At 34.4% G+C, this 141,378-nt stretch overlaps 14 protein-coding genes, 1 long non-coding RNA gene and 5 pseudogenes across 41 annotated transcripts in view; 10 read left to right on the forward strand and 10 right to left on the reverse strand.

The window, feature by feature from the left end:
- Window positions 1-5,064: 5,064 nt before the first annotated feature.
- LOC129884550 (B3 domain-containing protein At5g60140-like) lies at window positions 5,065-6,920 on the forward strand (annotated as a pseudogene).
- A 202-nt stretch (window positions 6,921-7,122) lies between these two features.
- On the reverse strand, window positions 7,123-17,513 carry LOC129885694 (rDNA transcriptional regulator pol5-like). The gene is made up of 9 exons (XM_055960067.1): window positions 17,334-17,513; window positions 15,648-16,187; window positions 15,017-15,142; window positions 14,725-14,922; window positions 14,082-14,309; window positions 12,879-14,003; window positions 12,223-12,510; window positions 9,709-10,153; window positions 7,123-8,177 (listed from the first exon to the last, which is right to left on the reverse strand). Exons 2-9 carry the CDS (start codon window positions 16,170-16,172, stop codon window positions 7,369-7,371), a joined length of 3,744 nt encoding a protein of 1,247 aa, XP_055816042.1. The 5' UTR covers window positions 16,173-16,187; window positions 17,334-17,513; the 3' UTR covers window positions 7,123-7,368.
- An 865-nt stretch (window positions 17,514-18,378) lies between these two features.
- LOC129885695 (heat shock 70 kDa protein, mitochondrial) lies at window positions 18,379-22,152 on the reverse strand. Its single transcript, XM_055960068.1, has 6 exons — window positions 21,950-22,152; window positions 21,245-21,321; window positions 21,080-21,158; window positions 20,393-20,959; window positions 19,688-20,308; window positions 18,379-19,304 (listed from the first exon to the last, which is right to left on the reverse strand). Exons 1-6 carry the CDS (start codon window positions 22,022-22,024, stop codon window positions 18,678-18,680), a joined length of 2,046 nt encoding a protein of 681 aa, XP_055816043.1. The 5' UTR covers window positions 22,025-22,152; the 3' UTR covers window positions 18,379-18,677.
- A 6,186-nt stretch (window positions 22,153-28,338) lies between these two features.
- On the reverse strand, window positions 28,339-36,433 carry LOC129885696 (uncharacterized). 7 transcript variants are annotated; one of them, XR_008766103.1, is made up of 10 exons: window positions 35,621-36,433; window positions 35,120-35,221; window positions 34,832-34,991; window positions 34,546-34,725; window positions 34,171-34,305; window positions 33,779-33,861; window positions 33,468-33,561; window positions 33,181-33,270; window positions 30,288-30,623; window positions 28,339-30,187 (listed from the first exon to the last, which is right to left on the reverse strand). XR_008766103.1 is itself a non-coding variant. In XM_055960072.1 (9 exons), exons 1-8 carry the CDS (start codon window positions 35,860-35,862, stop codon window positions 33,181-33,183), a joined length of 1,086 nt encoding a protein of 361 aa, XP_055816047.1. In that variant the 5' UTR covers window positions 35,863-36,433; the 3' UTR covers window positions 28,339-30,085. The 7 variants fall into 7 exon arrangements, 4 of the variants coding, with proteins under 4 accessions (XP_055816047.1, XP_055816045.1, XP_055816046.1 ...); XR_008766102.1 differs by having other exon boundaries at window positions 33,176-33,270; XR_008766101.1 differs by having other exon boundaries at window positions 28,339-29,331; window positions 29,930-30,187; window positions 30,288-33,270.
- Window positions 28,919-31,918, forward strand: LOC129887995 (oligopeptide transporter 4-like; annotated as a pseudogene).
- Window positions 36,434-39,708: 3,275 nt separating the features above from the next.
- LOC129885699 (oligopeptide transporter 4) lies at window positions 39,709-46,291 on the forward strand. Its single transcript, XM_055960080.1, has 6 exons — window positions 39,709-40,241; window positions 40,366-40,463; window positions 43,316-43,879; window positions 44,209-44,461; window positions 44,794-44,976; window positions 45,677-46,291. The coding sequence occupies exons 1-6, from the start codon at window positions 39,735-39,737 to the stop codon at window positions 46,289-46,291; spliced, it is 2,220 nt and encodes a 739-aa protein (XP_055816055.1). The 5' UTR covers window positions 39,709-39,734.
- LOC129885697 (uncharacterized) lies at window positions 42,882-50,807 on the reverse strand. Of its 6 annotated transcripts, none has more exons than XM_055960079.1 (9): window positions 49,994-50,807; window positions 49,493-49,594; window positions 49,205-49,364; window positions 48,919-49,098; window positions 48,544-48,678; window positions 48,152-48,234; window positions 47,841-47,934; window positions 47,554-47,643; window positions 42,882-44,447 (listed from the first exon to the last, which is right to left on the reverse strand). In XM_055960079.1, exons 1-8 carry the CDS (start codon window positions 50,233-50,235, stop codon window positions 47,554-47,556), a joined length of 1,086 nt encoding a protein of 361 aa, XP_055816054.1. In that variant the 5' UTR covers window positions 50,236-50,807; the 3' UTR covers window positions 42,882-44,447. The 6 variants fall into 6 exon arrangements, with proteins under 6 accessions (XP_055816054.1, XP_055816051.1, XP_055816049.1 ...); XM_055960076.1 differs by having other exon boundaries at window positions 42,882-44,549; XM_055960074.1 differs by having other exon boundaries at window positions 42,882-44,996.
- A 3,601-nt stretch (window positions 50,808-54,408) lies between these two features.
- On the forward strand, window positions 54,409-55,004 carry LOC129885701 (oligopeptide transporter 4-like). The gene is made up of 2 exons (XM_055960089.1): window positions 54,409-54,582; window positions 54,736-55,004. Exons 1-2 carry the CDS (start codon window positions 54,427-54,429, stop codon window positions 54,835-54,837), a joined length of 258 nt encoding a protein of 85 aa, XP_055816064.1. The 5' UTR covers window positions 54,409-54,426; the 3' UTR covers window positions 54,838-55,004.
- A 2,164-nt stretch (window positions 55,005-57,168) lies between these two features.
- Window positions 57,169-64,998, reverse strand: LOC129885700 (uncharacterized). Of its 10 annotated transcripts, none has more exons than XR_008766106.1 (9): window positions 64,424-64,993; window positions 63,961-64,062; window positions 63,673-63,832; window positions 63,387-63,566; window positions 63,012-63,146; window positions 62,620-62,702; window positions 62,309-62,402; window positions 59,159-62,111; window positions 57,169-59,017 (listed from the first exon to the last, which is right to left on the reverse strand). XR_008766106.1 is itself a non-coding variant. In XM_055960086.1 (9 exons), the coding sequence occupies exons 1-8, from the start codon at window positions 64,702-64,704 to the stop codon at window positions 62,022-62,024; spliced, it is 1,125 nt and encodes a 374-aa protein (XP_055816061.1). In that variant the 5' UTR covers window positions 64,705-64,998; the 3' UTR covers window positions 57,169-58,915. The 10 variants fall into 10 exon arrangements, 7 of the variants coding, with proteins under 7 accessions (XP_055816061.1, XP_055816059.1, XP_055816057.1 ...); XR_008766105.1 differs by having other exon boundaries at window positions 59,129-62,111; XR_008766104.1 differs by having other exon boundaries at window positions 57,169-58,161; window positions 58,760-62,111.
- Window positions 57,745-60,759, forward strand: LOC129885702 (oligopeptide transporter 4-like; annotated as a pseudogene).
- A 1,667-nt stretch (window positions 64,999-66,665) lies between the features above and the next one.
- Window positions 66,666-79,307, forward strand: LOC129885704 (uncharacterized). Of its 3 annotated transcripts, none has more exons than XR_008766108.1 (4): window positions 66,666-66,869; window positions 67,496-67,744; window positions 72,435-72,505; window positions 78,318-79,307. It is a non-coding gene; the product is annotated as an uncharacterized LOC129885704 (long non-coding RNA). The 3 variants fall into 3 exon arrangements; XR_008766109.1 differs by having other exon boundaries at window positions 67,698-67,744; XR_008766107.1 differs by lacking the exon at window positions 66,666-66,869 and having other exon boundaries at window positions 67,063-67,744.
- LOC129885703 (MADS-box transcription factor 23-like) lies at window positions 71,431-83,193 on the reverse strand. Of its 2 annotated transcripts, none has more exons than XM_055960090.1 (9): window positions 83,107-83,193; window positions 82,339-82,539; window positions 80,792-80,867; window positions 74,076-74,137; window positions 72,387-72,486; window positions 72,171-72,212; window positions 72,008-72,088; window positions 71,724-71,878; window positions 71,431-71,592 (listed from the first exon to the last, which is right to left on the reverse strand). In XM_055960090.1, exons 2-9 carry the CDS (start codon window positions 82,518-82,520, stop codon window positions 71,565-71,567), a joined length of 726 nt encoding a protein of 241 aa, XP_055816065.1. In that variant the 5' UTR covers window positions 82,521-82,539; window positions 83,107-83,193; the 3' UTR covers window positions 71,431-71,564. The 2 variants fall into 2 exon arrangements, with proteins under 2 accessions (XP_055816065.1, XP_055816066.1); XM_055960091.1 differs by having other exon boundaries at window positions 82,339-82,542; window positions 83,107-83,191.
- Window positions 83,194-93,305: 10,112 nt separating this feature from the next.
- Window positions 93,306-95,459, forward strand: LOC129884551 (L-type lectin-domain containing receptor kinase IX.1-like). Its single transcript, XM_055958842.1, has one exon. It carries the CDS (start codon window positions 93,306-93,308, stop codon window positions 95,457-95,459), a length of 2,154 nt encoding a protein of 717 aa, XP_055814817.1.
- Window positions 95,460-103,594: 8,135 nt separating this feature from the next.
- On the reverse strand, window positions 103,595-104,538 carry LOC129887996 (uncharacterized mitochondrial protein AtMg00810-like; annotated as a pseudogene).
- Window positions 104,539-106,491: 1,953 nt separating this feature from the next.
- Window positions 106,492-108,527, forward strand: LOC129884552 (uncharacterized). 2 transcript variants are annotated; one of them, XM_055958843.1, is made up of 2 exons: window positions 106,492-107,751; window positions 108,439-108,527. In XM_055958843.1, exon 1 carries the CDS (start codon window positions 106,595-106,597, stop codon window positions 107,735-107,737), a length of 1,143 nt encoding a protein of 380 aa, XP_055814818.1. In that variant the 5' UTR covers window positions 106,492-106,594; the 3' UTR covers window positions 107,738-107,751; window positions 108,439-108,527. The 2 variants fall into 2 exon arrangements, with proteins under 2 accessions (XP_055814818.1, XP_055814819.1); XM_055958844.1 differs by lacking the exon at window positions 108,439-108,527 and adding an exon at window positions 108,252-108,347.
- Window positions 108,021-108,916, reverse strand: LOC129887997 (uncharacterized; annotated as a pseudogene).
- Window positions 108,917-109,392: 476 nt separating this feature from the next.
- LOC129884554 (F-box protein KIB4) lies at window positions 109,393-110,063 on the reverse strand. The gene has a single exon (XM_055958845.1). It carries the CDS (start codon window positions 110,025-110,027, stop codon window positions 109,455-109,457), a length of 573 nt encoding a protein of 190 aa, XP_055814820.1. The 5' UTR covers window positions 110,028-110,063; the 3' UTR covers window positions 109,393-109,454.
- Window positions 110,064-119,742: 9,679 nt separating this feature from the next.
- On the forward strand, window positions 119,743-121,315 carry LOC129885705 (protein FLOURY 1-like). The gene has a single exon (XM_055960092.1). The coding sequence runs from the start codon at window positions 120,034-120,036 to the stop codon at window positions 120,976-120,978; it is 945 nt and encodes a 314-aa protein (XP_055816067.1). The 5' UTR covers window positions 119,743-120,033; the 3' UTR covers window positions 120,979-121,315.
- Window positions 121,316-121,810: 495 nt separating this feature from the next.
- On the reverse strand, window positions 121,811-125,246 carry LOC129885707 (psbP domain-containing protein 1, chloroplastic). Of its 3 annotated transcripts, none has more exons than XM_055960093.1 (4): window positions 125,037-125,246; window positions 123,573-123,676; window positions 122,700-123,131; window positions 121,811-122,208 (listed from the first exon to the last, which is right to left on the reverse strand). In XM_055960093.1, the coding sequence occupies exons 1-4, from the start codon at window positions 125,140-125,142 to the stop codon at window positions 121,987-121,989; spliced, it is 864 nt and encodes a 287-aa protein (XP_055816068.1). In that variant the 5' UTR covers window positions 125,143-125,246; the 3' UTR covers window positions 121,811-121,986. The 3 variants fall into 3 exon arrangements, with proteins under 3 accessions (XP_055816068.1, XP_055816069.1, XP_055816070.1); XM_055960094.1 differs by lacking the exon at window positions 125,037-125,246 and adding an exon at window positions 124,608-124,745; XM_055960095.1 differs by lacking the exon at window positions 125,037-125,246 and adding an exon at window positions 124,608-124,704 and having other exon boundaries at window positions 122,700-123,115.
- Window positions 125,247-127,145: 1,899 nt separating this feature from the next.
- Window positions 127,146-141,378, forward strand: part of LOC129887998 (methylmalonate-semialdehyde dehydrogenase [acylating], mitochondrial-like) — a 16,557-nt gene continuing 2,324 nt past the window's right edge. The window contains exons 1-13 of the mRNA XM_055963256.1: window positions 127,146-127,426; window positions 128,920-129,427; window positions 130,743-130,840; window positions 132,174-132,245; window positions 132,333-132,500; window positions 132,582-132,660; window positions 133,059-133,213; window positions 133,506-133,569; window positions 134,864-135,000; window positions 135,256-135,338; window positions 140,919-141,117; window positions 141,207-141,287; window positions 141,336-141,378. The exon at window positions 141,336-141,378 is cut by the window's right edge and continues 10 nt beyond it. Of these exons, the coding sequence (XP_055819231.1) occupies window positions 127,292-127,426; window positions 128,920-129,427; window positions 130,743-130,840; window positions 132,174-132,245; window positions 132,333-132,500; window positions 132,582-132,660; window positions 133,059-133,213; window positions 133,506-133,569; window positions 134,864-135,000; window positions 135,256-135,338; window positions 140,919-141,117; window positions 141,207-141,287; window positions 141,336-141,378 (1,822 nt within the window). The 5' untranslated portion in view covers window positions 127,146-127,291. The remainder of the gene's footprint in view (window positions 127,427-128,919; window positions 129,428-130,742; window positions 130,841-132,173; window positions 132,246-132,332; window positions 132,501-132,581; window positions 132,661-133,058; window positions 133,214-133,505; window positions 133,570-134,863; window positions 135,001-135,255; window positions 135,339-140,918; window positions 141,118-141,206; window positions 141,288-141,335) is intronic.

Genomic DNA, 141,378 nt, shown 5'->3' on the forward strand with positions numbered 1-141,378 from the left:
GAAGCCATTCAGCTTCTTCACCAGCCTTGTCTAAAGCTATAAATTCAGACTCCATTGTAGAGCGGGCGATGCATGTCTGTTTTGATGATTTCCAAGACACTGCTCCTCCACCAACGGTGAAAACATATCCACTTGTGGATTTAACTTCAGATGATCCGGTGATCCAGTTTGCATCACTATATCCCTCAATTACTGAGGGATATTTATTATAATGCAAAGCATAGTTTTGGGTGTGTTTCAAATACCCCAAGACTCGTTTCATTGCCATCCAATGAGTTTGATTAGGATTATTCGTGAATCGACTCAACTTACTAATAGCACATGCTATATCTGGTCGTGTACAATTCATAATATACATCAAACTTCCCAAAACTCGTGCATAGTCCAATTGTGAGTCACTTTTACCTTCGTTCTTTTGAAGTGCAAAACTTACATCAATTGGAGTTTTTGCAACATTGAAATTTAAATATTTAAACTTATCAAGTATATTTTCAATATAATGTGATTGTGATAATGCTAGACCTTGTGGAGTTTTATGGATCCTAATTCCTAAGATTAAGTCAGCAACCCCTAAGTCTTTCATATCAAATTTGCTAGCAAGCATACGCTTCGTAGCATTTATATTGGCAATGTCTTTACTCATTATCAACATGTCATCAACATATAAACAAACAATGACTTCATGATTTGGAGTATTTTTAATGTAAACACATTTGTCACACTCATTAATCTTAAATCCATTTGCCAACATTGTTTGGTCAAATTTTGCATGCCATTGTTTAGGTGCTTGTTTAAGTCCATAAAGTGACTTAACAAGTTTGCACACTTTCCTTTCTTTACCTGGAACTATGAAACCCTCAGGTTGTTCCATGTAAATTTCTTCCTCCAATTCTCCATTTAAGAAAGCCGTCTTAACATCCATTTGATGAATTTCAAGACCATATACAGCTGCAAGTGCCACTAACACCCGAATAGATGTTATTCTTGTTACCGGCGAGTATGTGTCAAAGTAATCAAGACCTTCTTTTTGTCTATAACCTTTGACCACAAGTCTTGCCTTATATTTATCAATAGTGCCATCAGCTTTCATTTTCCTTTTAAATATCCATTTTGATCCTAAAGGTTTATTTCCAGGAGGAAGATCAACCAATTCCCATGTATGGTTATTCAAAATTGATTGAATCTCACTATTGATTGCCTCTTTCCAAAATGATGAATCAGAAGAAGACATTGCAGCTTTAAATGTTTGAGGCTCATTTTCAAGCAAGAATGTCACAAAATCTGGTCCAAAGGAAGTAGATATCTTTTGACGTTTGCTACGCCTTGGATCCTCTTCGGATGGTTTACTTTCCTTTTGAACTTCTCTTGGTCGTTTAGATCTTTCACTTGAGGATTCACTTTTAGTTTTATACGGATAAATATTTTTAAAAAATTCAGCATTATCTGATTCAATTACCGTATTAACATTAATTTCAGGATTGTCCGATTTGTGAACCAAAAATCGACAAGCTTTGCTGTTTGTAGCATAGCCAATAAAAACACAATTCACGGTCTTTGGTCCGATTTTTACCCTTTTGGGCAAAGGAACTTGGACCTTTGCTAAACACCCCCACACTTTGAAGTATTTCAAGTTGGGTTTTCTTCCTTTCCATAGTTCATATGGAATAGTGTGTTTTGCTGTGGGGTACTCTGTTGAGTATTTGATTAGCTGTAAGGATAGCTTCCCCCCACAAGTTCTGCGATAAACCGGAACTTATTAATAAAGCATTCATCATTTCTTTTAATGTTCGGTTTTTCCTTTCAGCAACTCCATTTGATTGAGGTGTGTAGGGGGCAGTAGTTTGATGAATAATTCCATATTCTAAACATATCTTTTCAAAAGGAGATTCGTATTCTCCACCCCTATCACTTCTAATCATTTTTATCTTTTTATTCAATTGATTTTCTACTTCGTTCTTGTATTGCTTAAATGCATCAATTGCTTCATCCTTACTATTAAGCAAATATACATAACAATATCGAGTGCAATCATCAATAAAAGTTATAAAATACTTCTTTCCACCACGAGTTGGTGTAGACTTCATATCACAAATGTCTGTGTGAATCAATTCTAAGGGACTAGAATTCCGTTCAATAGATTTATAAGGATGCTTAGCATACTTAGATTCAACACATACTTGACATTTTGATTTATTGCAATCAAAGTTATGCAATATATTTAAATTAATCAGTTTTCGCAAGGTTTTATGATTGACATGTCCTAAACGTGAATGCCATAAATTATTTGACTCAAGTAAGTAAGAAGAAGCTTGAACTTTATTATCATCAACAACCATTACATTTAGTTTGAAAAGACCCTCAGTGAGGTAGCCTTTTCCTAGATACATTTCATTCTTACTGACAACTACTTTGTCTGAAACTAGAACACACTTGAATCCATTCTTGATAAGAAGGCCGGCAGACACCAAATTCTTTCGCATTTCTGGAACATGATACACCTTGTTCAGCGTCACCACCTTGCCGGATGTCATTTTCAGAAATACTCTCCCATATCCTTCAATCTTTGCAGTTACAGAATTTCCCATATAGATCGTCGCATCAGGTGCTGCAGGGGAATAAGTAGAGAATGCTTCTCGGACTGCACACACATGCGAAGTAGCTCCTGAATCAAGCCACCATTCTTTGGGATTACCTACTAGGTTGCATTCTGATAGCATTGCACACAGATCATCAATAGCTTCTTTATTTTCCACCATATTGGCTTGTCCCTTTCTCTTGTCCTTTTTCGGAAGACGACAATCTGGAGCTTTGTGTCCAACTTTCCCACAATTATAACAATTGCCCTTGAACTTTTTCTTGTTCTGCTCCTGATTCTTTCCAAAAGGTTGCTTCCTTTTCTTATTCTTTGGAACAGCATCTTCAACGATGTTCGCTCCCATAATTGCTGAATTTCCACGCAACTTCTTTTCTGCTGTTTTGTTATCTTCCTCAATCTTGAGACGAATCACAAGATCTTCCAACTTCATTTCCTTACGCTTGTGCTTTAGATAATTTTTGAAATCTCTCCACGAAGGAGGCAACTTTTCTATCATCGCAGCCACTTGAAACGCTTCATTAACTACCATGCCTTCAACAATAAGGTCATGAAAAATAAGTTGTAGTTCTTGAACCTGGGTTCCAACAGTCGTGCTATCTATCATTTTATAGTCTAGGAACTTAGCAACCACAAACTTTTTCAAGCATGCGTCTTCAGTCTTGTACTTCTTCTCAAGTGCATCCCACAATTCTTTAGAAGTTTTTATAGCACTGTAGACATTATACAAATCATCATCCAAAGCACTTAGGATATAACCCTTGCATAGAAAATCTGCCTGTGTCCATGCCTCAGTAATCATAAACTTTTCATTGGCCGGCATATCAGCAGCGGGCACAGGAGGGTCTTCATTAGTGAACTTCTGCATACCAAGAGTGGTAAGCCAAAAGAACACCTTTTGCTGCCATCCTTTGAAGTTGGCTCCAGAAAATTTTCCTGGTTTTTCTGCCGGTGGCACAGAAGTGCGGTTTGTTGCAGCAACAGTCGCAGAAGTAGTAGCAGTATCACTTGTCATTTCTTTTCACTGTCAAAATAGACAAACTGTCTTAATATTTCAGAATATCAGACCTTTTACAAAAACAACGACGAAGTTTTTATACTCTTCAAATCGTTGTACAAGTATGAACTTTAATATTCCAATGAAGTTTTTATACTCTTCAAATCAGAATATTTATTTCATACGGAGTAGAAAACCACACAGGTTTTAGTCTCCAAAGACAGAATACAGTTTGGTTAGAAAACAATAATAATGTAATTTCCTTAAGATTGTTAATAAACTGTATTGGAAAATATTAAACAGTAACAGAAACTTCTGAAAATAATAAAAACAGAATCTGAAAATATTAATGCAGAAACAGAATCGAGCCCACTGAGTGCACAGTGTGTCCTTAAGGAAATTATTCCCCTCAAAGTACCCGAGGTGTTTGGAATCTTTCCTCCCAGGATAGAACGATTACTCACCAAAGTAGAGGTACTGCAAATCTTTGATGGCAGCGAACCACTTGAAGGATGTATATCACACGATTTTAGGAAGTGCAGAAAGAAAAAGAAGAAGAGGGTATGTTCAGAATTTCGTATGGAACATTCTAAAGATTTTACAGATATATATAGACTGTTGATACCTTTTCAGAAAAGGCACCTGTTGGGAAAAGGTTTGCCTGTTGAGAAGGTTTGCAACTTAATCCCGAATCCCGAAGCCGAGCGAGCGACGACGACGACGGCGCGAGGGGAGACCCGCTTCTTGACCCTTTAGCAACATGAAGGAGTGCTTCTATTTTTAAATAGGAGACTTTTCATTTCCACCACCTATGTGGGACCAAAGCTTATTTAATAAAATAAGAGAGAACATATCATTTGCTCTCCACTTCTTTTTCCCTCAATTTCCCATTCAACCTATCAATTAAACCCAACAAGAGCTTCATGCTTAATGATCACATTTGTTTTGAAATAGATTCAAGCACATGTTACTACTTACGTTGAACATTTGCTGAAGTGTGTTATGCAGCAAAGATTGGACCACTTCATATGGAGTGGTGCTTTCTTTTTCCTCATAGTTTTTATAGACAAGTGCATATTAATGGTGACTAGTCTTTTTTTAGGATAATTGCCAAATTAAAGAATCTTGTCATGAATCATGAATATATTTCAAATTTTAAAACATTGCCTAAAAGTGCTACTTTTCAGTATGACATATGTATATTGACTGAATTATTGAAGTAAACAGAGAAAATTAATAATGTTCCATATTATGCAATGGTGCAGAACAATGCCAACTGAATTGTTCAATTCCAAATGAGGAAAAAGCTTAGCTGCCTCACAATAACTCATCAATATCTGCATTTATTACATGAGAAGAGAAAAAAAGCAAAAAAAAATCAGATTTTTGTAATCTTCTTCTCTTTTATATATATCTTCTCCTTTGCTTATAAGGTTTTCTTCTATTCTCTTAAAGTTTGACAACAAAAGAAAATATGGAAAAGGTCTTCTTCAAGATTTTCTCCTCTGAAAACTGTGCAAAACGGCTGGTAAGTTATTAGCGATCTTGAAATATTTTTCCATTTGATACTAGTTGTTTTTACGATATGGTCAATCTGATTTAAAAAATTGATGTTGTTCAACATTTTTTTTCTTCACAGAAAATTCCCACAAGTTTTACCGATTACAAGAATGGAGAATTACCTAGGAAGGTTTCCCTTAGGGATCGGTTTGGCAATATGTGGCCTCTAGGAGTGACCAAAACAGAAAGACATTTTTATTTTCAATATGGATGGGAAAAATTCATTGAGGACAATGGCGTAGAGTTTGGAGACTTTTTTATTTTTGACTATGATGGAAATAGAATATTTGACTTCAAATTACTTGGAAGAACTAGATGTGAAAAGAAAGGAGCTGGAGGTTTAAAATTGGTTGTGAAGGAGGAGGAAGCAGAAGAAATGAGTGTTGAACATAAAAAGAGTGTAGTGCCAAAAGGTAAGAATTGGGCCAGAGATAGCAACAATAGTTCTTCTGATGATAATGATGAGGAGTACACGGTATAAGAAGAAGATGAGCATGAGGAATATGAAGAGACTAAAAAGGTCCCACGTCACGAGGAAGAGGAAGAGGAAGAGGAGGAAGAAACGGAGGAGGAGGGAGAGAATCAAAGGGCTGACACATTTAAGAGAAAGGCGATGCATTTAAAAGGTAAAAACAAATTAACGATCTTTATATCTACTGTTGTTTTATTTTAACATATAATCTATTCAATGCTTTTCTTGTTAGTATGTTACCGCAAAAAAGACATCTTTGTATATTTGGGGATCATCTTGTAATTATATCAATGCCATGAAATGTTCAAGAGAACAAGTTCTAAAGGATTTTAAAAAGGTTAAGTTGCTTGGTTTGTTGACAAGACGAGCCTAAGGGCACTTTTTGTTAGTTTTTGGAATAGCATTGTCTAAGAATAAAGTTAAAATTCATTTGCTAATACGTTTGATACGTGTTAAAAAGTCTTCTTTCTTAAATTCATGTTCAATAAAATACCATCATGTAAAATGAAACGGATAAAGTATCTCTGGATTTCTATGATATTTTTGTATATGAACCTAACCAGCTAGCTTTCTTGATTCATCTGGATGCAAAACAGCCTTTTCTTGCAAGGTGAGGGAGCGTCATGACCAATTTGGTGCAGAAATATTCAAAAGTGGACGCGCAACTCAGTCAAACAATCCTTACTTCGTAGCGAAAATACGATCAAAGAGGAGAGATCAACTGGTAATTAAAAGCCTATAACTATTTTAGAGAATGATTTTATAGTTCATTCCTTGTGACATTCTTATTTAACAGTCTTTGTACCTAATTCAGTACATTCCGATTGATGTGGTGAGAGACCACAACCTTGAACTCCCTCCAAGCATGACCATTCGCGACTCCGCTGGTAGAGAATTTGACACGAAACTAAAGAATTGGAAGGACGGTAGAATATGGCTAGTTGGTGGATGGCGTAGTCTATGTAGATGGAACCTAGTGGAGAAAAATGACAATTGTATTTGTGAATTTGTGAGAGGCAAGCACAACAAAGGCATTTACTTACAAGTTAAAGTTCTCCATGAAGGAGCAAGTTCAGTTATATGATGACAAGAAAAATAAAGTTGGATTTAATGCTGCAAGGGACATTGTCATGGCTTCTTGGAGGAGTTGTGTAACCCTTTCTTAAGTTACTCTGAATTGTGTACTTCTGCCTTTTTTTAACAAAGCCAAGATTGGAGTTTTCTGTTGCATCTTTCTAATTTAATAATGTAATTGCTATACTGATGATGAACTCCTTGATACTGTCAAGCTTATTGTTCCCGCTGATGATTTCTGGTGTAGGTAAAATCATTTGGCTTCATGATGGTTGTCAAGATTCTTTGGGTGTTATAAGCGATCCTCACATACTGGATAATACTCAATAATCAGATTTAACCAAGTTCCAACTTCCAAAAGGAATCCAAATACAAATAATGTCATGTAATAAAATGTGAAGAATGACAAGAGGAATCAATCACCGGTAAGATGTAAATTCGTGCTCCATATGCCAAAATTTTGGAATTGTACATTTACTATGAAGGATTACATATAACCAAAATGGCTGCTGCTACAAGTTTTTCAGCAACCAAACAAAAATTAGCAAAAAGGGTAAATTGCAATAGTAAACAAACCTACAAATAACTAATGGTAGGAATAAACGCGCCAAGAAACAATGCCGAACTGGTCACTCCACGAATGGATGTAGACATAAACCCTTGCCCTAACATTCACTTTTTCAAAACAGGAAACATGTCACTCAGTTGAGCTTCACAATCAGGTTCCAGAGCCTTGAGAAACAAGGCCCTTAGATTAAGATCTGTTAAGACCTGAATCACTTTGCCACAAAACTTCCGCACATCACCTCGTCTTGATGCCTTATCGGGCATATTTTTCAACAATGCATTAACAAGACAGCCTAACTTGGCAAGATGGCTGCTGTCATCTGGGTTTGAAGAAACAATCGATTTTAAAATCTCGATAACCAATTCAAGAGCTTCAACTTGTCGGAACTGTAGCTTCGCACTAGCACATTTCTCCAAAAAGAACCCAAATAGATGATGTCCAATCCATGGTCGCCTTTTAAAAACTTCTTTTAGAAACTCGCACTTCATTCGAGTACTTTTACTATCTAAGTAGCCCTCCAGCTTTCCTCTGAATATATGAAAAACCTCCTCAAGTTCAGACTCTGGAAGATTTTTCGCATCAATTATCTTCAAAATCCAAAATGTTGAACTCTGGGCAAGTGAATTGATCATTTTGTATCTATTCAAGGCGGCAGACAGCTTTTTCTTTGACAAGCTAGAAGCAGATTTCTTTTTCTTGAAAGGTTTTGCTGCCAGCACCAAGTTCCTTTCCAAGAGTGACTTAAGAACTGGGAATTGGATGGCTTCACCTCTTGGATAGTCCTTTGCCTTGAAGATTTTCTTCTGCAAAATTCCCCAAATTCGCTGGCCAAGTTGTTCATTACCTTCCGTAGTGTGTGGGTTTACAAATGCATGAGCTAGGCTTGAGAATATTTTCAATACTTGTGGCTTCCCTGCAAATTGGAAAATTTAAATAACACCTTAATGAATCAATAAGATCAAACAAACAGTGGTGTTGGGTTCATGATAACATAAACAATTGAAACACGAAAGGTAGTTGCAGCGCTTAATACAAGAGGAACCACAGCCTCAGATCATGATATTCAGCGATAAGATCAAAATGTATGCCAGGTTAATCTTTTATTTCATGGTATTCAGCATAGGTAATATTTTCCACTTCTAGGAGAATGACATAAACAAAGACATACATGTAGAACTACAATAGAATGGCTGAAAAGAAGAGTTTGATAGGAATGTCATGCCATAGATAGGAAGAGTTTGATAGGAAAGTGAATGCTAAATAAGAATTGTGAGTCCAACAACATTTTATGGAGGCAACGTTAGGCATCTAAAGGTCAACATGTATACAAGACAAATACTGTTGAAATGTGAATGCTAAAGTGGAAGTTTGGTGGATAAAATTGAACAAGATGAGAAATGATGCCACACCAGAGGAGCAAGTAGTACATGTAGAATAAAATGAGAAAAGTTTGTCTAAATTGGCTTCGCCTCAAGATGCACCAATATGTAGGTACACAAACTGGGAGTATGAAAAAGATGAAGCTGACATAAATCACAAATTGGGAAGAGTTTCAAAAGACTTAACCAAAGCAAACTTAATAGAACAAAAAACGGAAGGAGCAAAGAATCCACATAGACAATATCAACCAGTTGGAAAGAAGTGTTAGCTGTTTTTGTCGATACATTTACACTGGTCAAAAGTTCTATCAAGAAGCCTTTTATGGATCATGATGATCATGCCACAAAGCTAATCATGGAATTAAGATATGATCTAATATTATATATAATGAGATCATGCTTTGAAATCAAGTTAGAAATCCTTAAGATAAATACACTTGGGGGCTCGTTTGGTTGCTGGTCAGAGTTATCACTTATGCAAGTTGGTATGAGTAATGCAGAGTTTAGTTATGCTGGAATAAGTAATGTAGGGGTCAGTTATGCAGAGCTTGGTTATGTAGGGATCACCAATGCATGAATTATTTCTTTGGATATTTGTTTTTGTTCCCCACTTGTGAGATTACAATGGGTATGTTGTTGTATTAGAAAATAATATACATTATATAATTCTTAAAATAAAATATTTATTTTACAATGCATGATAAACTGTTAGATCTATAAAAATGATGCAAGGTACATAGTTGGGACGTGAAAGCATCGCAAACAAAGCCAAAATTTAACTGTGGAGTGATAGAGGGTAAATTTATCATTTTAGTACTTTTATAGATGTATTACTAATTTTTGTGTTAATTATTCCATCTTCTACTCCACTTAAAAAAGTACATAAATTAACTCACAACTTAAACCTGTAATATATGTGGGATTACAAAATAATAACCAAACATTGTACTTGGTTTGCTGAGTTCTAAATAAAGCAACTAAACAACTACCAAAGATGATATAAGCATGCTACTTTTAATACAGACCAGGAAACAGCGACCCCTTAGTTAATAAAGAAACACTTACCTGGGTTTTCATGCAGGTAAATCTCCAGCAAAGAGAGGACACGAAGTTTGAAGAGGGCAAGCTGTGAATGAGCCGTTTCACTACCAGCCTGGTTCTTCTTATCCTTGAACATTTTAGCTAGATGGGTGTCCATGCGGAACATTGCATCATCATCCAATCCCTCATCAGAATCATCATCAGAAGCTACAGGAAGTTCTGAGATAACACCCTCAACACCAACTACTGTCTCTGAGTCATCCGCATGTTCATCACTCTCCGCAGTTTCACCCATCTCTGCTTCATCAGACTCCTCTGCTTCTTCAATGTCAAGAACGTCGTCATCATCGTCATCTTCATTCTCACTGTCAGTTTCTTGGTGTCTGGCTGGTTTGAGATCTTTCTTAATAACCCGCAACATTCGAAGTAACCCATCATCCGTGACATCATGACAAAAACATTTGAAAACCTATAAAGAAAAGAATGTTTTTAAGTAGGTGAAGAAGAGCCTGAGCAACACCAGCTATTGCGGAGATGAAGATCCACACAAACTCGTCAGGTACTTCAAAAAGAGAAATATAGTTAAAAATAACACAAACAATCAATTTTCATGTATTCATACATGCACCCAAGGAGCTTAGTCAATGAGATGGGTTGAGAATCGCGAGGTCTCAGATTCAACTCCCAGCGGAGTCAACTTGGTGGACGGAGTTACTCGGTACTTGTTATGGTGGGAGGTGCAGGTACCTATGGAATTAGTTGAGGTGGGCGCAAGCTAGCCGACACTCCACAATATCCAAAAAGAATACAAACACGCACATTTTAAAAAAAAAAACACAACAATCAAATTCCATGTACTCATACTATGCATCCACTACATGCTTTGAATGGTGAGTATCAATGGATATGAAAGATAGTTGAGAGCTATAGAGATCTCATCCCCTTACACCTCTAGAAAGATGGACGGGAGGAGCATCGAAAGAACATGAAAAATAAACTTTTTGCATGATAAGCAAACAACTCTATAACGAAGAGATCAGCAAAAGCATGTTCTAATGAGTTCTTATATATGACCATGTCAAGTCAATCTGAAAATATGAGAGTATTATTATAAGGATTTTTTTCCCTAGTGAAAATCATAAATTTCAACAATTTGAGAAAAGACTAAAGAGTTCAATTTATTTGAAAATAACCGAAAAGGGAACTGAGAAAAAACAAGACGGAGTACCATTAATAGAAACCCACTACAACAGGTGTATCCCAACAAAGGAATTTAATGAAGCACTGCCTTCACTAGTTTTCATTCATGTGAAATAATTAAGGGTCAATCCAAGTGCAAAACTACAGAAAAGGATGAATTGAGTCCTGCATTCAGAAAAATCTTCTCTTTAAATTGCAAAGTGCAGCATGTGCGAGTTAGGAGCACATCACAAGTGTGCCTTGCCGTACAAAAAAGCCTAATATTTAAGTGTAAAAGGGCAAGCCAATTATCCACTGAGTTTCAAACTGTGGGGATAAAAACTACATCTTCCCTTTAGGTAAGGCTTGCAGATTTGGTGCTAAAGGTGAATTTTGTGCTTAAAATTTGAATATTACTTGAACTTGAAGCTTCAAATCGCCTTTCAACAATTAGCAAGAAAAAGGGGGAAAAAGATATCTATCTGACAACTAAATAGACCTAAACATCCAGCATGAGCAACTACCTAGCATCATCATGAATTTTGTTTCTTGGGAGGAATATTGCACTACCTAGGGTTGCTCGCAATTTGGTGAAAAAACTATCAAAACTGAAGAGTGAATTAAACAGATTAAGAGCCTGTTTGGATTGGCTTATTTTAGGTGTTTTAAAGCCAAAATAGTTTTAAAGCAATTTTGTAGTGTCCGGATAAAATAAAAGTGTTTATAAGCACTTGTTTTTAAGCCAAAATAACAAAAATAAGCGATAAGCAAGAATTTCTAACTTATGTATTTTGTCTTATAAGTCATAAGTTAAAAGTCAATCTAAACAGGTCTAAATAAACCATGGTCACTAAAGATATTAAAGGGGGGTGAGGTACAATGAGAAAAAAATCCACATTGGTGATACCAATTAGTTGGGATTAAAGTATCATCGTTGGTACACTTACTTTAAGTCCAACGTTCACTAGGAGTCTTCTAGTTTTTGTCAAGACATTAGTTTGCCAGTAAAAAATGTAGAGAACTTCTAGTGCTAAAAAAGATTGAGATGGGTCTAAATGGAGCAACATGAATAGTGAAAATTCATATTGCCTCCTAACAGCTTGAGATTGAGAAGTAGTTATAACTCGGTCTTTTTCCTTGAAACTGGAGTTGCCATATAAGTAAAAGCTTCACCTCCTTTTAAGTTTCTACTCTTATCAATTTGGTCAAAAAGATTCAGAATGGAGTTCACATCAAAATATAGTAGGTGCAATAACGCATTAGAAATAATGATTAGAGTATCAATAGGCCCGGGTTTTGGGGGATATTAAATCACCAAAAGAACTGATGGGATATTATGCTTTTTTTTCTGTCGTTTACCTGCTCAATAGAGGTCCGCATCGGAGCTGAGGACTGTGGCAGCAATGAAAGCATGGTGTCCACTAGAACATCCATGAATTCAGGTGTGTCCTCTCCCTCTACATCATCTTCTCCAGAGGAAGCAAGAAGATCAGAAGAACGAAAAGCTTTTGTACAGCAAATAACCAATTCAGAGGCGGCTTCAGAAAATTCTTGAGGGCGAAGTAGGACTTGAAGCAACAATTGTATCAGAAGGTACCTCATGGAATGAAACTTATTTGTGTCAGTACTTGGACCCAAGTTTCTCTCCTGCCATTGTTTGGAGAAAAGAATAAGAAGAAAAGGATTGACAATCTAACTTCTTCACAGAAGAAATTAATAAGCTTTCACTTTCCTGTACACGGTGAATAGTGGTTAATGTGGCATTAAGAGTATACAAGTTGTTTATGGCAATAACAAATATAAGATGAGTAATAACAGGCTATGGCTGTTTCAGTTAAGAGCTTACTGAGATTCCACACACCAAAGCTGGAGTACGTTCTTATCAAACAATAAAAGAGACAATTAAAAGGACTAAAGCAAGGGACTTTGGTTTCACATAGGCACAAAACTTTGACTAGTATTGAGGTCAGCAACACTACTACGATGCTACAAAATGAAGTAACATAAAATATCACCTGTCTTGAGAGCTGAGACTCCATAGCCTGCAGGCTTTTGATAGCTTCTTCATCATCATCTCCCAAGGACCTAAACAGCGAAACAGAAGGAATATTCCGCAATGTGGTAAGAAATCGCATGAAATAAGCTCCAAGATCATTAGCTTCATGACCACTTGCCACAACTTGAGGACCTTCGCCTTTTTGAGCACTTGATAGCAGTAACTGTAGCTGCTCAATGCACATCCTACAAAGAGCACTTGAAATGGCAGACTTTGGCCACCTAAATTTTTCTTCCAATTCAAAAGATGTCACCTCAGTTCCAAGAGTTGAAGAAAATAGACCCTGAACTGCCAAAAATTTTAGAATTTCTCTTTGGACCCTGAACCTTGCATTTGTATCCAGATTTAAATGCTTCAAGCTATTGGGAAGTGACTCTACAACCCATCCTTTCAAAAAATCCGACGCTCCTACTGCTCCAATAGAATCCTTATCTTCTAAGGAACCAATTTCTGAGTTGTCATCTGTAGTTTGACTCTGATCTGAAGGCTCCTCTGAAGCACGACCTTCATCCAAGAACATGTCAACTAAGTTCTGAATTAGAAGCATGCATCCAGACTCGGTTTTAAACTCAGCCATCAACTCTTTTACTGTTTTTGACCTGGTGAAGCAATCAAACTTCCCATTGCTATGTTTTTGTAAAGCCATGATAACTGCCACTCTTCTAACATCATCATGCTTGACCCACTCGGAAAATTCTCTTAAAAAATATTGACCAGCTTTGAATAGATTAGTGTCTTTCGTGGAAAGAACATCCTTTAAGCACTGTACAATTTTGTACGACAGGACGTTGTAGATGCACGATGCGGGCAGTTTTGGAAGGAGAAGCAGCAAAACATTGAAAGCCAAATTCTTGCAATTATGAGATGATGGAAGAAGTGATCCTTCAATGATAACTTCACAAAAAATTTTAAGATTTTTCTCAATATCTTCTTCTGCTGAGCTACCCTTGCGGCTTTTTTTGTGCTTTTTTATGGAATTTAAAGCTGCTGAGGGATCAAAATCTTGTAAAACATTTTCAGGTAAAAGAATATTTACCAAGGAATACCATACACTATGAGTTCGTGGCTGGCAGAAGTGGGATTCCTGCACATCCATAAAGTCGACAGATCAAAATATGATGTTGTTGTTTCAAGGAAAGAAAATGAAGAAGTTCAGTAGCACCTTCAAGCAATTGGAAAGCACGGACAAATGTTCCACGCTGAAAAGCTGGCCGGGGCCATATGGAAAAGGCAGAAGATTGCCAAAATCTTTATTATCGACACCAGTTTTTTCACGTATAGTAAGGGCAAGAAGCAAAGCATCAGGATTTCCAACTTCTGTTGCACTTTCAAACCACTCTTTAAGTCCAGGAGCTTCAAGTACATGATTCAACGAAACTTCAACAGGTAACTGACATGGCAAAAATATGGATGGTGAGATGGCTAAACAGAATGCAGCCTAAGCAAAGACCTAAAGTAGAGGACAAGGACAATATGGTGAAGCAAAAATACACTATATGCAGAAAGTCAAATCAGCAACTTGACAAACCACATCTTAGAGTAGTAGGAAGAGGTGATATCATTTGGATAAGCGTATAACATTTTCTTGCCCAAAAAGTAGTAAGATGTTGCAGGAAGAGCAGGAAGAGATGATGTTTTATAGGCAAGTGAAAAAGATCCTAAAAGTTTCATAAGGAGACGTATAAGCTCATACAAGTTTGTAATGACGCAAGAAAAGCCAATCAGTGAAGTCATTTTCAATAGATAACTAAAGTGAATGTACTAAGCTTAAATTTGCAATTCATAAGCTTGTAAAAGTTAAAGACCTTGTCAACCAATTCCAAAATAATTGAGACAGCAGGCTCTTGTAAGTAAAGCTTCTTTTTTCCCAGCGAGATAAGAGAACCAACAAATTCTTTAATATAAGGAGTGTTGCTATCAGCAGTCCACTCTAAAGTTAATCTCCCTGATCTTGCAATAGCTCCATAAGCAAATAAGCGTCCCAATAGGCAATCTTTTATGTCCTACAAAACCAAGTTAAATTGTTAAGACAGCCCATAAGAAAACTAGTAGTTCACAAAAGGAAACTAGTAGTTCACAAAAGGCGATCCTTCCCACCTGACCCTTCATGGAAGAAGAGATCTCCAATAATTCAACAATAAGCTTCAACAGCGCATCCACTTTTATGCATGGAACTGCACCAACCAAAACAGTCATGCCTAATGCAAACCCTTGCCTTGCACACTGCACAAACAAGAAAACAGATAAGGCTTTCTATGGGAACGTTCAGTTCATCGAGACAACCATGGCACATGGAACTATAAGCACAAGAGACATCTGTCTCTAAGCCTACATTATTTCATTTAACCTTTAATCCAAACCTGTATAGCATGGGACAACTAAAAAATTTCAATGACACAAGCTGTCAGTGTCTACCTGCCAGAGTGATCATAAGGTAACCTTTTATAATTCTATTATAAAAAAACATTTCAAAGGTAAAGACAGAAGAGAATAGCCTAAGCATCATATTGTACGAAACAACCTTTCCAGCATGACTGTGCTTTCATCAGATGGGTATGTCAACAAGAACCCATAGAGATATTAGTCTCCTTAAAAAAATTCAACTATAAAATGAAGATGGGAAGGCATATAGTCCTTATTAAAGCATTCAAATTAAATCGTCAATATAATAAGGCACTAATTTTCAACAAAATCACAGAACATTGTGTTAAAAGATGACCGGACCCACCTCTCTTGATGAAGAAACACCCCGAATTAGCCTCCGAACTGCATATCTCAATGAAGGGGCACAGTTATTCAACCCATCATCCTTTTCAGCTTCCAATTTGAGCTGTCCCTCAACCACTTCCTTATTCTCTAGAATATCATAAGCCTTCTGCACTTCAAGCAACTCAGCAACTAAAGAATGAGCAGCTGCTTCTCTAATGGAAGCCTCAGCAGCTGCAAGGTCCTTAAATACACCAATGTGGAACTCAGGCAACCCACTAGTAGTAGGAGAAATCACTGTCCTCTGATTACTTCTCGATTCAGAAGACACCGTTAGTTCTTGCTTGGATTCAAACTTTTTCTCAGACTCCACTCTGTGCCTCTCTTTGTCTAGAGCTCTTTTTTGCTTCTTCTTCTCCATAGGATTGCTAGAAATCTTGTGAGAGGTTGAAGGGGTATCAAGTCCATCTGTTTCGGCCTTCCTTTTTTTCTTGTCTTTCTTTATCTTCTCTCTTGACTGCTCAGACCCAACTGTCTCCATGCTCATGATTCCAATGTTTGTCTATCATGTCAAAAGTCCAAGTTGTGAGGTACTAAAAAATAGCATTATATTTTCTAAGATAAAAAAAAAAGTCAAAAATTGCAAAGTTCCTAAGTTCAATTTTAGTAGTTCCTAAAATACAGAAAATTATGAGAACTTATAGAAAATGTTTTCTTGATGAAAATAAAACAACATTAAGCTTGAAATCCTCAATATTAATCTATATTCTGAGAGAAAACAGAAATGAAATTGCAAAGTTTTAGAATTATTCCATTAATTCATACAGACATACGATAAAGTATAAACACTATTATACGCAGCTCATTCGGCATTTAAACTTGTTAAATCCAAAATTTCACTTAACCATGCACTACACAATGTTCAACTTGCATAGCATCCTACATGTGCCCTAACTACATCTTCCAAAGTAAACTATACTTCATTTCTGGTAAGAAAGAACTCTTTATTTTAATGCAAATCTTTCACACTACTCTCTCTGACCCAATTTATGTGGCACCCATTCCTTTTCAGTCTCTCCCAAAAAGAATGTCACTTTTCCTTATTTGGCAGCATCCTCATTTTACCCTTATGGTGTCCCGCTTAACACTTTATTGTGAAGAAAAGTAAAGCATTTAAGTGACTTTGATAAGGGCAATTTGGTAAACATAACAAAGGTTTTGCCTTATTTCTTTAACTCTATGTTCGGTAAAACGATGCCACATCAATTGGAATGAAGTAGTATTTCATAACACAGTCAGGAAAAAAACTGCAGACTTTCTTTGTAGAACTGTGCCATTGATAGTTACATTATTTTTTATTTTGTAAATAAAATAGTAGTAGTAATAAAACCTATCAGTTGTTCACATACTTTCATCTGTTAGCTGTTCAATGTACTCCACCCTACAATCTCTATAACCCGGGGTAAATGTGATGTCGCACAGACAATAGAACACATTCTCTGTTCCACAATCAACCATAAACTCAATTATATAAATCAACTCATTAGAGAACTCGAAAACGGATGTTTAATTTAAACAGAATGTTAAATTTTAAAAAATATTCAGGTGAGGGAAACGATAAGATTAAACCTAAAATCAGCAGCTGGAGATATAAGAAGAGCAAGGATCTAACAGAACACAAACATAACAGGCTGAAAAAAGAACTCACAGTTTTATTAGAGGAGAGAGAAGAGGTAGCAATTTCACGGCGACGGAGAGATGTGTGCAGCCAAGGCTAGTTTGTCACTGTAAAGGGGAAGTTCAGTGTTAGGGTTTAGGGTTTTACAGAGAGGCGGAGGAAAGGGTAAAAATGGATTAGAAATAGCTGCTTGGAGGCGTATGAAGTTGCAAGAGCCTTTGTATGTATGGGCTTATTAGGAATTCTACTTTTTGGTTGTTCCTTTTTAAAAAGAATATTTTTTTGACTTAATATTTATTTTAACCAATTATTAAAAAAAATGTTTAAGATTAATTATTACAAACATGCTCTAAATATTACAAATATTTATTTTTAGTTACTAAGTTGTAAGATTAAGTTTGACTTCGTTACCTCTTGAATCAATTAAAAGATTATATTCCGTATATGAAATTTGGAATCAATCTCTCAATCTAAAATAAATCAATTATTGAAAAAGAGATAACGTTTTTGACCTATTTTTAATAGAGATATATAAAACTTAAATGAAGATAGTAACTTACCAATTAATTCAAATCGACAAGAGTTGAAACCTTCAAATTCTAATTTTCTGCAGAAAATATCCTTTGCAACAGAAAAACATCTCAATTATAAGAAAACTAACATCGTTCTAGTTTTACCCCGTTGATTATTAGATTTATAGACGGTAAATATTGAGAAGGATAATTCATTTTAAATTAATGGGTTCAAAACTTATGTCTATGTTTCTTTATGAATTACATCCAATAACTTTTTGCAAGCTTTGATAATTGAAGATATCAAACAAATTTTTGTGAATTCGCAAGTACAGAAAAAAGAAAAGGTTAATTTTGAAGAAAATGCCACATAGCTTTAGTTATGTTTTGTCTGAATGAGATCGATCTTATCCAAATTGGTACTTGGTAGTATAATTTTAATTATTCTTCTAATTGGAACTGTTTCGGTATGAAAAGCAAATATCAGTGTTCCATTCATAAAGTTGAGGTCGCTCACATCGGAGGCAGCTACATCTGGAAAGCATCAAGCAGACAAAAAGTCGTATTTCCAGAGCACAGTATCATATTATTGTGGAAACAAAACACTGTTTCATCGATTTCAACATTGAAGGATTGTCAAAAATCATACTCACCTGTTCGTCCTACTAAAGATAGTCTAGACACTAATAAATTCACAACTACTCAAGACCCTTAATACAACCAGTTTTGAGCTTGAGGGTAAAATTCTTCCAAGGGAGGGAATGAGATGGGGAAAAAAATAAACTCATTTTCAGAGGGAAAGTAGATCTATAACATTTCTGTCTCTCGCATGCACTAAATCAATTTCGCCTAGAATAATCATCTATTTCTTCACTTCCTCGTATTCAGCCTCTGGGGGTTGATCTCCTCCTTGAGCACCACCACTTCCGGATGCACCACCAGAACTGCCACCAGCCATGTGCTCTCCAATCTTAGAGACAGCTTTGTTTGCTGCATCAAGTTTCGACTTGATATCATCAATGTTCTCGGTCCCCATTGCTGCTCTCAAATCCGAAATAGCTGTCTCGATTTCTGTAACCACTTCCTTGGGGACCTTATCCTTGTATTCATTCAAGCTCTTCTCGATACTATATATGGTGGTGTCTGCACTATTCCTGATATCAATAAGTGCCTTGCGCTCTTGATCCTTCTGGGCATGCAATTCAGCTTCCCTGACCATCTTGTCTATCTCATCTTCCGATAGACCACCAGATGACCGAATGGTGATCTGCTGCTCTTTGCTAGTAGCCTTGTCCTTGGCGGACACGGTGACCATTCCATTTGCATCTATGTCAAACGTGACCTCTATCTGGGGCATACCCCTTGGCGCTGGAGGAATACCTACAAGCTCAAATTCACCCAGAAGCTTGTTATCAGAGGCCATTTCACGTTCACCTTGTAATACCTTGATGCCCACTTGTGTTTGGTTGTCCGCAGCAGTAGAAAACACCTGAAATACAAGAGGCAGCAACACACTGAACACTACAAAATACGAGCATACTTCACATTGGGAAATTAAGACCTCGACAAGCATGTGTCATCCTTCTCCAAATCCATATTTGACAGCAGACAATTTAAGATGCTAATTTGTAAGTCATATCAGCGATGACGGAATAGAAACGAAAAGTTAGTTTGACAAAGAAAATCACATCAAATTTAAAAAATTTTACTTCAGTGAATTTGAATTCTTGAAATTTGTATAAACATGGAATGGTCATACATCTCCCCACATGGAAAAAATTTATATGGATATTGGACGGAAGGAGCCACTTCTGGCAATACTACGCAATAATAAAAATAAACAGGAGAACGCATTAAGATCCAACAACTCACCTGGCTTTTCTTTGTGGGAATGGTAGTATTCCTGTTTATTAACCTAGTGAAGATACCTCCCAATGTCTCAATACCGAGAGATAGAGGAGTTACATCCAAAAGAAGCAACTCTTTAACATCACCACGGAGAATACCACCTTGAAGTGCAGCTCCCATGGCAACTGCCTCATCTGGATTGACACCTTTGCTTGGGCTTTTACCAAATATCTCAGAAACTATTTCCTGCACCTTAGGGACCCGAGTCATACCTCCAACCAGGAGGACCTCATCCACATCTTTTAAAGATACTCCAGCATCCTTCAAACAATTCTTGCAAGGATTCCTTGTCCTCTCAATTAAGTGGTTCACCAATGTCTCAAATTTTGATCTTGTCAGTGTGATATTAAGATGTTTAGCCCCTGATGCATCGGCTGTGATGAACGGCAAGTTAATATCCGTTTGAGATGTTGATGAAAGCTCTATCTTAGCTTTCTCAGCTGCCTCTCGAAGTCTTTGTAGGGCAAGCTTGTCTTTTGATAGGTCAATTCCCTCAGTCCTCCTAAACTCACTCACTAAAAATTCTAACAATGCATTGTCAAAATCCTCTCCTCCTAAAAAGGTGTCACCATTAGTTGCCTTGACCTAGGTGGAGGCAAGTAGAGAGATGAGTTTAGACGGGAAAATCAGAAAGATACATAGCTTTAGAGTACCACAAATTTCACTTACCTCAAAAACACCATTTGATATCTCCAGGATTGAAACATCAAATGTTCCACCGCCAAGATCAAAAACAGCAACAAGGCCCTCTTTGCTGTTCATACCATAAGAGAGCGCAGCTGCAGTAGGTTCATTGATAATCCTTTGCACATCAAGACCTGCAATTCGCCCGGCGTCCTTTGTTGCCTGCCTCTGGGCATCATTGAAATAAGCTGGAACAGTGATCACAGCTTTATTAATAGACTTCCCAAGATAGGCTTCTGCGGTTTCCTTCATCTTTGTTAGAATAAATGCTCCAATCTGGCTTGGAGAATATTGCTGTCCATTTGCTTCAACCCAAGCATCTCCATTTGAGCCTCTCACAATCTTGTAAGGAACCATCTTCATCTCCTTTTGTGTTTGAGGATCATCAAAGCGTCTGCCAATTAGACGCTTGGTCCCAGAAAGAGTGTTTGTAGGATTGGTAACTGCCTGACGTTTGGCTGGAGTACCAACAAGCAGTTCTCCCTTCTGGTTAAAGGCAACCACAGAAGGAGTTGTTCTAGCCCCTTCAGAATTCTCGATGACTTTAGGATTCTGCATTAACAAGAGCAGCATCGAGGAAGGTTAGATAACCCACTGAAGCCATCTAGAGTACAGAGTATCTCAAATATGAACTGAACAGAAGATTAGCATTTCAAAAACTATAATCCTTACCTTCCCCTCCATCACTGCAACACAAGAGTTGGTGGTTCCCAAGTCTATCCCAATAATTTCATTTCCAGCAGGTTTGGAGCTGCAACGGAAGGCAAATAAGATTTTTGAGAAACAAATACACCAATACAAGATACAAAGGGAAAAGCGATTCTACAATCTAGATACCTAAATGGTCTAGCCAGACCAGCCCATTTAGCACCAACAAGTGATGGACACCACGAAGGCTTGGTGTTGGAAGCAAGCTGCACAAGCCAACAAACAGCAAATAATAGAGGAACGTTAGCTAATCAAAATGTAGGAGATGAGAATCTATCAGCTAGATCTTTCAAACCAATCAACTTCACCTCAATTTAGGTCAGTTGCACAGAATCTTATATATCCATTCTACTCTATATTCAAGCCCATTCTATATTGGCAAAATTGTTGAACGACAGCTTTAGTATAATAACAAGGGATAACCCACTATTAGCCAAGTCTATCAGCAACAGTAGTCGATCGATATTCACCCTTCCTTTATTCTTCTCTTAAAATCTCAACTCAAAAGCTCTTCCTAATTTAAGACGAAAATTATGGAAGCTAAGACATATTAAACATCCTATATATTAGATTTTTTAATCCCAATTACAACATATTACGTAACCAGAATATGAACGAATTCTCTGTCCCATAATCACAACTCAGAGAAATCTAGAAGGGGTGCGTCTTATATATAACCAGAATATGAAAGTTTATTTATTTTCATTTCAAGGAAGTGATAAAGCTTAAATCATTCACAGTATGATATGAAATCACCATCTATAGATATTAGAATAGCAAAGATCTAACAGACGAAAAAACATAACAGCCTGGAAATGAAGAAAATGAACTCACAGTTCTATACGCAGAGAGAGAAGAGGTAGCAAAATCACGGCGACGGAGAGATCTGAGCAAGGCGGCGGTCGCCATCGGAGAAACAAAGGAAGAAGACTAATTCGTAATTGTGGATGGAGATGCTGTGTGTTAGGGTTTTGGAAGGTTTTAGAGAGGAGGCGAAGAAATAGGGAAAAACAGATGCTTGTAGAAGGGGATAGAGTAATTATAGGATGCGTTGCGGTGTATGGTATAACTAGGTACACCAGAAAGTTCTAGATGTCTGCTTGAAACGACGTAGTTCGTCCACGACACTCTTGCTGGGTGCACTTCAACCTCTCATTTTTATTTTTATTTTTTTTATTATTGTTTTTTTTAGATAAACTGCATTTGTTTTATAATAATTTTATTTACGAAGTTGCTAAGCGTGGATGAATAATTTTAGTCCCAACACACACGAAAAAAAAAATACTTTTAGATTGTTCTTTTAAATAATCTATATGTTGATTTAACGTGTATGTTTTCCTCTCTTTTCTTTAAAAATCATAGGAATACTACTTAAAAGATCTATGCAGTGATTTAATTTTGTGAAATTAATATACTATTTGGTCTTGTGAAGTTAATACAAATTATAAATGATAACGTTTTTGTTATTGGACGTCTATGCTTCTTTCTAATTAAAAAAATAAACACAAATACTAATAATTCTCGTGTTAAATTAAATTTAAAAAAATTATACTGCAACAAATAAGTTGGTTGATAATTTTTTCATAATTATCTTATTTGTTTCCCATGTCTAACTTTTTTTTTATATTCATCTTATTCATTTTTCATATTTATAATAACTTAAAGATTAACTCTTACTTCAAATTTCATTTCATATTAACATCATTTTGATTGTTTTCGGATGGAATTAGCATAATCTCAGAATTATCATCTCATATTGAATGTGGTGTAAAAATAATATTGAAATTGTGTGAGAAAGAAGTTTAAGATATTTAACTTATGATTAAAACTTGGTTCTTACTTAAGAGAATCAAAATAGACTTGGAGCAACTTTCTTGATAGCAATTTCAATAATTTCATATACACATAATTCATTGTTCTTGCTCCATAATCTAATCTTCCGGCTTGTAAATTAGCATTAACTATCTACTCATAAAAGCTGATAAGTGAAAAAGGAAAAGAAAAAAAATGCTCTACGAACTTTTGGTGTAGTAACTAGCACTGTAAATGGTTAAAATTAAATTACATTCAACAACAAAAACATATTCAATATAGTCTTAAAGTTAAATTGCATCAGAAGTGTAAATATGCAGCTAGGGATAATGAACAGGCTGGCCCAGTTAATTAAGTAGGAATTAATTGTGTGCCAAACAGTTACGTTGACTAATTAATTTGAATTTCCTACATTTTAAATCTTGGAATATCTGTTGTAGAGTAGAAGAAACATGTATAGAAAAATTAGCTCGAGAAGAAAGGGCAGAGAAGGAAATACACAATAAAGACATATTCAATGAAATCGCACAAGTAAAATCTGAATTAGGTGCACTCATGAGTTACGTAGAGGCAAGGGAATATTAAACACAATTCATAAGTACTTATTCAGATCTATAAACAAATATACACAATGGCCTTGATACATGGATTTACCAAGCAGTTGCTAAAAGGAAAATAATAAAATGACCAAGTCAAATGGAACTTGCATGCATCCTTAAGGTTTTACAACTCATTTGGGGAAAACGAGGCTTGAGGTCTCCTCAATTAGCAGATAAACTATACATAAGACAGACAGAAATAACTATGTTAATTAATTATAACAGATCCCCTAAAACATGCATCATTAAGTAAAAATATAGAAACATATCATGCCAATAGTAATATTTTTAGAAAAACTCTCCAACCTGCAGGTTAAGGATGTTTCGTATACAAGTGTTGTGGCCCTTAATTAGCTTAATACAAGAGTGACCGAATTAGTTGGGTAGTTGATCTTCCAAATAAACCGTCTTAAGTTCGAAATCCCCTAAATTCCCTAGTCACTACGAAAAAGTAACTAGTATATATTGTACTTGTGCTGCTACTCTAGCGTTTTTAGATAACAACCATAGTATAGAGGCCATTTACCAAATAATGTCATTGTCTATCTCTTTATCAGCTTATCTAAAGCAATGAAGGTCCACAATGCTCATTCTATAAACAGGAAAAAATTGTCCTGCTTTCTTTTTCTTTCGTTTTGTACGGAACTTTATCATTTCTTTCTATACTTTATCATTTCTTTCTATACTTATTACCTTTGACTAATATTAATATATAGTAATAACACTATCTATTTAAATTCGACCAAACAAAACAATTACCTTAAAATTCAAATCTTTATTTTTGATAATTTTCATCGAGGGAGACAGATTTAGGATTTCAAAATTTCGAGTGTCACATCACCTTGAACAGTAACATGTGCAATATTTTATGTAAGTAGCATCAATATTTACGCAGTGAAGCAACAAATAGGATTTATTATCGATTCAGTATACAAGGCCTCATTGATTTGGTTGACTTAAAGGTTAGGGGAGGGCTAGGTTTTGATTTTATTTAACCACAATTTTGTTGGACATAAATGCCTGCTTAATTTACTTGCTAAAGCAATGTCCAAGTTGTGGTTCCATCGACACAGTGAGTTGATTTGTTACTTGGGTGGCATGTATTTTTTTTTTATATATATATATATATATATATATATATATATACAAAATTTCAATGGAAATGTCTGAATTCCATGATACCATCTTTCTACAGATTATATAGATCCGTCCTTGTTTTTATTTGACTTGATCATCTTCGTCTTATTTAATTTGAAAAAAAGTCTAAAATACTCCTTAACTATGCGAATTGATACAAAAATGCCTTTTGTTTACCTATCGGGTCAAAAATACCCCGACGTCAATCTTTAGGGTCTTTTTTGTCCTTATTTATAAAGGCTGAAATTTTAAACTTAATTAACAATTTCATTAATGACGTATCACCATTCTATTAGCTACCCTAATATTTAATCAAATCAATTAAAAAAAACTCAAATCCACTGCACCAAAATCCCCACCCGTAAGAAAATCCAATTCTGTTAACCCCTAGTTCCCAAGTACCCCATTCATTCCCAAATACCATCCTTCTACATAGATCTATGGCTGTTTTCATCCGACTTAAGCACCTTGTCTTATTTAATTTGGTCAACGACCCAAAGAGGAAAATACATAAAACGAAGATGTTGATAATTATGTCATTGATTCACACTCTACTTGTCTTCACTCCAGCAAGTTGCCCTGAATTTTAGCGTTGAATATGGTAAGTCAAATTGCAGCCCATATTGTTCTAATAAAATAAAAAAATAGAATTTGAACCCCATGCATTAAATAGGACCACGATCCTTGCGTTAGCCTTTGTATTCTAGCTCAACATTTTTTTTCCATAATGGGAACTTACCAGCCAGATTCTCTCGCCGGAGTGACAAACTCCGATAACGAAGATGACGACGTCTCACCGATTGAAGAAGTCCGGTTAACGGTGACCAACACCGATGACCCGACCCTACCCGTATGGACATTTAGAATGTGGTTTTTAGGCCTTTTCTCTTGCTGTTTACTCTCTTTTCTCAACCAATTTTTCTCCTATCGAACGGAACCGTTAGTTATCACACAAATCACAGTCCAAGTTGCTACTCTTCCTATCGGTCATTTCTTAGCTACAATTCTACCGACGACGAAGTTCCGGCTACCTGGATTCGGGTCGAGATTGTTCTCGCTGAATCCGGGTCCGTTCAACATGAAGGAACATGTACTCATTTCTATATTTGCTAATGCTGGAAGTGCTTTTGGGAATGGTTCAGCTTATGCCGTTGGAATTGTGACTATTATCAAAGCTTTTTACCGAAGGAATATTTCATTTTTGGCTGGTTGGCTTCTTATTATTACCACTCAGGTAAAAACAAAGTTTTATCACCATCATTATCTTCCCTAAATTTTGTATGTTTCGACCATACTGATAAATAAATTACATATTGATAAGTTTCCTAAAACTTAAAAAGCTTTTGTTTGTAATGCAGGTTTTGGGATATGGATGGGCTGGGCTTTTAAGGAAGTACGTAGTGGAGCCCGCCCACATGTGGTGGCCTGGAACTTTGGTTCAGGTCTCACTTTTCCGGTAATGTGAAATTTCTTATAATTCATGACTTTCATTTTTATGATTATCCGACACTGACAAGTAGGGTTATACAGGGCAAATCGATAAATCGAATCAAATTGGAAAAAAAAACTCGATTAGTGGTTTGGTTTGACTTGGGTTGGTGTTTGGAAAAAAAAAACCGACCATTATAGGGTTAATTTGGTTTTAACTAAAAAAAGTCAAATCAAACCCAAACCGATCCGATTATAGACATACTACTTTTAAATTATGTTATACATAAAAATATTTATTAAAATGTAATTTATAAATATATTTTTAAAATTTTTCATAATTTTTGTTGTATGTCTTACATTTAGATTTGGACTTGAGAAACCCATCTAAATAATATACAAAAAAAATCCATCTTATAAAGTTAAAACTTCAAACAGTGTTCTGCCTCCATCTTATACGTTGATATTTTGTACTAGAACTCTTTTTAAGAAACACTGCTTTGTGTTTTTTAGTAGATACTATAAAAAACTGAGAAACTCGAAAAAACCAAAAAAATTCGGAAAAACCCGAAAAACCCAAAAAAAATTGATATCGAAAAATCCGACTTACACCCCTACTAACTAGTATTTATTTTCCTTCCCGTCCCAAACTATCTGATCATCTCCTTGACCAAAATATCTCGTGCCCAAATATTTTTTTTCTATAGGAGTAATAAATAATGGATTCTCTATGAACTAATAACTCAACTAAAATTTCTTAGATCTGTCCTAATCTAAATGGTTTATCCAATACTCCTAATGGAAAAAAAAGAATTTGCAATCCTCTGCCTTATTGTTCGGCCATGTAGTTAAAAAACTATAAATAAATAGAAGAAAAGATAAAGAATTTTCCACATTCTAGTTTTGGTATACCATGTGCTTCCTATATTCGACCACGTTCTATCCATATTTGTTGTTAATAAAAATAATGCAACTCTCAAGTCTCAAGGAAAAACAAATTGATCATTGTATATATTTACTTAAGGAGATGAGATGGGTCTGGTCACATGCTAGTTAAAATGTTAAATCGATTCTTTGACAGATGCCAGCCAGCTCTATAGATCGCCGACCCCTCGTGCCATTTATTATCTCAAAATTAACGGCACAAACCAAGGGTGTGTCTAGTATGAAAGGAAAATGTCTTTCGCGAAAAATATTTCTAATGTTTGGTTAATAGCTATAAAATATTGTTTCAAAAATATTTAAATATAATTTAGGAAAATACTATGATACTGAAATCAAAAATACTATAATCTAAAAAAAAAATACTACAATCGAGAGTCAAGATGGAGTCAGGGTCGAGAGTCAAGTTCCAGGTTGGGTTCGAGAGGCTAATTCAAGGATAGAATCTCGGGTCAAGTCGTTAAGGTCGGGAGTCAGGGTTAGATCCGGGGTAGTGGTCGAGTGCCGGGTCAAGAGTTAGGTAATTGGGTGTGGAGTCCTAGGTCAAGTCAGGAGTCAGGTCTCAACCCTGACCCTGACTCAGGAGCCAATCCCGATACTTAAAACCCCAAAAGTTTTGCTTTTTCTGGAAATATTGGATTTTATGTACATCTTCACTAAAGAAAAATTGAATCATGTTCATCTGGATCTGCTACAACTTTAATTCTTTGACACAAGTAGCGTAATGTAAGATATGAGAACTCCCGCTACTCAGTAAAAGGGGTGAGGCACGTCAAAGAGAATTCACATTTGTACATTGATAGCATTTAGCAGTTGATCGTTACTCGTTAGTAGACTAACATCTTTTGCAATGTGTTTGTTTACAAACTACGAATGCATGCATAATGACAATTTGCAATAGTAATTTGAAATCCTCCCTTTAACTTCACCGCTTACGAAGAGGCTGACTGCTGAGCACCAACCAACAATCCAGATATAGAGGCCGTTTGGATTGACTTATAAGCTATTTTCAGTTTTTTTTGAGTGTTTGACTGATCAACTTAAAATCATTTTGTGCTTAAAATAAGCCCCAATAAATAGTTGTGTTTATTTGAATGAACTTATTTTAAGTAATTTATAAGTTGAAAACAGCTTATAAGTAAAAAAAAATAATTTGGCTTGCACCTACTTTTTTTAAAAAACTTATAAGCAGTTTTCAATTTATAAACTGCTTAAAAATAAGTCAATCCAAACAGGCTAATAGCATACATGCTGATTACCACACTCCGGTGTCATCAAAATCCTACCTCAATCACGAAATACCAGTCAATCATCTGCACGATCACAGCTTAATTCATTTTCCAGATATATATCATGCAAAGAAACAAGAATACAGTCTTTGTTCTTGTAAAATGGATTATTTGTAAACTGAGGTCTCATAAACACGTTTATACAGTTAATAGTTCAGGGGTATAAGTGAATGCTGAAGTTTAAAAGTTGCTAAATATAGAAAGGTGACATTCCTTTGAAACATACTAAAAAGGAAAGTAAGACACATAAATTAAAATGAGGGAGTACTATTTATCGTGACATATAGCTGGAAAAAATGTCTTTGTATTCTCTATTCCTTTCATCCTCTTCCTAGGAGGTCCCGGACCACACATTTACATTCTAAAGCGTCACAAATCCAATTTAACCCAAAATAGTGTAAGGTTCTATTCAAGAACGACACCTCAGTCAAAGGAAGTTGCAGTGAACTATATGAATCATCACTGTAAGTTTCTTTGTTTCAAATTTTCTCATTCATTTCAGACTATGCAATGGTTGAAAGGTTTTTACTCCAGCTGCGCTTGTATAGAACAAGTAAATTGTTTCACAGTAATTTTCTTATTCAAACGGGTCAAAGATGCAGCAAATCATAACACACCTCGATATTTGTAGGGCCTTGCATGAGAAAGATGATCAGCGCATGTCAAGAGCAAAATTTTTCCTTATTGCATTGATATGCAGCTTTTGCTGGTATTTGGTACCAGGATATCTATTCTCTACGCTCACGAGCATCTCATGGATCTGCTGAGCATTCTCCAAATCAGTAACAGCTCAGAAAATTGGATCAGGCATGAGGGGTCTTGGACTTGGAGCTATAACCCTAGATTGGTCTGCTGTGGCATCCTTCTTGTTCAGCCCCCTCATCTGCCCTTTCTTTGCCATTGTCAACGTCTTTGCAGGGTACATGTTGATAATATACATGGTGATCCCAACAGCATATTGGGGGTTTGACTTGTATGGTGCTTCCAAATTTCCCATTTTCTCATCGCACTTATTCACATCACAAGGTCAGAAGTACGATATATCAGCCATCGTGAATGACAAGTTTGAGCTAGATATTGGGAAGTACGAGGAGCAAGGGCGGATACATATAAGCATGTTCTTTGCTCTCACTTACGGTTTTGGTTTTGCTACTATAGCATCCACTCTTACACACGTGGCATTGTTCTATGGAAGGTAATACACACTAGCTATCAAGACACAATACTACTATTTCGTCAAATTGCTCCTTGTGTTTTACAATCTAGAGTCGAAGTTGAGGAAAACTATGTTTTAAAAAATAATCTAATGGAACTAAATGTCTTATCATCCCAAAATTGATAATGTGCCAATTTATTTTACACTTCCTCAAATTCTTGACAACTCAATTGCTACATATATAGAGCTGTTTAGCAGCAAAGTTTCTACAATTAAGTAGAACTATGAATAAGGTTAAGAGTTGCTTATTAATAAGCTACAACAATGACGGTTAAGGATTGTATTTATTGTCCACTTGCAATGTGTAGGGAAATATATGAAAGATTCCGAGCTTCATATAAGGGAAAGGAGGATATTCATACAAGACTAATGAGGAAATACAAAGACATACCTTCATGGTGGTTTAATGCATTGCTTCTGGTGACACTAGCAGTCTCCCTAATCCTCTGCATTTTCTTGAATAACCAAGTCCAGATGCCATGGTGGGGGCTTCTATTTGCAAGTGCTATTGCTTTTATCTTCACTCTTCCAATCAGCATCATAACAGCTACAACAAACCAGGTGATAAAGCATACACATTTACACTTACATTTAGCACCACAAGTATGTCTTGCCTATCAGATTATTTAGCATGTTTGAACTGTTTATCCTGCCAAAATATAGGCTATTAGCAAAGAAATCTTAATGTACTATTATTGGAAGCTCTAAGTACTACTAAACGACTGACATTCACTTTTTGTTTAACATACCAATATGCAAGCCCCGATCGATGTCTATACCTTAAACTAGTTGGATTTATTGCAAGAACAGATCCAAGATCATCACCCTTGTTATTTCAATAGAGTTTTTTCCAAGCGTCTTATTTATGATGCTAATTTGCAGACCCCAGGCTTGAACATAATCACTGAATATGTCATGGGAATAATACTACCAGGACGACCAATAGCCAATGTGTGCTTCAAAGTCTATGGGTACATGAGTATGTCACAGGCTGTCTCTTTCCTCAGTGACTTCAAACTGGGCCACTACATGAAGATCCCCCCACGATCAATGTTCTTGGTTCAGGTATATTCACTTTATCATTACTGCCAAAAAGTTGGAAATACAGCAGTGATGAACTTGGAGCTTCTAGTATACAGTAACGATTAGCAGTAACAATTTCCTAGGTAGAGAGACCACAAGTCCACAATGAAGAAGCTTCTCCATATCTTTAAGACATCCAGAATAGTCACCAGTGTCTTAATTCAGAGAGAAAACATGTTTTATGTGCTGAGATATAAATGACACGAAATGCAGACATTAGATCACTGCATAGATGTATAGAATTGAGCATCACTTCAATGAACTGAGTTTGCATTTCCAAACCCATCATTAAAAGCCAAATCTCCTCCCACCCCATTTTGTTTTTTTTTTTAAAAAAAAAAATCACAGAAAGCACCAAAAGGCATTTACCTCAATATGTATGTAGATAGTTGTCTACAGTCAGATGAATCCTAAATTATGAGTGCAATGCTCATTAAAAGCAGCTATAAAGGGTAGAATAAAATTGGACATACTAGAAAAACAAGTAAATATGGAGAGTTAGGATTTCATAATCTATCAACGTACACAAGAATTTTAGCAATTTATCTTTCATCAGGAAGTACTGAGACACGTTATTTAACTTAGTCAATTTTTTCCAACAACCAGAATTTATCAGTATTTCAAACAACGGTAAATTCGAGACTAGAAGAATAATTTCCATTCTTGTTTGGTTAAATTCCAGTTTTTAGGAACAATAATTTCCGGAACTATCAACATATCTGTGGCGTGGTGGCTGCTAAACTCCATCGAGAACATATGTCAAGATGATCTCCTTCCACCAGACAGTCCATGGACATGCCCAGGAGATCGTGTGTTTTTTGATGCATCAGTTATCTGGGGTTTAGTCGGACCAAAAAGGATTTTTGGAACTCTTGGGAACTACAGCTCCATGAACTGGTTCTTCCTTGGAGGTGCAATAGGACCTGTAATAGTGTGGCTCTTGCATAAAGTGTTTCCAACACAATCATGGATTCCCCTGATCAACCTTCCAGTGCTTCTGGGAGCAACAGGTGCCATGCCACCCGCTACACCATTAAACTATAATGCATGGGTCATTGTCGGCACAATTTTCAACTTCTTCATCTTCCGATACCGAAAGCAATGGTGGCAGAGATACAACTACATTCTATCCGCAGCGTTGGATGCAGGAGTAGCTTTCATGGCAGTCCTACTATATTTCTCGTTGGGAATGGAGAATAAAGGGGTGACTTGGTGGGGTACTAACGGGGAACACTGTGAATTGGCAACTTGTCCAACAGCCAAAGGCATAGCTGTTGATGGGTGTCCAGCTAGATAAGTGGATATATTCAGTATAAGTTATATGTATTTAAGGGCCCAGAAGAATCTTTATATTCTCTCAAGTAGTATTCAGAAGTTACACACCTAGATCTGGAAAATCATCACCACTTTATTGCATATTGCTCCTACCTAAATTCTCTCTTGTAAGTAATGACAAACATTCTTGTAAAACAAGACTGTTAACATCTTCTACAACTGCAATCACATTTACCGTGGAAGAATTAAATTGTTCGCACTCTATCTTCCTCAATCTTGGTTATAGTAAAACCCAGAAAGACTTCAACCCACCCCGCACCGTTTTCTATCCCTACAATTGTCTGCCTTACTTTATGTTCAGGCTCTTCCCTTTTCTACTCGTAATAACTATGAAAGATGGATTTTTCACCATTTTAAGGGATAAAGATGTACTCCCGCCGCCCCAATGTATATGGCACAATTGAAATTTCGAGAGTCGATCAAGTTTTTCTTTGACCAAAATTTCATTATATGCCTTCTAAAAATTTAAAGTTGTTAATTTCTATGATTTATAGTATTTTTTACGTAGTTTTAAATATATAAATTTTATTCCTAAATACTAAAAGTTTCTATGCCTGAATTCATGTTCAAAGTTTAAAAGTTTGAAATTCCAATTGTGCCACATAAATTGGCAAATACTCCCTACGTTTCCATTTGTTTGTCCGGTTTTCACTTGGCACAGAGTTTAAGAAAGTAAATAAGACTTTAGAATCTTGTGTCCTAAACTAAAGATATATAGAATATATCAAAATGTCCTTTAATCTTGTGATCTTAAACATGCCGTGTGGAAAGTTAAAATAAAAAGTTGCCAAAAAAGGTAAGAGCCATTCTTTTAGAAACGGACTAAAAAGGAAAACAAGACACACAAATTGAAACGGAGAAAGTACTAACAATTCACTATAGGTCTCTGCATCAAAATTCAATTTCACTAAATTACAGACTATTCAAACTTTCCTAGTCTACTTCCAATTGAAAAAAAAGAAGAAGGAAGATTTCCTTTCAACTAACTGATGGTCCCTCCAGGATCTCATCCCTCTTCTTGCTCCTTTCTTGATGTACATTTTGTCTTTTTGCACATCTGCATCCCCTAATGCCATTTTAAGTATATACTCCCTCTTATTTGCCTAAGCTAAATGATTAGCTCGAGAATGCATCTATCTCACACAAACATTTAAAAGGAATTCAATAATTCATACATGAGTTGGATTAACTATGAAGAGGATGGGAATTCATGTTGTACCCTACTTAGGATGAATGCACTGAGCGCCACTGGTTATACTCATCCATCCGAATTATAAATGAGCTAGAACTAGGAGAACCACCTCCACCATATGCCTGCATGTTTAAAGAAGCAAATTATTTGTTTGTACGAAAAATAAAGAACATGAGTCCGTGTTTGTTTGTGGGAGGGTGAACGGGACGAGCATAGCTGGCAGCATAATTTCAAAGAGCTTAGTGGTGAGGAATATCTTCAAGATGAAGAGAAATAAATAAGTAAATAACCACCAAGACAAGTGAATCGTGATGCAGACCTTGGCAACTTCTGAAGTATCAGTAGCAGCATCTACAGTCCTCAGACACATCTTGAGATTCTTCCGCTGAAGGTATACGACTGCTCCTATAGGCCTGGGGTATAATAGATTCAAAGTAAATGCAGCAGTTACATGTACTAAATTGTGGTAAAAGCAACAAATACCTTAAGATATGATCTTTTAGCATAAAACTAGTCATGGATGTGGATCATGAAGCTTATGATCTTTCTGGTTCGAAAGCGAACTAATAAAAATGGTCTCAATGCCCATGCAACACGTTAAGAAAAAAAGAAGATAATAAACATAAAAACCTGAGTCCAACTGAAGCACTTTTCTTGCTTAGTTCCTTGCCAATTTCATCACTTAAGTCTGGTTCGCCATCAGCTCTAACCCCCTAAAAGATAAAACAGAATTTAAATACTTCATTTATTATCTTGAGAAAGGGAATTTTTTTTGTACAATTATAACTGAAATAGAGTAATGTTGGCTAAGCATGAATAACCTGGCATATAGAAAACCTGTAGAAGATTGAAAGCAACTCAAGCAGAAAGTTGTATAACATGTTATTGAGCATCTGAAACTAAATACTTTAAATACTGACATACAGTCAGCTGTGCTCTCAGAGACTTCCTAGTATTTTTGAGTGTTGTGAAGTAAGTAGCCAATTCAAAAGAAAACGTCATAGAAGAATATTCTTCTTTACCAAGCATTCACCATAAAGTCCTCTCCCCAGCCGAATTTTGAAAAACTTATCCAGCAACTTGTGTGCCGCAGCCAATCTATTTGAAATGTGGGAGTTTCCAGTAACAATTAAATCACCGGTGCAAATCCCCATTAGCTGTTTTAAGGGAAAAATATTAGTAATACTCTACTGAGGGAAAACATTTTATGTAAAAGGGAATGCAACATGAACTTATCTAGATCAACTCCATTTGAGCACAATAAAACGGAAAAACTACATAGCATCAAATGCATACTTTATTATCTCCAGTTCTCCATCCTAGACAACCAACTGACCCTCCCCCCACATAACCACCACATCCCACCCCTAAGAGAAAAGCAAAAAGTAACTGTGAACCTGTTTATACATATGTGGATTAGTGATGCAGTTCAATTTTGAATGCCATTGGTTAGCTCCAATTCCAAATGCCCTAATATCAGGCAAACTCCACCTGAGAAGATCTCCATCTTCTATATATTTTAGAACATTTTCAACTCGATCTTGAAAAGTAGAGTTTAGCAAGCTGATAGCATCCCCCTGTCCATTAAAAAAACACATACATCACCACTTTAGGGCCAGTCGCTGTGAAAAAACAATCTAGCTAAAAAAAAGTATTGCCAATGACAAATGCAAAAGAATGCACCTTATTGGATCCAAACTCTGAAAGCCTAGAAGAGAAATGTTCATAAACAGCAACTGAACTACTTTTCTCTAGGTTGACATGAAATGTGATACTCCCACCAGAGCTTTGATTCAAAGGGATCTTGGATAGGGCGGACTTCCGGTGATCAAACCCTACTATCCTAATTTAATTTAAAAAATCAGTTCATAGCCCATCTCCAACTTCCAGAATCACTATCAAAGTGAAAATCAAGAGAACAACCAGAATATGAAGAAATTTATATTTATTTAATAAAAAAGAAAAACTTACTGGCATGAGGTCCGCGGAGCAAGCTCCTCAGCAAATCCTTTTGGACCAACAAAATCAAGGAAGTAGCAATTTCTCAGCCCGTCAATACACAAGTCTCCAACTCTATCGAGAAAATTACAAAGAGAAAAAGAATAATCCATGTTCAATCCCAGATACAAGAAAAAAGAATATCGAATTCTTTTCTCTTTGAATATGTGAACAAAGAAGAAATTCCTTAGGTATTTTCTTTTCCTCAGTGATCAAACCTCCCTGCAACGCAATTGACCTAACTTCTTTGCTTAATCAATCAACTACTTGTCCATCCAAATTAGTCAGGGTCTACTACATGAATCCTCTGTTTGGCTCTGTTCAAGTAGTATTTGGATTCATCCTAATTAAACTATTCATTGTAGTGTTAAACTATCTTATGTCAAACTTCCTTCTTCATCGCATTTTTCTACTGTGCAGCTAAAAAAGAAGGTACCTGAAGGGTTCAACGGAAGAGAAAGGCAAGACGAGAACCTGAAGGGTTCAACGGAAGAGAAAGGCAAGACGAGGTAAGGTATGTTGAGACGAGAATGATAGAGGTGAGCGAAAAGCGCAGCAAAAGCTCCGGAAAATGAAGGATAATTGTAGAGGATGAGATTTGGGATTTTGTCTTCCGATGCTTTAGCCAATGCTTTCAATGCTGCTTGTGACCTGAAGCACCGGATTAACGGCGGTGCAAGAGCATAACTCCGATACCGGAAAATTGACAGCCGCATTGCGCCGTCGTAATGCGGCTAATCTGGACTGAGCCCGCGAAAGAGGCCTGCGGTGTTTTTCAGCGACGACTAGAATACTTGTTACCCCTTTTTTATATTTGTTTTGTATTGTTATAGGCGTCAAAATAGCCAGCTCGGCTCAACTCAATACTGGGGTTGAAGTAAATTTTTTCAGTCCATCCAGAAATGAGGTTGTTTAGATGCTCATCAGTGTCGGAACAGCGTCAAAAAAGGAATAGATAGGTGGTTTAGTATAGTTTTAAATAAAAAAAAAAAGAGTTTGTTAATTATATACTATATTTTGATGGTTGAGTGATGAAGGAGAAGAGAGAAGAGCAACTGTGAGTTCATTTTCTTCACCAGCTATAGATATTAGAATAGCAAAGATCTAACAGACGAAAAAACATAACAGCCTGGAAATGAAGAAAATGAACTCACAGTTCTATACGCAGAGAGAGAAGAGGTAGCAAAATCACGGCGACGGAGAGATCTGAGCAAGGCGGCGGTCGCCATCGGAGAAACAAAGGAAGAAGACTAATTCGTAATTGTGGATGGAGATGCTGTGTGTTAGGGTTTTGGAAGGTTTTAGAGAGGAGGCGAAGAAATAGGGAAAAACAGATGCTTGTAGAAGGGGATAGAGTAATTATAGGATGCGTTGCGGTGTATGGTATAACTAGGTACACCAGAAAGTTCTAGATGTCTGCTTGAAACGACGTAGTTCGTCCACGACACTCTTGCTGGGTGCACTTCAACCTCTCATTTTTATTTTTATTTTTTTTATTATTGTTTTTTTTTAGATAAACTGCATTTGTTTTATAATAATTTTATTTACGAAGTTGCTAAGCGTGGATGAATAATTTTAGTCCCAACACACACGAAAAAAAAAATACTTTTAGATTGTTCTTTTAAATAATCTATATGTTGATTTAACGTGTATGTTTTCCTCTCTTTTCTTTAAAAATCATAGGAATACTACTTAAAAGATCTATGCAGTGATTTAATTTTGTGAAATTAATATACTATTTGGTCTTGTGAAGTTAATACAAATTATAAATGATAACGTTTTTGTTATTGGACGTCTATGCTTCTTTCTAATTAAAAAAATAAACACAAATACTAATAATTCTCGTGTTAAATTAAATTTAAAAAAATTATACTGCAACAAATAAGTTGGTTGATAATTTTTTCATAATTATCTTATTTGTTTCCCATGTCTAACTTTTTTTTTATATTCATCTTATTCATTTTTCATATCTATAATAACTTAAAGATAAACTCTTACTTCAAATTTCATTTCATATTAACATCATTTTGATTGTTTTCGGATGGAATTAGCATAATCTCAGGATTATCATCTCATATTGAATGCGGTGTAAAAATAATATTGAAATTGTGTGAGAAAGAAGTTTAAGATATTTAGCTTATAATTAAAACTTGGTTCTTACTTAGAGAATCAAAATAGACTTGGAGCAACTTTCTTGATAGCAATTTCAATGATTTCATATACACATAATTCATTGTTCTTGCTCCATAATCTAATCTTCCGGCTTGTAAATTAGCATTAACTATCTACTCATAAAAGCTGATAAGTGAAAAAGGAAAAGAAAAAAAAAATGCTCTGCGAACTTTTGGTGTAGTAACTAGCACTGTAAATGGTTAAAATTAAATTACATTCAACAACAAAAACATATCCAATACAGTCTTAAAGTTAAACTGCGTCAGAAGTGTAAATATGCAGCTAGGGATAATGAACAGGCTGGCCCAGTTAATTAAGTAGGAATTAACGGTGTGCCAAACAGTTACGTTGACTAATTAATTTGAATTTCCTACATTCTGATTCTTGGAATATCTGTTGTAAAGTGGAAGAAACATGTATAGAAAAATTAGCTGGAGAAGAAAGAGCAGAGAAGGAAATACACAATAGAGCTATATTCAGTATAATCGCACAAGTAAAATCTGAACTCATGAGTTACGTAGAGGCAAGGGAATATTAAACACAATTCATAAGTACTTATTCAGATCTATAAACAAATATACACAATGGCCTTGATACATGGATTTACCAAGCAGTTGCTAAAAGGAAAATAATAAAATGACCAAGTCAAATGGAACTTGCATGCATCCTTAAGGTTTTACAACTCATTTGGGAAAAACGAGGCTTGAGGTCTCCTCAATTAGCAGATAAACTATACATAAGACAGACAGAAATAACTATGTTAATTAATTATAACAGATCCCCTAAAACATGCATCATTAAGTAAAAATATAGAAACATATCATGCCAATAGTAATATTTTTAGAAAAACTCTCCAACCTGCAGGTTAAGGATGTTTCGTATACAAGTGTTGTGGCCCTTAATTAGCTTAATACAAGAGTGACCGAATTAGTTGGGTAGGTGATCTTCCAAATAAACCGTCTTAAGTTCGAAATCCCCTAAATTCCCTAGTCACTACGAAAAAGTAACTAGTATATATTGTACTTGTGCTGCTACTCTAGCGTTTTTAGATAACAACCATAGTATAGAGGCCATTTACCAAATAATGTCATTGTCTATCTCTTTATCAGCTTATCTAAAGCAATGAAGGTCCACAATGCTCATTCTATAAACAGGAAAAAATTGTCCTGCTTTCTTTTTCTTTCGTTTTGTACGGAACTTTATCATTTCTTTCTATACTTTATCATTTCTTTCTATACTTATTACCTTTGACTAATATTAATATATAGTAATAACACTATCTATTTAAATTCGACCAAACAAAACAATTACCTTAAAATTCAAATCTTTATTTTTGATAATTTTCATCGAGGGAGACAGATTTAGGATTTCAAAATTTCGAGTGTCACATCACCTTGAACAGTAACATGTGCAATATTTTATGTAAGTAGCATCAATATTTACGCAGTGAAGCAACAAATAGGATTTATTATCGATTCAGTATACAAGGCCTCATTGATTTGGTTGACTTAAAGGTTAGGGGAGGGCTAGGTTTTGATTTTATTTAACCACAATTTTGTTGGACATAAATGCCTGCTTAATTTACTTGCTAAAGCAATGTCCAAGTTGTGGTTCCATCGACACAGTGAGTTGATTTGTTACTTGGGTGGCATGTATTTTTTTTATATATATATATATATATATATATATATATATATACAAAATTTCAATGGAAATGTCTGAATTCCATGATACCATCTTTCTACAGATTATATAGATCCGTCCTTGTTTTTATTTGACTTGATCATCTTCGTCTTATTTAATTTGAAAAAAAGTCTAAAATACTCCTTAACTATGCGAATTGATACAAAAATGCCTTTTGTTTACCTATCGGGTCAAAAATACCCCGACGTCAATCTTTAGGGTCTTTTTTGTCCTTATTTATAAAGGCTGAAATTTTAAACTTAATTAACAATTTCATTAATGACGTATCACCATTCTATTAGCTACCCTAATATTTAATCAAATCAATTAAAAAAAACTCAAATCCACTGCACCAAAATCCCCACCCGTAAGAAAATCCAATTTTGTTAACCCCTAGTTCCCAAGTACCCCATTCATTCCCAAATACCATCCTTCTACATAGATCTATGGCTGTTTTCATCCGACTTAAGCACCTTGTCTTATTTAATTTGGTCAACGACCCAAAGAGGAAAATACATAAAACGAAGATGTTGATAATTATGTCATTGATTCACACTCTACTTGTCTTCACTCCAGCAAGTTGCCCTGAATTTTAGCGTTGAATATGGTAAGTCAAATTGCAGCCCATATTGTTCTAATAAAATAAAAAAATAGAATTTGAACCCCATGCATTAAATAGGACCACGATCCTTGCGTTAGCCTTTGTATTCTAGCTCAACATTTTTTTTCCATAATGGGAACTTACCAGCCAGATTCTCTCGCCGGAGTGACAAACTCCGATAACGAAGATGACGACGTCTCACCGATTGAAGAAGTCCGGTTAACGGTGACCAACACCGATGACCCGACCCTACCCGTATGGACATTTAGAATGTGGTTTTTAGGCCTTTTCTCTTGCTGTTTACTCTCTTTTCTCAACCAATTTTTCTCCTATCGAACGGAACCGTTAGTTATCACACAAATCACAGTCCAAGTTGCTACTCTTCCTATCGGTCATTTCTTAGCTACAATTCTACCGACGACGAAGTTCCGGCTACCTGGATTCGGGTCGAGATTGTTCTCGCTGAATCCGGGTCCGTTCAACATGAAGGAACATGTACTCATTTCTATATTTGCTAATGCTGGAAGTGCTTTTGGGAATGGTTCAGCTTATGCCGTTGGAATTGTGACTATTATCAAAGCTTTTTACCGAAGGAATATTTCATTTTTGGCTGGTTGGCTTCTTATTATTACCACTCAGGTAAAAACAAAGTTTTATCACCATCATTATCTTCCCTAAATTTTGTATGTTTCGACCATACTGATAAATAAATTACATATTGATAAGTTTCCTAAAACTTAAAAAGCTTTTGTTTGTAATGCAGGTTTTGGGATATGGATGGGCTGGGCTTTTAAGGAAGTACGTAGTGGAGCCCGCCCACATGTGGTGGCCTGGAACTTTGGTTCAGGTCTCACTTTTCCGGTAATGTGAAATTTCTTATAATTCATGACTTTCATTTTTATGATTATCCGACACTGACAAGTAGGGTTATACAGGGCAAATCGATAAATCGCATCAAATCGATAAATCGAATCAAATTGGAAAAAAAAACTCGATTAGTGGTTTGGTTTGACTTGGGTTGGTGTTTGGAAAAAAAAACCCGACCATTATAGGGTTAATTTGGTTTTAACTAAAAAAAGTCAAATCAAACCCAAACCGATCCGATTATAGACATACTACTTTTAAATTATGTTATACATAAAAATATTTATTAAAATGTAATTTATAAATATATTTTTAAAATTTTTCATAATTTTTGTTGTATGTCTTACATTTAGATTTGGACTTGAGAAACCCATCTAAATAATATACAAAAAAAATCCATCTTATAAAGTTAAAACTTCAAACAGTGTTCTGCCTCCATCTTATACGTTGATATTTTGTACTAGAACTCTTTTTAAGAAACACTGCTTTGTGTTTTTTAGTAGATACTATAAAAAACTGAGAAACTCGAAAAAACCAAAAAAATTCGGAAAAACCCGAAAAACCCAAAAAAAATTGATATCGAAAAATCCGACTTACACCCCTACTAACTAGTATTTATTTTCCTTCCCGTCCCAAACTATCTGATCATCTCCTTGACCAAAATATCTCGTGCCCAAATATTTTTTTTCTATAGGAGTAATAAATAATGGATTCTCTATGAACTAATAACTCAACTAAAATTTCTTAGATCTGTCCTAATCTAAATGGTTTATCCAATACTCCTAATGGAAAAAAAAGAATTTGCAATCCTCTGCCTTATTGTTCGGCCATGTAGTTAAAAAACTATAAATAAATAGAAGAAAAGATAAAGAATTTTCCACATTCTAGTTTTGGTATACCATGTGCTTCCTATATTCGACCACGTTCTATCCATATTTGTTGTTAATAAAAATAATGCAACTCTCAAGTCTCAAGGAAAAACAAATTGATCATTGTATATATTTACTTAAGGAGATGAGATGGGTCTGGTCACATGCTAGTTAAAATGTTAAATCGATTCTTTGACAGATGCCAGCCAGCTCTATAGATCGCCGACCCCTCGTGCCATTTATTATCTCAAAATTAACGGCACAAACCAAGGGTGTGTCTAGTATGAAAGGAAAATGTCTTTCGCGAAAAATATTTCTAATGTTTGGTTAATAGCTATAAAATATTGTTTCAAAAATATTTAAATATAATTTAGGAAAATACTATGATACTGAAATCAAAAATACTATAATCTAAAAAAAAAATACTACAATCGAGAGTCAAGATGGAGTCAGGGTCGAGAGTCAAGTTCCAGGTTGGGTTCGAGAGGCTAATTCAAGGATAGAATCTCGGGTCAAGTCGTTAAGGTCGGGAGTCAGGGTTAGATCCGGGGTAGTGGTCGAGTGCCGGGTCAAGAGTTAGGTAATTGGGTGTGGAGTCCTAGGTCAAGTCAGGAGTCAGGTCTCAACCCTGACCCTGACTCAGGAGCCAATCCCGATACTTAAAACCCCAAAAGTTTTGCTTTTTCTGGAAATATTGGGTTTTATGTACATCTTCACTAAAGAAAAATTGAATCATGTTCATCTGGATCTGCTACAACTTTAATTCTTTGACACAAGTAGCGTAATGTAAGATATGAGAACTCCCGCTACTCAGTAAAAGGGGTGAGGCACGTCAAAGAGAATTCACATTTGTACATTGATAGCATTTAGCAGTTGATCGTTACTCGTTAGTAGACTAACATCTTTTGCAATGTGTTTGTTTACAAACTACGAATGCATGCATAATGACAATTTGCAATAGTAATTTGAAATCCTCCCTTTAACTTCACCGCTTACGAAGAGGCTGACTGCTGAGCACCAACCAACAATCCAGATATAGAGGCCGTTTGGATTGACTTATAAGCTATTTTCAGTTTTTTTTGAGTGTTTGACTGATCAACTTAAAATCATTTTGTGCTTAAAATAAGCCCCAATAAATAATTGTGTTTATTTGAATGAACTTATTTTAAGTAATTTATAAGTTGAAAACAGCTTATAAGTAAAAAAAAATAATTTGGCTTGCACCTACTTTTTTTAAAAAACTTATAAGCAGTTTTCAATTTATAAACTGCTTAAAAATAAGTCAATCCAAACAGGCTAATAGCATACATGCTGATTACCACACTCCGGTGTCATCAAAATCCTACCTCAATCACGAAATACCAGTCAATCATCTGCACGATCACATCTTAATTCATTTTCCAGATATATATCATGCAAAGAAACAAGAATACAGTCTTTGTTCTTGTAAAATGGATTATTTGTAAACTGAGGTCTCATAAACACGTTTATACAGTTAATAGTTCAGGGGTATAAGTGAATGCTGAAGTTTAAAAGTTGCTAAATATAGAAAGGTGACATTCCTTTGAAACATACTAAAAAGGAAAGTAAGACACATAAATTAAAATGAGGGAGTACTATTTATCGTGACATATAGCTGAAAAAAATGTCTTTGTATTCTCTATTCCTTTCATCCTCTTCCTAGGAGGTCCCGGACCAGACATTTACATTCTAAAGCGTCACAAATCCAATTTAACCCAAAATAGTGTAAGGTTCTATTCAAGAACGACACCTCAGTCAAAGGAAGTTGCAGTGAACTATATGAATCATCACTGTAAGTTTCTTTGTTTCAAATTTTCTCATTCATTTCAGACTATGCAATGGTTGAAAGGTTTTTACTCCAGCTGCGCTTGTATAGAACAAGTAAATTGTTTCACAGTAATTTTCTTATTCAAACGGGTCAAAGATGCAGCAAATCATAACACACCTCGATATTTGTAGGGCCTTGCATGAGAAAGATGATCAGCGCATGTCAAGAGCAAAATTTTTCCTTATTGCATTGATATGCAGCTTTTGCTGGTATTTGGTACCAGGATATCTATTCTCCACGCTCACGAGCATCTCATGGATCTGCTGGGCATTCTCCAAATCAGTAACAGCTCAGCAAATTGGATCAGGCATGAGGGGTCTTGGACTTGGAGCTATAACCCTAGATTGGTCTGCTGTGGCATCCTTCTTGTTCAGCCCCCTCATCTGCCCTTTCTTTGCCATTGTCAACGTCTTTGCAGGGTACATGTTGATAATATACATGGTGATCCCAACAGCATATTGGGGGTTTGACTTGTATGGTGCTTCCAAATTTCCCATTTTCTCATCGCACTTATTCACATCACAAGGTCAGAAGTACGATATATCAGCCATCGTGAATGACAAGTTTGAGCTAGATATTGGGAAGTACGAGGAGCAAGGGCGGATACATATAAGCATGTTCTTTGCTCTCACTTACGGTTTTGGTTTTGCTACTATAGCATCCACTCTTACACACGTGGCATTGTTCTATGGAAGGTAATACACACTAGCTATCAAGACACAATACTACTATTTCGTCAAATTGCTCCTTGTGTTTTACAATCTAGAGTCGAAGTTGAGGAAAACTATGTTTTAAAAAATAATCTAATGGAACTAAATGTCTTATCATCCCAAAATTGATAATGTGCCAATTTATTTTACACTTCCTCAAATTCTTGACAACTCAATTGCTACATATATAGAGCTGTTTAGCAGCAAAGTTTCTACAATTAAGTAGAACTATGAATAAGGTTAAGAGTTGCTTATTAATAAGCTACAACAATGACAGTTAAGGATTGTATTTATTGTCCACTTGCAATGTGTAGGGAAATATATGAAAGATTCCGAGCTTCATATAAGGGAAAGGAGGATATTCATACAAGACTAATGAGGAAATACAAAGACATACCTTCATGGTGGTTTAATGCATTGCTTCTGGTGACACTAGCAGTCTCCCTAATCCTCTGCATTTTCTTGAATAACCAAGTCCAGATGCCATGGTGGGGGCTTCTATTTGCAAGTGCTATTGCTTTTATCTTCACTCTTCCAATCAGCATCATAACAGCTACAACAAACCAGGTGATAAAGCATACACATTTACACTTACATTTAGCACCACAAGTATGTCTTGCCTATCAGATTATTTAGCATGTTTGAACTGTTTATCCTGCCAAAATATAGGCTATTAGCATCGAGCTTCAAAAGAAATCTTAATGTACTATTATTGGAAGCTCTAAGTACTACTAAACGACTGACATTCACTTTTTGTTTAACATACCAATATGCAAGCCCCGATCGATGTCTATACCTTAAACTAGTTGGATTTATTGCAAGAACAGATCCAAGATCATCACCCTTGTTATTTCAATAGAGTTTTTTCCAAGCGTCTTATTTATGATGCTAATTTGCAGACCCCAGGCTTGAACATAATCACTGAATATGTCATGGGAATAATACTACCAGGACGACCAATAGCCAATGTGTGCTTCAAAGTCTATGGGTACATGAGTATGTCACAGGCTGTCTCTTTCCTCAGTGACTTCAAACTGGGCCACTACATGAAGATCCCCCCACGATCAATGTTCTTGGTTCAGGTATATTCACTTTATCATTACTGCCAAAAAGTTGGAAATACAGCAGTGATGAACTTGGAGCTTCTAGTATACAGTAACGATTAGCAGTAACAATTTCCTAGGTAGAGAGACCACAAGTCCACAATGAAGAAGCTTCTCCATATCTTTAAGACATCCAGAATAGTCACCAGTGTCTTAATTCAGAGAGAAAACATGTTTTATGTGCTGAGATATAAATGACACGAAATGCAGACATTAGATCACTGCATAGATGTATAGAATTGAGCATCACTTCAATGAACTGAGTTTGCATTTCCAAACCCATCATTAAAAGCCAAATCTCCTCCCACCCCATTTTGTTTTTTTTTTTAAAAAAAAAAATCACAGAAAGCACCAAAAGGCATTTACCTCAATATGTATGTAGATAGTTGTCTACAGTCAGATGAATCCTAAATTATGAGTGCAATGCTCATTAAAAGCAGCTATAAAGGGTAGAATAAAATTGGACATACTAGAAAAACAAGTAAATATGGAGAGTTAGGATTTCATAATCTATCAACGTACACAAGAATTTTAGCAATTTATCTTTCATCAGGAAGTACTGAGACACGTTATTTAACTTAGTCAATTTTTTCCAACAACCAGAATTTATCAGTATTTCAAACAACGGTAAATTCGAGACTAGAAGAATAATTTCCATTCTTGTTTGGTTAAATTCCAGTTTTTAGGAACAATAATTTCCGGAACTATCAACATATCTGTGGCGTGGTGGCTGCTAAACTCCATCGAGAACATATGTCAAGATGATCTCCTTCCACCAGACAGTCCATGGACATGCCCAGGAGATCGTGTGTTTTTTGATGCATCAGTTATCTGGGGTTTAGTCGGACCAAAAAGGATTTTTGGAACTCTTGGGAACTACAGCTCCATGAACTGGTTCTTCCTTGGAGGTGCAATAGGACCTGTAATAGTGTGGCTCTTGCATAAAGTGTTTCCAACACAATCATGGATTCCCCTGATCAACCTTCCAGTGCTTCTGGGAGCAACAGGTGCCATGCCACCCGCTACACCATTAAACTATAATGCATGGGTCATTGTCGGCACAATTTTCAACTTCTTCATCTTCCGATACCGAAAGCAATGGTGGCAGAGATACAACTACATTCTATCCGCAGCGTTGGATGCAGGAGTAGCTTTCATGGCAGTCCTACTATATTTCTCGTTGGGAATGGAGAATAAAGGGGTGACTTGGTGGGGTACTAACGGGGAACACTGTGAATTGGCAACTTGTCCAACAGCCAAAGGCATAGCTGTTGATGGGTGTCCAGCTAGATAAGTGGATATATTCAGTATAAGTTATATGTATTTAAGGGCCCAGAAGAATCTTTATATTCTCTCAAGTAGTATTCAGAAGTTACACACCTAGATCTGGAAAATCATCACCACTTTATTGCATATTGCTCCTACCTAAATTCTCTCTTGTAAGTAATGACAAACATTCTTGTAAAACAAGACTGTTAACATCTTCTACAACTGCAATCACATTTACCGTGGAAGAATTAAATTGTTCGCACTCTATCTTCCCCAATCTTGGTTATAGTAAAACCCAGAAAGGCTTCAACCCACCCCGCACCGTTTTCTATCCCTACAATTGTCTGCCTTACTTTATGTTCAGGCTCTTCCCTTTTCTACTCGTAATAACTATGAAAGATGGATTTTTCACCATTTTAAGGGATAAAGATGTACTCCCGCCGCCCCAATGTATATGGCACAATTGAAATTTCGAGTGTCGACCAAGTTTTTCTTTGACCATAATTTCACTATATGCCTTCTAAAAATTTAAAGTTGTTAATTTCTATGATTTATAGTATTTTTTACGTAGTTTTAAATATATAAATTTTATTCCTAAATACTAAAAGTTTCTATGCCTGAATTCATGTTCAAAGTTTAAAAGTTTGAAATTCCAATTGTGCCACATAAATTGGCAAATACTCCCTACGTTTCCATTTGTTTGTCCGGTTTTCACTTGGCACAGAATTTAAGAAAGTAAATAAGACTTTTGAATCTTGTGTCCTAAACTAAAGATATATAGAATATATCAAAATGTCCTTTAATCTTGTGATCTTAAACATGCCGTGTGGAAAGTTAAAATAAAAAGTTGCCAAAAAAGGTAAGAGCCATTCTTTTAGAAACGGACTAAAAAGGAAAACAAGACACACAAATTGAAACGGAGAAAGTACTAACAATTCACTATAGGTCTCTGCATCAAAATTCAATTTCACTAAATTACAGACTATTCAAACTTTCCTAGTCTACTTCCAATTGAAAAAAAAGAAGAAGGAAGATTTCCTTTCAACTAACTGATGGTCCCTCCAGGATCTCATCCCTCTTCTTGCTCCTTTCTTGATGTACATTTTGTCTTTTTGCACATCTGCATCCCCTAATGCCATTTTAAGTATATACTCCCTCTTATTTGCCTAAGCTAAATGATTAGCTCGAGAATGCATCTATCTCACACAAACATTTAAAAGGAATTCAATAATTCATACATGAGTTGGATTAACTATGAAGAGGATGGGAATTCATGTTGTACCCTACTTAGGATGAATGCACTGAGCGCCACTGGTTATACTCATCCATCCGAATTATAAATGAGCTAGAACTAGGAGAACCACCTCCACCATATGCCTGCATGTTTAAAGAAGCAAATTATTTGTTTGTACGAAAAATAAAGAACATGAGTCCGTGTTTGTTTGTGGGAGGGTGAACGGGACGAGCATAGCTGGCAGCATAATTTCAAAGAGCTTAGTGGTGAGGAATATCTTCAAGATGAAGAGAAATAAATAAGTAAATAACCACCAAGACAAGTGAATCGTGATGCAGACCTTGGCAACTTCTGAAGTATCAGTAGCAGCATCTACAGTCCTCAGACACATCTTGAGATTCTTCCGCTGAAGGTATACGACTGCTCCTATAGGCCTGGGGTATAATAGATTCAAAGTAAATGCAGCAGTTACATGTACTAAATTGTGGTAAAAGCAACAAATACCTTAAGATATGATCTTTTAGCATAAAACTAGTCATGGATGTGGATCATGAAGCTTATGATCTTTCTGGTTCGAAAGCGAACTAATAAAAATGGTCTCAATGCCCATGCAACACGTTAAGAAAAAAAGAAGATAATAAACATAAAAACCTGAGTCCAACTGAAGCAATTTTCTTGCTTAGTTCCTTGCCAATTTCATCACTTAAGTCTGGTTCGCCATCAGCTCTAACCCCCTAAAAGATAAAACAGAATTTAAATACTTCATTTATTATCTTGAGAAAGGGAATTTTTTTTGTACAATTATAACTGAAATAGAGTAATGTTGGCTAAGCATGAATAACCTGGCATATAGAAAACCTGTAGAAGATTGAAAGCAACTCAAGCAGAAAGTTGTATAACATGTTATTGAGCATCTGAAACTAAATACTTTAAATACTGACATACAGTCAGCTGTGCTCTCAGAGACTTCCTAGTATTTTTGAGTGTTGTGAAGTAAGTAGCCAATTCAAAAGAAAACGTCATAAAAGAAGATTCTTCTTTACCAAGCATTCACCATAAAGTCCTCTCCCCAGCCGAATTTTGAAAAACTTATCCAGCAACTTGTGTGCCGCAGCCAATCTATTTGAAATGTGGGAGTTTCCAGTAACAATTAAATCACCGGTGCAAATCCCCATTAGCTGTTTTAAGGGAAAAATATTAGTAATACTCTACTGAGGGAAAACATTTTATGTAAAAGGGAATGCAACATGAACTTATCTAGATCAACTCCATTTGAGCACAATAAAACGGAAAAACTACATAGCATCAAATGCATACTTTATTATCTCCAGTTCTCCATCCTAGACAACCAACTGACCCTCCCCCCACATAACCACCACATCCCACCCCTAAGAGAAAAGCAAAAAGTAACTGTGAACCTGTTTATACATATGTGGATTAGTGATGCAGTTCAATTTTGAATGCCACTGGTTAGCTCCAATTCCAAATGCCCTAATATCAGGCAAACTCCACCTGAGAAGATCTCCATCTTCTATATATTTTAGAACATTTTCAACTCGATCTTGAAAAGTAGAGTTTAGCAAGCTGATAGCATCCCCCTGTCCATTAAAAAAACACATACATCACCACTTTAGGGCCAGTCGCTGTGAAAAAACAATCTAGCTAAAAAAAAGTATTGCCAATGACAAATGCAAAAGAATGCACCTTATTGGATCCAAACTCTGAAAGCCTAGAAGAGAAATGTTCATAAACAGCAACTGAACTACTTTTCTCTAGGTTGACATGAAATGTGATACTCCCACCAGAGCTTTGATTCAAAGGGATCTTGGATAGGGCGGACTTCCGGTGATCAAACCCTACTATCCTAATTTAATTTAAAAAATCAGTTCATAGCCCATCTCCAACTTCCAGAATCACTATCAAAGTGAAAATCAAGAGAACAACCAGAATATGAAGAAATTTATATTTATTTAATAAAAAAGAAAAACTTACTGGCATGAGGTCCGCGGAGCAAGCTCCTCAGCAAATCCTTTTGGACCAACAAAATCAAGGAAGTAGCAATTTCTCAGCCCGTCAATACACAAGTCTCCAACTCTATCGAGAAAATTACAAAGAGAAAAAGAATAATCCATGTTCAATCCCAGATACAAGAAAAAAGAATATCGAATTCTTTTCTCTTTGAATATGTGAACAAAGAAGAAATTCCTTAGGTATTTTCTTTTCCTCAGTGATCAAACCTCCCTGCAACGCAATTGACCTAACTTCTTTGCTTAATCAATCAACTACTTGTCCATCCAAATTAGTCAGGGTCTACTACATGAATCCTCTGTTTGGCTCTGTTCAAGTAGTATTTGGATTCATCCTAATTAAACTATTCATTGTAGTGTTAAACTATCTTATGTCAAACTTCCTTCTTCATCGCATTTTTCTACTGTGCAGCTAAAAAAGAAGGTACCTGAAGGGTTCAACGGAAGAGAAAGGCAAGACGAGAACCTGAAGGGTTCAACGGAAGAGAAAGGCAAGACGAGGTAAGGTATGTTGAGACGAGAATGATAGAGGTGAGCGAAAAGCGCAGCAAAAGCTCCGGAAAATGAAGGATAATTGTAGAGGATGAGATTTGGGATTTTGTCTTCCGATGCTTTAGCCAATGCTTTCAATGCTGCTTGTGACCTGAAGCACCGGATTAACGGCGGTGCAAGAGCATAACTCCGATACCGGAAAATTGACAGCCGCATTGCGCCGTCGTAATGCGGCTAATCTGGACTGAGCCCGCGAAAGAGGCCTGCGGTGTTTTTCAGCGACGACTAGAATACTTGTTACCCCCTTTTTTATATTTGTTTTGTATTGTTATAGGCGTCAAAATAGCCAGCTCGGCTCAACTCAATACTGGGGTTGAAGTAAATTTTTTCAGTCCATCCAGAAATGAGGTTGTTTAGATGCTCATCAGTGTCGGAACAGCGTCAAAAAAGGAATAGATAGGTGGTTTAGTATAGTTTTAAATAAAAAAAAAAAGAGTTTGTTAATTATATACTATATTTTGATGGTTGAGTGATGAAGGAGAAGAGAGAAGAGCAACTGTGAGTTCATTTTCTTCACCAGCTATAGATATTAGAATAGCAAAGATCTAACAGACGAAAAAACATAACAGCCTGGAAATGAAGAAAATGAACTCACAGTTCTATACGCAGAGAGAGAAGAGGTAGCAAAATCACGGCGACGGAGAGATCTGAGCAAGGCGGCGGTCGCCATCGGAGAAACAAAGGAAGAAGACTAATTCGTAATTGTGGATGGAGATGCTGTGTGTTAGGGTTTTGGAAGGTTTTAGAGAGGAGGCGAAGAAATAGGGAAAAACAGATGCTTGTAGAAGGGGATAGAGTAATTATAGGATGCGTTGCGGTGTATGGTATAACTAGGTACACCAGAAAGTTCTAGATGTCTGCTTGAAACGACGTAGTTCGTCCACGACACTCTTGCTGGGTGCACTTCAACCTCTCATTTTTATTTTTATTTTTTTTATTATTGTTTTTTTTTAGATAAACTGCATTTGTTTTATAATAATTTTATTTACGAAGTTGCTAAGCGTGGATGAATAATTTTAGTCCCAACACACACGAAAAAAAAAATACTTTTAGATTGTTCTTTTAAATAATCTATATGTTGATTTAACGTGTATGTTTTCCTCTCTTTTCTTTAAAAATCATAGGAATACTACTTAAAAGATCTATGCAGTGATTTAATTTTGTGAAATTAATATACTATTTGGTCTTGTGAAGTTAATACAAATTATAAATGATAACGTTTTTGTTATTGGACGTCTATGCTTCTTTCTAATTAAAAAAATAAACACAAATACTAATAATTCTCGTGTTAAATTAAATTTAAAAAAATTATACTGCAACAAATAAGTTGGTTGATAATTTTTTCATAATTATCTTATTTGTTTCCCATGTCTAACTTTTTTTTTATATTCATCTTATTCATTTTTCATATCTATAATAACTTAAAGATAAACTCTTACTTCAAATTTCATTTCATATTAACATCATTTTGATTGTTTTCGGATGGAATTAGCATAATCTCAGGATTATCATCTCATATTGAATGCGGTGTAAAAATAATATTGAAATTGTGTGAGAAAGAAGTTTAAGATATTTAGCTTATGATTAAAACTTGGTTCTTACTTAGAGAATCAAAATAGACTTGGAGCAACTTTCTTGATAGCAATTTCAATGATTTCATATACACATAATTCATTGTTCTTGCTCCATAATCTAATCTTCCGGCTTGTAAATTAGCATTAACTATCTACTCATAAAAGCTGATAAGTGAAAAAGGAAAAGAAAAAAAAAATGCTCTGCGAACTTTTGGTGTAGTAACTAGCACTGTAAATGGTTAAAATTAAATTACATTCAACAACAAAAACATATCCAATACAGTCTTAAAGTTAAACTGCGTCAGAAGTGTAAATATGCAGCTAGGGATAATGAACAGGCTGGCCCAGTTAATTAAGTAGGAATTAACGGTGTGCCAAACAGTTACGTTGACTAATTAATTTGAATTTCCTACATTCTGATTCTTGGAATATCTGTTGTAGAGTAGAAGAAACATGTATAGAAAAATTAGCTGGAGAAGAAAGAGTAGAGAAGGAAATACACAATAGAGCTATATTCAGTATAATCGCACAAGTAAAATCTGAACTCATGAGTTACGTAGAGGCAGAGGAATATTCAACACAATTCATAAGTACTTATTCAGATTTATAAACAAATATACACAATGGCCTTGATACATGGATTTACCACGCAGTTGCTAAAAGGAAAATAATAAAATGACCAAGTCAAATGGAACTTGCATGCATCCTTAAGGTTTTACAACTCTTTTGGGAAAAACGAGGCTTGAGGTCTCCTCAATTAGCAGATAAACTATACATAAGACAGACAGAAATAACTAAATTAATTATAACAGATCCCCTAAAACATGCATCATTAAGTAAAAATATAGAAACATATCATGCCAATAGTAATATTTTTAGAAAAACTCTCCAACCTGCAGGTTAAGGATGTTTCGTATACAAGTGTTCCCTTAATTAGCTTAATACTAGAGTGACCGAGTTGGTTGGGTAGGTGATCTCTCAAATGAGTCATCTTAAGCTCGAAATCCCCTAAATTCCTAGTCAACGACGAAAAAGTAACTAGTATATATTGTACTTGTCCTGCTACTCTAGCGTTTTTAGATAACAACCATAGTATAGAGACCATTTACCAAATAATGTCATTGTCTATCTCTTTATCAGATTATCTAAAGTAAATGAAGGTCCACAATGCTCATTCTATAAACAGGAAAAAATTGTCCTCCTTTCTTTTTCTATTGTTTTGTACGGAACTTTATCATTTCTTTCTATACTTATTACCTTTGACTAATATTAATATATAGTAATAACACTATCTATTTAAATTCGACCAAACAAAATAATTACCTTAAAATTCAAATCTTTATTTTTGATAATTTTCATCGAGGGAGACAGATTTAGAATTTCAAAGTTTCGAGTGTCACATCACCTTGAACAATAACGTGTGCAATATTTTATGTAAGTAGCATCAATATTTATGCAGTGAAGCAACAAATAGGATTTATTATCGATTCAGTATACAAGGCCTCATTGATTTGGTTGAGTTAAAGGTTAGAGGAGGGCTAGGTTTTGATTTTATTTAACCACAATTTTGTTGGACATAAATGCCTGCTTAATTTACTTGCTAAAGCAATGTCCAAGTTGTGGTTCCATCGACACAGTGAGTTGATTTGTTACTTGGGTGACATGTATTTTTTATACATATATATATATATATATACAAAATTTCAATGGAAATGTCTGAATTCCATGATACCATCTTTCTACAGACTATATAGATCCGTCATTGTTTTCATTCGACTTGATCATCTTGTCTTATTTAATTTGAAAAAGAATCTAAAATACTCCTCAACTATGCGAATTGATACAAAAATACCTTCTGTTTACCTATCGAGTCAAAAATACCCCCGACGTCAATCTTTGAGCTCTTTTTTGTCCTTATTTAGTTATTTATAAAGGCTGAAATTTTAAACTTAATTAATAATTTCATTAATGACGTATCACCATTCTATTGGCTACCCTAATATTTAATCAAATCAATTAAAAGAAATCCAAATCCACCGCACCAAAATCCCCACCCGTAAGAAGATCCAATTCTGTTAACCCCCAGTTCCCAAGTACCCCATTCATTCCCAAATACCATCCTTCTACATAGATCTATGGCTGTTTTCGTCCGACTTGATCACCTTGTCTTATTTAATTTGGTCAACGACCCAAAGAGGAAAATACATAAAACGAAGATGTTGATAATTATGTCATTGATTCACATTCTACTTGTCTTCACTCCAGCAAGTTGCCCTGAATTTTAGCGTTGAATATGGTAAGTCAAATTGCAGCCCATATTGTTCTAATAAAATAAAAAATTAGAATTTGAACCCCATGCATTAAATAGGACCACGATCCTTGCGTTAGCCTTTGTATTCTAGCTCAACATTTTTTTTCCATAATGGGAACTTACCAGCCAGATTCTCTCGCCGGAGTGACAAACTCCGATAACGAAGATGACGACGTCTCACCGATTGAAGAAGTCCGGTTAACGGTGACCAACACCGATGACCCGACCCTACCCGTATGGACATTTAGAATGTGGTTTTTAGGCCTTTTCTCTTGCTGTTTACTCTCTTTTCTCAACCAATTTTTCTCCTATCGAACGGAACCGTTAGTTATCACACAAATCACAATCCAAGTTGCTACTCTTCCTATCGGTCATTTCTTAGCTACAATTCTACCGACGACGAAGTTCCGGCTACCTGGATTCGGGTCGAGATTGTTCTCGCTGAATCCAGGTCCGTTCAACATGAAGGAACATGTACTCATTTCTATATTTGCTAATGCTGGAAGTGCTTTTGGGAATGGTTCAGCTTATGCCGTTGGAATTGTGACTATTATCAAAGCTTTTTACCGAAGGAATATTTCATTTTTGGCTGGTTGGCTTCTTATTATTACCACTCAGGTAAAAACAAAGTTTCACCACCATCATTATTTTCCCTATATAATATAATATACATAATCATTGTATAAATTTTGTATGTTTCGACTATAGTGATAAATAAATTACATATTGATAAGTTTCCTGAAACTTAAAAAGCTTTTGTTTGTAATGCAGGTTTTGGGATATGGATGGGCTGGGCTTTTAAGGAAGTACGTAGTGGAGCCCGCCCACATGTGGTGGCCTGGAACTTTGGTTCAGGTCTCACTTTTCCGGTAATGTGAAATTTCTTAATTCATGACTTTCATTTTTATGATTATCCGACACTGACAAGTAGGGTTGTACAGGGCAAATTGATAAACCGCATCAAATCGATAAATCGAATCAAATCGGGAAAAAAACCCGATTAGTGGTTTGGTTTGACTTGGGTTGGTGTTTGAAAAAAAAACCCGACTATTATAGGGTTGATTTGGTTTTAACTAAAAAAAGTCAAACCAAACTCAAACTGACCCGATTATAGACATACTACTTTTAAATTATGTTATACATAAAAATATTTATTAAAATGTAATTTATAAATATATTTTTAAATTTTTTTATAATTTTTATTTTCTGTCTTACATTTAGATTTGGACTTGAGAAGCCCATCTAAATAATATACAAAAAAGCCCATCTTATAAAGTTATATTATAAAGTTAAAACTTCAAACAATGTTCTGCCTTCATCTTATACGTTGATATTTTGTACTAGAACTCTTTTTAAGAAACACTGTTTTGTGCTTTTTATTAGATACTATGAAAAACTGAGTAACTCGAAAAAACCCGAAAAATCCGGAAAAACCCGAAAAGCCAAGAAAAATTGATATCGAAAAACCCGACTTTTATTGGTTTGATTTGGTTTATAGATTTAATAACCCGATACAGATTGTTTGATTTGGTTTGTAAAAAATTCGAACCAACCCGGTTCATGTACACCCCTACTAACAAGTATTTATTTTCCTTCCCGTCCCAAACTATCTGATCATCTCCTTGACCAAAATATCTCTTGCCCAAATATTTTTTTTCTATAGGAGTAATAAATAATGGATTCTCTATGAACTAATAACTCAACTAAAATTTCTTAGATCTGTCCTAATCTAAATGGTTTATCCAATACTCCTAATGGAAAAAAAAGAATTTGCAATCCTCTGCCTTATTGTTCGGCCATGTAGTTAAAAAACTATAAATAAATAGAAGAAAAGATAAAGAATTTTCCACATTCTAGTTTTGGTATACCATGTGCTTCCTATATTCGACCACGTTCTATCCATATTTGTTGTTAATAAAAATAATGCAACTCTCAAGTCTCAAGGAAAAACAAATTGATCATTGTATATATTTACTTAAGGAGATGAGATGGGTCTGGTCACATGCTAGTTAAAATGTTAAATCGATTCTTTGACAGATGCCAGCCAGCTCTATAGATCGCCGACCCCTCGTGCCATTTATTATCTCAAAATTAACGGCACAAACCAAGGGTGTGTCTAGTATGAAAGGAAAATGTCTTTCGCGAAAAATATTTCTAATGTTTGGTTAATAGCTATAAAATATTGTTTCAAAAATATTTAAATATAATTTAGGAAAATACTATGATACTGAAATCAAAAATACTATAATCTAAAAAAAATAATACTACAATCGAGAGTCAAGATGGAGTCAGGGTCGAGAGTCAAGTTCCAGGTTGGGTTCGAGAGGCTAATTCAAGGATAGAATCTCGGGTCAAGTCGTTAAGGTCGGGAGTAAGGGTTAGATCCGGGGTAGTGGTCGAGTGCCGGGTCAAGAGTTAGGTAATTGGGTGTGGAGTCCTAGGTCAAGTCAGGAGTCAGGTCTCAACCCTGACCCTGACTCAGGAGCCAATCCCGATACTTAAAACCCCAAAAGTTTTGCTTTTTCTGGAAATATTGGGTTTTATGTACATCTTCACTAAAGAAAAATTGAATCATGTTCATCTGGATCTGCTACAACTTTAATTCTTTGACACAAGTAGCGTAATGTAAGATATGAGAACTCCCGCTACTCAGTAAAAGGGGTGAGGCACGTCAAAGAGAATTCACATTTGTACATTGATAGCATTTAGCAGTTGATCGTTACTCGTTAGTAGACTAACATCTTTTGCAATGTGTTTGTTTACAAACTACGAATGCATGCATAATGACAATTTGCAATAGTAATTTGAAATCCTCCCTTTAACTTCACCGCTTACGAAGAGGCTGACTGCTGAGCACCAACCAACAATCCAGATATAGAGGCCGTTTGGATTGACTTATAAGCTATTTTCAGTTTTTTTTGAGTGTTTGACTGATCAACTTAAAATCATTTTGTGCTTAAAATAAGCCCCAATAAATAGTTGTGTTTATTTGAATGAACTTATTTTAAGTAATTTATAAGTTGAAAACAGCTTATAAGTAAAAAAAAATAATTTGGCTTGCACCTACTTTTTTTAAAAAACTTATAAGCAGTTTTCAATTTATAAACTGCTTAAAAATAAGTCAATCCAAACAGGCTAATAGCATACATGCTGATTACCACACTCCGGTGTCATCAAAATCCTACCTCAATCACGAAATACCAGTCAATCATCTGCACGATCACAGCTTAATTCATTTTCCAGATATATATCATGCAAAGAAACAAGAATACAGTCTTTGTTCTTGTAAAATGGATTATTTGTAAACTGAGGTCTCATAAACACGTTTATACAGTTAATAGTTCAGGGGTATAAGTGAATGCTGAAGTTTAAAAGTTGCTAAATATAGAAAGGTGACATTCCTTTGAAACATACTAAAAAGGAAAGTAAGACACATAAATTAAAATGAGGGAGTACTATTTATCGTGACATATAGCTGAAAAAAATGTCTTTGTATTCTCTATTCCTTTCATCCTCTTCCTAGGAGGTCCCGGACCAGACATTTACATTCTAAAGCGTCACAAATCCAATTTAACCCAAAATAGTGTAAGGTTCTATTCAAGAACGACACCTCAGTCAAAGGAAGTTGCAGTGAACTATATGAATCATCACTGTAAGTTTCTTTGTTTCAAATTTTCTCATTCATTTCAGACTATGCAATGGTTGAAAGGTTTTTACTCCAGCTGCGCTTGTATAGAACAAGTAAATTGTTTCACAGTAATTTTCTTATTCAAACGGGTCAAAGATGCAGCAAATCATAACACACCTCGATATTTGTAGGGCCTTGCATGAGAAAGATGATCAGCGCATGTCAAGAGCAAAATTTTTCCTTATTGCATTGATATGCAGCTTTTGCTGGTATTTGGTACCAGGATATCTATTCTCCACGCTCACGAGCATCTCATGGATCTGCTGGGCATTCTCCAAATCAGTAACAGCTCAGCAAATTGGATCAGGCATGAGGGGTCTTGGACTTGGAGCTATAACCCTAGATTGGTCTGCTGTGGCATCCTTCTTGTTCAGCCCCCTCATCTGCCCTTTCTTTGCCATTGTCAACGTCTTTGCAGGGTACATGTTGATAATATACATGGTGATCCCAACAGCATATTGGGGGTTTGACTTGTATGGTGCTTCCAAATTTCCCATTTTCTCATCGCACTTATTCACATCACAAGGTCAGAAGTACGATATATCAGCCATCGTGAATGACAAGTTTGAGCTAGATATTGGGAAGTACGAGGAGCAAGGGCGGATACATATAAGCATGTTCTTTGCTCTCACTTACGGTTTTGGTTTTGCTACTATAGCATCCACTCTTACACACGTGGCATTGTTCTATGGAAGGTAATACACACTAGCTATCAAGACACAATACTACTATTTCGTCAAATTGCTCCTTGTGTTTTACAATCTAGAGTCGAAGTTGAGGAAAACTATGTTTTAAAAAATAATCTAATGGAACTAAATGTCTTATCATCCCAAAATTGATAATGTGCCAATTTATTTTACACTTCCTCAAATTCTTGACAACTCAATTGCTACATATATAGAGCTGTTTAGCAGCAAAGTTTCTACAATTAAGTAGAACTATGAATAAGGTTAAGAGTTGCTTATTAATAAGCTACAACAATGACAGTTAAGGATTGTATTTATTGTCCACTTGCAATGTGTAGGGAAATATATGAAAGATTCCGAGCTTCATATAAGGGAAAGGAGGATATTCATACAAGACTAATGAGGAAATACAAAGACATACCTTCATGGTGGTTTAATGCATTGCTTCTGGTGACACTAGCAGTCTCCCTAATCCTCTGCATTTTCTTGAATAACCAAGTCCAGATGCCATGGTGGGGGCTTCTATTTGCAAGTGCTATTGCTTTTATCTTCACTCTTCCAATCAGCATCATAACAGCTACAACAAACCAGGTGATAAAGCATACACATTTACACTTACATTTAGCACCACAAGTATGTCTTGCCTATCAGATTATTTAGCATGTTTGAACTGTTTATCCTGCCAAAATATAGGCTATTAGCATCGAGCTTCAAAAGAAATCTTAATGTACTATTATTGGAAGCTCTAAGTACTACTAAACGACTGACATTCACTTTTTGTTTAACATACCAATATGCAAGCCCCGATCGATGTCTATACCTTAAACTAGTTGGATTTATTGCAAGAACAGATCCAAGATCATCACCCTTGTTATTTCAATAGAGTTTTTTCCAAGCGTCTTATTTATGATGCTAATTTGCAGACCCCAGGCTTGAACATAATCACTGAATATGTCATGGGAATAATACTACCAGGACGACCAATAGCCAATGTGTGCTTCAAAGTCTATGGGTACATGAGTATGTCACAGGCTGTCTCTTTCCTCAGTGACTTCAAACTGGGCCACTACATGAAGATCCCCCCACGATCAATGTTCTTGGTTCAGGTATATTCACTTTATCATTACTGCCAAAAAGTTGGAAATACAGCAGTGATGAACTTGGAGCTTCTAGTATACAGTAACGATTAGCAGTAACAATTTCCTAGGTAGAGAGACCACAAGTCCACAATGAAGAAGCTTCTCCATATCTTTAAGACATCCAGAATAGTCACCAGTGTCTTAATTCAGAGAGAAAACATGTTTTATGTGCTGAGATATAAATGACACGAAATGCAGACATTAGATCACTGCATAGATGTATAGAATTGAGCATCACTTCAATGAACTGAGTTTGCATTTCCAAACCCATCATTAAAAGCCAAATCTCCTCCCACCCCATTTTGTTTTTTTTTTTAAAAAAAAAAATCACAGAAAGCACCAAAAGGCATTTACCTCAATATGTATGTAGATAGTTGTCTACAGTCAGATGAATCCTAAATTATGAGTGCAATGCTCATTAAAAGCAGCTATAAAGGGTAGAATAAAATTGGACATACTAGAAAAACAAGTAAATATGGAGAGTTAGGATTTCATAATCTATCAACGTACACAAGAATTTTAGCAATTTATCTTTCATCAGGAAGTACTGAGACACGTTATTTAACTTAGTCAATTTTTTCCAACAACCAGAATTTATCAGTATTTCAAACAACGGTAAATTCGAGACTAGAAGAATAATTTCCATTCTTGTTTGGTTAAATTCCAGTTTTTAGGAACAATAATTTCCGGAACTATCAACATATCTGTGGCGTGGTGGCTGCTAAACTCCATCGAGAACATATGTCAAGATGATCTCCTTCCACCAGACAGTCCATGGACATGCCCAGGAGATCGTGTGTTTTTTGATGCATCAGTTATCTGGGGTTTAGTCGGACCAAAAAGGATTTTTGGAACTCTTGGGAACTACAGCTCCATGAACTGGTTCTTCCTTGGAGGTGCAATAGGACCTGTAATAGTGTGGCTCTTGCATAAAGTGTTTCCAACACAATCATGGATTCCCCTGATCAACCTTCCAGTGCTTCTGGGAGCAACAGGTGCCATGCCACCCGCTACACCATTAAACTATAATGCATGGGTCATTGTCGGCACAATTTTCAACTTCTTCATCTTCCGATACCGAAAGCAATGGTGGCAGAGATACAACTACATTCTATCCGCAGCGTTGGATGCAGGAGTAGCTTTCATGGCAGTCCTACTATATTTCTCGTTGGGAATGGAGAATAAAGGGGTGACTTGGTGGGGTACTAACGGGGAACACTGTGAATTGGCAACTTGTCCAACAGCCAAAGGCATAGCTGTTGATGGGTGTCCAGCTAGATAAGTGGATATATTCAGTATAAGTTATATGTATTTAAGGGCCCAGAAGAATCTTTATATTCTCTCAAGTAGTATTCAGAAGTTACACACCTAGATCTGGAAAATCATCACCACTTTATTGCATATTGCTCCTACCTAAATTCTCTCTTGTAAGTAATGACAAACATTCTTGTAAAACAAGACTGTTAACATCTTCTACAACTGCAATCACATTTACCGTGGAAGAATTAAATTGTTCGCACTCTATCTTCCCCAATCTTGGTTATAGTAAAACCCAGAAAGGCTTCAACCCACCCCGCACCGTTTTCTATCCCTACAATTGTCTGCCTTACTTTATGTTCAGGCTCTTCCCTTTTCTACTCGTAATAACTATGAAAGATGGATTTTTCACCATTTTAAGGGATAAAGATGTACTCCCGCCGCCCCAATGTATATGGCACAATTGAAATTTCGAGTGTCGACCAAGTTTTTCTTTGACCATAATTTCACTATATGCCTTCTAAAAATTTAAAGTTGTTAATTTCTATGATTTATAGTATTTTTTACGTAGTTTTAAATATATAAATTTTATTCCTAAATACTAAAAGTTTCTATGCCTGAATTCATGTTCAAAGTTTAAAAGTTTGAAATTCCAATTGTGCCACATAAATTGGCAAATACTCCCTACGTTTCCATTTGTTTGTCCGGTTTTCACTTGGCACAGAATTTAAGAAAGTAAATAAGACTTTTGAATCTTGTGTCCTAAACTAAAGATATATAGAATATATCAAAATGTCCTTTAATCTTGTGATCTTAAACATGCCGTGTGGAAAGTTAAAATAAAAAGTTGCCAAAAAAGGTAAGAGCCATTCTTTTAGAAACGGACTAAAAAGGAAAACAAGACACACAAATTGAAACGGAGAAAGTACTAACAATTCACTATAGGTCTCTGCATCAAAATTCAATTTCACTAAATTACAGACTATTCAAACTTTCCTAGTCTACTTCCAATTGAAAAAAAAGAAGAAGGAAGATTTCCTTTCAACTAACTGATGGTCCCTCCAGGATCTCATCCCTCTTCTTGCTCCTTTCTTGATGTACATTTTGTCTTTTTGCACATCTGCATCCCCTAATGCCATTTTAAGTATATACTCCCTCTTATTTGCCTAAGCTAAATGATTACTTCGAGAATGCATCTATCTCACATAAACATTTAAAAGGAATTCAATAATTCATACATGAGTTGGATTAACTATGAAGAGGATGGGAATTCATGTTGTACCCTACTTAGGATGAATGCACTGAGCGCCACTGGTTATACTCATCCATCCGAATTATAAATGAGCTAGAACTAGGAGAACCACCTCCACCATATGCCTGCATGTTTAAAGAAGCAAATTATTTGTTTGTACGAAAAGTAAAGAACATGAGTCCGTGTTTGTTTGTGGGAGGGTGAACGGGACGAGCATAGCTGGCAGCATAATTTCAAAGAGCTTAGTGGTGAGGAATATCTTCAAGATGAAGAGAAATAAATAAGTAAATAACCACCAAGACAAGTGAATCGTGATGCAGACCTTGGCAACTTCTGAAGTATCAGTAGCAGCATCTACAGTCCTCAGACACATCTTGAGATTCTTCCGCTGAAGGTATACGACTGCTCCTATAGGCCTGGGGTATAATAGATTCAAAGTAAATGCAGCAGTTACATGTACTAAATTGTGGTAAAAGCAACAAATTCCTTAAGATATGATCTTTTAGCATAAAACTAGTCATGGATGTGGATCATGAAGCTTATGATCTTTCTGGTTCGAAAGCGAACTAATAAAAATGGTCTCAATGCCCATGCAACACGTTAAGAAAAAAAGAAGATAATAAACATAAAAACCTGAGTCCAACTGAAGCACTTTTCTTGCTTAGTTCCTTGCCAATTTCATCACTTAAGTCTGGTTCGCCATCAGCTCTTACCCCCTAAAAGATAAAACAGAATTTAAATACTTCATTTATTATCTTGAGAAAGGGAATTTTTTTTGTACAATTATAACTGAAATAGAGTAATGTTGGCTAAGCATGAATAACCTGGCATATAGAAAACCTGTAGAAGATTGAAAACAACTCAAGCAGAAAGTTGTATAACATGTTATTGAGCATCTGAAACTAAATACTTTAAATACTGACATACAGTCAGCTGTGCTCTCAGAGACTTCCTAGTATTTTTGAGTGTTGTGAAGTAAGTAGCCAATTCAAAAGAAAACGTCATAAAAGAATATTCTTCTTTACCAAGCATTCACCATAAAGTCCTCTCCCCAGCCGAATTTTGAAAAACTTATCCAGCAACTTGTGTGCCGCAGCCAATCTATTTGAAATATGGGAGTTTCCAGTAACAATTAAATCACCGGTGCAAATCCCCATTAGCTGTTTTAAGGGAAAAATATTAGTTATACTCTACTGAGGGAAAACATTTTATGTAAAAGGGAATGCAACATGAACTTATCTAGATCAACTCCATTTGAGCACAATAAAACGGAAAAACTACATAGTATCAAATGCATACTTTATTATCTCCAGTTCTCCATCCTAGACAACCAACTGACCCTCCCCCCACATAACCACCACATCCCACCCCTAAGAGAAAAGCAAAAAGTAACTGTGAACCTGTTTATACATATGTGGATTAGTGATGCAGTTCAATTTTGAATGCCACTGGTTAGCTCCAATTCCAAATGCCCTAATATCAGGCAAACTCCACCTGAGAAGATCTCCATCTTCTATATATTTTAGAACATTTTCAACTCGATCTTGAAAAGTAGAGTTTAGCAAGCTGATAGCATCCCCCTGTCCATTAAAAAAACACATACATCACCACTTTAGGGCCAGTCGCTGTGAAAAAACAATCTAGCTAAAAAAAAGTATTGCCAATGACAAATGCAAAAGAATGCACCTTATTGGATCCAAACTCTGAAAGCCTAGAAGAGAAATGTTCATAAACAGCAACTGAACTACTTTTCTCTAGGTTGACATGAAATGTGATACTCCCACCAGAGCTTTGATTCAAAGGGATCTTGGATAGGGCGGACTTCCGGTGATCAAACCCTACTATCCTAATTTAATTTAAAAAATCAGTTCATAGCCCATCTCCAACTTCCAGAATCACTATCAAAGTGAAAATCAAGAGAACAACCAGAATATGAAGAAATTTATATTTATTTAATAAAAAAGAAAAACTTACTGGCATGAGGTCCGCGGAGCAAGCTCCTCAGCAAATCCTTTTGGACCAACAAAATCAAGGAAGTAGCAATTTCTCAGCCCGTCAATACACAAGTCTCCAACTCTATCGAGAAAATTACAAAGAGAAAAAGAATAATCCATGTTCAATCCCAGATACAAGAAAAAAGAATATCGAATTCTTTTCTCTTTGAATATGTGAACAAAGAAGAAATTCCTTAGGTATTTTCTTTTCTTCAGTGATCAAACCTCCCTGCAACGCAATTGACCTAACTTCTTTGCTTAATCAATCAACTACTTGTCCATCCAAATTAGTCAGGGTCTACTACATGAATCCTCTGTTTGGCTCTGTTCAAGTAGTATTTGGATTCATCCTAATTAAACTATTCATTGTAGTGTTAAACTATCTTATGTCAAACTTCCTTCTTCATCGCATTTCTCTACTGTGCAGCTAAAAAAGAAGGTACCTGAAGGGTTCAACGGAAGAGAAAGGCAAGACGAGGTACCTGAAGGGTTCAACGGAAGAGAAAGGCAAGACGAGGTAAGGTATGTTGAGACGAGAATGATAGAGGTGAGCGAAAAGCGCAGCAAAAGCTCCGGAAAATGAAGGATAATTGTAGAGGATGAGATTTGGGATTTTGTCTTCCGATGCTTTAGCCAATGCTTTCAATGCTGCTTGTGACCTGAAGCACCGGATTAACGGCGGTGCAAGAGCATAACTCCGATACCGGAAAATTGACAGCCGCATTGCGCCGTCGTAATGCGGCTAATCTGGACTGAGCCTGGGAAAGAGGCCTGCGGTGTTTTTCAGCGACGACTAGAATACTTGTTACCCCTTTTTTATATTTGTATTGTATTGTTATAGGCGTCAAAATAGCCAGCTCGGCTCAACTCAATACTGGGGTTGAAGTAAATTTTTTCAGTCCATCCAGAAATGAGGTTTTTTAGATGCTCATCAGTGTCGGAACAGCGTCAAAAAAGGAATTGATAGGTGGTTCAGTATAGTTTTAAGTATAAAAAAAAAAAGAGTTTGTTAATTATATACCATATTTTGATGGTTGAGTGACGAAGAAGAAGAGAGATAACATCCCGACTGGCTAGCGATGAGGGGAAAAGAATCCCAATGTATGGTCCTAATTTAAACACACAGTCCCGACCTTTTCTCTCACTAAACCTACTTCATATGCACCCATGATTTCCCACCAGAGTGAAGCTTTCACTCTTATTTGGCCCACCAGCCTCATGGACTCAACCGACGAGTCAGGCTAATTTGTAAGTTATGAATTTTAAAAATATTTATTATATATATTTTAAGTAATATTTTATTTTGTCAAATCTTCAATAACTAGACAATTGAAGTTATTATAATTATGAATCTTTGATCTCTTTTACTTTTGTGTTTATGCATAATTTTTTATTTCTCATTTCTTGTAAGTTGTTATAATGAATCTTATGATTATTGATTGTTGTATCTTGAATGTTCTATTATTTTATAAATTTATGGACGCGTAAATTTTTAACGTATTGGTGTTGTGTTGATTAATGTTTGATAGTCTTTCTAAAAGACCAATATTGTCTATCTTTTGATTGAAGGACCAATCCGTTCCAACCCGCAGTTCGCTTAGGGCTGGATTGAGCTGCTATTTTATAGGTCATTTAGCTAAAAGGGTTAGCCCGTCCTAACTTATTTAACTCGCTGGCCCTTTAGGGTTGGGTTGAGCCGGTCCATTTTGACAACTATATGTATTGTTAGTTTAAATACAGTGATTGTTACTTAATTTTTTATTGTAATCTATCATTTAAATCTATCGTTAACTAAATACAAAAGACCTATTTTGTGTAACAATTGAATTTGTTTGATCATGTTTTAATTTTTATATTTTATTTTTATTCTGTCTTTATTTATTATTTAATAATTCTATTTTATCATTTAACTCACCTTTTATAGTAGTTCTATCTCGTACTTTAGTTTTTTTGTTTTTTTGTTATCCAAATTAAAAATGTATGACATTAGATAACGATGTAAAACGATATAATTTATTTAAATATTATATTTATTAAAATAATATAATACAATACAATACAATACACTATATTTGTTTTAAAATAGTCCCCTGTGAATAGTTTTAGTTCCTTTTATGTTTATTATTAAATTAAATCATTTTAATATGTTTTAATAAATTTAGGATACATGTTAATTAATTATGATTAATTATTTAAAATTTGATATACAAATATATATTATTATTCTATAAGTTTGATGTAAATATTAGGTATAAGCTTTTTTTAACTATTTTTTTCGTCAAATATTTTATAAATTTTTATTATTAAATTTAATAAGAAATGTGATTTTTTTTTGAACAATATAATATTTTGAGTACACTATTTGCAACCTTGGATGTGTGTGGAAATTAAAATACATGCTTGCGTTAAAAATGTATATTTTTAGCTTTGGTGATATTTTCATTGTCTGTCTCAATTTTATATTTATGATTTGAGGTATAATTAATATATTTTTAAACTTTCTCCATCGTTAATTTTATTATTGATAAATAAGATACATAATAAAATATATTAAAAAGAGCTAAAAAGTAAATTATAATAAATATATTTTTTAATTTGTTATTTCTTAGAAAAACAACTCACACCTCGCTCACGCTATATAAGAAGATGCTACAATGACAAAAGAGCCCCTCTCCTGATATGTTAATAAGAAGTTCTTTTTTTTTTTCTTGATACGGAAGCCTCCTTTTCTTGAATATTTTAAATCCATTGAACCTTGAGATATTTTCTTCTCTCTCCTCTGTTGTTCTACCAAATCACTGTATGTAATGGGAGATACATTCCTTGCTGCTCTGTCTCTCTGTATGTTCAACTCTCTCTTCTCTCCCCCCACCACATTGATGATGACAGGTACGCTTGTAATTAAATTTCATGCATTCTTAACGTAGCATCGATCTTTTTCCTATTTATTCTTCTTGATTTTATGGATTTCTTGCTTCATGTCATGTTTACAATTCTTATTCTTTATGGGCTGTCTTGGGATCTTTTTGGTGATGCAAGTTGTTTTTCAATAGATCAAGAAAGTAGACTAGTAATTAGTTTTCTTTAATATGAAACTCACTGCTTTATTTTGAATAGTTTTTTTTTTTTAATGATTTCTTAATTGATATGGAGCTTTATTACTTGTGTTTTCTTTTCCTCGTATGACTACAAAGATAATTAGATCATTTCATTTTGAAATTTGTTACACTTGTTTTCTTGATATGCTTTACTCAAGGGAGGGTCTATAAGAGCAGTCTCTCTAGCTTCACAAGTCCCACTTGTGGGATTACACGGGGTATTTTGTTGTTGATTTTGAAATTTAATGTACTCGGGACGTGTTTTAGGTAGTGGTTCAATACATTGCATTCTCGTGCTCGATACTGTGGGGGCTATTGATTCTCTTGCTAATTCATGTTGAACCAAAAGAAACTTAAAGAAACTGAAACATCCATCTTTTCTTTTAATAAACTTATACAGTGTTGACCTTCAACCAGGTCTCAGGATTGTCAATTTTGATGCTCTTTATAGGAGCAGTATTGGAAGCAAATGAGTTTAGGAACATTCTATATCCAGGGGAAAGTTGGGATACCCAACTATGATGGTGCAATTATTTTAGTCATAGATAGTTTTGTTGTATTTTTAATCTTGGGCATGTCTTTGCATAGTTACTGATGTAATTTATTTATTTCCCTGTAGATTTATCGTCCCCATGTTCCACATCATGGTATTAATGCTTGCCTCAGGTAAATCTTCATTCTTCTAGCTTATTATGTTGAACATATAATTTGCCTAGCAGCTATTTCTATATTTGCATCCATTGGGTAGTTAGATTATCATTAAACTCCTATTAAATTTGGAAAAAATTTCCAACCCAAAAGAGGTGATATATTGCACAAAAATCAACCATGATATATGCATAACTGAAAGGAAACTCATTTGTTAACCATATCAAGCAACTAAAAGTCTAAATCTAGTGGATAACCTTGAAGCTGCCATAAATGTTGAAGCAAGTACTTGGGGATGCTGCTTGATTAATCTAATTCTTTCATAATCTTGATTATTGTGTTGATCGGGAGGCCAATGATAGAATTTTGCTAGTTTTTCACGATGTAGTTAGGTGATTAACATATCATGCAACTATAATGTGCGATGAGTTCGTTTTGTAATTATGGCGGAGAAGAACAAGATCGATTGGCTGAAAAGTACTTCAAATAGTCCCTATAATTGTGAGTTGAGTCTTATGGAGTGGTGGATGTTGTTACGTCCAAATTTGAATGAGTTCCCAGATTTCTTCTACGTGGATTAGATTGGGTGGTTTAAGTAGAGTTTAGGTCCACTAAAAGGTCACCGTATCACTGTTGTGTACTCTATTTGAACATGAATCTTGAGGGCATCGTCATGGTCTATTATTTAGGGCCTCGTGAGTGGTCCCCTCTGCCTGAGCATGGAAAGGATGAGCAGTGTGAGGATGACAGCTGGTGGCTTGTGTTCAGTGAATGGCAGAGATACTTGGTTCGTACAATGTATAATCCTAAGGTATATAGTGGTTTTATTGAAAAGCAATGTTGGGTGGAAAAAGACTATGTTGGGTACGAAACCTAACTTCTCTTGCTCGTAACTCCTTTACCCTTCTATCTTATTTCCATTGTTTTTATTACTTCCATCTCAAGCCATTGTCGCCTTGAATTCCTTGCTGTTTGCCCTCCCTGTTGGTAACACCAGCTCTCTGTTACCAATAGATCACATATCATAATATCCCATGCATATTCATATTAGTGAATCTTTCAATGTTAACTTGAAGGCACACACAACATTCCCTTCTCCACCAAATGAATTTTCTTCTTGTCAAGTGCTCGAGTAGTTCCTTCTATCATCAAGATAGAATCCTCATGCTCAAATGAAGTTTCTTCTTGTCCTATATTTTAATGGAAGGGGTGTTTTATTATTGTTTCACATTTTATTCTATATAAAATGATGCATAAATTTCAGTTATGTTGTGCCAATATCAGTGATAGAACACGTGATACTAAACTTTTGCATAACCTATGATTAATATCAAAGGTTACTGAAATGCTGCATTAGTAATGTTGAGATTATATTGGTAAAGAAAAGTTTTATAATGTAAATCAATGGTGTAATTAATGCAGAGTTTTATACTAAAATCAATTTTCCTACTTTTGCATAACCTATGATTAATATCAAAGCTAACTGAAATGCTGCATTAGTAATGTTGAGATTATATTAGTAAAGAAAAGTTTTATATCTTAAACCAATGGTGTAAGTAATGCAGAGTTTTATACTGAAATCAATTTTCCTTATTCCTTGAACGTAACCACCCCTGCTGGTTGCTGATAAACACACTTTTATAGCTAAGCTAGCACTTTATGAGTACATAATGAATTTCACTTGTCACTTTAAGGTTGAAAATGCTTACAGTACGTTGAATGAAATTCCACTAGATGTTGAAACTTTGAAACATTCATCGTTTCTCAAAGGCTACCGATTTAAGCATCACACCAGTGTTGTGCTTTTCTTTTTTGGTGACTTCCATTTATGTGATGGATGATGTCTATTTTTTACATATACATCCACTTTTTATACTTTTGGGTGCATTGCATTGAGCATGTATATGTTCATATCGCAAGTTGTGTGGAATTCTTTTATCATATGCTTCGATTTAGTGAATGCTTATTTCAGATTTTCTTGTTTTGTACTGTTCATTTTTTTAAAATTGATTTTGCTTATGTATATAACAAAATAATTAACAAAATAATACATATATTATTACGTCTTTACAGTTAATTTGTCATAAGAGAGACATATTCCAAATTTGATTGGTCAACCGATTAAAATAGAAAAGGCATACTTTGAATCTGAGAAATCATGTAAAATCCTTCTTTATAATTCGATGAGATAGTTAAATATTGGGTTAATTAGTGTAATTTTGTGACTTAGGACCTGTGGGTTGGTTTCTATTTGTTATTTCAAACCAATTTATGGTTAGAACTTTTCCAAATTTGTCGTAATCCTTGTACAGAATTCTCAATTAGAAGGGCAATATTGGGATGAGAGAACTTGCACAAATCTTGCCATTGGTCCTTTTGATATTGTGTAGATGTCCCAAAAGGCAAAATCTCATTTGCTGGCGATCCTTTGCTATCTATTTGATCTGTCTGATCATTTTAGATTTACCTTTTGCCTTGCAGATTAAATTAACTAACGACATCAGCTGGACTTCTTTTTCCTGTTCGTTTCCTTCTATTTTTCTTCCTCCTAGGTGAACTGAAAACTTTGATAAATTTTTCTGTCTCGGCCTAAGATTCAGTTAGTCAAATGCAGCAACTTGCTTGTAGCCATATAGTGATAGTCAATTTTCTTTCCAGGCTTAAGGTTGAGTTAACTACAGTAAACTTGTCTAAGAGTAGTTAATTTCTAGTCTTTCAAAGTTGACTCTACTGCAGTCTCATATCTGAAGTTAAACTCAATGTTCTTCTTAGTTTGAATTGGCCGACATAAAAGGTGTGTGATGAATTAGTCCAACTTCCCGATTTCACAGGGTTTCAGAGGTTCTTAATTCTTCATGTGCTTAATTATGAGTGATTTTGATGCATTGCATGTAGGAACTGTTAGTCCTTATAACACTAGAAACATGTTCATGAATACTTACAAAATGCACCAACTGTTAATTTTTCCCGTCAGATTTTGCGTTTTCAGCATTTTTTTCCTATTTCGATTTGTTTGACAACATAGTTTGGCTCACTGATCGAATTTTGGCAATATGTTGTAGTTGTGGTAACCCTTATGTATTAGTTTACAGGGTAGCACATTACTAGTCTTTTTTTTTTAAAACTGGTATCTTTGAGCGCATTACTAGTGTCTTGAAGCAATCAAAAAAATATATTATTGTATTGAAGCCTTTTTAGTTTGCAATCATTGCCTTAATTAACATATAAGATGAGCATTGCCACAGATAACCAGTGTCTTTTTTTTTAAAACTGGTAACTTTGAGCACATTACTAGTGTCTTGAAGCAATCAAAAAAATATATTATTGTATTGAAGCCTTTTTAGTTTGCAATCATTGCCTTAATTAACCTCTAAGATGAGCATTGTCACAAATAACCTGAGAATCTTACCATGTTGAGTTCAAATTTGCTGGAGTCATTCTTTTAAAGGGGCTCTTGAGCACAAAGGGGAGATTTAACCATGGAAGTCAAATAAAATTTCTTCTGAGCTTGATGCAGCCTTGTACAGTACCATGAAATCAAATCTTATTTGAGTCATCCTGGATGAGCATCAATCATAAGCATTAATCTACAGTCATTTTCATTCAACACATATACCGAAGCAAACCTTGACAATTGATAATCCTCACGTTTTTATTCTTAGTTAAGTTAAATTACTTTACATAGATAGCTTCTGCATGTTCACATAAATCATAAAACTATCCAACATATCAGAAGAGCTTAATCTCCTCAGGCCTGATGAACTTTTTCCTTCTAGCTTGATCAAGAATGGGATTCATAGAAGTATCTTTTAGGTCTAGTTGAGGAAACAGAGAGCTGTCAGTCTTCTGTGTAGTGCAGTTTTAGCCTGTTTAAAAGTAATAGTGGTGGAGTTAGTGTCACATTTTCTCTATTTTCCTCTGAGGGAGAGATCAGATTATGGGAGTGGGAGAGAGGCTAGAGACTGAAGCATGAATAATTCTTCTGATAGGAATTTACCCAAGCTGCATGGCAGTTGTTGATGTTCCATTCTTCTGTGTTTGTGGCTGGCTTAGCTGGAGATTGATTGGTGCATGTAGGTCATATCCATTGCTGATTGTATATGTGGCCTGAACACCCCCGTTCGGTTCACTTCCATATCCTTGCTCAGAAATCTGAATAGATAACTTTTCCTTAGATTTAAGGTCAAGGACATCCATGCGTGTGGTAAAAGTTCAATGTAAAATCAAAATTTTGTGGTGCATACTTAAACAACAATTGGAGAATACTCTCTAAATTAGTACCTTCTGCAATTCTGTGTACTCTTGTCGAATGAGGTTTACCTTTTTATAGAGTTCTATATTTTCTTGATGAATAAGATTGCCCTGTAGAAGCAATATCAATCATTTTGGTACAAAGATTAAAGACTTGAGAATATGGAAGTTGTTGTAGTTTTTCTAGTAAGACCTTCTGATTTAGTTCTCTGATTTCATCGGTCAAAATCTGCTCCTGCAAGGAAAGAGTAATACATTCAGGATTCTTATAATAAAAAAAGAGTAATACATTCGGGAGAAACTGTAGACTTGATATTAGCATAAGTTAAATGTTCCCTTTATCAAAAAAACAAAAAAAAAAATTAGCACAAGTTTCATGAACAGAAGAATTTAAATGTGCAGATTTTACCTTTTGCTTTCGAACGCCTTTCAAACTCATTTCAATTCGGTTTTCCAGGTTTGTTAGATCTTTGGTGCTGAGTCCAGAAAGTTCTTCGCCCAAAAGCTGCCTGTGGTTCATAAAAAAAGGTATTAGTTTAATTATTGCTCCCTTGGTTTACTAAGCTTGATCTAAGGCAATGAAATTTACACATTTTATAGTGACTTTATAATTGCATGTTAAGCATGCTTACAACTTCAATTCATGCCCTGTAGCAAAGTAAAAGGAAATGTTCATCTTAATATTTTCAATAGCTATTCTTCTCTCCTCTTAGAGTTGTTCACAGAAAACACATCAAAGAAAACATTGCAATTTCAAATCTTGGGTGTCGTGTCCCTTAGTAATACTTGGATTTGTAGATTTTTGTATTCAGAAACTTTGCAAGTTATTTCAGGATTGAGTTGATTTATATGATATTTGAATTTTACTTGCCTTTGCCTTTTTAGTTAATCTTTTGGCGTCTACATTTATAATTTATTGGTGTAGGTGGTTCTTATTAACTAGCAATCAATCACTAGCAACCAAGCAGCAATTTTATTTTTTTACTCTGTTCAGATATTCTGTTGTGCACTTCTAAATTTATTATGCCCACAAATTGCTATATAGTAGTGCATCTTATGACCTCCAAAATCAATGATCATGGCTTCTTTATGTTGTTCTGTTTTCACACCTTTATTGCCTTGATCCATAAGTCTTTTACCAGAAACTACAAGAAACCCTGAATTACAATTATGCTTGAGATGATTGAACCTAAGAACAACATCAATATGTAGCATCTTTTTTTGGGTTCTGGTTTCCAATCGTTTATTGCCCCTAACCATAAAAACTAACAAGAAGAAACTTTGAGAAACCATAAGGAACTGTTTCAACACTAAAGAAGATTTCCTTAAATGCATTTTTGTCTTCTCATATATGTGCCTAGGATTACAGTTTGTACCTCAGGATGGCTTTTATTTGTTTGAGGTAAGACAAGGAATAAAGATGTAAGTAAAAGAGGTGATTAAATGGGACATCTTGCATTTTCGAAGGATAGATAATAGGTAAATGGAATCAACAATGCTATATATTTTGGCTTTTATCATACTCAAATCTTCTTTTTTCTTTTTCTGTTTCTTCCACATTTGCTAGTAGAGTTGTGCAGTAGAATACATTTTGTATTTCCAACTATCAAGTAAAATATTCTAAATAATTGGTACTACTACAACCTCTCCAAGAGTCCAAGGTTCTTCAGACCTTATAGATCACAAATATTTCCAACTTTCATACCTTTTGCGTGGCAGTGTACTTCCTAAATTATGAGTTTAGCTAAAGTTGACTTGCAAAAATGTGTAATGATTCACAAATTTAACCTTGTGATCTAATTTTAGCAGCTGATCAACCTCCAAAATTGAGGTCAGGGTTTGAATCATCAAGAGGAGCAAGGTAAGGAAGGGTCATTCTTGACAGTGGGAGAGGCTCGTGCTAATATATAATTAAGAAATATCTCCACTGTAATGATTTACCCTTTCAGATAAGGTGATTCACATAATTCAACAAATCAAAAGGTATCAAATGATCTGTATTGTGTAAAGGCATCGTACTGCTTAATCTGTAGCCTATACAACAAAAGATCCTATGTCATCAAGGCATGTAGAAGATATACCATTCAAATCAACTTACCTGTGATTTTCTTGCAAGTAATGCAGCTGCTGCCTCAAACTTGCTACTTCACATTGCCAAAACTAGCCAAAAAAGCAAAGAGGAGATAAATAAAAGAGAAAAAAGTAGTATGAAGTTTGTCATTACTAGTTTAAGTTGACAAGTGCTAGATTAGGATACAATAAAAACAAAACACCCAGTATAATTCCACAATCGGGGTCTACGGAGGGTAGTGTGTATGTACCCCCTACCCTGGGAGGTAGATAGGCTATTTTCGATAGACCTTTAGCTCAAGGACAAGTATATCAAAGAAATTCGGGAAAAGAAATAATCGAATTGAGCCATGACAAAATGCTAAACATAGCATGACAAAACATTTCGAAAAAAAAGAAACAATAAGTACAACAAAATAATACTATAATCGAAGTACAAGAAACAACATATTAGAACAGAAATCGAAGAACAAAAAACCAACAGAGTAATACTACGACTGATAGTATGGAAGGATAAGTGAGACAACACTCAACTACCTACTAGCCCTCTACCATAATATGTGTCCTCCATAGCCTCCTATCTAAGGTCATGTCCTCGATAAGTTGAAGTTGCATCAAGTCCCGTCTAATCACATCTACCTAATACTTCTCCGGCCTACCTCTACCTCTCTTGAAACCACCCATAGCTACCCTCTCACACCTCCGCACCGAGGCATCCGTGCATATCCTCTTTGCATGTTCAAATTATCTCAGTCTCTCTTCTCACATCTTGTCCTCTATTGAGGCTACTCTCACCTTGTCTTGGATATCTTCATTTCTAATCCTATCTCTGCTAGTAAGCCCACACATCCATCTCAACAACCTCATTTCTGCAACTTTCATCTTCTGAGCTTGAGAGTTCTTGACTGGACAACACTCCGCCCTATACAACACAGTTGGTCTAACCACTACTCTATAGAACCTGCCTATAAGTTTGGTGGCACCTTCTTATCATACAAGACTCCAAAAGAGAGTTGTTTCATCCAACCTGCACCAATACGATGTGTGACACCATCGTCAATCTCCCCACTACCTTGAATAGTAGACCCAAGATACTTGAAACTTCGTCTCTTTTGGATGGACTGATATCAATCTTCACTTTCACGCTAACCTCAGACGTTTCATCACTGAACTTGCATTTCATATATTTTTGTGAATTCACTTTTTTTGGTATAAAAGAAATGAGAGAGGGGTTGTCCTCTATTTGTATATGAAACCTTTTGCTCTTATACTTACTACTGACGTGAACTAATAGTTCTTCTAGTCTGAAATCGATAAAATAATACCTAAACAAAAAGCAGGGGGAGATAAACCTTATCAGGTGAACAGTCTGTGTAAGAAATGGCTCCTAATCTTCAGGAAGCAAGAAAGGAACCTTTGTTACAATTGCTTAACATAATTCAAAAATTAGCTTCTCACAAAATTTATATTTGAATCCTTGGTCTTTCAGCACCTTAGACATTTGGGATCTTTGTAGTTTCAACTGACAACCTATTGGGGATCTGTGACTATCACAGGAAATTAGGAGAATTGACGCCCTTGGAATAACGACGTGTAACAGTGATCAATGGATTATATAGAATGAAAGGAGATTTTTCCTTCTTATATTTGCATGCTAGGATTATTTTTCATTTGTCCTATGTGACTAATGGCCTAATGAATAGTCTTGTCCTCCCTGGATTGAGTTATATAATCTAGTCGAGAATAAGTGCATAAAGACCCTTGTTTGATGATAGAGATCACTTAGCAATAAACATTGTACAGAAGAAATGGATGGTGTCTCTCAATCTTGCCATACCAGTGTGAAACAAAACCTTTATTGATGACGTCTGAGAATCTCACACTCATAGGTTGGGGTTGATATTGCCTTTCAGGTTGGAAGGATGCGATTATAAACAATTATTATCGACACTTTATATGATGAATTCATAGTGAAATTGAAACCCTGGATTTGGATCTTATGGGAGACTTAAGATTTTACTATATTGTTATTTGAAGAGGCATTTCTGATGATTCTTTTTCCCTCACTGCCTTTTTCCCATTTGGATGTCTATTCTGCTACCCTTATTGACCCATCGGTAAGTCAAGGATGGTTACCTGAGAGGTCCATTAGCTCTGGGGAGGGACAAGTCTAGCTGTTAGATATAAACATGCAACACTGGAAATAGATGCTCACTTGAGAGCACAAAAGTATAATTCTGCACTAGTAAAGGATTAGGTCAGCTCTGAGATACAATACCAGGAATAGTTATTGGTGTGAGAGCAGAAGAACAGGACACTCAGGTTCAGATTGTTTATTAAATATGTTAGGGTTCTGTGTGTTGAACTATCACATGAATTTTCTCCATGAACTACTGCTTCCTATATGGCAAAGACGAGTTGTCTTTATAATTTAATTACCGTATCCATGACATACAAATTTAAGCTCAGATTTTCCAACCAATTTAATCTATACATAGTTATGGTGTTGAGAAAATTGTCATAATGTGAAATAAAAAACCTTTGCCAGGGTTTTCAATCACTAAATTTTTGTGCACATTTTATCCTAGTTTTTGTATTTTGTTTGCGGAATGGCTATGCTATTGATATGGTACCATTAAATATTTCCTCACAACATGTTATTCCTATATCGATTTATGTGGGGTTGAGACATCCTCCAATCCTCTCTCTGATATAGGGGTCTGCAATTTTAAGGCATTCTTTGATAGACAAACAAACTATCCTTTAATGGAATTTTGCTAAAATATTCTCATCTAGGCCCTCTTCTCCCTATCATTGCAGATGTCTATGGTCATTTCATTCTTCTATAAATGCAAATTAAAAAGGCATTAGATCCTGGTCTCAGAACGCAATGGATATTCATACATAGGATTCTTATAGCATAACTCAACTGATTTAAGATTAAGGCTTTGTTGATTAACTAGATCATGGATTTAGCTTATGCTGAGATAATCAGAATCTAAGCTCAGGCTTATCATGTCAAGATGATGGTATTCCTTCTTTCACTTGTCCGCCAAATTATCTCACCTTGCAGCCAGATTCCATTAGGTTATATTCTCTAGTAGATGCATGTTAAACTGTAAAGGTGAGCATTACTGGTTTTCGTATCCAACTTATTCTCCAATAACTTCCCTCATTTCATCCTTCATGGCTGAATGACGGCACCAGAACTTTTGATCTCATAACTAGTGTACTGTGAACTGGAAAAAAACACTATAGATTGAGTACCTGTACCAGTTCTTATCCTTGAGATTTTTAGAACCAGTATCAGTTTTCCAGTGTGCATCTGTTTGATAAGGGGTGGTATTTCTTATATATCATTCTGCTTATGTATAATTTTGTTGAAACATCAGAGGTTTCCATCAGCCAGCATCTGTAACTGTCTCTGCAGATGATGACCTGAATCAAATATGTGATAAGTGGTACATTAAGCAGGATGTATTAGTATCTATCAGGTGGAATAGCTCAAGGTGATGTTATTTACCATTCGGGCTAAAAGTTGACATGTATAGCACTGTTCTAACTGATTGACAATAAAGGGTTGGAAAAACTTCATAAAACGTGTTTTGCTAATTTGTAATGAGTGTGTGAGATGGGCTTCAGTCGGAAAAGTTTAACAGTCTATGAAAACTATAGATGGCCGCTCTACGTGACCAACTTGGAAGAAATAGTCTTATTGCCTTGAGCAAGTTTAAGAACTGACAATGAGTAGTAGGGGGACAGAAAAAAATGGGACAACAAGATATGCAGTGAGTTAGGGATACAAAGAGACTAGGAAACAACTAACAATAAATAAGCAGGAATAAAAACAGCAAAGGAGAATAACCTGAAGATAGCAGAACCACGGGAGGAAAGAGATACATGAGAGGCAGTTTGAGAACAAGAGTAGGGAAGTAGAAGAGAAGAGTTTCAACCAACACATAAAGCTCCCATAACAGGGTAGCACTGCACACCACCATAAGCATGTGAAAGTCTTATTAACTGTAGCTTTGTCTTAAAATTGATAAAATTCCCTAGCAAGTAGAGAGGAAAAGTGCAGCAGAAAAGGCAGCAATACCAAGTGAGCAATATTTCCCTCACCTAGTCAGGAAAGATCACAAAGGGCGCGCACAAGCCAACGTTCCCTTTATCCTTTCTCAATTGTCTTCCTTCTTTACATTTAGTGTATCTTTTCAAAAGCTAAATATTATTAACGTTTCTATTAACTCTAGTTTGTGTTTATTTTTTCTAGGAATTAAGCGCTAGTCTCATATTCATGTCAAGGACATATATATCAACAGGAAGTTTCCAGGAATTGACTAATCTAGCGTATACCAACTAAAACCCGGTTGAGGGCATTGTCCAATGTCAGGTGTTCCGTTGGTATTTCCTGTCCATTCTTGTCACCAAAGGAAGAACAAAGAACTTGGCTAAGGTTAGCTAAAAGATTTGATGGGGCTAAGGAGGGTTCCAAAAAGAGGAGCTACTTTAGATGAATGCTACTGTCATTGCAGCACTCTTCACTGCTTGCGTGAAATTGACATACATGTATCCTGTGCGCTTGAGACTTTTTGCAAGACTATCAAAGGAATGAAAAGAAGCTGACAGCATAATACAGGAGTTGTTTGGGCTAAGATCAACCTTGATCATCATGAGAACTTTACGGACCATCCCGATGTAAGCCCCTTTGACTGGGCTTGCTGGAAAAACCTTTTTTTGTTCTTGATGAAAGCTATATTCTTTAATCGTAGATGCACCTTGAGCATGTTTTGAAGACCAGGAGCCATTATTCACTTCTCTTCTCCTTCCATAGTCTAAGCAATCAATTTTGGGGGGATAAATCAATTCTCCATTTGTATTTAGATTTTTGTCTTTGTATTTTCACAATTCCAAGCCTTTTTTTTTCAATTCCTACCTTGAAAGGAACCTACAGTGAAATACAGGTTTGTGTTCATTTTTGAAACCAAGCAAGATAGTGGCTGTCTGAGGAAAAGATACTTGCTGTTGGTGTTGACATAAATATAGAAGTTCATTCATCTGTTTCTGGGGGTCACAAATTGATGTGAGAATACATAATGGTAAGTTTAGTGATAAAAACTTGCATAATGAAAATATCACGCGGTATGAGTAAGCTCTCACTTGTTTTCATTTCAGGGAGGTTTTGAATCTGAATGATGTACAGTTTACCTTAGGTTGTTAAATGCCTACATTGAAATTTTAACACTTTTTTTTGGTTTGGTTATGTCTTAATCATTGAGATTTTTAGGGAAAATTTGTACCACCACTCTATCTAAATCGCCAGCCATTATTGATAACCACTTTTGTCATCACAATCATTATCATCATTGTCAACTACCATTATCATTGTTAATTATCATCTACCTTTGTCATCACAATCATCACTGCTAACCATCATCATTGTCATTCACTACTGTTAAATGCTAATACACTCATGACCTTCATCATTTTAATTATACCACTGCCTCTGTTGTCGTAGTTGTTGCTGCCACCACCACCATCATTATCAGTCACTATCATCATTGTGATCAGTTCTTATTAGTAACCACCTCCACCATTACAACTAGTACCACTGCTAACCATCCATCAACACTTTGTCAATGACCACATATTCTTTGGTCATCACTATCAACACCGCTAATGTAAGATAATCCGAAAACAACTGCTAGGTCAATTAAGAATAAAATGTTGAAACCTCATGGGTAAGGATATGGTAGTGGAATTAATAGAAAACTCATAAACCAAAATAATTGACAAAGGAAAATAAAGATGATGATAGATATCATATTGAGAACTATAACATCAACCATCGTCACTATTACTAGTCACTAACATCTACATTACCACCACCACCTCTACAAACAATTTACATCATTACTAGCAAAAATAAATGTTGCATTTTATTTGTTAAATAATAATTTAATTTTATTAAATTTATAACATTTTTTAGTTAATTACTTTTTTGGAATTGTATATTTGTTAAACTTACAAAAATAAATAAATTATGCGTAATATTGAAAAACAAACAACCATAAGTATTCAGTTTTCAAATCTAATGATATCTTAATTATTAATTTAGATGTGTATTTTGATTCAAACATTTTAATCTTAATGAAAACAAGTCACGCAGATGTGTTTGATATGAAGGAAAATGTTTCACACGGAAATAAAAATTCCTAGTTAATGTTTTCTTGAAAAAACAAGTGGGTTTATTACTCATTTTCTAGTGTTTGACTAGTAATTAGAGAAGAAAATATTTCAAATGACGTTGATTCCTTTTTTCAATCTCTTGGACTAAATCTAAAAGCAGTTTTGATCACTCGACTTTAGCCATAGATTTTATTTTAAAAAATTGCAATATTTTCCTGGAAATTATTTCAAGTGACGTTTGTTTATCAAATTAGCTCATTATTTCAACGTTAATCAATTTTGAAATTTGAAAATATGTTTTAGGATTTTTCATGTCCAAACGCCTATTTAGTTTGAGCTTAATATTTGCTCGAACATTGATGAGTTATAACTCCGTACACTATATTAGTTGAGATGTGCATAAACTTATAAGATATCATAGATTATAAGAAAATTTACATCTCACAATTTTGGATATACAAGATCATCTAAAAGGGTTTAAATAATAGGCATAAAATACTTCATGATCATCTAAAATTTTCCATTAACATACACTTGTGGAAACAAAAATCAGGTTACCTTGACCTCTGACATAGGATTCATGTGGTTGTTCTCCTCCTTTATCTTGTTGTATCTATCAATTGTAGACCTCATGCTGATACCAATAGGAAAAATATAACTGTGTCAACAGCTTAATTTCTATACATAAACATTATGAATCAAAAAATTATTCGATCACTCAAAAGATAATTATGGATACCGGTCTATAATATAAGTAATTGAGCTAGTCAATTGTTCCATTAAACAAAAATCTATTTGGGCAAATTGAAGCAAAGTATTGTGTTAAATAACGCAAAAAAATAAGACATTTGATCATGCATGCGTCTAAAGAAGATTGTGTAGAAAGGTACAATATAGTACAAAGTATTATGGAAAATTTCTTTTTATAACATGTTTGTATATCACTAAGAAAAAAATCACTATTTAATTAAAATTAAAATTTTTCACTGAAAAATATTCTGTGTCTATTTTCGTAGATATTTTTGAGTAGATCAATGAGAAAAGAAAAAATTGTATTGTTTTCAAACGGAAAAATTTGGAAACTTTTTAGTATTTCAGTGGAAATCCGTTTCTCAATATCATGCGTTTTTTCAATGAGTTAGTTCGATGAAAAAATCATATTTTATAACACAAATTTTGCATTGATTCACGGTATAAAAAATCTTTGTTTCTAGTAGTATATATTCACTAATGTATATATCTATGCAAAGGCAAATCTAAAATTTCTAGAACATGGGTGCACCACCGAAAAAAAGTAAGTGTATTAAGTGGGAATCAATTATCAATCCTCTAGGTAAATGATACATCATTCAATCAAGTGCACCATTTAGTCTTCTTATAGCATGTGTGTCAACACTAATTTTAAAATATATATACATAAAATATCTAATTTTTGAAAGAGACCATGGGTTCACATGCCCCATTTTTAATATATAAATTTGCTATTATATCTATGATACGTAGGAATGGCAATGGAGCTTGGCGAATTTTGCCTAACGTGCAAAAGTTTCAACACGCCCATGACATATTTTTGTTATTTCAACCCATTCCGTACCCACCCCACTCCATTTGACATCCCTAATGATACATCAGTGAATTTTCACTACTTATAGCTCGTAATTTTTAAAATTAGATTATTGCTGCATGCATGTTGCTCCTCTCGTCAAATTTTCAACACCAGTTTCGTGCATATATATATATATATATATATATATATATATATATATATATATATATATATATATATATATATATGATAAATAAACAAATTAAAATTGATATAAATGAGTCTTTTATAAAATTTTGATAACATATTTGAGTTTTTTTCTAATAAAAAATAATATAGCATTAGGTCGATGATGAGAATTATGGTAGCATGCACTTACAAATATGCACGTGGAATCCTTGATGCAGGGACCACGGTTCAAAGTAGGATTAAAAATGTTAGCAGTAATTAAATGGAAAGACACCAAGTTGGCAATATTTTAACAAAAACAGAAATACCAAAAATAAAAAAAATAAAAAGAGGGAGGATATTAATTAAAATGGAAATTAATATAAGTAACCTGTTGTTGGCAAATTCATATAGTTTTCCAGTGCTGGAGAAAATAATGAGTCCAACTTGAGCATCGCAAAGGATTGCAAGCTCTTTAGCCTTTTTGAGGAGTCCATTTCTTCTCTTTGAGAAAGTGACTTGCCTGCTTGTTGTATTATCAATCCTTTGTATCACTATTTTACCTCTCCCCATATCTCTTCTTAATTAGATACTGCTACAACAACAATATAATTTCATTAATAAAAACAGTTATAAATATATAGTTTGAAAATGTTAACCTAAATCGTGAAATTTATAAAGGTGTATATATACACGAAATGAATCATCGATCGCGCTAAAATTAGAAAACATTATAACCTATCAAGCCAAATACAAGATTAAAATACATCCTAATTGATAAAACAGAAAATGGAGAAAAGAAAAGGAGAATATCTAAAAGCAAAGAATTAATAGCTTATTAATTTTGAGCAAAACTAGATAGACGAGATAAAGATTTGGTGGAGTTTCCATTTTTTTTAAAGAAAAAATAATTATGTCTAGGGTTTTTTGGCCTTGCCTCTCTCCTTTGCTAGATCAAATCAAAAGGGATCACAAAGAGCTAAAATTTAAATTAATCAAGAACATGAAAATGATTCTTGAATATGAACAAATTACAAATCATCAATAATTAACTTGAGCTAATTAAAATTAGAAAGTTTTATGAACAATCAAGAACCACAAAAATGGAAACAACACATATGAATTTGAGAAAAAAGACAAAAATAAAAGAAAAACTTACTAATTTGATAGATTTTGATAGTAGAGGACTGACTCTATTAGGGAGAGAGAAGAGAAATACTGGTTTAGTGAAAAAAAATAATCTGTTAATTAAATTTTTATATGGAAAGCTTAAGCTTAATGATGGTATTTAGAGAGAAACCAGCGGCTTGTTTTGTTCACTAAACCACCTATCAGATATTTCACCCTCCCTACTCGCGCGAGTACTCAATAATAGCACCACTCGCTGACACCTGTCAACAGATATTATTACAACTTGTTAACGGTCTAATAGTACGTGTTTAAGATTCGCTATATTTACGGATTTGCCATTTGGGACAGATGTTGGGTCAGTAGGGCGAGTAGGTTCAGTTCCATATTTGAGAAAGTGGGCTTACATGATATCCTCGGAGTTTCAGAATGGTTTTTGATTGAAGAAAATGTTTTTAGAATTTTAAGGTCGTTCAACATATAGCTGACTGACAAGTGTCCACTTTTCAATGGCTTTTCGCCAATTTTGTGGGGAAGTTTATTTTACTCTCCGGTCATTCTTTTCTTTTCCACGCTTCTTAAAATATGTACTCTCTCCTTTCATTTTTCTTGTCTGCATCCTTTAAAAAATAATAACTTATTATTTTTACCTTTTTTTAAGAGCTTTCATCTTTTTCTCAATCTTAGAATTAGAGGATAAAACAAAAAATATATAATTGTATTTTTCTTGACGTATTAAAAGTGAAAAATAAAAATAAAATCTATTTTTGAAATAATAGATAAGTAAAAATAAAGGTGAACGGATGGAAGTATTAACTAAACTAATTATTAGTATAATTGAATTTTTAGGCCATTTATAATTTTGTTTTTATTTTTATACTCTTTGAGTGAGAAATCCCTACTTTTACACAAAAGATATCTTTATTATTACATATAAAATATTTTTTTTAAAAAAAGTCATTTCTATATTCATGTGAGTGGCTACAACAACAACAACCCAGTGAAATCCCACATCGTGGGGTCTGGGGAGGATAAAGTGTACGCAGACCTGACTCCTACTAATGTGGGACGGCTGTTTCCGAAAGACCCTCGGCTCAATAGAAGCATAGGAAAAAAAGGTCAGACAAGAATATTAAAAGTAGAAAAGTAGAAAAGTAGATAACGGAAGAGTTCCAAACAATAGTATAATCAAAGCACCAAAAAACAGTAGATATCGTCAAATAATAGCATAAATACCATAAATAATATAAGATAACATAGCATACATAACATAAATAACCTAAATCAGAGTACAAGAAATCATAGTGCGTTAATACTTCTACGGATAAGGGGGAATAATGTCACTATGTACTAGCCTTCTATCCTGATATGTGTCCTCCACACCCTCCTATCTAAGGTCATGTCCTCGGTAAGTCGTAAATGCGCCATGTCCTGTCTGATCACCTCTCCCCAATATTTCTTCGGCCTACCCCTACCTCTTCTGAAACCATCCATAGCCAACCTCTCACATCTCCGCATTGGTGCCTCTGATCATATTTATTAATCTCTCTCCATATTTATTAAAAAATTAATAATAATTAATTATATCTTAATTTTCTAAAATGAAAAATGAATCAGTACCTTTTTACTCTTTTAGTACTATGTTGTAATATATGTCTGATTTGTAACTTCTTTAACCTTTTCCATCTCTCTTTTGGGAGAAGACAAATAATATATCTATTCTCTACCCTGCAAAAATCAACTGTTACAATTCGGGTCCCAACAAACATCACTTCCTCCCATTCATATTATTTGTCTTTTAAAATTTTCATATATAGTTAGTTATTATTATATGAGAATATTTAGAATTGCTTTCTTGATTTTCTACAACTATACTTATTTTGGACCAAATTTGAAAGGGTAAAAATACATTTAGAATGACAACTAACATGATATATCTTGTAACTTGTTGAGGTGAACTCTGAATTAGCTAAGGTTGGTAGGCATAAGTGACCCATGGAAATCTACCATTGTTGACCCGACCTGTTTCTTGGTCTTTCATATTATTTTCTCGATCTCAAATTATTTGGCATAATTGTTTAATTTTAAAAGGTTAAAAGATAATAAGTTATTCTTTTCTTATTGTGGAGCGATGTCACATAAATAGAATAAATATTCAATGAATAAAGATTATATCTTACTCCATCAGTTCCTAAATAAGTGATGTTTTAGCCTTTTTATTTTGTTCCTAAATAAGTTTTGCTTTAGATAATCAAAAAAATAGTAATGATGTTCTTCCAATTTTATCTTTCTTTAAATAAACAGAGTTTTATATAATCAAGAAACTACGAAAGGGTTACATCTCTTTTCAAGGTATTTTTTAAGAATAAGTTAGTAAAATCACTCTTTCTTTTTATCCTTCAGGGTGGCCAAGTGATTTGGGCTTAAAATTTCTATGTTGGAGGTCTCAAGTTCGAAATCCCTTGCTAGCGATAGCAAGGGATTTGCCTTCTGAGTCGAGCTTATTGAATCGAATTTACCTAGTGCGGGTTACCTCTCATGTGTGATTTGCGAGCTATTGTATAGAACGAGGGTTTTACTGTGTACGCACCAAAAAATAACAGTTGTGAATTTCCCTTGTCATTAAAAAAAGAAAAAATCACTTTTTATTTTCTAGGAATGAATATTTTTTTAAAGGCGATGTCTAAAGGTAAAAATATCACTTATTTATTAATGGAGAAAATAAGACATAAATAAGAGTTAACTAGACAGAACTCTTCCTAATTAGTATTTTCTAAAGGAGGTGTAAGAGAGAGACAGGAGAGATAATGTGAGATGGAGTGAACAAGACTTGTACAGATACATGTGATCTTGTATTTATCTATCCAATAATGCTTAATATATAATTAAGTTTTCAATTTCTGTTTAATTATGCAGCCTTTACAATAATTATTTTAATATATTTCAAGTCTGACCAAAAGTTGTTAGAAAGAAGGAAAAGGAGTAAATATTTTAGTTATGGACGTTATATATACTCATCCTCCTCCATTAATTATTATTATTATTTTATAATCGTAAATATTTATTTATGAAATGAATATGGAGATATATGATTTATTAATACGGCATCTCATGATGTTTTGATATATTATTTACCAAGAAAAAATACAATTTAAAAAATTCAAACTGTATATTCAAACAAAATTTCAACTTTAAATCAATCTGATTTCAAATCATATCCAAACGAGACCTTAGTCTTTCTATTATCAGCACTATATATATTGTACTTATGGTCTCCATTCTATTTTAGTTATCGTGCTTACTAAAAATAATTGTTATTTAAAAAAATTAAGATATAATTAATAACTAATTTCTACCTTTACCCTTACTTAATAAATATAGAGAAAGATTAATGTGATAAAAGAGAAAGTAGGATTATAAACCGGAGATCCTTTTTATTAATATCTTATTAAAAGCCGCATAAAAAAAAACATAACAAATAAAATGAACCGAAGAGTGTCACTCCCTTTAGAGTGAGATCGTCCGCAGGGATAAAAATTACTATCAAATAACAAAATTTAAAATAATAAATAAGACTACGAACATTTTTAATATGCAATGAATATTCCATGCTAATTAAATTCAGGGATAATTACGGTAGATAGTCATTCAGTTATTTTAATTATTAAGAAAATAGTAATTCGGTGTATATTTGGATATATTCATGTATATTCAGTGTATATTTTATGTATAGAATGTATCATAATGTTTATTCAGTACTGTATAACTCATGTATAAGTTATCTATATTATATAGTCAGTATATACTTTCTATGACTTTTTACAAACTATATTGTATAATCACTGTATATTTTCTATAATTTTTGACTATTTTTTATATAAATAAAATATGACTATATTTATTATAAATTAATTAATTTATTGTACATATTTAAAATTGTCACATAAATTTAAGGGGGTAAAAAGTTAATATCGTCCCCTCACAAACCTTATCCCCTAGCTAACCCCGACCATAATACTTTAACAAAATGATTCTTTTTCGAAAAGATAAAAAAGAATAATATTTGAGACTATAATATATATACATAGACATAATAACATGCGCCTTACCCCAAATGGTAATTTGTCAAAGCTAAGCACCTAATAATAATAAATATAAAATATAATTTATTAAGATATTATTATTTATTAGATAACTTTTTAGAATTGAGCAATATTAAAAAATATTAGTTTTTAGTGTTATATATATATATAGTTAAAAATAATTATCATTTTAATTTTAAATTTCTAAAATGATATTTATTTAGGGATATTTTTTAAGCTAAAAAGACAATTGAAATGAGACGAAGAATATTCATAATTCATGTTACTCATGTTTGGTCAAGTTTTTTTTTTTTTTTTTTTTTTTTTTTTTACCCCCATTTTGGAGGATTTATAGTGTTTCCACACTTCCCTTCCAGTGTGACTCGAACCCAGGACCTACCGGTCGTGGGTGGAGGTGCTTAAGGTATTGAATTCCTGGGTTTATTATTCATTTATAATTCATGTTAATTACTGCATGTTTGGCTAAATTCCATTATCTTTAACCCAAATAAAAAAGAATTCATCAAAAGATCATTTCTTTATATTTATGGTTTTCCTTAATTGCTCAAAAGATAAGCTAATTAAAGAACCAATCATCGTGAGGAGCAACTTGTCTAATATTTTACTACATTACATTGCAATCATAGTCCTAGGTTTATAGTTAATGTTCAACCACTCATCTTTCTTTTTCTGTGTTGTAGGGCTTTGATTTGTCCCTTAACACTGTTTGGACAATAGTTCTTTTTTGGTTTCTCACTCGGTGGTATTCGTAGCTCTATTAGAACTTTGACTAAATTCTGATTACGCATTGTAGGGCTCATTTGGGGGTGAAGCTTTCAATAGAATTTTCTCCATACTCAGGGCTTGAACTCGAAACCTCTAAGGATGAAGCAGTCTCACCGCTACACCACAATTCATATTGATTTTTGGACAGTAATTGTATCTACGATTTGTTTGTTTTTTCGCACGGTGTTTTATACTTATTTTTGGGCCATAATGAATTTATATTTGTGTCGCGTAAGAGTACCATTAAAGAAAAACAATATTTACCGAAAGAAATTTTTATGTTCAGAGCTCAAACGTCAAACCTCGAGTTAAGTCATATTTGTATTTATGTTTTCGTTGGTTTCTTATATGGTATTAGACTTGACATTGAGTTTAAAAGAGAAAAACTTTTGAAATTTGTGAGTCAGAATAAATTATAAATAAATATATATATAACTATAAATCATTTTATTAATAATAAAATAAAAGTTCAAATTGTTTGTTTTGGTAACTCATAAATTTTTGTTAGCTACAACCCTTTTTAAAACAACTTTTCTTTTTGAGCTAAGGGTCTATCAGAAATAATCTCTCTTCCCCAGAAAGGTATGATAAATGATAAATGGGAAATATTTACCAAATTTGGCACTAATCTCTTATTAATGTTTAATTATGTGATTTAACATTATGTAAAATTGTTTGTTCTTGTTATTTACTATTTTGTGCAGTCATTGTAGCACTGTTTCTCTAGTTTTCCGGTAAAGAGTGGTTGATATTTCATTATAGTAGTTAAACCATGCTGCTTTGTCCTGACTCTAATTCATTAATTTGACAAATACAAGATCAGTTATGGTTAAAAAAAAAAAAACTGTAGAAACACTATTGAAAAACAGACCTAAAAATGTTGGAAAAAAACTAGGTCGTTTTCGAAAAAATATATTTTAATTAATTTTTTTTAACAAAATCAATCTTTGGATATTGATATTTCTAACTTCAAAAATCGAAAAAATGCAAATCGACTTCCAAAGTTTATTCTTTAAAGATAAACAATTACAAAAGCCCGACTTCCAAAGATCGATTTTGTAAGAAAGAATATTATTTTATTTTTGTAAAATACTGACCATTGGAGATCATTTTTGATAGAAATAAATAAAATTGAAGAGTATAAATTAAAAAAAGATATATAGTCTTAAATTAATAAGCACCAATAGTGTAGTGATATAAATATATTCTACCACGGTAAAGATGAGGGTCCAATCACCGGACGGTGTATTTTATGATTGTGTAATTTTAAGAAGCGATGATCAAGAGGTTAGAAAAAAATGACATCCTGGGGTTGAGTTTTTTGGTGATTTTTTCCAATAAATAAAACTCCCGAGGTAGATTTTTTGTGTCAATTTTTGACATATTTTTAATAGTGAAAAGAATCTTCGTACTTACAATAAAAAAAGAAAAGAAAAATATAAGACCCAAGTAAAAGAAATAACAGTTATACATCTAAAAAATAAGATAATAGTATGATATATAATAAAAATGATACTAATGAGTAGAAGAGAAAGCATACAAAGTGTTCTAAGCTAGAATCATGTTCTCCTATTAAAAAAAAGAAGAAGATATATTGCAACACTACCTTCTTCTTTTTTTAATTCTTGATCTCCATATTATTTTTTAATTTAAAATTATATTTTCAATAAACTAAAAATATATTCTGTCACATTTAATCACCTCTTTTCAATTATTTTTTGTTTTATCTGTCTTGATGACATGGAACCAAGGGTAATTCGATTTTTGAGATCTGATCCTATGTGAAAACCAAGTAATATATTATCTTCTTCTTTTGTTCTATTTATTTTTTTTAACTGAGATATAATGTAGTATCACATGCACGCGCCAGCTGCTTCAATCTCAAGTTTACAATTTTGGCAACCCAAAAAAAATAAAATGCACGATATGAAATTATGTATATTTAAATCTTCAGCACACCTGATATGGTAACTACTACACACTTATAAACGACAGAAAAACACTAATTTAATGCGTGAAAAATGATATTACCAATAATAAAAAAAATAATATATTCTATATTTAGTAAAAAGTAATAATTTTAAAATGCATATTTTACAAGTAATGAGATGATTTACAATCTCATAAATATTTATTATTTATTTTATATATATTTTGTATCAAGTTAAATAGCATCACAAAAATTTGAGACAGAGGAAATATATAATCTTAAAAAAATGAAAAGTGGGTATTATTTTCTGATACGATCGAAGATGTTCACAGAGTCTGAGGAAGAACAGAAAAGCAACGCATGAAGATGATTTAAATATGGTCTTCTAGCAGTAAAGGTTAATGTTTCAAAAAATTTAATTACATAATAAATGAAACTTTACTTTTTCTTTAAAAAGAAGAAGACAAAACTGAAATTTTGCACGTGGAATCTAAGAAGTATAAAGTGTACACTGATTTTAGCTAATTATTATTTTCTTTATTTTTATTTACTTGTCAAATATTTTTTAATTTGATTTCACTTTTTACTTGTCAGTTTTGACAAATCAAATAAGGATAATTTTTTTATTATTATTATACCCTCAATTTATTAACATTGAGTTAATGTCTTTGAAAAATATACTAAAAAATATATTTAAAAACTCAATCAATTAATAGGAATAAAATAATAAACTCATTATATCAATTATTATTTTTTAATAGGTATGCCAAGTCAAAATTTGACAAGTAAAAAAATGGAGGGAGTATTTCTTGTCTCAAATTATTTTTCATAATTTTTAAAATAATATTTGTCTCAAATTATTTGTTATTTTTAAAAGTTCGAGACAAATTATTTTTTTCTCTTCATTTTATCCTTAGTAGTTATTGTTCTTGAAAACTATAAATACTTCATGATATAGAGCAAATATTCAATGAAAAAAATTATATCTTAAGACATAAATAAAAATAAAAAATTCAAAAATCCTTTTTAATTAATATTTTTAAAAAATATGTAAAAGAACATGATAAATAATTTGAGACGAAATTAAGTACTTAGCAACAAAGCCTAATTATAAGTCATAAAAGTGCCAAAAATCTTTTCCTATCTTAATAATGTTGGGTAATCTGATCCTGATTTTGTTCGATGTGATGTTATTTTATTTTATTTTATTGTGTTTGGTACTTAGCATACACCAATATATTTTAACTCATAGACCATAATGATTTATGAAAAGACCAATTTCCATATTAAAAAAATATGGAAAGTGATTCTGTCTTATGTAAATTCCCGGCGATAAGACGCATTATTAATCTTTGCTTCCAACTAATTAAGGGTGTTAATAATTTTACATGCATCACTAACTTTTTCACAATCAACAAAAGGGATAACTTCCAAAAGAAGGTATTATTCCATTTAAGTGACTATATATATGAGACAAATTGAATTAAGGGATACTTCGACCATCTATTTTACTTTGTCATATTTTTTTTACGCTTTTAAAAAAAATATAAATTAAAAATATAATTTAATTTATTTATTTTTTGATCTTACTTTAATGAATATTACTCTTTTTCATCACCATATTAATCTCTCTCTACATTTATTGAATAAGGGTAAAGGTGAAAATAAATATTTTAATTTTTTAAAATGACAATTGCTCTTTCCGTCCATTTTTACTTGTCCAATATTGGCTTGACACGCCCTTTAAAGAACAATAAATAGAATGGTAATTTTACTTTGCTATCATTATTGTTCTTTTTATTGTTCTTGTCTTGTAAAATTTGTATCACTTTACATTTTTTTTTGTGTGTCATTATGCGATATATATTGTTTTTCTCTTTTACTTGGGACTGTGAGTTTTGAGCCGAGGGTCTTTTGGAAACAACCTCTCTATCTCTATGAGGTAGTGATAAGGTTTGCGTACATCCTACTCTCCCTAGACCTCACTTGTGGGATTTCAATGGGTATGTTGTTGTTTGTACCTTTGAGTATAATGATTCAATACTTTGAAAAATGCATTGGGAAATAACTATATATGTTAATAATAAGGTAAATTAAAAGTTAAGTGAAAAATTATCTCTTGATTTTTTAAATTGTACAAATTAAAATGAACATCTATTTTTAGTATAATAAACAAATGAATATCAACGAAAATAATATTTTGAAACAACTATTTTTAACAAGCACGGCAACTAATTATTCCATACAAATTTGGTGTGTGACACATTTAAATGATATTAGGAATTAACAGCGGAATCTTACCACTCTTCCCGTTCTTTTTTAGTTATAATTACTAAAATTACTTGAATCACAATGTCATTTAAGAAAAATTAAGATTGAATTAATTTCTTTTCTCATATTGCTCATAATATTAATTATTATTGAATGTAATCAAAATTGATTACCTAACATAGAAGGATACAATAGGAAAAACAAATATTTTCAATATAGGAGTTAAGTAAGATGATACGAATAAAGTATAAAGTAAAGTAATAGCATCTTGTAGCATTTAAGGAAACATAATAAATCATAGGTTAATTAAAATTAAAGGAGAGAAGATTATATAAAGAACATTTTTATTATGTATATATCTCGATGTAAAGAACATTTTTATTTTGTGTGTATGTATCTCGATGTTGTCAATTACTCAATCCTTTTCATTTTATGCAATCTCTTTTAACTGGACATAGAAAAAAAAAAGATAGACTTTTAAACAAATATATATTAGTTACTTAGTTAATTTAGCTACAACTTAATTAAATTATCATTCATCACTAACTTATGATCATAATTACGTGGCCCACGTTTAAAATTTGTATAGTTCTGTTCCTAATTGTATAAATACAGAAGTTTTCTAATTGTATGAATCCAAAATTTGTATGTGTTTACCCTAATTGGAATATAATTATCATATTGATACATTTAATTTGTATAAGTTCTGAAAAATTCTAATGTATAAACACAAAATTTGTATATACTTACCCCGTTTGTATATTGACAGCGAATTATACTAACGGAAATATCTATGGCAAACGAAACTATAGCTATGGAACGTAATTAGACAAACTATTGCCAAAAAGTATAATTAAGATAGTAGCTATTTGTGAAACTTCCTCGTGTATAAAACTCTCGAAAGAACGTTCTTTTCTTGCTACACGTGTAATTATGTTTGAAAATCTTCCAAATAATCTATTTAACCATTAATTAGTCCTCTAATGGCTTGGTTTATAGAGTAGTTATTTAACAAAGCCGTCCATAGCCTATCTTTGATATTGTCGAGAAAACAAAAGGTAAAGACAAATAAGCTCATAAAACAAACATTTCCAAATGGAGTGTATTTACTTAAAACTGCAATTTGTCTAATATATCAAAGTATCATATACCATCCAAGCCATGGCTCTCAGCAAATTTTTGAACATCTTGCTATTTTTAGTAATTTTTGTTATCCCTTCTTCATATTCATTGAACTTTAACCTCACCAATATCAATCCATCTGATGTTAATCGTTCGATCAATGTCACTGGAGACGCCTATATATCGAACCAGGGGATACAAGTCACGCCTGATGAACGTAACATTGCGTTAGGTGGAAAAACAGGACGTGCCATGTACGTTGAGTCACTGCAATTATGGGACAAGGCTACAGGGAAATTGACAGATTTTACTACACATTTCTCTTTTGTTATTGATTCAAATGGTAACAATCGCTTTGCTGATGGACTAGCCTTTTTCTTAGTTCCTGTTGGTTCGAGTATTCCAGTTGGTTCATCTGGCAGTGGCTTTGGTCTTGTTGATGCTGAGACAGAAAACAAGTCATCATATGAGTCATTTGTTGCTATCGAGTTCGATACATATATGAATACCTGGGACCCCTCATACATACATGTAGGTATCAATATAAATTCTATGGAATCTGTTGCTACTAAATTATGGAAGAATGACATTAAACTTGGGATGAAAAATGATGCTTGGATTAGTTACAATGCTAGTTCTAAGGCTCTTGAAGTTGTTTTCACAGGATTTGACAAAAAATATAATCGAGACAAATTAAGCTACACGATTGATCTGAGGCATTATTTGCCTGAGAATGTTAGTTTTGGCTTTTCAGCATCAACTGGACAATTGTTTCAGAAAAACAATGTCAAGTCTTGGGATTTCAATTCAAGTTTGAGTTTTGATGCTAACAAAGTTCCAGAACATGTCGAACATCCTAGTGCAAGTCCTCCCATTCAACCTAAAAATCCAAATGATCCTCCGATTACTCAAGTTAAAGAACCAAAGGGTCCTCCTCAAGAAGTACTCAGCACCACGAGAAAAGGAAACAAGGGACTAGTAGTCGGATCAAGCATAGGCTTACCTATTCTTATTCTTGGGTTGATAACTGCCAGCTGCTTTTTATGGAAGAAAAAGAGGAAAGGAGATAATAAAGACCCTGTCTTCATTGATCTAGATATGGATGATGAATTTGAAAAGGGTACCGGTCCTAAGAAGTTCTCATATGGTGAATTAGCTCGTGCAACGAACAACTTTGCTGAGGGACAGAAGCTTGGAGAAGGAGGATTTGGTGATGTTTATAAAGGCTTATTGAAGGAATTTAACTCATATATTGCTGTTAAGAGATTATCAAAAGGGTCTAAACAAGGGATAAAGGAGTATGCATCAGAAGTGAAGATCATCAGTAGATTAAGGCATAGAAATTTGGTTCAACTTTTCGGTTGGTGCCACGAGAAAGAGAAGCTGCATCTTGTTTATGAATTGATGCCCAATGAAAGCCTAGATAAACATCTTTTCAAAGAAAAGTCATTGTTGGTCTGGGAAATCAGGTGGAAAATTGCTCAAGGAATTGCCTCGGCTTTGCTCTATCTACACGAAGAGTGGGAACAATGTGTAGTCCATAGGGACATAAAAGCAAGTAATGTCATGTTGGATTCAAACTTCAATGCTAAATTAGGTGATTTTGGGTTGGCTAGGCTTGTTGACCATGACAAAGGATCTCAAACAACAATGTTAGCAGGGACCGTGGGGTATATGGCACCGGAATGTGTTATGAATGGAAAAGCTAGCAAGGAGTCAGATGTATACAGCTTTGGAATAGTAGCATTGGAAATAGCTAGTGGAAGAAGATCAATAGATATCAAAGCACCAGAAGATCAAGTGAGATTGGTAGAATGGGTGTGGAGCCACTATGGAGCGCGAAACCTAGTTGAAGCAACTGATCCAAGATTGAATAAGATGTTTAATGAGAAAGAAATGGAACGTTTAATGGTCGTTGGTCTATGGTGTGCTCATCCAGACAACAAACTCAGGCCATCAATAAGGCAAGCAATCCATGTTCTAAATTCTGAAGCTCAATTACCAATTCTTCCATCAAGAATGCCAGTTGCAACGTATTCACCCCCTCCATTGAATATGTTTTCGTCTCCATTTTCAAATACCTATGAAGTTAGTAAAACAGTGGGTAGCGAGCAGGAGCAGACTATGACTTACACAATTTCCTCAAGTGTTTATTCATCATCAGCTGCTTCATCGACAAAATCACTTTTGTAAACCATGACTACTGCTTCTATATATTGAATTAGCTCAAGAGTTCATTTCTATAGGCAGAGTTTCACTTCATTAATCAATGGATTTGTATTGATTTCCCTCTCTACAATGATTTAGACGTATAATGGAACTGAATGCATCTCATGGATGATTAAATTCTAAGTTTTGTTAAAAGTTGAGAATTCAATTTCATTTGACAGCAAAAATGAAAGGATTTTTCGTCTTTCAAAAGCTTAAAGTTTTGGGGAAGTCGTTAGTTGAGCTCTTTTTTAGTAAGCTTCTTGATAGAAATGTTGATAGGCATATTAGCTTCTTCAATATTGTAGTCAGAACAGGTGCCTAAAAATATAATCTATATATCTATTTGTATCTTGTAATTAACATCAGGTTCTAGCATAAAAGAATACAGTAGCTGATTAGGGAGGAAGCACCACAACTAAAGTTTGATATGATGATAAATAATGAAAATAAATTGGACACGAGAATTTTACGTGGAAACCCTCAAACAAATAGAGGAAAAAACCCACGGGGTAGAAGGATTTTTACTATTATAATATGGAGTACACCGCTCTCAAATATAAGGAGAAAACAACAATTAACACTCTCTTGTAAAAGGAACAACTACTAAAGAGGACACTCAAGAATACAATATTTATCTTGGTGTATAACTCTCTTTGTATTCTTATTCTCTCTCTCCTACACAAAACTCTCAAAGCCTTTAGGACTACATCGTGAATTGTGGATGCTCTCATGTTAGAAGTAATGAACTTATATTTATAGAGTCATAAACCTTTTCCTATAAGAAAAAGGACTAGCCAAATATATGGAAACTTTGTGTTTTCCTTTAGGAAAAGGAAACCCAATTATACTAGGAAATTCCTTGGCCTAAAATTTCTTTTTCTGCAGCCTTTCTTTTTCTGTCTACTTTTTCCTTTTTTGAATTGGACTTTACTTAGCAGCCTTTGTTGACTGTTAAACCAATTGAATCTATCAAATTCCTAATGATGTTCAAAAAGAAGTTTCGTTTAACTATTATGAGAATCTGGAAACCAAAGAGACAAAGACACTTTATTTAAATGAACTTTTTTAAACTAAAAGATGAGTTTGGCCTTTTCGTATCAGCTTTTCAGTATGTTTATTTAACATAAACATATGGCGCCAGGAAGCTAGATACCTTGCAAGAAAATAAAGCCGTCCATAGACTCCTTGTTCTTGTCAGAAAGACAAAAATCCACCAGGAAGGTACCAAAAAATTGCTTCATAATGATTGTAGACAGATTATTATAATAAATTAGACTACCTTGTCAACTGGTTTTTCCTTCATTTATTTGGCAAACTGCCATCCAATCTATGGTTTTCTGATTTCTAACTTTTGTTTCTTTTTGCTGCATTACAAAACTGGCATTTCCATCATTTCCATGCTTCCAATTCACTTGTTGTTGCCGTATTTGGCATCCTGAAATCCATCTCCATTACCTCCAAAGATTAAAAAGTAAACTAGGATTCCGGATTCCTATGAGTTCTTGATAAGGTATAAAGCTTCTGCATTCTAGTTTTAGAGCAATTTTTTTTGTTCTTCTTATTGCTCTTCTATGTGACTCAAATCTGCTGGTTTATGAATACTTACCTAATAGAAAGCTTAATGGAACTGATTGCACAGGTCTCCGAAAGTCAAGATGGATTTGTTGGCGCAATATATGTCATTGCATTAGGTGCTTATTAGAGACTTGAGTTTCTGCATCACGGATATGATAGACCTGTGATGCACTGGGATGTCAAGTCTAGCAACACAACGTCTTGTTAGATGAACAGATGAAGACCAAAATTGCTGATTTTAGACTAGCCAAGTTTTTACAGGAACAAGGACTAATCAATATATAATATAAAGTTAGATATTTGGTCAAGGATTTCATTTTTTTTTATTTTTTTTTTGATATTTTTTCTTATTTTTTTATAATAATCTATTTTTAAAAATCATCTTCATAACTCACATCTATTCATCTTTATGACCACTTTTAATTAGTAATTAATAATATTTATGATTATCAAACCTCTCATCTTTAAAACCTCTTTGTGTGGAACTTATATATACTCCACCAAATAGTACAATATCTAACAGTTCCTATTTTACCAAATGATCTTTGTCATTCATTTTGATGCAGGTAAGGTTTTTTAAATTTCTTTTCTTTTACAACTTAGTTTTTTTTTAGTTTTTTTTTTTAGCTTAGTTAGAAAATTGGTACTTTGATGCAATTTATTTATCATATTTTTTTAATGTAATTCATTGATGTGTTATTTGCCTGAGGATAATTATTTTTTACTGTTATTTTTTCCTTAAAATTTTTCTAATTCGATAGATGTAATTGTATTAATTATTTTTTGTGATTTATGGATGTGTTGTTTTTGAAAGATGATTATAATTTTTAAATAATGTGATTTTTTTAATTGCTTCATCTGTTTTGAAACTTATAAGAAAAACTTTATGTTTTGATTTATAATGGGATAAAAAATTATCAATGTAAAGTATTTACGTCAAATCTCACTGCATATATTAAAGCTAGATTAGGAGAGTTGATGCAACATGCCTCATAGATTAAGGAAGGTATTATATATATATTTATATATATATATATATATATATATATATATATATATATATATATATATATTTATTTATTTTTACCTTTTTCTACTAATTTGTTTTTAAATAAACCAATCTCTCTTTCTTGTTCATTCATTTATGTGCAAAATTATTTTCTCATTAATACTCTTCCGTCAATGTTTCTAAGAAGTTGAAAGGTCATGTCTTTCTCTTAATTAGACCATGCTTTCTTTGTTGTGTGTTTCTAAAAATAGTTTTTATCCATTTTGTTTAATTATATTAAAAAATCTATATATAATATAAACTTAGGCATAAACAATGTGATGTAATATTTTTTTATGGCCTAAAATAATATTTATCTTCTTCTTTTCATTTTTTTGAAATCTTTTTAGTTATCTCATTTATATTATATTCTAGGTAAAAAAAAAACTCATTTAACTCTCTTAATTATGTTAAATATGCTTAAATAAAATGTTGAAACAATTAAATAAAATAATTGTGAAAAATGCATTATTTTTCATTTACTACATTTTATCTTATTGATCTCATAAATTACACCTTTGATTTATCATAATTGATGATATTCATAACTTCCATTCCTTTCATGTCCATAACCTCTTTAAAAAGCCATAAATAATATATAATATAGTTTTTACTAATATGTAATAAGTGAAATTTCATAGAATAAAGTGTATTTCTAAAGTCTCATTTTGTTTAATATATAATTGCATTTGTTTTAAAGAAGGTACGAAAGAATTGTGTATTATTTTTCTTCAAAATAAGTCTATATATATATATATATATATATATATTATTTGTAATTGACAAATTTTAATTTTAGAAGATAGACTAAAACACAAGTAAATGACAAGTAAATTTTTTAATTTTTAAAATTTGCCTAATTTATGATTTTGATGGTGATCCAATAAAGCAATAGAATATATATAATTAGTATAAAATAAATTTAATTACTTAAATACCTTGCATATAATAAAGTCTATCGAAATACTCATTTTCAAAGATGAACTATTAGGAAAAATGTAATTTACATTTTTAATGACTTTAAATTTCAAAGATGAATTATTGAGATCGTGAAGAAGAGGTACAAGATGAGGTGAAAGCATCCTACATATAAGCAGGATGAGAGGCCAATTTTTCTTATTTTGTGATCAGTTTATTCACTTCATATGTTAATCATGATTTTTCAACATTGAAGGTTAGAATTTAAAATATATGATAGCTTTAATTAATACATAACAAGTAAAAATTCATAGAGTAAAGTGTACTTCTGAAGTTTTATTTTGTTTGATATATAATTGCATTTGTTTGAATACTTTTATATATATATATATATATATATATATATATATATTTTGAGGGATTAATCATATTCTATCTTATTTATTAAATTTATTATAAATTAGTGACAATTCGTAAATTCATAAGTTACAAAAAGTTCTTTGCTTTTTGTAAGTTTTCTATCTAAGTCTAATTCATTTATATTTTTTATTTACAATATGTATGTGGGCAAAAAAAAGAAAAATATATGTCAAGTGAACTTTGGAAATGAAGTTTGAAATTATTAGAATTGAAATATGAAGAGAAAAAAAATTTGAGGTGTGTCAAGAAAAAGAAAAAAAAACTACAATACTAAATATTAATCGGGGAATTTAATGATCCATCAGTATCAATGAAACGGTGCAGTTAATTGAGCTTTTTCATAGTTAATCTATTTTCAAGTTCACAAATACTCATTTCTTCAATGAGTATTTTCATATTTAGTCTATATTCTTTTATAGATCCTCTTTTGAGAATTTGCTGAATAATAGCAATTAATGAGTTCTATTTGAGAGCAGAGGAATTTTGCAGAATGTTGAACTCCATTGTAAGCTTACAAAGAATGCTTAATGTACATCCATGACATTTTTGAAGAAAGAAATTACCTGTCAAAAGTTTTCATAGTTTAACATGTGTTTTAGTCATATATAATGAGTGTAGTTATAAATGAAAAAATTAAAAGAGTGCTAAATAAGTTTGTTAGATTTGTTGTTAATTTGACAAATTGATGATTGAGGTTGTTTTTTTTGATACATGAAACTTATGTTTCAAATTTAAGCTTAGCTGGAATAGATTGCAGGGTTGTATAACTGAAACTCATAAATACTTCAATAAAATAAAATGGTGTTAAATGTGTTTGTTAGATTTGTTGTTGTTTTGACAAATTTATTATTGAAGTTTGTTCTTTATGATAGATAAAATTCCTATTTCAAATTTGAGTTTATTTGGAGTAGATTTGAGTATTAGTTTGAAGAAAAACAATTGACAAAACAAATTTGACACATGTCTGAGATTTAAAATAATTTTTATATGTATTTCAAACCCAATTTTTTTTTTACCTCAATTACATATGTCTAAATCAGCGTTTTAAAAGGCGAGGGCGTGAGGCGAGGCGTTTTACTTAGTATAGGGCGAGGCGTAAACCCTATGAATCTTTAAATTTTTTATTTACAATATGGTATAATAACACAAAATTATAAAAATACATCAATGGTTTGAAATAATTACAAATATGATTAAGAAAACTCATAGAAAATAAAACTTTAAACATGACTATACAAGTACAAATAATCTAATATCTTAACGTTCCAATAATAAAATAATCATGATTTCTCAAAATATTTTTTATCATACTATACAATTTACCCCCCCTCCCCCACGCCCCCACAAAAAAAAAAATCAATAAAACTTACTAGTATTATAATTTAAACATCATTCCATCATGAATAAAAATAAAATTACTTTCAAATAGCTAAATAAAATATGATAATTTTGAGACATATGACAAAATCATGAAGATCAATTATAAGTGAAATAGTAAAATTCGCTACATATTTTTTTTTAAAATATTACGTAATATATAATCATATTTAAAGTGTTACCAAATAGTAAAGATGTGATACTACAACTTGTTATTTGAGTTACTTTCAATCTTTTTATATCTATAGATTAAAAATTATTAAGCATCATTCATTTATTCAAGAATTATGAGGGTCAACAATGTAAATTAAAGATTTTAACACATAATTTGTGTAAGATCTGTTAGGCGAGCCCAGAACGTTGGCCGTTGGACGTGCTTAAGGCGTACAATCGGACACTTAAGGCGTAAGTCTTATAGAACTAAGTCTCACACTTGAGTGTAAGACCGTTTTACTAAAGCCCGCCCCAAAACGAATTCCGAAGAATTTCAACAGAATCTTTTAAAACAGTGATCTAAATCATTTCCCAAAGCAACTAAACTTGTAAAAAAAGAACGGACATTAATTGAATAACGATTCTAAAATAGGGTATTTGTGTACTTTCCTCTTGAGCCACCTGTCCATGAGGCATTGCATATAATTACAGATACAATCATGAGTTCAGGACTTTGATGAACCTAATGCATTTGAGTCAACGAAGGGATTCGTCTTGCTAAATTAAATCATACTCCTCCCTCCAACAATAATTGTCCACTATTAATTTGACATATGAATTAAGAAATAGTAAATGATTAGAATAATTTTATCATATCACCCTTATTAAATGTAAGTCATACAACAATAACAACAACTCAGTGAAATTCCACAACGTGAGATCTGAGGAGGATAAAGTGTACACAGACCTTACTCCTAACAAGGTAAGACTGCTGTTTCCGAGAGACCCCCGACTCAAATGTAAGTCATCTAAACATTAAAAAATAAATACTCCACCCTCGGCTCAAATGTAAGTCATTCACTATTGACTTTGCACAATTTTCAAGAAACTACAAATAGAAGGGTAATATTACCATATCACCTTTTGAATATAATAAATATAATGTTTTAAAAAATATAATAGAAAAATGACTACTAATTAATGATAAGGGTAAATTAGGAGCTAAGTTAAAATTATCTCTTGATTTCATAAATTGGACAAGTATTGTTGGACATCTATTTTTAGTATAGTAGACAAGTAAAGATGGACGAAAGGAGTAGTATTTAATAGACAGAACATGATAAACTATTCATTGGTTTTACAAAATGGACAAGTATTGTTGAACATCCAAAACAATATATTGGACAAGTAAAGATAGACGGAGGAAATAGTTAAAGAGTATTTTCGAAAACAATTTTTTTTATTAAATAAGCAGTAAAGACAAAAAAATTAAAGGCCACCGATTTGAGGGGCAAAAACTAAAAATCATCTTGAAATGAATTCATAAAAAAAAATTGAGGAAGTTTCATTGGCGGAGCTAATATTTACACTAAGAGGTTCAAAATATAAAGAAGTAAACATGCAAAAAAAAAAAAAAAAGTTCAACATCTACTATATATGTATAAAAAAAATTATAACTTTATATAAACAGAAAAAGAGGAATTTATTTTTGAATCCTCTTGATCCTACCTAGCTTCGAAGCGCAATGCCCTTATCAGTCCGCTTAATAACTTAATTACCTTTTAAACGTAAATCGCAGCTGAGGTATGCGTTTTACTTGCTTTTGTATCTTCCAAACAAAAGTTACAAATTCTTTAAATTTTGTAGTAAGCAAAATACACATTTTAAAATATAAAATTTTGTTAAACACTCAATATTATATCCAAAAGGAAATAGAAGTGAATTTAATTTTTTTGAAAGTTCCTGTGTACATACATCCAATACAATTAAAAATAGTCTAAGATACTTTGATTTATTTTGTAAATAAGGTGCGCGCAAAATTAATTGCAGAATGCTTTCATTTTATCTTTATTTATATTTTAAGATATAATTTTTTCATTGAATATTTATTTTATTGAGGTGTTTGTAGTTTTTAAGAGCAACTAATGCTAAGGATAAAATGAAAAAAATAATTAATTTATTTTAAATTTTTAAATAATAAATAATTTTAGTCAATTTCAAAAAAATAATTAAAATATCTATTTTATCTTTAATAAAATAATTTATAACATGAAAATATCTATCACTTATTTTAGATCATAAATTTTAAAAATTAGAGGGAGAAATAATTAAAAGGTATAAAAATAATTACTTCATGACTTCCGTAACAAAGACTACTGGTCACAAGTGACTTTCATAGTCCACTATACGAGAAGAAGAAGAAGACAATTAATTGAGTTGGAAAAAAATTTATACCTGAAAATTTCAAATTTAGTTATTAAGCTAGCTAGCCATGGAGAATGCAAGGTTCAATAATAATAACAACAATACAGATGGTGAAGAAGCACCATTTGAATTTAAGATTCTACTTTCTGAAATGTCAAAAATTTAAATCTAAGCACTTTCAATTCATTAGAAATTCCCGTGTTTTCTTGTTCTATCTCCAAGGACGAATGAAAGAGATTAATCCCTTGATTTATTTAATTAACCTTAATAGTTTATATACACAAATACAAGAGTATAATTAGGCTATAATTAAGGAAACTAAATATCTCTATATTAGAAACTAAATAAACTAAATATTTCTATATTAGAAACTAAATATATACAATCTGTTACAATTTGTCAGAATATATTTTCATATATTCTAACACACCCCCGCAGTCGAAGTAAGAGGTCGCCGAATGCTAAGACTATCCCGAAAATCCTCAAATAACACCAATGGAACGCCTTTGGTGAAGATATCATGTAATACTCGAACCTGGCCACAAAATGTATATTCATCTCAATGTGCTTAGTGCGTTGATGCTGAACAGGATTACCAGCCAGATAAATGGCACTAACATTATCACAGTAAACCAAAGTAGCCCGTGGAATAGGACAATGAAGTTCCAAAAGCAAGTTTCGCAACCAACACGACTCAGAAACCACATTGGCAACCCCTCAGTATTTTGCCTCTGCACTCAAACGGGAAAAAGTAGCTTGACGTTTGGCGGACCATGAGATCAAATTATCACCCATAAAGACATAATAATCCAAAGTCGAACGCCGTGTATCGGGGCACCCACCCCAATCAGCATCAATATACGAGACAAGAGTAGTTGTGGAAAAGGGATAATAATGAAGATCATAATCCAAAGTACCTTGTAGGTAGCGCACGATGCGCTTGAGAGCGTTCATGTACTCATACCGTGGGTCATTCATGAATAAGTATACTTGTTGCACAACATAAGTAATATCCGGTCTCGTGAACGTGAGGTATTGCAGTGCCCCTGCAAGACTCTGATAAAGAGATGGGTCCTCAAACGGTATGGTCATAGTAGCCTCAAGTTTTGGTTTTGGAGAAATTGGAGTAGGAGATGGCTTACACGATGACATGTCATCTTGGTCAATGATCTCGACCGCATACTTTCTTTGAGATAAAAATAAACCACCTATATGACGAGTGACAGCAATGCCCAAGAAATAACTCAATGAGCCCAAATTCTTCATAGCAAATTCATAGCTGAGAAGCGATATGATAGACCGACGGAGCGCATCAGAGAAAGCAGTTAAAATAATATCGTCAACATACAATAAAAAATAAGCCATAGAAGTACCTTGAAGATAAATAAACAAGGAATGATTGGTCTTACAGTGAGAAACCTCAAGGGTACGGACATAATCAGCAAATCGCTTATACCAAGCCCGCGGAGCTTGTTTCAGCCTATAAAGAGATTTCTTCAGCAAACACACATGATGAGGTCCCAATAACCAAAATGTTGATACATGTAAAAAGTCTCCTTGAGTTTGCCATGTAGGAAAGCATTTTTGACGTCAAGTTGATGAATCGGCCATGCCTTGGAGAGAGCCAAACTATGAACTGTACGAATAGTCGCCGGTTTGACAACTGGACTAAATGTCTTACCACAATCCACGCCAACCTATTGGGGTTTACCATCACCTACAAGACGAGCTTTATGTCGCTCAAACGAACCATAAGATTTTTCTTTATGAGCAAAAATCCAAATACACTGAATAACATTAACATTTGGAGGACAAGGCACCAATTCCCACGTCTTATTTTGAATAAGAGCATTATATTCATTATCCATAGCCAATTTTTAATTCGGATCACGAAAAGCAGACACAGAATTACGGGGTAGAGAGGACTTCGAGATGGATGTAAGAAGGTTGAAGGACCTCTTAGGTTTATAGATCCCATGCTGACTCCTAGTAACAGGACCGATGGGTAGTCTAGAGGGAGAGACGAGAGTGGGTGGAGGAGGAGAGCTAGGTGGGAGAGAGAGGAAGAAGACGTTGAGGCCAACCGCCTAGGTGAGAGGAGAGCCGCTGGCTGGGCACGACGGGATGGGCAGCGGTGCAGGAGAAAGGTGGTGATCCGGCGGGTTTGTGGAGGTAGTGAGATGACGAACCACATAGGGAGATGGTCCTTCGTCTAAAAATTGGTATGTGTGATTTTGAAGAGTATGTAACTTGGCAAAAGAAAATTGCTTCTCATCAATTTACGTGACGGCTAATGATGATTTTTTGAGATAACAAATCAAAATATTTATATCCACGATGATGTGACGGATATCCCAAAAATACACGAAGTTGACCGGGGTTGAAATTTATTTATGAGTGTGGAGGGAATGAGAGGATAACATAAACACCCAAATACACGAAGATGAGAATAAGAGGGATCCTTCCCATAAAGAATGCAAACAGAAAATTGATAGTTTACCAGTTTATGAGGAAGGATGTTGAGAAGATAAGTTGTCATTTGCAAAGCATGATGCCAAAAGTAAGGAGGAAGAAAAGCATAGGCCAATAAGGTACGAACAATGTTATTAATCGTACGAATTTCTCTTTCGACTTTTTTATTTTAAGAAAATATGTAAAGACATGACAATCGAAACGACAGACCATTGACTTTACAGAAGTTCCAAAAAGGGCCATTATCAAATTCCTTCCATTATCATTTCTTGGGACAAAGAATGAACATAATAAGGGATTTGGCATGAAAGCCACCTGTAACAGTTTGTTGGCAATCAAAATTATGTGGACCAATATTAAAAATAGAACAATTAATTAAATAACAAACTTGCCCTTTATAAATTGATTATTGACCTAAAGCGCACATGTTGATACCCATATAGAAATCACTTTTCTAATATAGTAGAATGTGAGAAAAATAAAATGTAAAAAATACCTACGTTTTCAATTCTAATCTCACAAGGCCTAAATTTTCAATAAATGCCTACCCCTAAAAATTATTTTATTTTGTTATGAATATACTACCTTAACAATTAATTAGACGGAGAGAGTAAGGAAAATAAAACAGAAGAGAGTGATTGCAAATTTGCAGTATGTAATTATGTTTCTTTGGATGGACGTTTTTGTGCCAAAATAATGGCATTTTATAGCCATCAAAAAAGAAGAAAACCAAGTGAGTTAGTTACCCACTTTGAGTGAACCCACTAATATAAAATATTATGTTAAGTGGACAATCCACTTTCATAATAATTTTGTTTTTTTCCAATTGCTAAAAAAAGGAGTAATATAGAAAGACACTCAATTACAGAAGCTCCAAAATACAAAAAGGATTAGGAGCGTCCAATCAAATCCCATTTGAAGTTGGAAAAGAAGAAATACCGGTAGCAATATGTCCGTTCCACAGAAAAAGCTCTATCCTTATTTAGAAGAATTATTCAAGAAGAAGAGTTCCACCAGAGAAAGCGCATTAAGGACATTGGTTAAGGAATTTGAGACCAATGTGCATTACGAATTTGCTGAAAATAATTTTGTCACTTTGGTACACAGATGCCAAAATTGCTTGAAACGAGGTTCTGCTTTGGAGATTGATTTAGCATTACATCTAATCGGATTAGTTGTTCTGACTCTTGGTGCGGGTGATAATGCACATGAGGTGTATGACGAATTGCTTGTGTTAGTACCTCAACTTCTGATTAAGTCCAAACTATCTCAAGCAGTCAAGGTGTTTGATTGTTTATCTATTGTCACTTTTATTAGTGCCAGAGACTTTGTAGACACCGAAAGTTCAATGGAAATTATATGGCAATTCTTGAATCAAGAAAGCAAACATCCATCTACTGTGGCTGCTGCAGCGATATCAGGTTGGATTCTCCTCCTTTCAGGCATTGATCGATGGAGCATTAGCCCCAAAAAGTGGAAAGGATTGATCCCTTATCTTCTGAAACTACTAGAGGATGGTGATGAACATGTTAATGTTGCTAGCATTGAAGCACTAGCTTTAATTTTTGAAATTGGAAATCTTGAGAAATTTTCAAATCAAGTAGGAGATTATGCAAGCATGAAGGACATGAAAGATGGGATAATGGATCAGGTAAAGAGAGTATGCAATGACACCAAACAAGAAGCTTCAAAAGTTCTCGAGGACGATTACGATAAGACAACCACCCTCAGTTTAGGTGGAACAAGACTCACTTTTAGCACCTGGTCACAGTTGAAACAGATGAGTTACATAAGAAGATTTTTAGGCAACGGTTTCACAAATCACATGATGGAAAACGAACACCTCCACAACATTTTTCATTTTGCACCAACAACGAAATGTAGGAATGATTTAGAACTGTACAAACCTGAATTTGAACAAGTGGTTTTTCGAGTTTTTGTACCTGAAGTAAGAAGAGAAAATTGCTCAAAGAGGATTCATAAGTCCCATAGTTCTCTACTGAGCAAGGGAAGGACTAAGTTGCGGAACAAGTACAGAAGTCTTGCAGAGGAGACCAAGTCTGGGCACATTGCTGATGAAGAGCTTGACTGAAATATTGTTTTCAAGTGGGTAAATTCTTTGCCATGATAATGAAATATAAGATTTCTAGGCATTATTTGTTTCTATCTTCAACTAAAATGGTGCCTTTTCTTCTTCTTAAGGAAAAAACATCACATAATTGTACTTTTGAGAACTCAAAAGTTATAAAAATTTAGAAAAATATGTCCTTTTTCATTGTCTTTCACGTAACATCATACAGTCATTGTCGTATGTTTCACCAGTATCATGTACATTATAAAGTCCACACAGCACCAATTTTTCAGTTGGTATAACTTAAACAAGTTTAAGTTGCAGCCCTTTATATTATCTACAGTTAATAAGAGACATGAACCGATGAAAATGAATGTAACAATAATAATAGTTGAACTCTGGTCTCAGAAGAGATGTACAAGAATTCCTTTTATTTCACACATTGACAAGGTTACTAACATGTCAGAATGATAATACAACATAGACGAGATACTGTTTCATGAACATGCTTTTCATTGTTGTGATGATTTTCCAGTTATTGGCTCCTCCCACACTTGATATCTTTATCTCAGAACCAGCATGATTAGAAAAGGGCAAAATGCAACCATTTCTCATATCATACAGTCTCCAACCTTCAACGGTCTGATAAGAAAAATAGACACAGTTGTTTCTGCGGCCAACTTTACTTGCAGGTACTGACATACAACAATTGATCCCCGCAGATAAGGCTCTATCTCCGAGGTTGTTGGGATTTAACCATGACAAAGATTCAATCTGCAGCTTGAACACTTCCACTTTGTCCACCATCCTGTTTGACCTTTCTGAGATCAAGAAAATGAGCAAGATTCAAGCAAGTACTCTATGAAATGCTTTGAGTAGCTTGAAGGAATGGCTCGCCTTTTACTTAGTCGCATGACTTGAAACTGAGAGTCATGAGTTTCTTCTATTACTGTCAGGGTCCCTTGCAAACTTACTGCAAAAAACTTCCCTTCAAAGATAATGGTATTACTGAATTGTGCAATATTTGTGTCACAATTCTTTGATGCACGTCACTTTTGTAGAAAGTTGAGTAGCTTTTCAGGAGGATTTTCCATATAAGCAGATTCTTCTTTAGATATTGAACATTCATCTTACCTTGTATATTTTGGAGCCATCTATGTAAAATGCTTCAAAAGAACGAGGACTAATGAGAAAAAGCATTTGTAATCTTGGCCTTCCTGCTCCAGCTGTTTATTTAATTAGCCATAAGGCTCCAAGAAATTACTTAGTTGACTTCCCAAAAAATTTCTCTTAATTATTAAGTACTTATAAGCAACTTGTTGCCTTAACATCCAAGAACTAATATAGTTGACTTCTTGGGGCACAAGTTTTCTGGTAATGAAATAATTTTATTAAATACGAGGCATACATCAGTAGGTGAACCCATAACTAATACAACACCGCTCCCAAAAAAAATCACCATAAAGATTAAGAAAAATAAAGAACCAAATGATAACGACCATAAAGATAGGACGAACAATTAGTCTGCCAGATTACTTATGAATCTTATGATATGCTGTCTAGAAACAGATATTTCAAGATCAACAGGCATTATAATTTCTGTACAAAATAGGTGGAGCTTCTCAATTTAACAGTCAATACAAAGAGTTTTTCTCAATATACTTTTTCCAATTTTATTTCACACTGTAACAATATACAACATAGACGGGATACTGAATCATAAACATGTGTTTCATTGTCATGATGTTTTTTTTCCAATTATTGGCTCTTCCCACACTGGATCTTTAATCTCAGAACCAGCATCATCATAACAGGGGGAAATGCAACCACTTCTCATATCATACATTCTCCAGCCATCAATGGAATGATGAGTAAAATACACACAGTTATTTCTGCAGCCAACTTGACTTGCAAGCACTGACATACCACATTTAATCCCTGTGAATAATGTTCCATCCCCGAGGTTTTCCAATCTTAACCATGACAAATCTTCAATGTTCAGTTTGAACACCTCCACTTTGTCCACCACTCTGTTTGATCTTTCTGAGATCAGGAAAATGAGCAAGATCTCTCCATTAGATTCAACCAAGTACTCTATGAAATGCCTTGAGTAGCTTGAAGGAATGGCTCGCCTTCTACTAACTCGCGTGACTTGAAACTGATCTTCAATTACTTCTATTACTGCCAGGGTCCCTTGCAAACTTAGTGCATAAAACTTCCCTTCGAAGATAATGGCATTGCTGAATTGTATCAGCTGCCCCTTAGGATCATTCGGATCAATAAGGCTATTTTGACTGCTTTCTTGTTTCATCCATTTTTGGTTTTTTCCCAACTGATAAACTAAGAAAGCTGGAAAACAACAATGGCCACAACTTGGAAATAAAAATGATTTTTTATGATGAGACGAGTAAGTAGACCAACAACCATAGGCTCTGGAACTATTCAGAAAGCAGTAATCAATAGGTATCTTTTCTCCTTCCACAATCGACCAAGGTGAGTAGTAGTGAAAATGCTTCCAAGGATCATAACGTGGCCTTCTTCTACCATGCCACCAATAGCAACCAGCTTCTTCAAATGAGAAGTTGAAGGTATGCTGCTGAGTTTTGCAATAGTGTTGAGGTTCATTGGAAAGCTCAAGCCATGGTAATTGTGCAATGGAATCACATTTTCTTGACACACATCTCCATGATTTAGAAATACCAGTGGTACCTATGGATTCAATTAGTTTTGAAGGTCTCGGTTGTTTTTTGAGAAAGTTGAGTAGCTTTTCAGGAAGATTTCGCCATGGTTCCGCATAAGCAGACTCTTCCTTGGATGAAATTTTCTGTTTCCTCCCAATATTTGGAGCCATGTATAGCTAATTGACAAAAAGAACTAGGTTTAATTCTGGAGCTTATCCAATGATCCAAAAAATACTTTTATAATCTAATCCTCCCTGTTCTAGCTGTTTATTCTATTAGCCTTAGGCTCCAAGATAATTGACTTCTTCAGAAATTATTTTTCATTTATGTTTTTGTTAATCAGTCGAATATATAAATAGACAATAAGTAGTAGATATCAATTGTGATTTGAAGGATTTCTTTTTTATAGGTTGAGTAATCATTCTCTCCAACATATTTTATTTCTATGTTTTCATCTAAATGTCATCTTATTTCACCTGCAGAAGGGGCTAAACTTGCATTTTACATATTCAGTCTTACATCAACTTATCTTGAATGGAGTGCTTCTTCAGAGTTTTAGCATCGACTCCCTTTGATACTTTATAAATCTATTAGCGACGATGATCTTAGATTTTAATATACTCCAAAAACAAAGATTAAAGAATTCTGCATTCTTTTTTCACAATGAGTTCCATATAAGTTGTAAAGTAATAAGGCATCTAAATAGTCAGCTCAACTATTAAATTGAAAGAAACTACTGGCAGGGAAGAAGCACCACAACTAAAGTTTGATATGATAATAAAAAAAAGGGCAGCCCGGTGCACTAAAGCTCCCGCTATGCGCAGGGTCCGGGGAAGGGTCCGACCACAAGGGTCTATTGTACGCAGCCTTACCTTGCATTTCTGCCAGAGGCTGTTTCCAGGCTTGAACCCGTGACCTCCTGGTCACATGGCAGCAACTTTACCAGTTACTCCAAGGCTCCCCTTCTTTGATATGATAATAAATAATGAAAATAAATTAGACACGAGAATTTTACGTGGAAACCCCTCAAACAGATAGAGAAGAAAAACCACGGGGTAGAAGGATTTTACTATGATAATATGGGAGTACATTGATCTTAAATATAAGGAGAAAACAATAATAAATACTTCTCTCTTGTAAAAGAAATAACTCACTAAGGAGGACACTCAAGACTACAATATTTATCTTGGTGTATAACTCTCTTTGTGTTCTTACTCTTTTGGATTGTATTTTTGTGGGATGATCTAAATGAGGGCAAGAGACCCTTTATATATAGGAAACTGAAAACGCGTCAAATACGCATTTTCGTGTAAAATACGCGTTTTCTTGTCAAAAGTTACTAAAGGAGACAACAATTTTTGAAACACGTAAAATATGCATTTTCTTCTTGGACGGTGCATGTGCACCTCCCTTTTTGACTTTCTTGCAACTACCCCTAACCTTGTGCTCCTAGAGATCAACTATCTTGGAGGCTACGTTTACTTGGTGACCACATCAGATCTTGATCACTTGTAAGCCTGCCTCAAGCTATATGCCCATATCATTTACTTCTCGAGCTTCCATTTTGGCAAAGAAAAAAAATCAACATGGTTCAAAAACTCGAGAAGGGAAAGAATCAACTATCACCAAAGAAAGAAACCAATACTAGCCGGCCATGGCCAAATTTTCCCAAAGAACTAACCAGTTAATCTCAAGTGAACCCAGTCTACTGGAAAACATTAGTTTTGGTGGTGTCACCAAGTCATGGAGATGAGCAAAGTCAAAAAATTGTAGCCTAATAGGGAAGTCCCTATGGCCACAACTGGTTGAAATTCAACATTTCAAGAATCATTCTCACCGATTCCATATCTGGTTTCATATGGGACATAACTAGCCTTATGGTAGAAGATTGCGGACATGGAAGGACCCTTGGGTATATTTCAAGGGTCATTCCCATGCGCACTAATAGCAATGAGACACTGTCCAGATAACATCCTTTTGTGGAACTCCTACAGAGAGACTCTGTCACCTGTCCCTTTTGTAATTTTCTTCTTCCTGATTAATCACTATAATATTTCGATTTGCCATGGGAGCAAAGCATGGAAAATGGTCACTTTTGTTTTAACACAAGACTAAATACATGTGCAGTTGTTCAGATTCTTATGTAAACTATCCTCTCAATACAACATGAACAATCAAACAAGCAATTATGACTAATCCCCCTTATTTAATTAAGATTTTGCGGCATTATGCTATACACAACATGGTATTGCTACTTAGTATCAACTGTGAACTTCTTAAAAGTAAAGCAAGGTTAATTCGAAGTCTCCATCGGCGTGAAGTGGGCGCTATAAACTCTGCGTTCGAAATGTGAATATATATGCCCTGCATCAAATGTATAATCGCTTAAATGTGGAATTTTCCCAAACAAATGGGACCATACACCGAATGAGAAAGCAAAGTAGGTGATTGTAGTATGAATGTATTTGATTTATTTTAAGGTTTTTTAAGTCAAAATGGATTTTAAATATTTTTGTAGAGTTTGAATAAGATTAAAAAATAATGGAATCAGAATAATAAAGATAAAGTCAAAAGTTATAAATTAGAATTTCTAGTTTTTATAAGTCAAAAGTCAATTCAAACAATCTAACTTTTGACTTATATTCTCCTTAGTTCATATGAAGTGAATTGTTGGAGTATAAAGTATTTTAAGAAAAATAATTAAGGACATAAATCAAGGCTATTTTTTATTATTACTCTTTTGATTATTTTCAAATAATTCTATTAGAAAATGTAAAATAGTTAACTTTATTAAATGAAGGTAAATATGAAGAAAAAAAAGTCCAAATAATTTTTTAAACTTTAAATAATTCACTTATTTTTAACTATAAAAATCTCAACAATTCACTTACTATGAATTAGAGAAAATAATCATAAGTCAAAAGTCAATTCAAACAAATTCTATGTTATTTCAAAAGAATAAGAATTAGATAGATGTCTCTTATGTCAAGTCCTTAGGCTTTTACTAAGCGCACGTGCTGCACTTGACAACTTGCTCACGTTCTTGTACTACTTGCTCACGATCTTGTTATGCCAAATCAACATAAGATTTTAGGAATCGCTTAGAGAATGGACGAGAGGACACAAGAGAATTGTTAGGAAGAATGTTGTAGAGAACTTTGATTGAATTTTGTTTGATTTTTGATTGATGAATTTACAAATGGATGCCCCTCTATTTCTCTAGAATCATATCGACCTAGAAAAGGCTTATGACAAAGTCCCAAGAGAAATACTATGGACATGTTTGGAGGCTAAAGGTGTACCTATGGCATACATTAGGGTGATCAAGGACATGTACGAGGGAGCCAAAACCAGGGTAAGGACAGTAGGAGAGGACTCAGAGCACTTCCCAGTAGTGATGGGGTTGCATCAAGGATCAGCTCTTAGTCCTTTTTTATTTGCCTTGGTGATAGATGGATTGACGCGACAAATTCAAGGTGCGGTGCCATGGTGTATGCTTTTCGCGGATGACATAGTCCTGATCGATGAGACTCGCCGCGGAGTTAACGCTAAGCTGGAGGATTGGAGACATACCTTGGAGTCTAAAGGGTTTAAGTTGAGTAGGACAAAGACAGAGTACTTAGAGTGCAAGTTCAGTGAGACACCTCAGGAGGTTGACGTTGAAGTTAGGCTTGGTGCTCAGGCCATCCAAAAGAGAAGTAGTTGCAAGTATCTTGGGTCTATCATGCAAGGCAGCGGGGAGATTGATGATGATGTCACACATCGTATTGGGGTAGGGTGGATAAAATGGAGGATCGCTTCAGGAGTGCTATGTGACAAGAATGTGCCACCAAAACTTAAGGGCAAGTTCTACAAAGTGGTGGTTAGACCGGCTATGCTGTATGGGGCGGAGTGTTGGCCAGTTAAGACTTCTCACATTCAAAAGATAAAAGTTGCTGAGATGAGAATGCTGAGATGGATGTGTGGGCATACCAGGAGCGACAAGATTAGAAATGAGGCTATTCGGGACAAGGTAGGAGTGGCCTCGGTGGAAGACAAGATGCGGGAAATGCGACTGAGATGGTATGGACATGTGAAGAGGAGAGACACAGATGCCCCAGTGCGGAGGTGTGAGAGGCTGGCCATGGATGGTTACAGAAGAGGTAGGGGTAGGCCGAAGAAGTATTGGGGAGAGGTGATTAGACAGGACATGGCGCAGTTACAGCTTACGGAGGACATGACCTTAGATAGGAGGGTGTGGAGGACCCACATTAGGGTAGAATGCTAGTTCATAGTCTCGTTATTCTTCTCTATTCATAGGTGTAGTAGTGCATTACGATCTCTTGCACTTTGACTTCTGGTTTCTGTTATTTCTGTTATTATTTATTGCTTTCTATGCTTTGATTACTCTATTTTACCTGTGACGCTTTCATTATTTATTTAATCGTTATTTGTTATTTGTATTTATTTATTTGTATTTATTTGTTATCTATTCGTTATTTGTTTGTTGTTTTTCTCATAAAGCTTTTAATTTTCTATTCTTATCTAACATTTTTTATGCATTTATGCTTTTACTGAGCCGAGGGTCTCCAGGAAACAGCCGTCCTACCTTGGTTGGAGTAAGGTCTGCGTACATTCTACCCTCTCCAGACCCCATGTTGTGGGATTTCACTGGGTTGTTATTGTTGTTGTTGTATCCATTAGGACAACTCTTTTTCCTATGTAAACCTTCTACATGAGCAACTTTGTGTCATGTGGCACTTATGTACCATGATGATGTGGAGGATCGTCACACTCTCCCCTACCTGATGTTGAGACGACCACGGCGCATTGCTGCTGCATAAACTCTTGGATCTTATCTTTGAATAGCCACAAGTCCCCATTTCTGTGTAGCTTCTTCCGATGATTTCCCCTTCCAATGGGCGTGGAAACGACAATGGTTTTTTATCTCTGTCTCTCTCAAAACTTGTAATGGTTTTCAAGAACATCGGCCCCTCCTTCTTGAGCCCCTTCACAAGCTGTATAGCTGAAAGTTGTGCTTGATTCTGCTTGTGTGGTATAGTTACTATAGGCAACATGCAAGCACCTTCTCGTTCCATGACCAAGAGACATTGGAGGTAGGGGTCGATCATAGTATGACAATGTCTAAATAACTCTTGCCCTAGAACAATATCAAAGTTATCCATCGTAGTGGAGGTAAAGTTTGTCGTACCTTTCCAACTGCCCAATTTAACACCAACACCATTGGCTATGCCATGAGCTTTTTGAGGATCAACATTCACGGCCTTGATGCTAAAGTTAGTTGGAGCGAGCTTAAACTCGAGTCTCTTTGCTGTAGCCTCGATCACAAAATTATGAGTTGCTCCAGTGTCCACTAGTGCACGAATGGGCTTGTTGTTGATGAAAAGGTCCACATATTGATTTCTATTCTCGTTAACTTGGTGAGTTGACTTTGTGATAGCTCCACATAGTCCAATTACACTTAATTGAGCTGTGACCGAACTCTCTTCTTGTGCATGCTCCTTCTGTTCACGCACCATAGCGCTAAGACTTTTTAAGTCAGGACAATGATTGAAGCTGTGTGGCCCTTTGCATACGTAACATCCCTTCCTCTCAGTCTGTGCTTTCTTTTCTGTATAGCTTTGATGACCAATTGATTTCTTGTTATCGAACTTGTGGGTATCTTGAGTCTTGTGGTGTTCTTGATATACTTTCTTGCTTTTACCATATTCTCCTCCACCCTTAGCAATGTCATCCTATGACTTATTGCCTCTGTCTTTTTCATACTTCTCATTCCTGAATTCCAACAAATATTCAGCTTCCACTATGGCTTGGTCTACATCAGTGACTCATCGACGTTGCAACTCCTACTTTGACCAATTTTGCAACCCGTCCATAAAGTGAAACAACAAGTCATCGCTAGTGAGGTTGGGTATTTAGAGCATAAGGGTGGTGAACTCTTTGATATAATCGTATATGCTCTCTGTCTGCTTCAGCTCTCGAAGTCTACGTCTTACCTCGTAAAAGACATTATTTGGGAAGAATTGCCGCTTGAACTGATCCCATGTGCTAATTGTGTACAGACCTCTCAGCATCTGCCGATTTTCGTTTCCACCATAGCATGGCAGTTTTTAACAAGTACAACACTGCGGTGTTGATCTTGGCATCATCATCTCTTACATTTCCATGTCGAAAATAGTTCTCCAAGTGCCAAAGAAAGTTCTCTACTTCTCGTGCATCACGAACCCCTTTGAAAACTAGTGGCTTGAACCCCTAAAGTAGTTAAAGGGTCCCGTGCGGACCGGTCCGGTTGAGGAAACATTCAACCCGAACCGCTCTCGGATCCGGATTGGTTAAAAAATCTTTTTTGTCAATTGTTAGTGATATACTCTTAATTTCTTAGGAATCATTTGATAGCTGGGTTGAATTATATGCATAATAATTATGCAATTATTAGTTAAGTGAGTATTAATTATTTCATCTTCTATCGCGCATAAGATAATACATTATTTTTTTCATAATTTACACATGTATTAGTTATGCAAGTTTATAAACTGCAAATCAAACTCTGGTATAATTTTATATATGAATACCTTCATAGCTAGCTACTAAATATTGTATAATTTATACAAAAATTAGCACATGACTAAGTTATTTCTTTATTAGCTATCAAAATTATGATTAATTCAAAATAAAAGGCTGGCAGATTGGTTGTTTATGATACAACATTAATGCGAATATCGGATATTGATTGTTTATAATAAAGTATTAATGTGGATATCGAACATCGGGTGAAAAAAAAATCAAACCTCTTATATTCATTGGAAATTTCTATTATTAATGCGACGGATATCAGAGATCGGGAAAAAGAGAAGTCAGAGGAAAGATCGGGAAAAAGAGAAGTCAAACCTCTTGTTAGGGGTGTACATGGACCGGGTTGGTTCGGATTTTTTACAAACCAAACCAAACCATTTGTGTCGGGTTATTAAATCTATAAACCAAACCAAACCAATAAAAATCGGGTTTTTCGATATCAATTTTTCTCGGATTTTTCGGGTTTTTTGGTTTTTTTGGGTTTCTCGGGTTTTTCATAGTATCTAATAAAAAGCACAGAGCAGTACTTCTTAAAAAGAGTTCTAGTACAAAATATCAACATATAAGATGGAGGCAGAACACTGTTTGAAGTTTTAACTTTATAATATAACTTTATAAGATGAGCTTTTTTGTATATTATTTAGATGAGCTTCTCAAATCCAAATCTAAATGTAAGAAAGAAAACAAAGATTATAAAAAAAAATTAAAAAATATTTATAAATTATATTTTAATAAATATTTTTATGTATAACATAATTTAAAAGTAGTATATCTATAATCGGGTTGGTTTGGGTTCGGTTTGACTTTTTTTAGTTAAAACCAAATCAACCCTATAATGGTCGGGTTTTTTTTCCAAACACCAAACCAAGTCAAACCAAACCACTAGTGGGGTTTTTTTTCCGGTTTGGTTCGGTTTGTCGGTTTGGTGCGGTTTATCGGTTTGCCCTGTACAGACCTAACTCTTGTAGTTGGGAATGTCCCAATGCCAGCTGCTGGTTCCAATGACACATTTTATAGTTGCTTTATTTTAATTTAACTAGAAAAAATTGGGATCTAACCTCAAAAGTACCTCTTTCTCGTCCTTTCATATTATGGCACTGAATTTCTTGCAAGTAAATTAGTACGTATTTCTCACAAGGTTTCACATCAAGTTTTCAGAGACAAAAGAAACGCTACTAGGTGATTTTTCTCCTCCTGAATTTTGACAAATAGAATTATCCATCGAGAGGTAACACATATGCATCAAATTAATGGATGCACAAGGTTGGTCCGAACTCCAAACATTTACGATTAATGAAATTTATTTTTTTCTAAAAAATCTATCGAAAACAAAATAATTAATAATAATATATCCTTAACATTAGGCGTTATATGAAATCCAAGTTAATTATTTGATGCTAAAGTTCATTTAAATAGTTTTGAAACAAAACCAAATATATTAATGATTTTGAGTTCGAATTCAATTAGGTAAATTAAAAGTACAGTAAAAACTTTTTCTCTTTCATTTGAATAAGCACTCTAATGTTCTTTTTAGGGCAAACCAGTCTGCCAAACAATATTGTGAGTTCAACTTCTGACAAATATCTCGTTAGAGATTTTAATACTCCTAGTACTTAGTACTTTATTGTTTTAAAAAATAGAATATGATGTTGCATAACATTATTTTTTTCATGTTTAAATGAATTTGATATGGTTAAAAGTATAAGCAAACAAATAGCTAACGTTCACTTCATTTAATATATCCATCTTTTGTAATCAACAATGTTTTCACATTCACGTCTTTTTCTTCATTTAGTCAACAATAACAACATATTCAGTGTAATAATATTAATAAATATTATTGATAAAAATGTAAAAATAGATGTGGCAAATACAATGCTTCTGCTTAAAATCACCCTATGTCACAAACAGAGTGAAACAATGCCTAACTAGTTACTAAGTTTCTATCTTAATACACACCCTCCAAAACCTTTGGTTTTACCAGATAATTAAAGCAATTAATCTCCGTGTATCTGCTCTACTCTAACATTTGGTGACCAAAAAAAATTCCCAACAGTCATATGTGGGCTAATCAAACAAGAGGTTTTATTATCCATCAAATTTTCCAAAAAATAATGAAGAAAAAGAGCTAATGCAACGGATATCGGCAAAAAATAAATGAAATGGATACGGAAAAGATTAAAGAAACTAATGCAATGGATTTGGAATGGATATTTACTTCCTCCCTTCATTTTTACTTATCACTGTTTGATATGACAATGCTCATTAAAAAAATAATTATTAATATAGGTATTTTATCATACTATTTCTATTAATTGATGTTTATATTGGGTCTTGGGAAATAATTTGGAGAATATTCCTTCCATATTAACTGAATTTCGGGATTTTTTTTCATTGTTCAAAGTTCAAGATGAATGTTTGAATTTTTTTTTTGTATTTGTCCTTTTCTTTAATGAAGTTTGATATTTTTTAGGAGATAAATTGTACTGCTTACAAAGTTATATTTATGATTTCACACAGAACAATAACATGAAAAAAGATAATTGTTTTCTCTGATATGTCAAAAATGATAAATAAAAATAATAATTTATTTTAGAAATAAGTGACAAGTAAAAGCAGAACCGAAGGAGTAATACAAAAAAGAAAAAAGAAACTATGCAATGGTCTAAAAACGAATAGTATTTGGGTAATCCAGAAATAATTCTAACAACAAAAGATTAAGGAAGGATTAATTACTTAATCAAATTTTGGGAGATATAGTGAAATTACAAGAAAGTCCAACTGATCGTGTCCGTATCCTGCGGCATTATTCAGCAATCTCTTTCAGTCCGTTGCTGACATAAAAATGAACAATCGTTGCCTTGTTCTCGATCTCTTCGCCTTTTATCTCCATTTTCCTACCTTCTGCTTCTTTCCATAATCAAAATTTGCTTAAAAAATCTTCTTTTTTTTTTTTTCTTTTTCTTTCAGTAACCAAAACCCATATCTCGAAACAAGAAAATAAGTGTTTTTCGTATTTCTTTTGTATATACAAACAGTGCCATTTAAAACTTTGAGACCCACATGCAGATTATTCGTTTTGTATATTTCTTGTTCATTTTGTGCTCAGTCTTTGAGTTCAATAAGAGATTTCTGGGTTGTTTCTTGGATTTTGTTTTCATGGATTGTGTTGAATCCCTGAAGCGTTTGAGTATGAATGCTGATTTGGGATTTGGGTTTCTGGTGATTGGGTGGTTTGGGCAACTGTATAAAGTTTTGGGGTTGTTCTTGTTGTTTGGTTTGGGATTGAGGGTCTTGCAATTTAGTTGGTACTTTTATGGAAAATCAGGTGAATTGAGAAATGGGTGTTGCTCCAAAATTGATTTTGATGGGAAGTGTAGTGCAAAGATGAAGTTTTGCAAGTCTGGGCTGTTAAAACTGTTGATGAATTCGAACTTAGAAGTGGGAAAAAATGAAACCAGAAATGGTGGTTTATTGGATAAAGTGAAATGTGTTTCAGATGAGGAATTGGATGATGAAAGGGAGGAGTATGAACAAGAGTGTTACGATGAAGACAAAGTGTTTGATGTTTTGTCACTGAGAAAAATGGTTGAGCTTGAAAGGCACAGAGCAAATGCTGCTTGTTTGGAACTTGAAAAGGAGAGAATGGCTGCTGCTACAGCAGCTGAGGAGACAATGGCTATGATTTTGCGCTTACAGAATGAGAAGAGTTTAGTTGAAATGGAAGCAAATCAATATAAAAGGTTGGCTGAAGAGAAGCAACTCCATGACCAAGAAGTGATCCAATCATTACAATGGCTTGTACTTCAGCATGAATCAGAGAGAAGTATCTTGGAAGACCAACTCAAATCATGTAGTGAAAAGTTGAAGCCTTTTGGGAAAAGGGATTATGAAGGGGACCACTCAGAAGTAGCTGAGGAGAATCATAGTTCTCTCAACACCAATCTTGATGATGCTTTTCACAATACCCTCTTTAGTTCTCTTGACATGGATTTGTCAGCAGAGTAAGTTTTTTTTATTACTTGGGAAAACACTAAATACTGTAGATTTGCCTCCCTTCATTGCAGACCAGGAACTTTTTGGTATTGAGATAGTGCATCAACTTGTCCAGCTATAACCAACATCAAGAAATGGTCCATACACTGTGACTTGCCCTATGATTGTTCTTAAACAGTTTTACTTGAATCTCTAGCCACTAATTGGTTCTTGAACAGTTCAAGGTAGAGTGACAGAAACCAGCTCCTCCTTGTGTAGTGGAATGATGTTCAATTTTTACTTGTAAATATAATGATAGTATTAATATAGCAACTCAATTCTTATCAAGAAATAAACTTTTATCTTTTGCTTTTTCTAAGTGTTACATGAATAATGTTAACAAGATTTTACTGTTCCTTGCAAGTATATCTAGATTGCTGATAAAGTTGTCAATGATAGCCCAATAATCTAAGGATCAGCAAGCCCCAGAAGTAGGTCATTTTGGAATGTGTCTGTTCATCAGCTTGTCACCGTCTCTTGCATGCTCTGAGACTCATTTTTTTAAATCATTTTGTATTAATTATATTGTATCAGATGAGTACATGGAGTACCCACCATAAAAGGATGAGCATAGATAATATTTCACAAGATGTACCCCATTAATGAGTAAAGATCCCCCTTCTGATAAAATTTTGAAATATCAAAAATGGATCTTAGGCTTTTTTCACAATAGAAGACAGATTCTCCCTTCATTGTTTGGCATTATTTCCTTTTCTCTTTATGTTCGTAACTTGTAATTCTGGCAACCTGATCGTTTACGCAAGGTAGATTTGTAAAAAGAAATGAAAATAAAAAGAAATGGATGTTTCATCCAACCGAAGTGATGTTCCACGTTAATCAGGTCAATTAGTTTCAACTTTTTAGAGAATTAATACTGAACAAGACAAAAACTATGGAATAACAATTTGGAGAACAAAGCAACGGCTAAACAGGCATCAATGTTCCCATGTTATCATTGAGTCTAACATTTAACAAAGTTTATCAAGCTGCAATCTTATTTGCTCTGAAGGAATTCATAATTGCACGAATGTCACTTTCCTCTTGGACAAACACCTTTTCAGGTGTTTGTATTCTCAATTCATATAAACAGTTGTTTTCCACTCCGAGGACTGAAAGGTATCGCCTGTCCCATTCCAGACGAGCAACTCGATCTTGTGGCATTATAGCCAGTTCATTATTGTTTGCGTAAGACTTGATATTCACCTACTCATGACAAATACTGATATAAGAATCAAGAAGAAATGCAATACAAATCAACAAAGACAAATAAGCTTTAACTGGGAGCTATTCTCCCAGAAAAAGGCGTGACACTACTTATATATAGTATGTTAAGAAAGACAACAGCTCCTTCCCACGGCCAAGGCTGGACAGTTGGAACGTGAGCAACATCATATGGGGTCCAACATTGGGTAAACTAAGAATAGGGAAGAGTATGACTCTGATACCATGAAAAAGTAATAGACCTTGCGCCTAACTCGAGAGTCAACCTAAAAGCTAGCTCATTAGGTGAGGATCACCCAAAACCATACAAGGAAACCAACTCATATCCTCCACCAATGTGGAACACACTAACATAGTACGAACAACATTATGTACTAAGAAAGCTAAATAATCATATATGTTTAGACACCTTTATCATCAGAAACCAAAAGATCCCTAGACCATTCATAACTAGAAAAATGCAGATATTTTACCTCAACATCATAATACAGCTTCCCATCATCAGCTACCCTTGACGAAGTAGAAAGAACACTTGATTCGCGTCTGACACCAAGTCTAGTGGACATAAATTCAGTCAAATATTGTCTAAGGACTCCCTTTCCAGCTTCTTCTGGTGGACCCAAATCTTTTACACTTTTGTACTTAGAGGATGAAGGAGATGATATCTCCACTGAGAGATTTTCATCTAAAACAAGAGGATCCCTGAAAAATATGTCAGCACCAGCACCACGCACTTGAATCCAGTTTCGAGGATACATAAACGAATAGCCATCAAAGGTATCAATATATTCCCTGAACTCAACAGATTGAGCATATGCAACTTTGGGCAATTCATAATTTGAGAGCACAAAACTGGAGAATATCAGGGCCATAGCCTTTCTCCTTGGAACTGCAAAATCTTTTTTCTGATTATATATCGGAAACTCTAGTGAGAAACTGTGTAATAATTGCTTATTACCAAAGGTCTATCAGACAATGTATAGTGACAGACTATGAAACACATAGTGCCAATGGTTTGTGTTCATTCATGTACTCCGCAGGGTAGAAAAACTGAAACAACCACTGCAGATCTTTGTCAATTACAGTGAACCACAAATAGTGTTGATTACTCTTCAAATACTCACAAAATTTTATAGTTCACTTTTTACATTTTTGTTTAAATCAGTAAAGAACATATTATGATAGCTTTTACCCTAGTCATATGATTACTTTGAAAAGTCAGTCAAAAACAATTAATTACTTCAAACTGACAGCTGCAAAATGTAATTTACTATTAGTTCTAATCATAATTATGTATCAATCAATAGCTGAAGATCAAAAAATTAAAAGGAAACATGGGAAGAAACCTCGAGAACAACTGAATTTTCTTCTTTCTTCATATCTGCCTTCTTCAAAGAATGCTGCTCCGTTAACTTTCTTCCTATTGGAGCTGATTTCGCCAATACTGCCCCTATAATTGTTAGACAATATGAGAAGAAGTTTTACCAAAAGTTATTTGATTTTAACTTGTACATCCAAGAACCAAAAGCAAAGTTGCAACTGAAATGGACATCAAGAAGTCGTGGACTTGGGGCTCAAAAATCTCTAACTGGAGATCCATATAGAAGCCAATTACAATCAGCAAACACAGCCCTAAGACTTACATTAGTATAATTAGGAGATGTAAAGCTTAGACCTCGTGGCTTGTGGGCAATACCTCAGACTTAAGCAGATATCCTGTTAACCACAGAGCCCCAGAGGAATAGGGAAGGAAGAAATGTCAATCTCAGCTTACTAGTAATTGGATTACAGACCAATTCTCCAAAGAATTCTAGAATCTAGACACCAAATATTAGCAGCAATGCTCGTAATCCAAAATTTCCCATACAGTTAATGGAATTTCAAGGTCAGAAGCAAAATATACAAGTTCCTAGTTGGTTCACATTAACAAGTACTCCATTAAAACTTAGCAACTTTGCCTTAATAAGGAACTCAGCAACTTCGGAATCAAAAACCCCACTCCAGTAGGCATCCTAGGAGTCAGTTTTTGAGTGTTCATAATCAGGTATTGCAGAAAGCAGAAAGGAACCAGTCAATTAGCGTTGCACATATGAGATGAAACACAATCTCTTTGTCAGTCTAGACAGAAGTTCCATCCATAAAGGAATTTCGTGAGATCAGATTGTCATGTAACTGATTTCTTCTGCTTCTAATGCTTTAAGAAGCTTATTAGCTCATAACCAAGACACAAACTAAGTTGTCATTACACTACATTAAGTAGTTCCTTTTCATGATTAGATAAAATGTTGTTTACCAAACAGAGGAGAGCCCTGTATACAAGGAGTATATAACTTTAGGTTCTATACTTGAATGTAGTCTCTCAAAAACTCATCCAAACTTACCACTTGTATATCCATTTATTCCATGAATAAGCACCGTTAATATTCTGAATTTGGGAAAACATAGGGACTCCATTAAAATTTCTATCACCTCCCTACCAAATCATCCAAACGACTAGTCGGTGAGGGAAACACCTCCCTGTCCTCCCTTCAGTGACGGAGCCACATGTGTAGCTAGGTAAATTTTTGTTTTTTTAATTGTATAAGTATTATATATTGACACCACTTGGCTTCTTCGTCAATTTACTTCTTTATATTTTGACAGTCTTAAATGAAAATTTTGGCTCTGCACTATCTTCTTCAAAACACCCCCGCAAAAAAAAAACCAGAAAAAACAACTACATTCCTAATTAATTGCTTAATGGACTCATCGAAAATAAAGATGCAAAGCAGTAAAAAAAAAATGTAAGTTCAAAATGAAATTTCTAGTACCTGTGGCTACGATGGCGTGGCGATGAGAAGAAGAGTTGGGGCGAGTTGAAATGGATGGAATGCCAAAGCCAACACCGTATATGTTGGAAGCCTGAAGAACTCTCATGGTGGAAGAAAAGGGTAGATTTTTCCTGTTTCGTAAACAGATAAAGATCCAAGTTTTGAAAGTGACGAAACTTTTGAGGGAGGTGAGGCTGTAGAAGATAATCAGAATTCTGCCCAATCCACACACTACATTTTGCCACGCTTTTAAATACTCTTTATTTTGGAAACCAATTTTTATTTCGTTTTAATTATTATTATTATTATTATTATTATTATTATTATTATTATTTATGCTTACAACATAGTGATGCGCTCTTTAAATTGTCCAAATTATCTTAGTGTTGCTTGGTTCCTCTTATCTTATTCGTCATGAAAGTCATTCTCACCACATTGTCTTGTATAACCTAATTTCTAACATTATCTTTCCTAATATGCTCATCCTAATATACTCATATCCATTACATTCATCTTTGAAATGTGTAAATAGTTTATGTAACTACCTTTTCTGTTTTCCTTTTTCAACTCTTTTTTTTCCTATTATTACATCTCTTCTACTTATGTAAACTAATTTAATTAATACAATATAATCACAAATTATAGATATTTTATTAGTGATATGTAGTTTCGTTTGACTAAATATTTTAGCTTGTAAATTTTAATTATTCATCCTGTTTGGCTAAACATTTTAGTTACTATAGTTATATTGTGAATCAACTTTACATGTATTATACTTTTCTAAACTGATTGATTTAATTAACACATTATATTTAGTCGGTTATTTGAATCAAATTTACATGTTTTACCACTACTATGTAACACTAATTAAGTAAAAAGGCTAAATTATTAGCTATTTTCAATTATTACATGTATTGGTCGATTTACTATAATGTACAAATTAAATAATTTATCAAGACATATCACATTACTATATACTAACAACTTAGATTAATACTCATGTCTATGACTCCTTTTCTTTGAAGTCCATTAAGATTTTTTACGATGAAAGCGTCTTTTTAGAGCCACTTGATGATAAGAATAGGAACGATTGTGAAATGATGATTCCTTCATTTTCATTAAAGTAGGGAGTGTCCCCCTTTTCTCCATTTCAACTTATTTAAACATTTATTATTTTTTATTCATATATCTACTTTTTCGGTTCCTTTTTATTTGTCTGTCAGTCTTGACTATATAATGTTATATATTTGTTGAGTACTTGGGTTATGAGTGGACATTTTACCCGAGGTTTTAATTTACCTTTTGTGATTCTTGTTAAAGTATATACTCGAGGTTTGGGCGCAAAGGGGGCAATTTTAAAGTGGTCTCCTCATTAATTATATAGAGAAGAACACTAATTGTGAAATTTACTTTAATTTTGAATCTCCCCTTGAGAAATCTTTTATTAGAAGTTTATATTACTAATTACTATTTCTGTCCCATATTAGTTGATCATTTTTCTTTTTACATGCATATTAAGAAATCATAAATAAGAAGACAATTTACTAATTCACCTCTTAAAAAACTTTTTGAAAATTTTTAAACAAATGTGAACACTTTAAAAAAGAATTAATTATAAGGGTAATATAGGAAAAAATTAATTAATGATTTTTTTTGATTTAGTAAGGTGAATAATTAATATGAAACAATTATATTTAAAAAGATGATCAACTAATATAAGTCGGAAGGAGTATGCTTTAAAAATGTAAACTTATTCTATTAGTAATTTATGTAATTACTTAAAAATAAATAATAATTTTCTCTTAACTATTTAAAATTGATAAGTAATTTGGTTTTTTAAATTTATTATTTAGTACTCTACTAAAAAGGAAGGAAGGAAGGGAGTACTTAAATGGACAGAGATTTAAGAAAGCGATAAAATACGCTAAAGCTAAACATACAAGTAATGCATTACACAGCTTATAAAATGACGCTCAAGAAACTTACGTTTGGGAAAGTTTAGAAATCTTCATTCTTTTCGCAACACTTTTTAAGGATGGACTGGTGTTTACTAGTTGAGAGAAAAAGAAAATGGAGACAAGAAATTGAAGAAGAACAACTGTTGTGAGTGAATTATGTATCTTTCTTTCTTTCTTTCTTTCTTTCTTTATATATGTTCTTTACATCAAGAAGAGCCATTGGGTCAAGAATTACGCTGAAATTTCACAGTTTCCATTGTCAACTGGGGCACTGATCGTCTTGCGTTTTCACAATTTATGTCCAAAAACTTTTTTCTGCGCAATTTATTGGATTTGGGGCTAAGAAATTACTGGACCGACACAAGTACAAACACAACGGATACTCACCGCACTTGCTTTACTGGCATCGGAAATCCTAACGCATCCATATCGGTAACAGCGCTTTTCATTAGACAGTTATGTGAATTGCCAACTTCAAGAAACGCATCTATTTTTGATGAATCGATTCCCTTTTAGTTGTTTCGGTTTGATTTTATCAACTATGTGACATTGATTTCAAGATTTTGTATTCTTTGATTAATCTTTGTTTAAGATTAAGTAGTTTATTTCTTTGAGTTCTTCATGTTTAAAAGGTTACAACTAGAGGTGTCCTGCTTTTGAGCCTATATATTGTCTTTAAGTGGACCTGACGGAGGGGCAATTGGTATCAACAAACAGTGAGTGGTCTAGTCGCAAGAAGAATGCTTTATGGTCCAGTCGCAATTACTATAGTCAATGCATATTCTGTAGTCTCCAGTCACGGTGTGTGTGTGTGTGTGTGTGTGTGTGTGTGTGTGTGTGTGTGTGTGGCGGTGGGAGTTATGATAATTGCCTTAGTTGTTGCTAATTTGATTTATAAGAAAAAGCGAATGACAATGTGCATTTGGAGACTCGAGAATTTACGGTTATGGTACTTTGCATGGAGGCTAATTACCATGTTTGACAGAGTGGGTTAAATGACACGCGTAGAGGATGAATGAGAGATGGTCACCTGAGATGGTTTGACCCATGTCATCCATAGACCTCCGGTTGCAACCGAGCCATAGGTGCGACAATAAAATGATTTAAGTTTACAGAACCAGATGTGGTAGATCTAAAATCACATGGAAAGAAGTTGTCTTATACAACCTACAAGCTCTCAAATTTTATGCAGATTAGGCTTGCTATACCTACTAGCTGGGTTGAGCTTAGTTGTTATTGTTATACTTATATTGGGGTCCAACATTTGTTAGGAGCCATTTTATTTGTTTAGAGACCCGTCTATCTCATACAGATCCGTGTTAGATTTAGGAGATCCTCTATTTTCAGGGGAAAAACATATTTACTTGAAAAAGAAATTTTTAGTATCAGAAATTGATCTGAAAGAGAGAAAAAAATATGGGTGCCTTATATTGTTAGTCGCAAATTATCCTGTGTGGTAATTTTCTTTCCTACCATATTTCTGATCCATTTTTCTGATACCTAGAAGTATGTGACAGTTAAAGGCCCCAACATTTTCTAAATATGTTCCCCTGAAACTTTGGTCGTGCTCTACTATTTTTCCTCTAACAATTGAATTTGTTCCTGCTAGAATCATTGGAAATGGGTACTTCTGGTTTCTCTTCTTGATCACGTTCTTCACTATTTTTCTGGAAGGTTGGTATAAAACTTAAGAGGCAATACTGTGCTAAACAATTTGATAAACTTTGCCTGCATCGTTTATGTAGCCTTGAAATTGCAACTGTTGGAGTTTTTGGTCAATATTCTTACCTTAATAAAAAAACGTTGTTGGTCAATATATTAGCTTTATGGTGCTACTTACTGTATTTTCTATTGCCTGTGAAGGTCTTTTACTGATACTTGTCATCATGGAAAATGCTTACTTGGATTCAACTGAAAACCTACAGATGTTACCACTTCCACCAGGGAGTTTTATTGATTGTGAAGAACTCATTCAACATGTTGGGGAGTTTGCAATATCCCAGGGATATGTTGTTACCATCAAACAGTCTAAGAAAGACAAAGTGGTAGTACTTGGCTGTGACAGAGGAGGTGTTTACAGGAATAGGCGTAAGCCTGCTGATGAGACATCTAGTGGACATTCTCGAAAAAGGAAGATGCAATCTCGTTTAACAAATTGTCCTTTTGAGCTTGTCGGTAAGAAGGAGGATGGCTTGTGGGTTCTTACGGTAAAAAGTGGATCACACAATCATGAAGCTTTAAAAGACATCTCGGAGCATCCCTCTGCTCAACGCTTCTCAGAGAATGAGGTTATGTTAATTAAAGAGATGACAGATTCTGGTTTAAAGCCACGTCAGCTTTTGAAGAGGCTGAGGCAGACTAATCCAGATCTTTTGTCGACACCAAAGCATGTTTACAACATTAAAGCTCAGCTACGACATGGGAATCTTAACGGTTGACCCTTCTTTACCATCCTTATCGTTTTGTGCTTGCTTTGCTTATCTCTTATAATCTAGTTCTATTGTTAATTCTTATTATTGGGAAGTGTATTTCATTTTTAGGTGATTATAGGTAATCCGTCTTTTCTTGTTAAATCCTTATTGTTTTATTTTGCATGCCTTGGTATACAAGGTTTTTCATCATTTTCTTGGAACTTCAAAAATCACAATCACTTCAAGGAGGAAGTTTTTCTACTAGACTTGATCGGTATCTTACCTTCGTTTGTTCTCCTGAATGGGCACGGGATTTATTGGTCCATATGGATTGTGGCAAAAGGCTGACATTGTGGTGAAAAGCTGAAGTTCTTCTCCAAGAAATGTCAGAGGCTTGGAAATTACACTAATTCTGACTTCTTGTACTGCAACTTCTTTGCTTTTACTAGTAAAAACAGATTTTCCTTAAGAGGGGTTGAAATTGACACCAGAAGGTTGAGAATACGGTGCTTGACCACATACAATAGACTGCTCCATGCTAAATGGAAAAAATAATTAGTGCAAACTCAGCTGCTTAGTTACACAACTTGTAAGATCTTCTTTTGAAGTACTCTGTTGTACATGACAGGAATGAATATGGGATGCTTTTGGTATAAGATTCCTGTTAGAGAGATAAGTTCATTGATGTTCAAATTTTGTCACATCAGCTCCCTGCATCCCCTTTTTGCCGTTAATTGTTTGGATCTTCTTTTATTTCACAGATGTGAAACTCGCTTATTATTTCTTGATGAATATTCTATGTCAGACTTTAGTGTACTAGTTCAACAACACCAAATTCACTTGTGATTTCTGTTTTCTTCCTGGGAAAAATGAGTTTGTGATACATCTTATGAATCTGTAACTTGTCAACTAGAATAAGCATAGTCATAAAGATATCAAAAAAAGAAAAAAAATAGGAATGAGCTTTCTTGTGGCATAGGTGGTAAGTGTATTTCATCTAGTATCACATCATGCGAGAATTCCCGGATCAATGAGTTGACTGTTTGCTTGAGTATCAACTTTATCAGGATGTTTTAACTTGGATATCATTAGTCATTTTTGCACACCTTAAGTGGTTAGATGTTAATTGTACGTGCTAGTACCACTATCATTTTTTAGCCATTGACCAGGACTGCTCTTGATGCGTAAAAATTACTGATGGCTAAAGAGTTTATTGCCTGTTAATTCAAGTTCTATGGGATATGTAAGTTTCAACAGGTTGTTTTAAGAAACTTCTACTCCTAAAGTTTTGACTTGATATTTTTCTCATACTGATTTATATTCTGGTGTTGCTTCAGTGAGGAGATTCAAAACTTTGAGGCCTTGTATATCTTTAGAAGGGAGCAGTCAGCCTGCAATGACTGCTGAGTCTTCTTGGAGGAGACACTATCCTCCGGTAAGGTTACTTGAATCTAGTCAACCATATTCCAAAGTATCTGTTTTATCGTGCTCTTATTTTTCTTTTCTTTGCCTCTTATCCTCAAGAGAGATGTTTTGACAAAATTTATTCCTTTAAAGCTAATAAGAATATCCCTTGAGAAGAAATTTTGTAACTTCCTCTTAACCTAGGAAAGTACTAAAGAGTAAAGTAGTCTTTAGTCACTTGTTTTTGCCAGATGCTAGTTCATTAGACTTGATAGGGAAATGATTCTCATCTAACATTTAGGAAATTTCTTTGGGTTCTGATCAATTAGCCTACTTAAAGTACTCCCATTAGTTATACGGTAATAGCTTTCTTTTAAGCAGTTCCAAAATGCAAATGCACTTGTGTGTGAAGTCAGAAGAAATGAGTAATAAGTTGTTTTGCTGAGTGATTAAGGGAGGAGCTTTAATGTGAAATTTGTTCCTAGACTTTGACCTCTCTGCTTCTATCTTGATTGTGTCAATATGTGCCATCAAAATTCTTCATATGTTTTGCTGTGTCTGCTTGTTTCTCTATCTTTCTAGTATCTGAATCTGCCTTTTTCATTCTCAGCTTTTTGCTATACTGAATTCCAAGTAAAATTGTTTCTGGTTGGATCACTAAGAATTACTGGAGATCTATGTTATTTATTTTTTTTGGCAAAGGAAGTTATGGGATTTAAAAGAATCTTTTTCAAGGATTTAGTAGTGAAGATCAATTTTTAATGGGTCTGTCTTAATATTCAGTACATTAAGACGAAACGATAAGCATATGTGAAAGTGGCTTTGGATGCCTCTGAAATTTCCAAATTCGTTTTACTGGGCACTTTAAGCTGCAGTCTGTATTGTTTTTGGATTCTTTCTCCTTGGTGTACATTTGTGAATGTGGCAATGATCATATTGATTTCAACTTTATGCTGAAATCACTCCATGACTGCGTTGCATCCTTCTTATGCCCTTTTTCTTTTTCTAACTCTGTTAAACTCTACAGAAGTCTGGACTTCCAGTTTGCTTGTTCATCTTTAAAGTGAAGGATGCTCAGTACTCCAGGATACTGCTTTTGATGCAACAAATGATTCCTCCTTTTGATAAGGATAGCATGAGCTAATTTTATTCTGTATTAGGGAAAAATAACTTTCTTTAGTTTACAGGGCTTTTGCCTTAACACTTTTTAATAACCTTCCTTCCATATCCTAAGTTGTTTTTGTTTTGTTGGGAGCAAAAATGGTGTATAATCCTTCTCTTTTATCTCTGGGATGCAGGCATAGTAAGTGTTCCAATCTTTGAGTTTAATGGATGTTCTTTCTTTGTCCAAACTTCTCTTGCAGAGGAACCCTAATCTTATTGGTGGTAGATTTGTCGACTCGCAATCATCTACATCGGTTGATGTAATAAACCCTGTAAGTGCAGCTGTACAAATATGGAGTACAATTTTCTTTGGTGGAATACTTTTAGCTAGCTTTTTCTGACTGAAAATCTAATGATAGGCAACACAACAAGTGGTCTCACAAGTTCCTTTAAGTACGTGTGAAGAATTTAAGCCCGCTGTGTTTGCAGCTAAAAGAGCTTTCCCATTGTGGCGGCACACACCAGTTGCAACTCGTCATCTGATCATGTTCAAGCTTCACGAACTTATCCAGAGAGACATTGTGTTGGTATCTTGGGATTTCAGTCATTCTTATATGGTAAACATATTTTGGTGTTTTCTTATAGAAGTGGTCACAATTATCATCTAGGATAAGCTTGCCTTCGCCATAGCTACTGAGCAGGGTAAGACTTTGAAGGATGCTTGCAGTGAAGTGCAACGTGGGCTAGGTGAGTACCTTATTTTTTTTCGTATTGAGAGTTAGACGTGCTCTTCTACATTCCTTTGGAATTTGAATTCGTGCTATCTGAATGAGTTTAGTAGTAAATCTTTTCTTATCATAAAGTAACATTTTGAAAATTGCAAATTAGAAGGCCTTCTTTTACATTTTTTAGTGTGGAAATTGTTCGATCAGTCTTGAGCGAACATGTATTGCTATTTTGTTGCCTAATAATCTAAAATTTTGTACAATGTTCATCGGCTGCCCAAATTGAGTGAATAACCTTGAAATCCTTATGGTACTAGTGATTTATTATTTTAACCTAGCTAATAGCTAATCTGTGAGAGCTAGTGGTTTTACGCGCCTCTGTCCGTCGCAAGTTAAAGTGGTGTGGACTTGCTTTTCCAGAGATAGTGGAGTGTGCTTGTGGTGGGGCACTGCTGCAGACAGGGGAGTTTGTTTCAAACATGTCAAACGAAATCGATACTTTTAGTATCAGAGAGCCTGTTGGAGTTTGTGCAGGAATATGCACGTTCACATTCCCCGCTATGATTCCATTGTGGGTAAGCCTCACACCTGCTTTCGATGTCTTCTCTCAGGATCTACTGATGTCTCTTGGATGATCTTTGGGGTTTGATTATTGAAGATGTTAGGAAGCTTGGCTTTTTATCATCAATTAGCCCTTAGAGAAGTCTAGCAGATGTTTTGTTCAAAAGAAGCTTATGTTAACTGCACATTTTTTTTAAACCACTTATTTGTTTCTTCTCTCTCAACTCTCAAGGTTTGGGCTGTTTGGCAAGTGGTAAGACAGTATTGTTAACTAACTGATGACTTTGATGGTGAGTTCTTTTGTAGATTTTCCCAGCTGCGATTTCATGTGGCAATACATTCATTCTAAAACCATCTGAGAAAGCTCCAGGTATTGGTTGTTTTAGATGAAAATTTAAGGGTGAATAGCTCTGAAGGTGGTTAGTTTTACCTATAACCATTTTCTTGTCGCATATATTCTTGTCAGAAGAAACTAGTATGGTTATTAACTGCTTATAATGAGCCAGTAGTTTTCTTTTTATCCATAAGAATGAAGGTATATGGATGCTGTAGTGACTAGTACGCCATAAGCTAATGAAAATTTTCCGAACCAACTGTACTGGTCATGTGCATTGCAAATGAATTTCTTCTTTAAGCATATCAAATTGAGAAATACGATAATGTGGACAACCAATATAGGATACAACCATAATTCAAAATTTGAAATTGCCCATAGTATCTATGCCCATATACAACGTATTTGATCTCACTGCACTAACGCAACGTATCAACGTTTAGTGAATTTGAAGATACATTGGTTACTTTCATTTATTGTTAACTATTTTATTTTATGCCAAATGTCATGTTGCATTATGTCAATTTTTTAAAAATTACTAGTTTAGCTATGTTTTCAAAATCTATATAATGAAAAATACTGTGAACTAGAGCAGCTGAAAATTTTCATATTGGTAACTTCTCCAGTTTTATTTTCAAAATATTTATCAATTGGCATAGATATATCTAAATTGGATAATTGTGACCTCAAAAGTCAAGCTTTGCCACATGAGGGTGGGAGTGGATAATACACATGTAGTTTAATCCTTTACTAATTCAATATTAAATTTTGAATTAATTGAGGAACTGAGAACTTTTTAGCTTTTCCCCATTATATGGCGATCTTTGACTAGACACGAAATTCAAGAACAAAAGAAAGACTTGCCAAACTTGTGATCTTAAAGATGCTATGACATTTCTGTGGCTATATAAGCATGTACTAAAGGGTAAAATGAAAATTTTAAAGTTAATTGTTTACAAATATGGGAAGGTGTCATTTTTTTGAAACAAACGAGGAAAGAGCATCATGTTAAATGGAACATATGAAGTAATAGTTAAGGAAAGAGGACTAACTTTTTGAATAGAAGAAATATGAAGTATGTCATTTTTGGACTTTGTTAGCGCCGTGAACCATGGTGGTACTGCTATAATTTATCTTTAATGTAGGCTAACATGTTCTTTACTTCAAAAGCCTTCTGGCTTTTGCTTTTGTAATTAGGCAGGCACCTTTCAATTGCCTTTATATTAATGACAACATCTTACTTCATCAAACAACAAAAGTATGTCATTTTTTTGGGTAGGAGGGTCTAGTATGTATTCAGTACTTATGAATTTACCTTCTTTTCTTTCAGGGGCTTGCATGATACTAGCAGAGTTAGTAATGGAAGCTGGTTTGCCTAATGGTGTCGTAAATATTGTCCATGGCACCAATCTAAGCTCCACTTTCGATGATTTAACAATCACCATTTGCTCATTAACTTCCTTAATTTAAGGTCAATAACACATATCGGATTGTTATTTGGACTGGTTCTCGATCGTCACTTGCATCACATATCTGATTGTTGTTTGGACTGGTTCTCGATCTTCACTTGCATGCATTGAATTGTTTGATTTGTTGATAAATCAGTTCTCTAAATTTTGGAAGCTGTGTTTGACCTCATATAAAAATATTTGTCATCTTCTGTTATTATAGAATTTATTCTTGGCACATGTTTTTGATTAACATGATACATTGTTGGTGCAGGACATTGTAAATGCCATCTGTGATGATGACGATATTGAAGTTTTGTCTTTTGTTGGTACTGATGCTGTAAGTTTGACCCTTGGGTAAACACCTTTAATGTCTGAAAATTGTTGCATTTTTTTTTGTACATTCTTTGGGGTTAAAACATTCCTCGACGTAACGATGTATAGATGCAGTGTTTCATTCTTTGGATCTCTGACCCTTGCATAACCCTGTATTAGTTCCTTCTGGTCACTCTAATTCTGCCTTAAGTATAATGACTAAATTTTGATAGAGAATATTGAAAACAACCTATCAACTTACTAACTTATCAAACACAGAGAGGATAAGCTGAGAAAGTTTGGAAGCGAGTAAATAATAAAAATATTCTCTAGAAGAAATTTAGTCATTAAAGGTAACCAACCATAGCAAGCATATATAAGCTACAGATCATGCTTCAATACTGTTATACTCCTCCTATCCCCAACTGGAAACAAAACAGAAAGAAAATGACAAGTTGCAGGATCTTATTGTAAGGGTGATTTGCACTGTTTAATAATCTAAGTATCTTCTAAGAATGAAAAAAGGAAAATGAACCCAAATCAAAAAGGGAAAAAATAAAATGAAAAGGGACTGCAACACCAAGTATGATGGGAAGATACGGTAAGCAACTAGGGAAAATCAAGTCTACTTATAGTGGTAATGTGTATGATTCCAGATATATGCTTTTATTTATTGTGAAAACTCTACAGCCTTCATACCTTTCCCCTCTTGATTGCATTCACCTATTTTATGATTTGCATCTTCTTTATCATGTTCATAACATATTCCTTATTTTCTTACAATTCAAGGCTCAACTGTATATTAGTGGCAGACCATTTGCGAACTACAGTAAATGTGCTAAGGTAAATATAGATACTCTTGCTCCATGGATCTTTCATTTGTCTTGATGTACCATGTGAATAGATGTAATGTGGGTGTGGGTAGTTATGCTGAATTTTTCTTTTAAATTGATGAATCAGATTATTATTTTTTGCACTACACCCAGATGATGTGATCTTCACAGAAGTGTTTTAAGTGGCTTCCCTCACCCTACACTTTCATCTGGCGTGAGCTTCCTCAGTTTGTGGGATGTTAGCGATAATTAAGCCTCACCAAAAGTCTTACCAACTCGCTACACTAATTTCATCTTACACCAAAAGTATAAAGGAAATAAAAGAGAACTCTTGACCACATTTGTGGATTCTCTATTCGTTCAAGAGTTTTCCTGTGTTTTTCACTCCACAAAATCCAAAAAATACAGACGGATCGGTCTTCCATAACCGTTTTTCTCTTTCATAATCTCCTTCAATTTTCTGGTTAGGCTATGAAATCAAACTACTATCTCCGTCTGCAACAAAATTCAGAATTTGTACCAGACGCTTCCATCTTCGACGACAACATGATCAAAACATTGACTTTGTTTCTCACTTCCAATTTCACATTAGACGTCTCTATTATTCACAAAAGTTAAAATAATCTTCACACAAGTCACTATCTTTCTGAAAAAGTCCACGCACTAGACCTGTATCCCTTCTAATAATTGGGCCAGGCAGGTAGGTACCTCTCTGTTGGATCTCACCGGATTTATGTCCGTCCAATCTAGTAATGGGAGTGTCGTATTTCTCTCTCTTCGCCATATACTAACTTGCGATGTCAGATCACTCCAGATTTTCTCTAGAAGTATCTGTGATCGCCAGGAGTACTTTTGAGGACTTGATTTGGCTGACAAAGTTTTGAGAGAAGAGTTTCTCTCTAAGTAGCTGCTTGCTTTATGTAGATCTTTAAAATGTACTGGATAATCAGAAAAAGGAAAAAAATGTTCGTGATACTTGTACATGGCCATATTCATACATACTGGTAAACAAGTCCATGCAACATAGTCTAATTGTTGTTAACTCACTAGTTAGAATAGGAATAGGTATATACAATCCTACTTAAAATATGAATATGAATATGAATAGTAATAGGAATAGAAATAGTAAATAGTATCCTCCTTGGTAAAAGATTGTATTGTAGTGTCTATAAATAGGGTTTCTATGTAGTAATGTAGATACACAAGTCAATAATATTTTTCACCTATAATTATCACATGGTATCAGAGCCTCCACGATCTTGGTAAATTAAAGAGCCTTCGCTGCCGGCGGGCGGCTATTACTCATAGATGCCGCCTGTCCGGCCAATGGTTATGTTAGCAAAAGTTTGGGTCACCGTATATCTTTTTGGTGACTATTTTCTCATATCTAATTTGCATAGCACCGTGCATCTTTCCGGTGACTACTTTTTCATATTTAGTTTGCGTAGTACCGTGCATTTTTCTGAACTACTTTCTCATATCTATTTGTGTAGCACCGTGCATCATTCCGGTGACTACTTTCTCATATCCGATTTGTGTAGTACTGTGCCATCTTTTCGGTGGCTATTTTTTCATATCCGATTTGCATAGCACCGTGCCATCTTTTCAGTGACTACTTTCTGATTTGTGTAGGGTCGTGCCACCATTCCGACCCTACCCATATAATCATTCTCTTTCTTAGTAGGGTCATGCCATCATTCCGACCGTACCCATATAATTTTATTTCTCAGATTGTGACCACTTTTAGCCATCAAATCTAATAATCCAGCGCATAAGCATGTTTCAGCCAGTTTTTCCGTGACTTTCTTGTTTAATGTCGACTCGTCTATTGATTCCAAGATGATCCATTTATTTTATATCAGATTTTGAGCAAGTTTTAGTATCGCTGCATTGTGAAGAAGTCTACATGGAGCAACCACTTGATTTTGTTGCTCGGGGGGGAGTTTGGTAGGCTTGTATGTCGATTGTGTAAGTCACTCTATGGTCTGAAAGAGTCTTCTCAAGTCACTCTATGGTCTGAAACAGTCTTCTCTAGCTTGGTTTGGGAAGTTCAACATTGCAATTCAGGAATTTATCAATCTGTGTTTTATTGATCTTTGTTGGAGGCTCAAATTCATGGTACTTATCTTAATTCTCCAATTTTTCATCCGATCTACTCTCTTTTCTGCCTTTTTCCTTAAATTCCAGTCTGTCTGTTGTTTGGTGCGGAGTACTGGCTAGTCAAGAACTCTCATGTTCAGAAAATGCATATTGTGGAGATGAGGATGTTGAGATGGGTGTGTGGACATACTAGGAGGGATAAGATTAAGAACAAGGTTATTCGGGAGAAGGTGAGAGTGGCCTCTGTGGCAGACAAGATGAGAGAAGCGAGATTGAGATGGTTTGGGCATGTGCAGAGGAGGTGTGTCGACACCCCGATTAGAAGGTGCGAGCGGTTGAATTTGGGGGCTATGCAGAGGGGTAGGGGTAGACTGAAAAAGTATTGGGGAGAGGTGATTAGACAGGATATGACGCAACTTCGTATCACCGAGGACATGACCTTAGATAGAAAAGAGTGGAGGTCGCGTATTAGGGTAGAAGGCTAGCACAGATAGAATGTTGTATTGCCCTGTGACGGTTTAGGGTTGGTCTTAGGTCTAGGCGTGACAGTTTAGTTGTGTTGTTACTGCCCTCTGACTGTCTTTTTTTTTTTTTTTGTTCTCATCTTGTAGAATTTGCAGCGCTTCTTGTTTTAGCCGATATGGTGTATATATATTATTGTTCCCTCTTTCTCGGGATAGGTACTTTTGAGCCGAGGGTCTTTCGAAAACAACCTCTCTATCTCCATGAGGTAATGGTAAGGTCTGCGTACACTTTATCCTCTCCAGACCCCACTTGTAAGATTTCACTGGGTATGTTGTTGTTGAAGGTGACTGTATGTTATTTTCTTCACTGATAATTCTTGATGTCAAAAAGATTGTCACTTAATAAAAGTTCGTTCCTCTGGTATGTATGCATGACTACCATTAGTCTCCTTTTGTGAAGAAAACTCCACCTCGCCCTTCTAGCAGGGGCGGACCCACATGGACACCAGGGGGTTCATCCGAACCCCCTTCATTAAAAAATTACACTATATATATAAGATAATTTTTTTAATTTATGTGTATATATTTAATATTGAACCCCCTGAGCATAAGCCAAAGGACTAGCTTAGTGGCAAAGAGGGTTCAATATTTTGCCTTAGCTTGTCTCAGCTCGCGGGTTGGATTCCTAATAAGCACATTTTTTTTCCTGATTTTAGGTAATAAAATGCTGAACCCCCTTCATAAAATTCCTGGTTCCACCACTGCGGCTTCTAGATAGTCCAAGAAATCAAATGCTATGCACCGTAAGGATAAAAAGCATCCAAAGTTGCTCAAATAACATGCTTGTAAATCTTTTAGGTATATAAACTCAAAATTGAGGTATGTCTCTAATACTTCAAGTTAAAGCACTTTCATAGTAGACAAACTTACATGCTACTTTAACTTCAGACAAGTGGATGATCACAGTTAGAGGAGTAACGAATTTAGAATTTTAAGACTTATGATAGCTTGATGGGAGGTTTTTTGACTTATTAAAGCTAAAGAAAGATTTAGCACTCCATTCATTTTGCTTAAGATTTAAGCAACCAATTGTGAGTTTTTGTAAATTCAAAAGTTCTTCGATAGAGGGTGTGTTTGGTATGGAGGAGAACATTTTATGTTTCCAATTTTTCCATGGTCGGTTGATCAAATATTTTGGAGAACATTTTCTCTAGGAAATCAAATTGCTTAAAAATAAGGAAAATGACTTCTCTAATGAAGGTATGGAAAACAAGTTTCACAAGTGGTATTCCACATTGATTATGACTTCCCACCCTCCAACACGCTTCATCTTCACCCTTACCTCAATAGGCCCCCATCCCCACCACCCCACACCCCCTGCCTCCAACCCCTACCTCCCTCAGTATTTGTTTAGATTATATACAAATGCTTTTAGATAATTATTGTTTGCTTACATACCGAACACAAGAAAATAAGTAAGAAATCCACTTATTTTCCTAGAAAACATTTTCCATATAAAACATTTCCCTTGGTACCGAACACACCCTGAGTTGAGTTCAAACTTCATTAGCAAATACTCCCTTTGTTCCAGGTAATGTGTCACTTTCTTCCTATTAGTCTTTTCCAAGAATGGCTCCTTTTTGTGTTGTATGGGGAGGAAGGTCTTTGTCAGCACCAAAGGGTGTGTCCTAAGTCAATGAAGTAGTGGGAAACCCTGAGACTATGGTTCAAATCCCAATGTAGACAAAAACCACTTAGTGATTTCTTCCCATCTGCGTAAGCCTTGTTGAACAAAGTTACTCGGTAGGTGTGCTAGAGGAAGGTACCAAGTAGCCAGTGGAATAGTTGAGTAAGCGCAGACACCACCGTTATCAAAGGAAAATAAGGAAGGTCATTGCTTATAGTTTGAGGTTTTGGACTATAGGGTGTTTCCCTCTTCCTTTTCTGGTAAATGCAAAAAAAAAAAAGGAATAGATGAGTTTAAGTTCAGTAATTTAATTAGTTTAGTAAGGTTCAAGACTAAGGTATTGGCTAGTGCATTTTAGTGGTGAACTTGTATATCCTTTACCAAGTTCAAGTTGATCTTATACTTTTTACTGCTCCAATCTTTATCTCAAGGCTCATGTTGTGCGAGATAGCATTTCATTTTGATGTTGCTTCTCAGTTATTTGATTAGTGCATGTTAACTGTATTTTTATGCCGAGTGTCTTAATTATTCCTGACAGGGAAGATAAACTAACAGAACGTGCAAAGGTACTAAAAGTAAATGCTGGAACTGAACCTGGTGCAGACCTCGGACCAGTAATCAGCCAACAGGTGCATACATTGACTCTAATTTCTACTCCGATAGGAAATTTGCAGTTAGTAGTGGAATATCTGGAGTTTGTACTGCAAAATTACCATGTATTTATTGCTTTTCGTCGAGTAACTTCAGTACTTTGCTGAATTCTAGTGCTACTTTTAGTTCTCCTTCTTGGCTTCATTGATCTGATTATTTGGTGTGGCATTCATAGGTCAAGGAACGGATATCCAAGCTAATCCAAGCAATTGTTGATAGTGGAGCCAAACTAGTTCTTGATGGAAGACAAATTGCGGTAATTTCACTACTTTGCTGTTTTGTGTTTTCGATTTTTATGCTTCAGGAGTTGTTTGATGGAGATAACCTCCCGCCCTCCCATAAAAAAA

This window comes from Solanum dulcamara, chromosome 4 (assembly GCF_947179165.1).
Source record: "Solanum dulcamara chromosome 4, daSolDulc1.2, whole genome shotgun sequence".
NCBI classification, from domain to species: domain Eukaryota; kingdom Viridiplantae; phylum Streptophyta; class Magnoliopsida; order Solanales; family Solanaceae; genus Solanum; species Solanum dulcamara.

Coding starts and splice junctions, on each gene's coding strand:
- LOC129885703 (XM_055960090.1), bottom strand. CDS start 82,520: ATGGGGAGAGGTAAAATAGTGATACAAAGGATTGATAATACAACAAGC. Junction 71,879..72,007: donor AGTACACAGAATTGCAGAAG/GTACTAATTTAG, acceptor TTATCTATTCAG/ATTTCTGAGCAAGGATATGG. Junction 71,593..71,723: donor ACAACTGCCATGCAGCTTGG/GTAAATTCCTAT, acceptor ACTTTTAAACAG/GCTAAAACTGCACTACACAG.
- LOC129885700 (XM_055960086.1), bottom strand. CDS start 64,704: ATGCGGCTGTCAATTTTCCGGTATCGGAGTTATGCTCTTGCACCGCCG. Junction 63,833..63,960: donor GCTCCGCGGACCTCATGCCA/GTAAGTTTTTCT, acceptor AAATTAAATTAG/GATAGTAGGGTTTGATCACC. Junction 63,147..63,386: donor ATCCACATATGTATAAACAG/GTTCACAGTTAC, acceptor CCCTTAAAACAG/CTAATGGGGATTTGCACCGG.
- LOC129885694 (XM_055960067.1), bottom strand. CDS start 16,172: ATGAGCATGGAGACAGTTGGGTCTGAGCAGTCAAGAGAGAAGATAAAG. Junction 15,143..15,647: donor GTGTTTCTTCATCAAGAGAG/GTGGGTCCGGTC, acceptor TTGTTTGTGCAG/TGTGCAAGGCAAGGGTTTGC. Junction 12,511..12,878: donor AGTCTCAGCTCTCAAGACAG/GTGATATTTTAT, acceptor AAACAATGGCAG/GAGAGAAACTTGGGTCCAAG.
- LOC129885699 (XM_055960080.1), top strand. CDS start 39,735: ATGGGAACTTACCAGCCAGATTCTCTCGCCGGAGTGACAAACTCCGAT. Junction 40,242..40,365: donor TTCTTATTATTACCACTCAG/GTAAAAACAAAG, acceptor TTTGTAATGCAG/GTTTTGGGATATGGATGGGC. Junction 40,464..43,315: donor GTTCAGGTCTCACTTTTCCG/GTAATGTGAAAT, acceptor CGATATTTGTAG/GGCCTTGCATGAGAAAGATG.
- LOC129885696 (XM_055960072.1), bottom strand. CDS start 35,862: ATGCGGCTGTCAATTTTCCGGTATCGGAGTTATGCTCTTGCACCGCCG. Junction 34,992..35,119: donor GCTCCGCGGACCTCATGCCA/GTAAGTTTTTCT, acceptor AAATTAAATTAG/GATAGTAGGGTTTGATCACC. Junction 34,306..34,545: donor ATCCACATATGTATAAACAG/GTTCACAGTTAC, acceptor CCCTTAAAACAG/CTAATGGGGATTTGCACCGG.
- LOC129884552 (XM_055958843.1), top strand. CDS start 106,595: ATGTCCGTTCCACAGAAAAAGCTCTATCCTTATTTAGAAGAATTATTC.
- LOC129885697 (XM_055960079.1), bottom strand. CDS start 50,235: ATGCGGCTGTCAATTTTCCGGTATCGGAGTTATGCTCTTGCACCGCCG. Junction 49,099..49,204: donor CAGAGTTTGGATCCAATAAG/GTGCATTCTTTT, acceptor TTTAATGGACAG/GGGGATGCTATCAGCTTGCT. Junction 47,935..48,151: donor ATTGCTTCAGTTGGACTCAG/GTTTTTATGTTT, acceptor ATTATACCCCAG/GCCTATAGGAGCAGTCGTAT.
- LOC129885705 (XM_055960092.1), top strand. CDS start 120,034: ATGCAGATTATTCGTTTTGTATATTTCTTGTTCATTTTGTGCTCAGTC.
- LOC129884554 (XM_055958845.1), bottom strand. CDS start 110,027: ATGAAACAAGAAAGCAGTCAAAATAGCCTTATTGATCCGAATGATCCT.
- LOC129884551 (XM_055958842.1), top strand. CDS start 93,306: ATGGCTCTCAGCAAATTTTTGAACATCTTGCTATTTTTAGTAATTTTT.
- LOC129885707 (XM_055960093.1), bottom strand. CDS start 125,142: ATGAGAGTTCTTCAGGCTTCCAACATATACGGTGTTGGCTTTGGCATT. Junction 123,677..125,036: donor CCACGCCATCGTAGCCACAG/GTACTAGAAATT, acceptor TAACAATTATAG/GGGCAGTATTGGCGAAATCA. Junction 123,132..123,572: donor AAAATTCAGTTGTTCTCGAG/GTTTCTTCCCAT, acceptor ATATATAATCAG/AAAAAAGATTTTGCAGTTCC.
- LOC129885695 (XM_055960068.1), bottom strand. CDS start 22,024: ATGGCGACCGCCGCCTTGCTCAGATCTCTCCGTCGCCGTGATTTTGCT. Junction 20,309..20,392: donor TATCAAATGGTGTTTTTGAG/GTAAGTGAAATT, acceptor GCCTCCACCTAG/GTCAAGGCAACTAATGGTGA. Junction 19,305..19,687: donor TTCCCACAAAGAAAAGCCAG/GTGAGTTGTTGG, acceptor CTTGTATTTCAG/GTGTTTTCTACTGCTGCGGA.
- LOC129885701 (XM_055960089.1), top strand. CDS start 54,427: ATGAAGGAACATGTACTCATTTCTATATTTGCTAATGCTGGAAGTGCT. Junction 54,583..54,735: donor TTCTTATTATTACCACTCAG/GTAAAAACAAAG, acceptor TTTGTAATGCAG/GTTTTGGGATATGGATGGGC.